Source organism: Thalassophryne amazonica, chromosome 19 (genome assembly GCF_902500255.1).
Source record: "Thalassophryne amazonica chromosome 19, fThaAma1.1, whole genome shotgun sequence".
NCBI lineage: Eukaryota > Metazoa > Chordata > Actinopteri > Batrachoidiformes > Batrachoididae > Thalassophryne > Thalassophryne amazonica.
The window spans coordinates 2,307,139-2,451,317 of record NC_047121.1 but is presented as its reverse complement, the minus strand read 5'-3'; the positions used below and the strand labels follow the sequence as shown (position 1 = coordinate 2,451,317).

The window sequence follows — 144,179 nt, the reverse complement described above, 5'->3', positions numbered from 1 at the left end:
ACAGTTTTCTGAAATTCTGGAAAAAATATATGTAAAGAGGTTGAATGATTTTATAGAAAAACATCGTATACTTAACGAACAGCAGTATGGTTTCAGAAAAAAATCGAACAACTTCTTTGGCTTTAATAGAGTTTGTGGAACAAGTTCTAAATGCAATAGAGAAGAAGCAATACACTTTTTTTTTTTGACTTACAGAAAGCATTTGATACTATTGATCATACTGTATTATTGGAAAAAATTACAGATGTATGGTATTAGATGACTGGCCTTTAACTGGATAGCTAGTTATTTACGTAATAGATATCATTGTGTTCATCTTGGTGGGATAAAATCTGAATTTTTGAGGATTACATGTGGAGTGCCCCAGGGATCAGTTCTTGTGCCATTATTGTTTTTGTTGTATATTAATGATATAGGTTTGGTTTCTAAGTCTTTGAGTTGTATTTTGTTTGCTGATGATACAGCTGTGATTGGTAGCAGGGATAATTTGAGACAGCTCTTGGACTTGGTGGAGAGGGCACTGGAAAAATTTAAATATTGGTTTGACTCCAATAAATTATCACTTCATTTTGGTAAAGCTAAGTGCATTGTATTTGGAAATAAGCCTAGAAATTTAAGCAGTAAATTATTGTTGAATGGTATTGAAATTGAAATTGAATCTCAAACTAACGAGTTTTTGTTGATGACAAGCTTACTTGGAAAACTCATATAAAACATATTGAGTCCAAAATATGTTATTGCTATCTTGTACAAAGTACAATACTTTCTCCCCCAACATCTGTTGGTTTTATTGCATTGTATTGTTCACTCATTTCTTGTCCCTTATATGACTTACTGCATTGAAGTTTGGGGAAATACGTACATATAAAACAAATGCTAATCCAATATTTCTGTTACAAAAAAAAGCTATAAGAGTGATAAGTAAAAAAAAACTTATTATGAACCAACAAATTCACTGTTTGTTCATCTTCAGTTTTTGAAATTTTATGACTTGGTTGATTATTTTACAATACAGATAATGTATAAAGTTAAAAGTGGACTCTTGCCTCATCATGTCCAGGAGCTGTTTAAAATGAGAGAGTCCAGTTATAATTTTTGTCGATCTTTGGTGTTTGATAAAAGAAAGATTTGAACTACTGCTAAAGGTCATTGTGTTTCCGTAAAGGGTGTTAGAGTGTGGAATGATTGTTTAGATTGTATTAAAGTATGTAGTACATTGGCTTGTTTTAAAAGACTGTATAAAATAATTTAGTAACTTGTTACAGTTTGCGTAATTAAGTGAATTGCCTGTGTGGCTACTTTTTGTTCGTCTGTCTGTTGTATTACTTTGTTTCACTGCGTTACATTACTGATGGTATTTGTTTTTCGTGTGTATTTTTTGTTTGTGCGTAGAAACTGATGTACGGGGTGGGCCTTTAGAAGCCTCTTCTTCTGCCCACATCCTGTCAGCCGCACTAAATTGGTAAATTGTTTTTGTTCTATATGTTTTAATTTTTGTTTTCTCTTGACTTGTTTTGTAAATGAGAGATTTTGTTTGTGCGTGCTGAATAAATCATTCATTCATTCATAACAAATTGTCTCGTCAGCTATATGTTAATTACAAGAAGGAGACAAGTGAGAGAAGCCACCAAGACACTCTCACAACTCTGATGGAGTTATAGGCATCTGTGGCTGTGATGTGAGTCACTGTCCATTGTGCAACTTCTCCCCATTCATCACAGCTCCATGTTAGCACAGACGAGGCTTTTCATACATGAAAACACATCAATCTAAGCTCAAGTCTCCCATGTGCCTTCTAGCAAACTAGTTAAAATTTCATATCTTTTGAAGAAAACATTTTTGGTGTAGAGAGAAAACAAAGACAGTGTGGCTTCAGTGGTTTTCTGGTTGACCTTTGTGTGACCCGGTACAATCCTGTTCTCAGGATTCATCTTCATCTCCAATCCTTTCCTGCACCACTCCCAGGCCTTCTGGGTCAGGCAGTGTCTGAAGACCTACCCCCAGAAGCCCAATGTGTGCAACCTGGATCTGCACATGTCACCGAGTGATACCCAGGACATCTGGGGACAGAGTTCACATTGTCTCAGGTAAATTAATTCTCAGCTGCTTGGACGTCTCCCTGTGCTGTTGGTGTTAGAGATTTAGTGATTTCTGGGGTCTGAGGTAAACACGAGCGCTTCACATTGTTCTCCCTGTCTTTCAGTCTTTATTTAGATTTATTTATTCATCTGGAGTAAAAGTCACCCCTGTCAAAAAATGCCTCTTGAAGAGGAAGAAACCATTTATAAGTCACACCAGGGCCTAAGGCACATGTGTCTGTCACATGTGCACACCAGAGCATGTGCTGTTACTTAATGTCATTTCTGTGAAATTCCAAAAATAGGCAAAATAGACAATTAACCACGTCTTGAACAACATACTGGATGTTATTTGATGCAGTTTGGACAAAAGGAAAGGTGGATTGTTCCAGGAAGCACTCAGCTTGTGGTGTCCCCTGTAAAGACTTTAAAATGGACAAATGAATGTGTGATATTGGTTCTTAATTGATATTCTTATATTTTGTAAAGGTTAGCATGAAATAAACACTTCTAAAGCTAATAATGCTGTTTTTGTTGTCAGATAACATGTCTGAAGGGATTTACTATAAGACATCTGTCATTAAACACAGTACATTAAAACCAGGTAACCACGAGCTAACTACGAGCTGGCCACACCCATCGAGAAACAAACGGCAACTGCCGGTCCTTCTCATTTGTAGCTGTTGTGACTTTTGGGTAAAATAGACTCTGTCTGTTTTGGCTCCGCCTAGCTGCCGACAGAGTGATCAACAGGTCCGCTCTGATTGAATATGAGTGGCAGGTCGTCTCTTTGCCACTGTCGCTTGTAGCTAACGTGACTGTAGGGTCATACAAGCTAATTTAACACAGATTCAAATACACACCAAGCCTGTTTCCAGTGAGCAGTGTGTCTGACGTTACAGTCTGTCACGATTTACTAAAAAACAACAAAAAAAATTGAGTTCTTCACGTTCCTTGTTATTTTGTGTTTTTCTCGTGTTTACAGACAGTTTACACGGGCGTGACCAGACAAGCAAATTCTGACGCACCCCCCTCCCCCATATTAGAATAAAGGTTCGCGTTTGAAGACATTGTCGCGGCTCGTCTTTAGTCTTCTCAGGATGTCGTCTTTTAGATAACACAAACTAATTGCAAGTGATATGCTAGAAAATGACACAACACTTTAGAATAATTCAGCCTTAAGCAAGATAAAATGCACAGAGTTTTTAAGTTTATTTAAGCCTTCGACACAAAGCTTAGACAAACTGAGTCCTCTAGAGAGACTGAATATGACAACCGCGCTCGTCTATTTATTGGAGACCCGCGGGCATCGCTCCTCCTTCGACTTTTTTATTTATTTCATTCCCAAGACATGGTTTTCTATTGGAAGCGTCCTCTAGTGAACCCTAAGCAGGTGTTAGGCCATTATTTCAATGTGACAAATGCTCCCATTAAAACATGAAGGATTTACAACTGATTTTTTTAAAAGACCTTCAGCCACAGGTGCAGCTGGCCTGAGGCCCCCTCCGCACGTGGCCTCAGCCACACGTGCAGCTGGCCTGAGGCCCCTGCACGTGGCCTGCGGGAAAGCACCTAAAAGGCCTTGGAAAGCCCCTGACAGACTAAATGACTAATAGAGCCCTTTTTTGGGGTTGAACACCTGCTAGTTCAACCAGAGGACATACAGTTCAGATCAGGACACTTGATAGTTCATCACAGTTCAAATATGGACCTAAAAATTCTTCTACAGTCCCTCCTCTGGGACTCGAAAGAGTCCCATTACATCAACTATACTCTTGGGTTGTTTACTGACAAGACATCCTCATTTGTGCATTGCAATAAAAAAGAAAAACACAGCACTCGACTTACTGATAACTCTGGTGCGGATATGAATATCAGTGATACGTCACACGGTAAATATATTGAAGTGCAGGTGAACCTACATACTAAGGCACAAGGTGAGCAATTAGCTGGATTATATCAACACAAGGTGACATTCAAACATTGAGTTTTGGTGTAATTCAAGGCACTTAAAATGGCCACATAAAACAAGTTACATCAACCTCTTAATCATGGCAAAGTAAAGGCTTCACATTGACATCAGTGCAACCAATCATCTTCTGGCATCTATTGACTCACTCAACCAGAGGCTCCAACCCATTATACTTGGTTCTACATATTATTTTGTTAAAGCGTCACACATTTATTATTTAAATGCATCAAATAACCCCTACGTTACCACTATTTAGTCAACCAATCAAGTAACTATTCTAAGGTTAGCGCAGCTATGTCTAGTTAAATGATAAACACAATAAATGGTTTCCCTTCATGTCCGTCCTTAAGTCATTTGCCTTAGTCAATCGTATAATGGTTTTCATTATAGGCCATTTCTCAACATTCTCCACTTTGTTTTTCTTCTTTTTCAGCTTGTTTTCTAATGCCCGTTTTGGCCAGACACCAAATTTAGGCAATGCATGTCTCTTGAGGCATGCTATAATTTAAGAAAAAAGGGGTCCCTATGGTGCATCTTTACTACTAAATCTACAAACACGCCGTGTAAGGGTCCCCTTTTTATAACTTTGCAATGTGATATCTATGTGTATGCATTTAGCTTTATCTGTGTTACGCAGATGATGGTAAGGACAGACATTTACCCAACCTTCGTTACTAACATATATCCTTCTTTGTTTTATTTACACTCAGATTTCTGAAACCAGTCCGCAATTCAAACTCAAGAACCAAGATCATAGTCCGTGTTCAGTGCCATTACGTCAGTCCGCGCTCCTCAGCATTTACTCAGCATCTGAAGTTTTGGGAGAAGTTGGGGAACATGGGGAGGTTGGCCTTTCAGGGGTAGTGGGGGAAGGATCAGGAATTCTGGCTTTCAGACAGTCGTGCAGTTCTCTGATGGATCTTTCCAGCTCCTTGTGCTGCTTGGCCAGGTTGTACAGGGCCCCCAGAGAATTCTTGCCCACATTCAGGGTGGTGGTGGCCAGCCCTAGCTGTTCCCTTTCCATATGCTCCATCATGCAGGCTAGCATGTCCATACTAGACTGAAGACCACACAGTTGAGTATGGAGGCCCTCCTGAGCACAAGAGATGTTGGCATTGTCACGGTGTATCCTGAACAGGTATGCAGCTGTCTGACTTAGTTGTGGCATGATTTCCTCAAATAGCTCATGGGGAATGTGATTTGTGAGGGGCAGGAGCTGCTCCAAGGTTTTTGGAACAGACTCTTGTGGAAGACGAAGCTCTCGAACCAAGATTGCCATGTCCTGTGGGGTGACCATGACCAGATTAAGGTTGTGCAGTCCAGGGGACAGGAAGTACAAGGGGGAAGGCATTTCGTGTGTGGGGGGAGTATTGTTGATGTCGCACAGGCAAGTGGGTGGGACACTCTGGGCATTTAGCAGCCTGTACAAAGCTCCCCTCTGTCCTGGTGGGTGAGTTCGGCTAAGGTCTACCCCTGCTGATCCTCCTCCAGAGGCACTGGGCTGATCAGAATATCTCTCCTGCCTTGGGGGTGGAAAGCTGGGGACAGGTCCTAGCAGTGAATTGGGTCTAGGATGCACTCGGGCAGTTGCTGCATATGGCCGACCTTGGCTGCCTCCCCTGGAGGGTATCGTTGCCACTGGCACATGTGACTGTCTCCATGGCATCTGCGGAAGGGGTGTGTTCCTGAGTCCAAAGGGTCCTTCAGGTGATGGTGGAGTCCTCGGGCCGACTCTTGCTGCAGGCAGATTCTGTGAAGCCGTCATCGCCAGGTGCTGGAACGATGAAGATCCTTCTGTTGCCAACTGGTTTAGCTGCTGGATGGAAGGCGGCTGTGGCGACCAATCATGTCTCGACCATCCCTCCTGCATATCCTCTTCTCCAAACAGTTCTGAGAGTCCAATCAGACTTGATAGAGGCAGATCAGGCATAGGTCCCTGATCAGGGGAGTCTGGTCTCTCAGCCATACTCCTGTGTCCTAGTAATATACATATACGTTCATTATTACAGCTCCATGTCATTCTTTCAGATATTGTCTATCCTATCCCTCATTTTTGTGGGTGCATGTGTGTGTATGTAAATGTGCGTGCATGTCTTCTTCCTCGTCTACAATATCACCAAGCACGGTCCATCCCAGTCCTCCCTATCTGGGGTGTACGCCACAATATTAGGGAGCTGGGGGCTGTCGGGGAGGATAATTGGTATTTCATCCATTTCCATATATTCTGGCTCTCTGTCTGTTTCGTTTGTGCTTTCTTCTAGGGCTCGGATGGCTAACAGTGGGAGCTGCCCTACTGTGGATGAAAGCAATTTATTGACCAGAAATTTTATCAAGGGAATACCACAACATATTACCAGCAAGACCGCCACCCCTGTTAGTGCCATGATTACACCTATCTGGTATAACCAGTCTTTCCATGATATCCACCCTCTCCTTAGAGTCCCAAACAGTGAAAACAGTGGGCCAATATTCATTCCATTCCCTACAATGTATCCAGAATCGTCAGTTTCATTTCTCCCTCCTATGGAGTTACTTAACAGTTCCTGTTGCATCTCTTCAAGTGTGATTAAGAGCTCTGTCAAATTTCCGTCTTCCCCTGTACGCATGGGAATAGCTGTGCAACATTCGGTGGCTTTGATCATAATACAAACTCCTTGTTCATCAGCCATCATCATCTCGATAGCTAATCTATTTTGCATTGTCATTAGCGAGGTGGCGTGCAGTTGTTCGGTTAAGGCTCCTACTGCTGCCAATGTCCAGTTCAGGTATCTTTGCTGATTATACCACAAGTAATTAATCCACTGCACCTCCTGGAACCTAGAACAGATTTTTGGAGTAACCCCAAACAGAGCCAATGCCCATCCCCATTTATCCGCATCTTCATCTGCTTTAACTCTGCTACTGTCTATGGCTTCTAACTGTCGGGGTATCCCTTCTGGTATCCCGTTTCTTACTGTGATGTTGTAGTCTGTTTTAAATGTCATTATTCCTCTTTTCTTACGAAGTTTCTGTGGCATGGGTTGTATTGAATTTGGCATTTCAATTACTGTTATTGCTCCTGTGAGCATCACAGGAGCACAAAGGCCTTTCCAATTCGGGGACAGCGATGACAGGAGTTTCCTTTTTTGTCCGCATATCCAAAAGATGTCAGCTAAGGGTACCGTTCCCTTAGCTAAATTTGGAGTAGATACCCATGAAGCATGGGTGAGATTCAGTCCAATTACAGACCCCCCTGTGGCCGGTACTATTTGTTCACACTGTATGCCTGCTGCTGGCAGGGTGTGACAGACGGTAATGTTCCATGCTGTTTTGGCCGGTTTGTATTCTTGCTGCTTTTGCATACACTGTATGTGGTGTTTTGGCTGGGTCGTCCCTACCTGCCAATCGCTTATGTATTGTGCTACTAAGCCTTTAGCTATACAGAATGGGTGTATCATCCCTTTCTCTATTTTAATCATAGGTGGAACGGTTCCTTCTGTACTTAGGGGCACTGGACAAAGTTTACTGTCGGCAGCATATTTTTCATCACCTACTGCCATTTTCATAACACATTGTGTATAGCATTCTGCTTGGTCTGAGTTATGTTGGGGACTCCTATAACAGTTGTTGATATCAGGTAGGGGTTTAGCCTGAGGTATCACACCTTTCCGGTGACAGGCTATGCAAGGCTTTTCACTGATCTGCCTAGCCGAAAATTTCAACCATTGGTAAAATAAATTGGTCTTCAACCCTTGTGTGCGGGCTAGGTCTGTACTGGGATCCCATCTCCCTAAGTGACTGCTTGTTTCTAGGCTTCTAATTGTCCTCTTTTTCCTTGGTTTGATTTTTACCCATTTTGTGGCTTCATGTACTGTAACAGTTACGTCTTGCTTGGTTTCCCTGCATCCTCTTTTATCACAAATTACCTCTATGTTGAGTGTTCCCTCCTCTTCACATTTGATGCTAATGGCTTCGCCTAATATGTAATCCCCCAGCTTTCCCTGTATTCCTATGTTCTTGTAGGCTTTTGATTTAATGTATACCAAATTATATGTTTTTCCTGTGTTTAGAATGCCTTGTTTAGCTGCTATTGCGGCCATGGCCACGGCACAGTCCGTTGTATGTTTTGGATGTCTATTTTCTCCCATACTGACCACCAGTAGTATTGTCAATCCCTTGAATAATTCCTTAATCATTGCTCTGATGACTGTTGAGATGTGCTACTAGATGTGCTACTAAGTGAGCCGTCACTAGATGAGCTGTCACTAGGGATGTGTGGTGTATCTGTGCTTTGTCTGGGTTGTACTTCCTGCGGTTCTTCTGTCGGTAAATCTACTGAGTTGCTGTCCGAGTCTGATGTCTCCTGTGGCCTGTCTATCTGTCGGTCTGTATTTCTGTCTGTCTGTTGGCCTGCGTCTCCAGTTGTTTCTGAGTCTGCATCTGAGTCTGTCGCTGCTCTATCTGGCAGGGATCCACTACTCTCTGAAGCTGTGCGTCGTCTTTGTTCAATCAGTCTCTGTGAGCGCCTTGGCCAGTGTTCGCCTGGCTGCAGGGAGGCGTGGCCTTCCCTCGGTGCTTCTTCTGGCTGCAGGGAGGCGTGGCCGTCCCTCGGTGCTGCTGTAGGGTCTCTGGCTTCTCCTGCTTCCCCCCTTGGCCCGGCGGCTCTGCCAAGACGAGCTTGCCGAGGCCGCAGGGGCGCTGGGCCACCAACCCTACAGCAGTGGTTTAAATGAAACCAAGTGTCCTTACCGTCTACTTTGACTGCTGTACGTGAGGCAAGAATAACTTTAAAAGGACCTTCTCGGCGGGGCCTGTCCCACTTCTTTTTGAACACCTTGACGTAAACCAGATCACCAGGCTGGATGCTCTGATTTTCAAGTGGAATCTCTGCTTCTCTGTCTTCTGTAGCACCTTTGACCTGCAAAAAGATAGTTTTGTGTATTTGGGTTAACTGTCTCAGATAAGTATGCCATTCGTCTTGTAGCTGCTCCAGCGATGGTCCTTCGTAGGGTCCTCTCAGGTATGGAATAGGCATCGGCCGACCTGTAAGAGCTTCAAATGGTGTCAAATGGGTTAGTCGGTTAGTTTGTGAGCGCATTGACAATAAAGCAAGCGGCAACGCATCCAGCCAGGTTAGTTTGCCATTACTGTCTGCTATGATTTTTGCTAGTTTGTTCTTTAAAATGCCATTAGCCCGTTCCACCGCCCCATTTGATTGAGGGTGATAAACACACCCAAACTTCTGTTTGATACCCAATTGTTTGAATGTTTCTTGTGTAACCTTGGCTACAAAAGCCCTACCGTTGTCAGATGAGATAGTATCTGGAATGCCAAATCTTGGAAAGACGTCTCGGCACAAGAATTTGGCTACCGTTTTATGGTCTTGATTTGCAGAGGCTACTGCCTCAATCCATCGGCTGAATCTGCATATCACTACCAAAACATATCTCATTCGTTTAACTCGATTTTCAGCTCCCATGTCTATGAAATCCATCATAAGATGTCTGAATGGCCCATCAGGGACCGGAATGTGGGCTAAAGGGGCTGTGAATGATTTCCGGACATTGTACTGTGCACATACCTCACACTCATTCAACAAACGGTCCACTGTTGCTGCCATATATGGTGACCACCAGACAGCTTTTAGTTTGTTCATAATTTGGACTCGCGAACAATGATCAGGTCCGTGGGCCCAAATGATTGCATGTCGTAATAAATTGGTGGGTAACACAAAATGTCCATGACTACTGCGCCACAGCTTGTCCGCTGGCCCCTGACTGCGTGTCTCAATAGCGCCTCGTTTAACCCACATTCGTTTTTCTTCTCCACTGGCCCTACTTTGAGCCACTATCAGTGCGTCAAGTGAAACCAGTGGGGCACAATCTTGGATGGTTAGCAGGGGAAACATATTTTCTCCTTGTGCTCCTTTGCGAGCTGCGTCATCTGCTAGATTGTTACCTTGAGCTATGATGTTATTATTCTTTTGATGACCTGCACATTTAATGATGGCTACCTCAGACGGTAATTGGAGAGCTTGTAACAGTTGGGAAATCGCTTCTCCATGAGTGACAGGGGTGCCATCTGCTCTCAGGAATCCCCTTTGTTTCCAAATGTTTGCATGTACATGACATACGCCATAAGCGTAGGCTGAGTCTGTGTAGATATTAACACGTTGATCTTTAGCTATCTGGCAAGCCATAGTTAAGGCTTTGATTTCTGCCAGTTGGGCTGAACAAGGCTGATCAATTCCTTGGGACTCCAGTAATTCAAAGGTCTCGCCATCCGTGTTTAGTTTAACAATCCCCATACCCGCATGCAATCCCGCGGCATCCCGAAAGCATGAGCCATCCACGAACAGGGTTAGATCTGCATCTATGGCGTGATTATACAAATGTACTCTGGCTCTCAAAAATTTCTTTGTCTCTGCCACACAGTTATGTGGAGTACCATCTAACGGTGTGGTCAATTTGGTGGCGGGATTCACCGTGTGACAACGTTGTATTGTTATTTCTGGAGCGGACAACACAACTTCGTATCCAGTGCGTCTAGCTTGTGTTAAGACAAAACGTTGACTGGTTAGCAGGGCATGTAACTGATGCGACGTGTACAACGTTACTGCATGTCCCATGATTATGGATGATGCTTTTTGAAATGCAAAGGCAGCTGCTGCTAGACCCTGATAGCATGGTGGCAATCCTGTTTCAATGTTGTCAAGCTTTGTACTATAATAGGCCAATGGTTGTTTTCCTTCATTTGTTTCCTGCATTAGTACAGCACAAGCATATCCAGTTTTTTCAGTAACATACAAATGGAAAGGTTTCCCATAATCTGGGTTACCTAACGCGGGAGCAGATTGCATGTCTGTTTTTAGGGCCTCAAAAGCTCCCGTTGCCTGATCTGTCCAGACGAGGAGAGCTGCATTGCTTGTTTGCCCCACTGCTCTAATCATGGCACGCAAAGGTGCAGTTTTTATAGCATAATCACAAATCCACGGCCGACTGTACCCTGCCATCCCAAGGAATGAAAGCATCTGTCCCACTGTTTGGGGTTTGGGAGCCTTGATTATAGCCTCCACTTGGCTTGGGGCTATACATCGCGTGGTTCCACACAACTGTCTTCCCAAGTATTCTACTTGTTGTTTGCAGAACTGCAATTTGTCCTTACTTACTTTATGACCTCCATCTGCCAATGCATGCAATACAATTAATGAATCTTTTTCACACTGTTCTTGAGTCTCTGATGCAATAAGGAGATCATCCATATATTGCACCAATGTACTGGGTATATCAAGGTGTTGTAAATCTTCAGCCAGGACTTTGTTAAAGATGGCTGGGGACAGGTTCAGTCCCTGAGGTAGCCGTGTATACGTTAGCTGTTGTCCCAGAAATGTGAATGCAAACAAATGTTGTGAGTCTGGGTGCACAGGCACACTGAAATAGGCTGAACACAGATCTATTACTGTGTACCATTTTGCTCCAGCAGGGATGCTTGATAGTATAGTATGCGGATCAGGTACTATAGGTGCATCCATTTCTATTATTGCATTGATAGGACGCAGATCATCTTCCAGCCGATACTCTTTGGTATTGTTTTTAGGGATAGGATAGATAGGAGTATTGCATGGGCTTGCAGTTTTTATTAGAACTCCAGCTGCCATTAGTCCCTTAATTACTGGTTTTATGCCTTCAATAGCCTGAGGTTTTAATGGATACTGCCTTTGGTGAGGCAGTTTTGCTCCCGGTTTTACTTTTATTTTTACTGGTAAGGCTGTTTTTACTAGTCCTACATCCGTTTTGCTTTTGGACCACACCACTGGTGGTATTTGCTCTAACAATTTCTCTTGTTGGGCCGATAACACCATCTGTCCCTCTGGTCTAGGATTGAGCTCCACTTTTTGAGCTATAGCCTCATCATTTACTTTTAAATTAATTCGTACAAACTGCTGGTCTTTTGACAGATGTACTTGTGGACTTTCCATGTTTTGCCATTCTTCAACTTCTGAGGCTGTCTTTACCATTGGACCTAGGTCATGGGATTCGTACTTTTCTGAGACTAAAAGGGTCACATGAGGCGTGGCATTCGGCACTTGATACCATTGTTGTTCAGCTGAAGTTAGCTTGACAGAAGCTGCGGCCCCTTGGGGGCCTAAATAAATTTCTGTGGTGGTTATGTGAAACAGCCGTTGATTCATCAATGCATCCCAGCAGCATGCATAGTCAGTTTGTTCTTGTTTGGCATCGAACATCAGGGTGACATGTAAAGGTAAACTAGGTGTGCATACTGCTTCATAGTGTTGTTCTGCTTCCATTTTTCCCATTCCAGTTGAAGATTTGAATTTTCTGGTTGTAACTTCAGCCAGTATACCATGGGTTGCACAGGTCGGACCTTATTTTCCATGTCCATAAGCACCATAATGTTGGCGAGTGCTTCGTCAGGAAAGTGTATTTGCAGTCCTTGATGGGTACACACTATCTGGGTTTGTAGCTTACATAAAATGTCTCTTCCCAGCAAATTCACAGGTGTATTTTGTGAGTATAACAGGGGTGCTTCAATTGTTTTTCCTGCAATCTTTACAGGAAGTGGGCGTGTAAAAGGTATTATTTGAGTTTTCCCAGAGAAGCCGATGGTCTTAATTACAGACCCAGAGAGGGGGAGATGAGCGCCCATTTTCCCTATGCAAGAGTATGTTGCCCCTGTATCCACCATGAAAGGGAAATCTCTGTTTTGTATATTAACAGTGACGGTTGGCTCTTCCTTAGGTATCATCGAAATAGCCAATGCCACCGTTTCCCCCTCTGTCTTCTCTAGGCCTCCCTATTGCCAATAGGCAGAGGGTCCAACCCAAGGTCGGGCCGGACAATTTCTCATTCGATGTCCAGGTTGTCCACAGCTCCAACACTTATTAGAGGGTTGATCCCCTATTGGGGGTGTTGGTCCCATAGGCGGTCCCGCTTGACTGTTCCTGGGAGCTGAGTTTTGGAATCTGCTTCCAAATGAAGGTTGGCGAGATCCTCTTCGCCACCCTCCTCTTTGACCTTGAAAGTTCCGTGACTCTCCTCTCCACCCATGACTGTAGGTGGGTCCATTTCCGGGTGTGCCAGTGCTATGGTAGTGATAGTGATGCTCCACTGGTGCTGAGACTTCTCCTGCAGCAGTGCTCCCTGCTGCTCCTTGGGGGCTCTGTGTGGCTGTTACCACAGGTGCCTGTATGGTGGCAGCAGTGTTTGCCGTAGGGCCTGTGCTTGCCGACTCAAAAGGAACAGGGGTCATCATTGGTGCCTGGGTCTTTGTTTTTTCTTTCTCGACTTTGGTTAGCTCTCCCAACTGCATCTGCACCAATTTTTTCGTCAGGGATTTTGCTGCATCTTCTTCTTTTTGTTTTTCTTTCTTGTAGATTTCAAGATGGTAACAAATATGCTCAGAGTATAAAGCCCAATTCATTTTTGATAGTCCCACAACCCCATCTAGGGCTTTCTGAACCTCATCTGGTAGAGCCTTTTTTACAGTTATTTTAAACAGGATTTCAGTTGCTGGAGAATGGTTCCATGCATTTCCTGTTTCCTCCGCCCCTCTTTTCTGGAATCGGTGCAGGAACTTCTTTGGGCACTCTTCAGGTGTCCACTCCTCATCATCCAATTTAGAGGGATCCAAGACCTCAGGGTACTTTCTTCTCAGTCCTTCCCACATGGAGTTTCTATAGCGATTAAAGGGGACTTCATCATGTTGATTTGTGCCCATCATTTGTGTTAGTCCAACCTTTCCTGCTAATTCTTCAGTGTCATGTTTTCCCATGACATGCATTAGCAAGGCTTTTATGTCACCTAAAGACAAGGTTACCCCTGCAGTGCCTTCTTCTAAGGCAGTTATCCATCTCCCAGCTCCTTGGGTGATGTCTGGCAGTCTGTTGGCCAGCCCCACCATGTCTGTCCAGCTCCATGGGGTATACACATGATGACCATTTCTAACCACCAATGGGCATATGAGGTCTTCGTCCTCCTCTTCTTCTGTGCGGACTCCATACTGTCTTCCAGATCGAGTGCGACTGACTGGTTCCAGGCAGTCCATCCAGTCGGTTATATTCTGTTCTAAAGCCGCTATGTCTTTGGCTACACATTGTTGTCTTTGCCTGAGTCGGGCCTCTTTTGCAGTCTCAATGATGATCTCACCAGAAATTTTTCGGGTGGGTGGCTCTATAATGTGATTCCCTTGATTGGGCGTCGATTGTTGTAATATTCTTCTTTCCTCGGCGTCCCTATGTCTTTGTATTCTTTCCTTCGCTAGCCGAAGTTGCTCAGCTAGTTCTTCATTATCTCTTCTGGCCAGATCCAGTGTGTCACAGAAGCTCTTGTGCCACTCTTCGGAGCCTCTATAGCCTGTAAAGGTCCAGTCCGCTGACTTATGGTGGGAGGGGACGGTTTTCAGTGGACCTCGATGTGCAGGCGGAGCCTTCAGGTCTCTCTCTTTATCCTCGTCTGCCTCCGTGTCACTGTTATTTGTGGCCCCCCCTGCTGGTCGTGGTGTGCGACCACTTACTTTCGCACTTGGAGACCTTGTATGATCCATTTGACAGACTGAGGACCTGTCTCCTTGTGGCTCTCGAGCTTTTAGTGTCAGTGTGAATTTGCCCTCCACATCCATGCCTTGGTCCTCTTCACGAGTTCCTAATACAAATTGTCCAGCTGTCTTTCCCATATCATGACGTTTATATGGGGGTGGCTCTGATTCCCAGCTCGGTGCACTGGCTTTAGTCTCTTTGGATCTTTCCTCTGTCATTTTTTCTCTTTTCTGCTGTAGCCTCTGTGCTTCCTGCTTGAACAAGGCCAAAACTTCTTTTTCTTCAGTGCGTTTTTTGTTGTTATTTACGTTCTTCTGCTGATCTTTAATTTCTTTTTTTCTGTATTTCTACCGCAACTGCTTCACACATCACCGGATCAAATGATCCCTCCAAAGGCCATTGCCTGCCCCCATGTGACCTTTTGTGCCACTTTCTCATACATTGGTTGGCCTTAGTGCGTTTTCCTGGATATTTTCTTAGTACTAAGTCTAGCGGGGTACTTTCCCGACCTTGACCTTGAGAGTTACCCATGTAACCCTGACAAACGCTATGTGAGGTGTTTCTATGGTGTTCTGGTAGTCCCTCAGGGGCTGTCCTGATCCAGACCAATAACTTGCTGGCTGTAACACCTGTTTTGTATTTTAAACCCTTAAAAGGATTAAATTTCCAACTGCTATGCCCGTCTTCTTTTCCTTTAACTAAATATGAAAATTTACCTGTTTCCCACCGAACCTTCCTTGGGACCACAGTCAGAGTCAACCTAGGAAACAGTTCTTCACCTGGATCGGTTGGTAGTGTTACTAAATGATTTAATGGTATGCTAAGTTCTTTATTAGGGTCAGCACAAAGCAGCTCCAGCCACGGGGTTAAACCCTGATGCCACAGACGTCTTATCAGCAGCTCCCAATTAATTAGAGGGAATTGTTCTTTCTTTTGCTTCAGATTGATTACCTTAGTAATCTGCCATAATTTCTGATTGATCTCTTGTTCGTCCTGCCAATGTTCTGCTCCTACCCTGTCAAAATAGGTCCTTTCCAGCCAAAAATGTGTCCTGATTCCCTGGGTTTCGATGTCTCCGTCAGTCAAGTAATGTTCTGGGAGTATTATTTCATCATCACTTAAGTCTCCCATCAATGACTGTCCCAAGCATTGATCAGTCTGTCAGCTTTTTCACTATAATCTAAGCTTTATCTCTTTTGATTTATAACCAATTTTATTTATTTAATCCTCTTACAACCCTAACACTTCCTAATGTCTTTGCTCCCGACTTTCTATTTTCCTTCTAATTTTTTTTTTTTAACTTTCTGCTTCTCGTCTTTTTCTGCTATGTTTGTTTATTAGTTTTCTCTCTTTGAAATAATATCTACTTTCTCTGTATTTACATAGCACTCTTCTCCTGTCTTTTTCTTCACTGTCTCTGTTTCACACTTTCCTCTCTGCCTGTCATGCACCTCCCAAGTCCTCCTGTTGGGTCTAAATACCTCCCCCTCGTACTCTTTCACATTAATCTTGTATGTCAGCCAGCTTGCAAGCCCTCACAGCTTTTTGCTTGCACCTCCCCGCTTACTCTCCACTCTCCCACACACAATTTTTCAACAGCTTTATACACAAAAATTATTAAAAACAACTTTCTATATATCTCTATCTAGACTTCTGCCACTTTTCACTCCGCGGCTTTAAACAACCTTTTTATTCACTTAACACCAATGTGTTCTGTTTAAGCATGTATCTCTTCTTCACGTTAGACAGCTTCTCCGGCGCTGTCAGCAACTTCATATATTACTTTTTTCAAGCCCTCTTTGAGCGTACAATATTTCATTTACTTCTACGCCTTACCGCGCCTCGCGTGCGTATCCTGTGCTTAATATATTATTTTTCACCAGCTCCTTTCTGAGCATACAATATTTCATTTACTTCTACGCCTTACCGCGCCTCGCGTGCGTATCCTGTGCTTACTATATTATTTTCACAAGCTCCTTTCTGAGCGTACAATATTTCATTTATTTCTACGCCTTACCGCGCCTCGCGTGCGTATCCTGTGCCTTTCTGCACTTTCTTCTACCTTTTTTCTTCACTTACTGAGCTCCTCATGAGCTTAATGTGCCTTTGCACTGAAAATATTCTCTTTTTCTTTTCTTATAAAAAACTCATATTAACTGTGTACTTAATTACTTATTCTTCTCCCACGCCCCACAAGCGTGTATCTGGTGCCTTACTGCACTATTTTCTGCTTCATTAATTCTCATGTATTCTGCACTAACTCTTCATTCATTTTTTTTTTATAGTTTTTCTCTTTTCTTAAAAAATGACGTCCTTTATTGAGCTCTTTTACTTACTGTCAGCGGTGCCACTTTGCACTTTCCTTTTTAATCTCTTTATCATGTACGGTATTTCTACTGCGCCCCCTCAGGCGCTTATCTTGTGCTTTCTCTGCACGTATTCTCTTGTTAAACTCTTTTTTCTCACTTATTTCACTTCAGTCTCTGTTAAACTCTTTAAATAACCTTGTATTACCTTGTATCTATTTGTCAGTATACTCCCCTAAATTAACCCCTACAGCGCATGCTATCAGCCGGCACGTTAGTAACGAATTTCAACACCAATTATTCCCCAAGCATCCAGGTTAGTTCTCCACGCACTCTTTCCGCACCAGAGTTCATGAACATTCCTGACCTTTCACTCACATAGACATTCTTTTTCCCGGGAACACACACACCTTCTGAGCATTTTATCTACAAGGCCTGATCATTTTCAATCTTATCTTTTTTTAGTCTCTTATCAATTTTCTTAGTCCAGGTTCTTTTGGGTAAGAGGCAATTAAAAAATATCACCTGTCAACTTGGGCGGAAATCCCGACTCACTCCTCCAGATCGTGCAGAAATTATAAAAGGTTTCTGCTTACCTTTTAGTCGTGATCACTGTTATTTACGGTCTGGAGGGATGAGCTGGACTGCCCCAGGCTGCCGGAATGCCCCTGGACCCTCCTGAAGCTGGCTCGCCAAGTTCTGTCGCGGCTCGTCTTTAGTCTTCTCAGGATGTCGTCTTTTAGATAACACAAACTAATTGCAAGTGATATGCTAGAAAATGACACAACACTTTAGAATAATTCAGCCTTAAGCAAGATAAAATGCACAGAGTTTTTAAGTTTATTTAAGCCTTCGACACAAAGCTTAGACAAACTGAGTCCTCTAGAGAGACTGAATATGACAACCGCGCTCGTCTATTTATTGGAGACCCGCGGGCATCGCTCCTCCTTCGACTTTTTTATTTATTTCATTCCCAAGACATGGTTTTCTATTGGAAGCGTCCTCTAGTGAACCCTAAGCAGGTGTTAGGCCATTATTTCAATGTGACAAATGCTCCCATTAAAACATGAAGGATTTACAACTGATTTTTTTAAAAGACCTTCAGCCACAGGTGCAGCTGGCCTGAGGCCCCCTCCGCACGTGGCCTCAGCCACACGTGCAGCTGGCCTGAGGCCCCTGCACGTGGCCTGCGGGAAAGCACCTAAAAGGCCTTGGAAAGCCCCTGACAGACTAAATGACTAATAGAGCCCTTTTTTGGGGGTTGAACACCTGCTAGTTCAACCAGAGGACATACAGTTCGGATCAGGACACTTGATAGTTCATCACAGTTCAAATATGGACCTAAAAATTCTTCTACAACATTTTTTTCCCCATTTGATGCAACAACAATAGCAAGAGCAATCTGAGATTTCTGACGTCCACCAATCTGGATCTGGATCACCTCCAGAATTTAATGGAGACTTCCACGGCCTAATACATACCTGTGGTGAAAATTTCGTCAAAATCCATGCAGTAGTATTGATGTAACCCTGCTACCAGACAGACATACAAATAAATAAATGCAGATAATTTTGTTACGTCCTGGTGGATGTAATGATAATACTGTAATTTCCAGACTATAAGCGGCTATTTTTTTAAATAAATAAATGGACTGCATTTATATAACACTTTTCCATCTGCATCAGATGCTCAAAGTGCTTTACAATAATGCCTCACATTCACCCCGATGTCAGGCTGCTGCCATACAAGGTGCTCACTACACACCCGGAGCAACTCGGGGATTAAGGACCTTGCCCAAGGGCCCTTAGTGATTTTCTGGTCAGGCTGGGATTTGAACTTTTTTCACATGCTTTGAACACTGCGGCTAAAACAATGATGTGGCCAATTTATGTATTTTTACAGGCTTTCTTATAAGTCGAAGTACGTCTGTTGATGCTGTCAATTGATTTCCTGAAAGCTGCTCTCCTCACGCGCTGTAAATTCACACACAGTGTAAATATAAGGTCTTACCTATTTGTTTTATGAAGAAAACTCCCTCTCCAGCACTTTGTGCCACAGTTGAGCCATCAGCTCAGTTCGCGGATGGAGCCTTCTGCCCCGACCCTTCAACACCGGGTCTCTGTCTTGGCACAAGAAGTCGAAAAAATCCCAGCGCCTCATTAACATCTCATTCACCACAGACTCCATCCGATTCTGGCTGCATGTGATGAAATCTCAAGAAAAAGTTAAAATTACTCATAGTAGAGAAGCTTGAATCTTCCACTGGACTGGGTTGCTTGACGCGAGGACGTTCCGCTTCAAATCGCAGAAGCTTCCTCAGCTAAAATTCTTGCTCTGGAAGTCTGACTTCTGTCTGACTCTTGTAGAGAAGAATAAAACAGAAGCCAACAAAAGCTGGAGTTTTAAACCTAACCAGACCCCTCCTACTGAGAGGCCGACTGCTACAGGCTAGTGACTAAACAATAGCTCTAATTAGCAACTATTGTTCTGTAGTTAGCACACCTAATGGCAGGACAGCTGTCCCTCTAATGATGGGATGGATGCCTTTCTGATGGCTCCCTTGATGACATGAATGATTAATTACCATGAACAAAAGACTGAAACTCCTTTGACCTGAGTACCACATTGTACACAGGGGATAAAGCGTGTCTCAGACCCCCTCCCCGGTTAAGGCTGGGTTTCAACTGTTTCATATAGAATGCCTCCTTGACCCCTCTCTCAAACCATTCCTTCGCTCTGGCTAATATTGTCCTCAAACGTGTGGTTAGTGTCTTTAAGGTGGAGATGAACTGCAGACTGAGGTCCACTGGCGCCCTCTCTGCGGTGCTGGTATAGCCTTTTGTGTAAAGGTTGCTTCGTTTCACCTATGTAGTGTTCATTACAGTTTTCCTGACATCTGATAGAATACACTGCATTGCTCTGTTTGTAACTCGGGATCCTGTCCTTAGGGTGAACTAATTTCTGTCTCAAGGTGTTAACCGGTTTAAAGTAAACTGGTATTTTGTGCTGTCTGAAGATCCTCTGTAGTTTTTCCCCTACTCCTGCTAAATAAGGGAGAGACACTCCTCGTCTTCTTGTCTCCGTCTCCTGTCTATCTGGTCTCTTTGTTCTCTGGGACATCTGCACTTTGTCCAGGGACCATCGTGGGTACCCACATACTGTGAGGGCTTTCCAGACACGTTGTTGTTCTTTAGCCCTTCCCTCTGCAGTTGTGGGCACCTGTAGGGCTCTGTGCTGAAATTACTCAGTTTTCCATGTGGAGCAGAGACTCCATGCACATGCTGGACGATGTTGTGTCAGTATGTATGTGTCACCTTCAGGGGAAAAAAGCATTTACGGTACGTATTTAATTAAAAGTTCAAAAATCTTTATATCTAACATCTTTCTGTGTAAACAACATGGAGACTGGCGTGGCTTATAGACAAGTGCAGCCTATTTATGTACAATTTCTTCTTTCTTTTTAAAATTGGTGGGTGTGGCTAATATTCAAGTGCACTCTATAGTCCATAAACTACGGTAACAATGAGAATGAATGTAGTTTTAACAACTTAAACATCATTCAGTCACCGTTATTCTGTGCTGTAGTTTTGCAGTTGTAATTCTGCACTAACTAGAATTGGTAAGACATAGTTACTATTTTTTAAAATAAAATAAATGAACACAAACCTTTAGAAGCAGACTGGATTGAAGGTGATTTTTCTTAATGCGTGGTCGAGCTGTTAGAGTCAGAAGCTTCTACGATGGCTTGACTGTACTGTTCTTTATATTGAAATTCATGTGGCAAATAATATGTCAATATTATTTGCTCGCTGGCCACTTTATTAGCTACACCTGTCCAGTGGCTTATTAACACAAATAACTAAGCAGTGATTCTGTACATTTAGTCATCTAGACGTGGTGAAGACGACTTGCTGAAATTCAAACTGAGCATCATAATGGAGAAGAAAGAGGATTTAAGTGAATTTGAATGTGGTGTGTTCGTTGGTGGCAGACGGGCTGGTCTGAGTATTACACAAACTGCTGTGATTTACACCCACAGCCCTCTCCAGGGTTTACAGAGAATGGTCCAAAAAAAAAAGAAAATATGCAGTGAGCAGCAGCTGTGTGGATGAAAATTACTTGCTGAGGTCAGAGGAGAATGGACAGACTGGTTGAGTGGACAGACTACGTGATGTCATCATGTCAATTTGAACCAACATCTCTGAGGAACGTTTCCAACACCTTATTGAATCTGACACCAAGAATTAAGATAGTTTTGAAGGCAAAAAGTCCAACCCGGTACTAGTAATGTGTAGCTAATAAAGTGGCCGGTGAGTGTACACCGTTAGTCTGTGCTTCAAACTTCGGTTTGGATTTTAGGCCATAGCCCCTGACCTTGACTTAGCAGTGCAGCAGTGAGTCATGCTCACTGTGTTTATAGTGTGCAAAGTTCAGAGGTCACACAGCTTATTTTGATCCAACAAAATATGTCTGTAATCGTTTTTAATGGCACTGAAGTTCATCCGTGGTTAGAAGGAAGTCTTGTAGAAGTTTTGATGCTGAAACAGTTCACATGTTTTGATCTCTGCAGGCTTCCTCGTGGTGGAAAGCAGCAAGCCAAGACTCTGCTGGAGAAGCTGCGATGGGTCACCCTTGGGTACCACTATAACTGGGACACCAAGGTGAAGCGCACACCTCAGTCCTCCAGGCTGCAGTCCTGCTGATAATTCACATGGCGATTTATGAAACTCATTGTCCCGGCACTGATAACGTGTTGTAGGTCTCGTTTTTTAATTTAATGAAGGAGAGGAACCCCACGTCTCTCCTGTACAAGCAGCAGTCTGTTAATCTGAGCAGGAGGGCCGACGTGTCGTAGATACAAACACAGCACAAGCATTTGTTTCTGTTCTAAATATAATGTTTAAAAATGTTGAGATTCTCTTGCTGGTAAACAGGTGATCGCTTCCACGTGGACGTGTGACATACACCGTACAACAGGAACCATAAAACTAAACACATTTGACATTGATTGACAGCTGTTTCTATGACATTATTCATATTTCTGTGATTGAAAACAAGTTGCTTTTGTAAGATAGTACATACCAGGTGTTTCATGTGTGTGGTGCTGAACAGTGTTGATTAACAATCATAGTGTTGATTAACAGACTAACCACATGATACAAGAATGTTATTGTCCACAAGGTGGGAATTTGACTAAATGCCTCAAATCATCACAGCAAACAACCATAAAATACATAAATAAAATAAACACACACACACATTGCATTGGTTAAAAGGTAAATAAATGACATAAGACAAAGACGCTGACTTGACATCAATAACACCACATATTAGAAACCAGAAGAAGTACTTTCCCTCCTTGTTGTTACCTTGAATGAATACTAGTGAATCTGAGGGGGAAAGTGAACAGAACAGCTTCAGTGTTGTTCTTTGTGACAGGCGCTAATGTGTTTAAAAAGCGGGTTTGGATCCAGAGGAGTTATTTCTTTGACCTCTCACTCTCTTCATTCTCTCTTGGTCTCCAATGTGACATTAAAAACTAATTTTACATTTTTCTCATTAATAACTTTGTATTTGAAAGTACGCTGCCTTTATTTTGAAAGTAGGGTTTTGTTTCCTGTTTGTGAAGGTGTCATGTTTGTGTGTGACAGAAATATTCGGCAGACCACTGCTCGCTGTTCCCTGTGGAGCTGAGCTCGCTGTCCTCCTGTGTGGCGGCCGCCTGCGGCTTCCCAGGATTCAGTGCGCAAGCAGCCATCCTCAACTACTACCAGGCTGACTCCTCGCTGGGAATCCACGTGGACGAGTCAGAACTGGACCACACTCAGCCACTGCTGTCCTTCAGGTGTGAAACACAAACTACAGATCATCAGCTGTAGAAGAGTCTGCTGAGTCGCCTCTGATCACAGACGTTGTGATGCTTCTGGGTCAGACTGTTGAACAGGTGTTTGCAGGCAGAAACGACCCCAGTGGAATGTGGGCAGTCTTTCATGATGAGCCTTCAGAAGAGGTGATGTTTCCTCCTGAGATCATCCAAAGGAGTCTTCATTCCCAACAGGATTAGAAAAGCGTTTGACCTGTGATGGCAGAGCTCAGATATTTGGTTTGAAGAATCTGTCATCAGCTGCCTCCCTGTCTGTGGTCTAGTGACCCTCGACCTGTTCACTGAGAAATCAAAGCACTGCATTTCTCTGAACCTGCAGTACCTCTGAAAAAACTGAAGGCTGTCTTAACAGTTTCTGTATGGAGGCATCGCGCTACCGTACCAGTAAAAAAACAACAGAAAAAAACATGTCACATTAGAAAGTAAAAGTTGTCATGTTTTAACCTCATACTGACACTCCCCCCCACCCCCCGGTGGCAGTGCCGTGCTTCTGTAAGTCTGCGTCCTACGTTTCTGATGAGCTAAAATCACAAGAATGAGGAGTAAAAAGTACAGATCTGACCATGTGGGAAGCTGTAATTAGTCTGCAGGTGACTGTGAGGGATTCGCAGCTAACATGAAGTTCCAGCGTCGTAGTGAGCGTCGGTGTTGAAGTCTGTGCTGCTCAGAGTTTAATGACAGATAATGGTTGGTAATGTTTCACAGTTATTGAGTTGTGGGCGAGTTGGCAGATTGGCTGGTAAATGCGGCAGCTCTGCTATAAAACCTGCAGCCTTCCAGCACGTCAGAGAGGCATAACGGCAGTGTGGGAAGATTTGACAGATGGACCATTAAGTTGGTGTTTTGTGCCATTGTTCCAGGGTGTTGGACTCTTCGGGGTTGGTGGCTGATCCTCCTGTAGGGTTACACAGTATTCAGAATTTGATACGTCTATCTTTGATAAAAGTTCTCCTTTGCTACGATGGGTTTCCGTCAGTTAGGCTGCCAAAAGGCAGGGTTCGTGCTGACGCCGTCCTGATGTAAAATCAAGACTGGATGCAACATGTAAGATATACTGCATGCATACTGCATTCAAGATGTTAAAATACTGCGCTCGTTCCGTGAAGCGACTCAGTCCTCTCAAAGAGCTCCTAACTTAGTCTAAAATTTCCTGGCAATGAATCTTAACCTCAGAGTGAGCCAGCAGGTGTCTGAGAGCAAGTCTGAGCAAGGAGGGGACAGAAACTCCTGTCTTTGTGAGGAGGCGGGGTTGACCCTGTTGTTAGGCATGACGCAGTCCTCTAAGAGCTGTGATTGGTTGTCACAGAAAGGGGAGGAGAAATAAAAAACAAACATGCTCTGCCCTCCTAGTCATGAATGGACAGTGAAATCATCCAATCATACACCCCTGGCAATAATTATGGAATCACCAGCCTCGGAGGATGTTCATTCAGTTGTTTAATTTTGTAGAAAAAAAGCAGATCACAGACATGACACAAAACTAAAGTCATTTCAAATGGCAACTTTCTGGCTTTAAGAAACACTATAAGAAATCAAGAAAAATAATTGTGGCAGTCAGTAACGGTTACTTTTTTAGACCAAGCAGAGGGAAAAAAATATGGAATCACTCAATTCTGAGGAATAAATTATGGAATCACCCTGTAAATTTTCATCCCCAAAACTAACACCTGCATCAAGTCAGATCTGCTCGTTAATCTGCATCTAAAAAGGAGTGATCACACCTTGGAGAGCTGTTGCACCAAGTGGACTGACATGAATCATGGCTCCAACACGAGAGATGTCAATTGAAACAAAGGAGAGGATTATCAAACTCTTAAAACAGGGTAAATCATCACGCAATGTTGCAAAAGATGTTGGTTGTTCACAGTCAGCTGTGTCTAAACTCTGGACCAAATACAAACAACATGGGAATGTTGTTAAAGGCAAACATACTGGTAGACCAAAGAAGACATCAAAGCGTCAAGACAGAAAACCTAAAGCAATATGTCTCAAAAATCGAAAATGCACAACAAAACAAATGAGGAACGAATGGGAGGAAACTGGAGTCAACGTCTGTGACTGAACTGTAAGAAACCGCCTAAAGGAAATGGGATTTACATACAGAAAAGCTAAACGAAAGCCGTCATTAACACATAAACAGAAAAAAACAAGGTTACAGTGGGCTAAGGAAAAGCAATCGTGGACTGTGGATGACTGGATGAAAGTCATATTCAGTGATGAATCTCGAATCTGCACTGGGCAAGGTGATGATGCTGGAACTTTTGTTTGGTGCCTTTCCAATGAGATTTATAAAGATGACTGCCTGAAGAGAACATGTAAATGTCCACAGTCATTGATGATATGGGGCTGCATGTCAGGTAAAGGCACTGGGGAGATGGCTGTCATTACATCATCAATAAATGCACAAGTTTACATTGATATTTTGGACACTTTTCTTATCCCATCAATTGAAAGGATGTTTGGGGATGATGAAATCATTTTTCAAGATGATAATGCATCTTGCCATAGAGCAAAAACTGTGAAAACATTCCTTGCAAAAAGACAACATAGGGTCAATGTCATGGCCTGCAAATAGTCCGGATCTTAATCCAATTGAAAATCTTTGGTGGAAGTTGAAGAAAATGGTCCATGACAAGGCTCCAACCTGCAAAGCTGATCTGGCAACAGCAATCAGAGAAAGTTGGAGCCAGATTGATGAAGAGTACTGTTTGTCACTCATTAAGTCCATGCCTCAGAGACTGCAAGCTGTTAGAAAAGCCAGAGGTGGTGCAACAAAATACTAGTGATGTGTTGGAGCGTTCTTTTGTTTTTCATGATTCCATAATTTATTCCTCAGAATTGAGTGATTACATATTTTTTCCCTCTGCTTGGTCTAAAAAAGTAACTGTTACTGACTGTCACAATTATTTTTCCTGATTTCTTACAGTGTTTCTTAAAGCCAGAAAGCTGCCATTTGAAATGACTTTAGTTTTGTGTCACGTCTGTGATCTGCTTTTTTTCTACAACATTAAACAACTGAATGAACATCCTCCGAGGTCGGTGATTCCATAATTTTTGCCAGGGGTTGTAGAAGCTGAACTGCATTAAGACGTGTAATCGAGAGGATAAATTTGTTATGATGAAACTCAAAATTCAATGAAATGTTACACAGCTTGAAAATGTTTGAACGAACCTCATGCACAGGCCAAATATCTATATATTAAAAGCATGCGTGAGTTTTACTACATTCATTGTGAGTACATAATTTTGTAAATACGTTAAAAATACACAAGAAAGTAAAAACACTTATTTCCATTGTGCTCCATTTAAAATCAAATGACAAAATAGATGCAATAACAAAAGAAAATAACAATATTAATAATACAGATAATAATAAAAAATAATGATCATATTAAGTGTGTATATGATCACAAGAACCTAAACAAGACAGTAATTGAACATAAAATAATTATGTAGATCTGGCAGCGTGTTACTGACTCACTGTCATCCTACATACGGAGAATATCTCTGCTTCCTGTCTTTTTCCATTAGCTTGTCTGTTTAAGATACTCTTAGGAGCTCTCTTAAGGCCTAAGGTGCTTTGCAGACAACTTTCATCTTACCGAGGGAAAATTCTGAGAAATGTCTTAAGAATTTGAGGAATTCTAAGGTTTTTCTTAGAATAATGTCACTCTGAGCTATTTTTAGCCTCAGGCTGCTTTGTGGATACAGGCCCTGATTTTTAGAATAACATTTGTTTTCTCCTCTCTGTCATTAGGGAGTCCCTGTGTCTGTCCCTCTGTGTCTGTCCCTCTGTGTGTTTGAGTGTAGATGTCTCACAGAGTGCAGAGTTTTACAAAGATATTTTTAATCTTTCAGAGTCTGCTCTGAGTGTCTCTGTGCGTGTCCTCACTGTGGTTAAACTAAAAACACAGCTGAACACCCACGGCACATAACAACAAACACAAGCCCCCCCCAAATATGCCTAATATCTCTTTCTGGCGGTTTGTGAGTGGATCCTGAGTGGACCTTGTAAGGTCCTGGCAGCAGCTGTGCAGCTCTTTGGAGACATGCAGCGTTCATTGAGATGTCATAGTTGAGCAGATATGTGAAAAAAGATGTTCAATTTTGGCAGAAAGTGTGAAATTTTGCATACAGGGGCATTTTCAAATGCTGAATTCAAAAATTGCCGGATCCAAGAGGTCTGACAATTGGGTTGGCTGCCATCTTGAATTCCAACATGATTGTTTTGTTGAAACACTGATGGTCAGTATCTTGGTTTCTAAAGGACACAGGTTACTGAAATCTGGTACACAAGGGTATTTTGATATTCTGAATTAATAATAGTTATTAATACATTAGTTGTAAATACATAATACAGTTAAGGCCCCATAAAGAAACATTACGTTATCATCCTTGACATCAGAAAAAGTGATGCGGGAGTGCAGATTTTTTTAACTTTATTTTTATTAAAAACAGATGCATACATCATTTCAAGCCTGAAAAATGACACCTACAGCACCTACGTACCAAGTGAGGAACTGAAAATATCAGATATTTTAAAAATAAATCTTGTTTACATGTTGAATACAGTCATTGTGCTGATATACATGCACAGTGTGTGTGAGTGACACAGAGCGACTGACTGTGGTTGTCAGTGACCGTCTTTGGCCAAAGCACACTCACCACCCAGTGGACATGCCGGTTCTTGCATCAGCTGTGCCGCTGTCAATGAAATTTGCCAAAATAAAAAAAACATTTAAAAATTGATGCGGGCTGGTTGTGGGTGGGGATGATAAACTGTTTGTTTTTGGGGGGGGGAGCTAATTTAATTCTACTCAACATTTCACCCGCCACCAAATATTATCCACACAAGTCCTGAAAAATAAAGAAAATAAGTTAAGAAATTATGTATCAGGACTGTTGTTATCCAAAGCTTCTATTGCCTTCAAAAAATATTATTGTATTATCAACAACCTGAAGTAGACTATTTAACTGCCTCTCTCATGGGAACAGCCACCTGAAAATTGAGACAAATGACAGGTTAAGGTATATCAGCCAGTCTAAAGTGTAAAATATCTGCTTAATTTACCCGTAGATGTACTCGATGATATTCTACGCCATCAAAATACTGCTGCATAGAATTTGGATTTCATCAAAACCAACAGATTAAAGCCTGTTTCACATTGTTAGCATGTTTACACAGGACTTCTGCTTCAGTTCATTTGAACTGGTCTCCCAGGAGAGCCTGTGTTCTACCTGGATTAGCAGACCAATGCTCTACCCGCCGAGCCAACGCTCTAGTTGGCTCTAGGGGTTTAAATGACTTACACGGTTAGATGTGTTAGACCTGGGCCTGTATCCACCAAGCAGCCTGAGGCTAAAAATAGCTCAGAGTGACTTTATTCTATGAAAAAAATCATAGAATTCTTCAAATTCTTAGACATTTCTCAGAATTTTCCATTGGTAAGATGAAAGTTGTCCACAAAGCACCTTAGGCCTTAAGAGAGTTCTTAAGGTACCAAACTGGTAAGAGGAGGGAGGAGAACTTTTAAGAAGCCTAAGAGTGTCTTAAACAGACAAGCTGGTGGAAAAGACAGAGAGGAAGCAGAGATATTCTCCGTGTGTAGGATGACAGTGAGTCAGTAACACGCTGCCAGCTTGATCTACATAATTATTTTATGTTAATTTACTGTCTTAATGTATTTAGAAATTGTTTAGGTTGTTGTTACCATATTCACACATTAATAATATGCATATGTCGCGGACATGAATGAGTGAAGCTCGTCAGCATCTCACCATACCATTTAGGTTCTTCAGACTTTATTTTGAGTAAATGCTTCAGGGGAGCATTAGCATTGCAAAAACCTTTCAGCTTCTGGGGGGGCTCCATCCCTGATTTTACCCCAAAACCCAGAACTCCCATAAAGCATTGCAGCACAACAGTTTACAGGTTTAGCGACCGGCCCGGCAATTGCGCCTATTTAATTATGCTAAGTATCATCATCATAACATTAAATAATTTTCACGATTACATATTTCTTAATGCATTTATATGGTCTGTTGATTTTACTGTGTTATATGTAGGAGCGCAGAGCGTGTTTATTTTTTTTTATTTCCCCTCCCCTTTTTGTGACAACCAATCACAGGTCTTAGAAGACCACGTCTTACCTAGCACCTCCTCACTAAGACAGGAATTTCTGTCAACTCCTTGCCTGGAGTTGCTCTCAGACACCTCTCGGGTCTCTCTGAGGATGGGAGTCCTTGCCAGGATACGTTGGGCTAAGTTAGGAGCTCTTTGAGATGCAGTGAGGATACTCATGCTTCCTGTCTGTGTCCTTGGACAGAAACGTAATATGCATGGTCTGAGTCTACCCAGCTGTAACCTGCGTGACTCTTTGACTCTTACCCGCCTGATGCTGTGGGATCCGGAGATGAGCAGCAACACCAACGGGCCTCTGTAGGACTGACTTTTCCTGGACTTGTTGGGACCGTCCTGAAGGGTGTCAGACTGGTTCTGGTTGTTGTAACGTGCTACGACACACAGACCCCCTACATTAATATAAAGGGGTCCAGCACCTTCGGTCCCACATGATGCCATCCTCATGCTGTTTGTTTTGTCTTTGATAGTTTTGGGCAGTCGGCGATCTTCCTCCTCGGAGGCCGCTGCAGAGAGGACAGGCCCACCGCCATGTATGTGCACAGTGGGGACGTGATGGTGATGTCAGGACAGAGCCGTCTCCTGTACCACGCCGTACCACGCATCGTCCCTGCACCCCAGGGACACCCCAGCCACCGAGGTGGCGCTTCAGACCAGGAAACGTCTGTCGTGGAGATGGTGTCTGCAGAAGACTGGGCCGTGTGTTCTAGATACCTGCAGAGCTGCAGGGTCAACGTGACTGTGAGGCAGGTGGTGGGACCTGGACTCAGCTTCCCGCCATCCTCCTCACCATCTCAGCAATGCTAACCAGAGGAGAGACTGTGAGGTAGGTGGTGGGACCTGGACCCGGAACCTGCCTGAAGCCTTTCTGGTATTTGCTGACAGACATGATGTCAGTGCTTCAGACACAAACTCTGACAGTAAACTCAGAGGTCAGAGGTCACTTTTCAGAAGTTTTTATCGCTCAGATGAGCGATGATCAGAGATCACCTGGACAGGATGGAATCTGGCTTTCAGTCTGATTTCAAAGCTGATAAACTTGTGGAGATGAAGTCTGTCCTATCAAGGTTGTTTGGAGGAAGGGTAAAGGTAACAGAGGTCAAAGGTCATGATCTGTCAGGTTTAGCAGTAAATGATAGACGTCTGTGTTGACAGTGTCCGTCCGTCCATCCTCAGTGATCCAGATAAGTTTGTCTTCTGTTTTTATCAGCTTGAATGAAGAGTTTTTATGCTGTTTGTCTTGCGTTTGATGATGTCATGAACCTGTTTCTTTTATTTGTCTCAGTTGTTGTGATGCAAAATGTTTTGAGGTTTTATTCATGAAATATTGCGGCTGTGTTTTCTTTATTTTTGATTTGTCAGTTTTAAAGTTCAGTTGGCTGTTTTTGTAGATTTTATTTTTAAAATTGGCTGTGTTCTGTATTTACTGTATTTTCAAAAGTTTTTTTTTTTCTCATTGCTTTTTGAGGCCCTGCGACTTATGTATGAAATATCTCACATTCATTGTTAATAATAAAAACTATGACTGTTTATGTCAAACCTTCCCAAAAATCAAAGTACTCAACAAAATAAACTCTTAGTAATAAAAGAAAAAATACCAGTAATTACAAAGGACAAAAATCCTGAATTGCAGGGTTCATCTGGCCTCTAGAGGGAGCTGTCACTCAGAGTGTCACACTGTACAGAGGTGATGCCAAAAGACACCATCAGCATCAGGAGGGCAAATCATTTTTACCCTAGTAGGTTTTGGTAGTTGTGAAATAATTTTGTTGCTGTGTCCAAAGTGCGATAATGTAAATGTCCAAAAAATAAATAAATAAAAAGAGGATGTTTAGAAATGCTGTTGAAAATTCCTTGCTCTCAAAAAAGCACATGGGACAATTTTGAAGAAAACATTAAATTTCATAGGGGGGTTTGATGACTTTGTCCTCATCTGTATATGTGGATGGACACTGGCAGGAGGACAGGATGTCCAGTGGACGTGTAGTCCAAAAGACTAGCTTATCTTCTCATCCAAATATTGGTGCTAAATTTTTCATTTTACATACAGTATCTATAAGGTTACAGTTGCTATTTATTTTAATTTAGTAAATTTAGTAAGATCCTATTGTTCTCTCTGCAATTTAGACTTATTTTATTGGTTTTCCAGTGTAATATGTGTGTATACAGTAGTGTTCAGAATAATAGTAGTGCTGTGTGACTAAAAAGATTAATCCAGGTTTTGAGTATATTTTTTATTGTTACATGGGAAACAAGGTACCAGTAGATTCAGTAGATTCTCACAAATCCAACAAGACCAAGCATTCATGATAAGCACACTCTTAAGGCTATGAAATTGGGCTATTAGTAAAAAAGTAGAAAAGGGGGTGTTCACAATAATAGTAGCATCTGCTGTTGACGCTACAAACTCAAAACTATTCTGTTCAAACTGCTTTTTTTTATCAATCCTGTGAATGACTAAACTAGTATTTAGTTGTATAACCACAGTTTTTCATGATTTCTTCACATCTGCGAGGCATTAATTTTATTCGTTTGGACCCAAGATTTTGCTGGTTTACTAGTGTGCTTGGGGTCATTGTCTTGTTGAAACACCCATTTCAAGGGCATGTCCTCTTCAGCATAAGGCAACATGACCTCTTCACGTATTTTGACATATCCAAACTGATCCATGATACCTGGTATGTGATATGTAGGCCCAACACCATAGTAGGAGAAACATGCCCATATCATGATGCTTGCACCACCATGCTTCACTGTCTTCACTGTGAACTGTGGCTTGAATTCAGAGTTTGGGGGTCGTCTCACAAACTGTCTGCGGCCCTTGGACCCAAAAAGAACAATTTTACTCTCATCAGTCCACAAAATATTCCTCCATTTCTCTTTAGGCCAGTTGATGTGTTCTTTGGCAAATTGTAACCTCCTCTGCACATGTCTTTTATTTAACAGAGGGACTTTGCAGGGGATTCTTGCAAATAAATTAGCTTCACACAGGCATCTTCTAACTGTCACAGCACTTACAGGTAACTCCAGACTGTCTTTGATCATCCTGGAGCTGATCAATGGGTGAGCCTTTGCCATTCTGGTTATTCTTCTATCCATTTTGATGGTTGTTTTCTGTTTTCGGGTAGCTTAAAGCAGATAACCCGTAAGTTGGAGAGGAAATGGCGTCTCACTAATTTAGAAGATCTTCACTTAGCCTGGAAAAAGAGTCTGTTGCTCTATAAAAAAGCCCTCCGTAAAGCTAGGACATCTTTCTACTCATCACTAATTGAAGAAAATAAGAACAACCCCAGGTTTCTTTTCAGCACTGTAGCCAGGCTGACAAAGAGTCAGAGCTCTATTGAGCTGAGTATTCCATTAACTTTAACTAGTAATGACTTCATGACTTTCTTTGCTAACAAAATTTTAACTATTAGAGAAAAAATTACTCATAACCATCCCAAAGACGTATCGTTATCTTTGGCTGCTTTCAGTGATGCCGGTATTTGGTTAGACTCTTTCTCTCCGATTGTTCTGTCTGAGTTATTTTCATTAGTTACTTCATCCAAACCATCAACATGTTTATTACACCCCATTCCTACCAGGCTGCTCAAGGAAGCCCTACCATTATTTAATGCTTCGATCTTAAATATGATCAATCTATCTTTGTTAGTTGGCTATGTACCACAGGCTTTTAAGGTGGCAGTAATTAAACCATTACTTAAAAAGCCATCACTTGACCCAGCTATCTTAGCTAATTATAGGCCAATCTCCAACCTTCCTTTTCTCTCAAAAATTCTTGAAAGGGTAACTGATCATCTGCAGAGGAATGGTCTATTTGAAGAGTTTCAGTCAGGTTTTAGAATTGATCATAGTACAGAAACAGCATTAGTGAAGGTTACAAATGATCTTCTTATGGCCTCGGACAGTGGACTCATCTCTGTGCTTGTTATGTTAGACCTCAGTGCTGCTTTTGATACTGTTGACCATAAAATTTTATTACAGAGATTAGAGCATGCCGTAGGTATTAAAGGCACTGCGCTGCGGTGGTTTGAATCATATTTGTCTAATAGATTACAATTTGTTCATGTAAATGGGGAATCTTCTTCACAGACTAAAGTTAATTATGGAGTTCCACAAGGTTCTGTGCTAGGACCAATTTTATTCACTTTATACATGCTTCCCTTAGGCAGTATTATTAGACGGTATTGCTTAAATTTTCATTGTTATGCAGATGATACCCAGCTTTATCTATCCATGAAGCCAGAGGACACACACCAATTAGCTAAACTGCAGGATTGTCTTACAGACATAAAGACATGGATGACCTCTAATTTCCTGCTTTTAAACTCAGATAAAACTGAAGTTATTGTATTGTCTTTTTCCTGGTTCTCTCCCTCAGCCCCAACCAGTCCCAGCAGAAGACTGCCCCTCCCTGAGCCTGGTTCTGCTGGAGGTTTCTTCCTGTTAAAAGGGAGTTTTTCCTTCCCACTGTAGCCAAGTGCTTGCTCACAGGGGGTCGTTTTGACCGTTGGGGTTTTACATAATTATTGTATGGCCTTGCCTTACAATATAAAGCGCCTTGGGGCAACTGTTTGTTGTGATTTGGCGCTATATAAAAAAAAATTGATTGAAATTGAATTGATTGGTTTTCTTCCACGCGTCTCTGGTTTTTTTGTCCATTTTAAAGCATTGGAGATCATTGTAGATGAACAGCCTATAATTTTTTGCACCTGCGTATAAGTTTTCCCATCTTCAATTCAACTTTTTAATCAAACTACGCTGTTCTTCTGAACAATGTCTTGAACGTCCCATTTTCCTCAGGCTTTCAAAGAGAAAAGCATGTTCAACATGTGCTGGCTTCATCCTTAAATAGGGGACACCTGATTCACACCTGTTTGTTCCACAAAATTGACGAACTCACTGACTGAATGCCAGACTACTATTATTGTGAACACCCCCTTTTCTACTTTTTTTTTTACTACTAGCCCAATTTCATAGTCTTAAGAGTGTGCATATCATGAATGTTTGGTCTTGTTGGATTTGTGAGAATCTACTGAATCTACTGGTACCTTGTTTCCCATGTAACAATAAGAAATATACTCAAAACCTGGATTAATCTTTTTAGTCACATAGCACTACTATTATTCTGAACACTACTGTGTGTGTGTGTATATGTGTATATCAATCAATCAATCAATTTTTTTTATATAGCGCCAAATCACAACAAACAGTTGCCCCAAGGCGCTTTATATTGTAAGGCAAGGCCATACAATAATTATGTAAAACCCCAACGGTCAAAACGACCCCCTGTGAGCAAGCACTTGGCGACAGTGGGAAGGAAAAACTCCAGCAGAACCAGGCTCAGGGAGGGGCAGTCTTCTGCTGGGACTGGTTGGGGCTGAGGGGAGAGAACCAGGAAAAAGACATGCTGTGGAGGGGAGCAGAGATCAATCACTAATGATTAAATGCAGAGTGGTGCATACAGAGCAAAAAGAGAAAGAAACAGTGCATCATGGGAACCCCCCAGCAGTCTACGTCTATAGCAGCATAACTAAGGGATGGTTCAGGGTCACCTGATCCAGCCCTAACTATAAGCTTTAGCAAAAAGGAAAGTTTTAAGCCTAATCTTAAAGTAGAGAGGGTGTCTGTCTCCCTGATCTGAATTGGGAGCTGGTTCCACAGGAGAGGAGCCTGAAAGCTGAAGGCTCTGCCTCCCATTCTACTCTTACAAACCCTAGGAACTACAAGTAAGCCTGCAGTCTGAGAGCGAAGCGCTCTATTGGGGTGATATGGTACTACGAGGTCCCTAAGATAAGATGGGACCTGATTATTCAAAACCTTATAAGTAAGAAGAAGAATTTTAAATTCTATTCTAGAATTAACAGGAAGCCAATGAAGAGAGGCCAATATGGGTGAGATATGCTCTCTCCTTCTAGTCCCCGTCAGTACTCTAGCTGCAGCATTTTGAATTAACTGAAGGCTTTTTGGGGAACTTTTAGGACAACCTGATAATAATGAATTACAATAGTCCAGCCTAGAGGAAATAAATGCATGAATTAGTTTTTCAGCATCACTCTGAGACAAGACCTTTCTGATTTTAGAGATATTGCGTAAATGCAAAAAAGCAGTCCTACATATTTGTTTAATATGCGCTTTGAATGACATATCCTGATCACAAATGACTCCAAGATTTCTCACCGTATTACTAGAGGTCAGGGTAATGCCATCCAGAGTAAGGATCTGGTTAGACACCATGTTTCTAAGATTTGTGGGGCCAAGTACAATAACTTCAGTTTTATCTGAGTTTAAAAGCAGGAAATTAGAGGTCATCCATGTCTTTATGTCTGTAAGACAATCCTGCAGTTTAGCTAATTGGTGTGTGTCCTCTGGCTTCATGGATAGATAAAGCTGGGTATCATCTGCGTAACAATGAAAATTTAAGCAATGCCGTCTAATAATACTACCTAAGGGAAACGTATAAAGTGAATAAAATTGGTCCTAGTACAGAACCTTGTGGAACTCCATAATTAACCTTAGTCTGTGAAGAAGATTCCCCATTTACATGAACAAATTGATAAATATGATTCAAACCACTGCAGCGCAGTGCCTTTAATACCTATGGCATGCTCTAATCTCTGTAATAAAATTTTATGGTCAACAGTATCAAAAGCAGCACTGAGGTCTAACAGAACAAGCACAGAGATGAGTCCACTGTCTGAGGCCATAAGATCATTTATAACCTTCACTAATGCTGTTTCTGTACTATGATGAATTCTGAAACCTGACTGAAACTCTTCAATAGACCATTCCTCTGCAGATTATCAGTTAGCTGTTTTACAACTACCCTTTCAAGAATTTTGAGAGAAAAGGAAGGTTGGAGATTGGCCTATAATTAGCTAAGATAGCTGGGTCAAGTGATGGGTTTTTAAGTAATGGTTTAATTACTGCCACCTTAAAAGCCTGTGGTACATAGCCAACTAATAAAGACAGATTGATCATATTTAAGATCGAAGCATTAATTAATGGTAGGGCTTCCTTGAGCAGCCTGGTAAGAATGGGGTCTAATAGACATGTTGATGGTTTGGAGGAAGTAACTAATGAAAATAATTCAGAACAATCGGAGAGAAAGAGTCTAACCAAATACCGGCATCACTGAAAGCAGCCAAAGATAACGATATGTCTTTGGGATGGTTATGATAATTTTTCTCTAATAGTTAAAATTTTATTAGCAAAGAAAGTCATGAAGTCATTACTAGTTAAAGGAATACTTGGCTCAATAGAGCTCTGACTCTTTGTCAGCCTGGCTACAGTGCTGAAAAGAAACCTGGGGTTGTCTTATTTTCTTCAATTAGTGATGAGTAGTAAGATGTCCTAGCTTTACGGAGGGCTTTTTTTTTTTATAGAGCAACAGACTCTTTTTCCAGGCTAAGTGAAGATCTTCTAAATTAGTGAGACGCCAATTTCCTCTCCAACTTACAGGTTATCTGCTTTAAGCTGCGAGTTTGTGAGTTATATCCACGGAGTCAGGCACTTCTGATTTAAGGTTCTCTTTTTCAGAGGAGCTACAGCATCCAAAGTTGTCCTCAATGAGGATGTAAAACTATTGTCGAGATAATCTATCTCACTCACAGAGTTTAGGTAGCTACTCTGCCCTGTGTTGGTATATGGCATTAGAGAACATAAAGAGGGAATCATATCCTTAAACCTAGTTACAGCGCTTTCTGAAAGACTTCTACTGTAATGAAACTTATTCCCCACTACTGGGTAGTCCATCAGAGTAAATGTAAATGTTCTTAAGAAAAGATCAGACAGAAGGGGGTTTCAGGGAATACTATTAAGTCTTCAATTTCCATACCATAAGTCAGAACAAGATCTAAGGTATGATTAAAGTGGTGGGTGGACTCATTTACATTTTGAGCAAAGCCAATTGAGTCTAATAATAGATTAAATGCAGTGTTGAGGCTGTCATTCTCAGCATCTGTGTGGATGTTAAAATCGCCCACTATAATTATCTTATCTGAGCTAAGCACTAAGTCAGACAAAAGGTCTGAAAAATCACAAAGAAACTCACAGTAACGACCAGGTGGACGATAGATAATAACAAATAAAACTGGTTTTTGGGACTTCCAATTGGATGGACAAGACTAAGAGTCAAGATTTCAAATGAATTAAAGCTCTGTCTAGGTTTTTGATTAATTAATAAGCTGGAGTGGAAGATTGCTGCTAATCCTCCGCCTCGGCCCGTGCTACGAGCGTTCTGGCAGTTAGTGTGACTCGGGGGTGTTGACTCATTTAAACTAACATATTCATCCTGCTGTAACCAGGTTTCTGTAAGGCAGAATAAATCAATATGTTGATCAATTATTATATCATTTACTAACAGGGACTTAGAAGAGAGAGACCTAATGTTTAATAGACCACATTTAACTGTTTTAGTTTGTGGTGCAGTTGAAGGTGCTATATTATTTTTTTCTTTTTGAATTTTTATGCTTAAATAGATTTTTGCTGGTTATTGGTGGTCTGGGAGCAGACACCGTCTCTACGGGGATGGGGTAATGAGGGGATGGCAGGGGGAGAGAAGCTGCAGAGAGGTGTGTAAGACTACAACTCTGCTTCCTGGTCCCAACCCTGGATAGTCACGGTTTGGAGGATTTAAGAAAATTGGCCAGATTTCTAGAAATGAGAGCTGCTCCATCCAAAGTGGGATGGATGCCGTCTCTCCTAACAAGACCAGGTTTTCCCCAGAAGCTTTGCCAATTATCTATGAAGCCCAACTCATTTTTTGGACACCACTCAGACAGACAGCAATTCAAGGAGAACATGCGGCTAAACATGTCACTCCCGGTCCGATTGGGGAGGGGCCCAGAGAAAACTACAGAGTCTGACATTGTTTTTGCAAAGTTACACACCGATTTAATGTTAAATTTAGTGACCTCCGATTGGCGGAACCGGGTGTCATTACTGCCGACCGTGAATTACAATCTTACCAAATTTACGCTTAGCCTTAGCCAGCAGTTTCAAATTTCCTTCAGTGTCGCCTGCTCTGGCTCCCGGAAGACAATTGACTATGGTTGCTGGTGTCGCTAACTTCACATTTCGCAAACAGAGTCGCCAGTAACCAGAGTTTGATCCTCGGCGGGTGTGTCGCCGAGTGGGGAAAAAACGGTTAGAAATGTGAACGGGTTGGCGGTGTACACGGGGCTTCTGTTTAGGGCTACGCTTCCTCCTCACAGTCACCCAGTCGGCCTGTTTCCCGGCTGCTCGGGATCTGCCAGAGGGAAACTAACGGCGGCTAAGCTACCTTGGTCCGCACCGACTACAGGGGCCTGGCTAGCTGTAGAATTTTCCACGGTGCGGAGCCGAGTCTCCAATTCGCCCAGCCTGGCCTCCAAAGCTACGAATAAGCTACACTTATTACAAGTACCATTACTGCTAAAGGAGGCCGAGGAATAACTAAACATTTCACACCCAGAGCAGAAAAGTGCAGGAGAGACAGGAGAAGCCGCTATGCTAAACCGGCTAAGAGCTAGTAGCTGCGCTAAGCTAACGGATTCCTAAAACACACAAAGTGAATAATGTGTAAATAATTTAGAGGTGATTCAGCAGAGGGAGTGCTTTAGTTAAGGCACGTGAAGATTATACTGTGAAACAAATCGTTATCTAGATCAATCTAACTACGCAGATTAAATAGCTAACAGATACAGCAAAACACCGCTGTGCTCCGGAACAGGAAGTGATACAATACCGCAGTGAGAGCCAACCACCAGTAGAGGCCGTATCTCTACTCTGATGAAGCCAACAGGACATTAGTGCAGGGATTTGTAAACAAGTTGTTATTGCACGTGATTTGTGGACATATTATTGCATGTGGTTATTTCACAGTGTTATTTGTACAGTCTGACAGCAGCAGGGAGGAACGACCTGCAGTATCGTTCCTTCTTGCACTGAGGGTGCCTCAGTCTGTCACTGAACGAGCTGCTCAGCTCCACTACAGTCCGGTGCAGAGGGTGAGAGTTGTTGTTCATGATGGATTTGAATTTGGTTAACACCCTCCTCTCAGCCACCTCCTCAAGAGAGTCCAGAGGACAGCCCAGGACAGAGCTGGACTTCCTGACCAGCTGTTCAGTCTCTTTCTCTCCCGCTCTGTGCTTCCCGGGGCCCAACAGATGACAGCATAGAGGAGAGCTGAGGCTGCAACAGAGTCATAGAAGGTCTTAAGCAGAGGCCTGCTCACTCCAAAGGATCTCAGTCTCCTCAGGAGGTGGAGGTGACTCTGACCTTTTTTGTACAGGGTGTGGTGTTGTGAGTCCAAAGACCCATCAGGTAAAACGGGGGTGGCTGTTACATTCCAAAATATGATATTTTGATTCAGAAAAGGACCTCAGACTACTTCTCAATATTCTCTGCAGAAATGATGACCATTATTATGGCGCTACAGTGGCTGGGGGAAGTTAAGCATTTAAGTCTGTGCTTTGTACAGATTCCATGTCCTCTTAATGAGCATCCAGACTGAGAATTCTGCATGTAGACAGGATCTTCTAGATGAAGTTCTTCAGTTGTTTTTTTTTTTGTTTGTTTTTTTTTTGATTGACTCAGTTAAAAATCATTTTACATTTCACTTGTGTTCCAGCATAAACCAGTATTGAGGGCAGTGAGAGGGCAGACAAGTTTAAGGCAGAGAGTAGAGTACCAGTGCCACTTAGTAAGTCAGAGTTCAAAGCAATAATCAAAGATGGTACTCAGAAGCTTTGGCAAGGACAAATGGGATACGGAGGAGAAGGGCAGGCATCTGTACAGTATTCAACAAATGGTAGCAGGTAAAAGAGTCGGTTCATTCACATGCCAGGAGGACACCTGGTTCAGCAGGTTACGAACAGGCCACATGGCACTGAACAGCGGTCAACACAAAATAGGAAAGCATGAGATGAGGATGTGTCTGTACTGTGGAGAGGCCAGAAACAGAACAGCATGTAGTCCTGGACATGGAGCCATACTCTGCAGAGAGAGAGGAACTTAAAAGGGTAACACAGAACTCTGTTTCATTACACCACTTACTTAGTCTACCTGGTGCTCAGTACCACAGCCAAAGCAACTTATAGATTTTCTGAAAAGAACTCAACTTGCGAGGAGACTTTAGGTTTTATTTGAAGTTTAGTTGTCCATTGCCATCCCAAAGTGATCACACCTCAGTCCAGTAGATGGCGGTAGTGCACTGAGATTGCAAGCCGCCAATAAAAGTCACAGAAGAAGAAGAAGAAGTGGAGGAAGAGGAGAATAATCGTAATTAAAAATGTCAGATGCTGCGTCTAAGAAGGCTTTTGAGTTATTTGTTAACAGAGTTCCGTGGACGCTGAGCGCCAGTAAGTTCCCGGTGTTTTTTTTTAATTGTCTCAGGGTTTGTGTTGTGACGTGTAGTTCTGTCGGTTAGCTTTGATCTTTAACCTCCGTGACCTTCATTATTTATTCATAGTTTACAGTTAAAATGATGATAAAAGAGTCAGAAATAACTCGGAACTGAATTTTCTCCGGTCGGTCTGCAAGAGACTTTAAACCGGGAAGAACTCACGACGATAAAAAACAAAACCTTCAACCACGTGTCACACAACCGGAACCGTGAAAACCACAGAACCATTAAAAATGCAAGTGGATCAGAACCATTAAAACAGCAGCTGAGACTGACTCCCTGAGTCTGACTCTACACCCAAAGTGATCAAATGGATTGTGATTATAACCATCAGATGACAAAAGTAAAACCTGTTAAATCATTCTAAAGTCGGTTTTAAGCAGAAACAAGGCGATATTTGGTAAGTTGCTGCTGGCGCTCCCGAAATGACGCATGCACAGTGAATACACGGCGGACCGATTTTTAAGGGGGGATTCGGACAGCGACACTGGGTCTGTTTTTTTTTTTTTTTTCTGTCCCTGAATAGTCCATGAGCAAGAGGCCCAAATGTTACAGTTTGGTACCATCTGGGGACACTAAATGCCACTATGTTTCTGAGTAGCCCCATGTCTTAGGAGCTCAAAAAGGTCGGTGGGGGCGGGGGGCATCCCTGTGTGGTAGCTTTATTAAGAAAATTTTGCCTTTTATGTTCGACTCCTAGAGATGAGCCTCTCTCACAATCTGCCTGCATCGTTCCTGGTATGGCACTGGTTCGCAAGACAGACGGTGACAGAATGACCTTCTCTGAAGTTGCCCAGACACTTTTTGTTGCTGTGTTGTGGGTTGGTAAAGGAAGCTCACGAATAGATGTTTTTGATGTATGCAGGACACATCCAGCATCCAAAATGCTGAACGAGAAGGCATATCATCTGAGAGTGGAGTCCATTTGCTCACCATTCAACCCAGGTCAACCAGGTCACGGAATTCAACAGTGGAGAAGTCTTCTTCATTCTTCTGACAGCAAGACGGCTCTGGCCAAGTTTTGGGCAAATGAGTGTAAGAAACCAGAGTCCCTCAACAAGCTTGGGTCTACAACATGTATGTCACTATTGAGAACAAATGCTTGCAGCTTATTTCTCCAACTGGAATGAGTGTCCAGACCTCTGTTCAACACGAGAAGATGCAGATGGTAGGATGCTCTTTCATGCAAAACATGCTTCTCAAGTTGTGGATACAGTCATCATTGTCTTGAAGACAGATATACTAATAATTGCACTTGCAAGCAGTGGTGACATAAATGCTGAAATTGTAATCAGAAAGGGAACCAAAGGGACGGTGAGATACATCAGTGGACTGACTTGTTCCATCAGCTTGGCAGGACCTGTCTTCTGCTCTTACTTGGCATGCATGCCTTCACTGGCAATGATTCAGTCAGTGCTTTCTCTGTAAAGGGAAAACTGTCAGCACTAAAACTCATCAAACTCAATCAAACAAGGAACATCATTACCAAACAATGGTTGAACTGGGAAAATCATGGGATATGTCAGATTGACATTCCAGAGACTACAAGACTTCATGTGTTTTGTATACCCTCACAACTTCCATCACCAAAGTGAATGAGCTCCACTACCATGTGTTTCAAATGAAGAAGGGTGAAGTTGAGTCCTGTCACCTGCCTCCTTGTGAGGACACCTTACTGCAACACTGTCTGAGAGCCACCTATCAAGCTGCTGTCTGGAGGTGCTGCCTGGAGACAATGCCAGAAATTCCAAGTCCTGTACATCATGGATGACTCTTAGAAGATGGCCAACTGAAAATCAACTGGATGACTGCGTCACCTGCCCCACATGTAGTGCTTCAGTTCATGTCTTGCAATTGCAAAAAAGAATGCAAAGCTCCAAGATGTTCACGTGTAGCAAACTCACTGAAATGCTCAGCAGCATGTTTCTTGCAGACATGTAGCAATGTGAGAAATGATGACAGTGAGGAGTTTGAAAGTGCTGCATCAGAGAGCAGTGATGATGATTATGATGCATAGACTCATTAAAGATTCTTAGCTAGTGTTCGGTCTGGGCTTTGTCACATATACACTGCCTCTCAACTTTTACTTTGTTATTAAGCTCAGACTAGCAGAACACTGATAGTACATGAAATGGATAAGTTTATCCTGATGCCATTCTTCTTAGCAGTTTATAGTATTCCTATACATATATATCTACTATTTGTATATAAAGTTACGTGTTGTTCATTGTAGTACATAGTCTGAAAATGCAATTCACCATAAAGCATAGATAGTCTCATAAAGCATTTGTGCACTGTAATGTCATAGAAAATTTACACTGTATGTTATTGCTAAAAAAAACATAAAATGTTTAATTTTAATAATCATCTGACAGTTGCTTATTATAAAAGTTGAAACCCTGTCCTAATAAAAATATATAACTACAGCAAATGTGTGTGTGTATGTATATATATGTATATGTATGTAAAAAATGTGGAGTTGTGTCAGGAAGGGCATCCAGCGTAAAACTTGTGCCAATTCAACATGCAGATCCACCTTGGATTTGCTGTGGCAACCCCGAGTGCAAACAAGGGAGCAGGAATAGAGGAATTAATGACGTTTAGGTTTTCTGTTTTAGTAGAAAATTTTGATGGGGTATGTTGCCACATATCAATGGTTCCTTGGCCTTTTTATGCTCCCAAGGCTTTGGGCTACTCACAGAAGTATAAGAAATTAACATAGAGCACTTTTTCAGGTCAAGTAAGAAAATGGAAGTCCAAAAAGTTGGCGGAAAAACATCCTCGGCAGACCCATATAGTGTAACCATGACATAAATATTAATCTGATAGTGTTGTAATTATCAAAAATTAATTCCCTGATCTCAGAAATATACATTTAGACACCAGAAGTGTCTCTCTGGCTATAGTAGTTGCTGAGATATTAAAACAAACATTTTTTTATTGCTTTATTTTTCTGCCCCATTTCTATGCAGGGGTCTCATTAAAAAAAAAAAAAAAAAAGGCTAAATTTTCTAAGAAGGCTACTACACAGGAATTGGCCCCCTGACTTTTTTGAGCTCCTAAGACATGGGGCTACTCAGAAAACATAGTGGCATTTAGTGCCCCCAGATGGTACCAAATAATGGTCTGGCTCATGGACTAGAAGTGGTTCCAGTTACAGTAGCTGCTGTAATTCATGTTGTGTGATTGTGCTCGTTGCTAACTCCTCGTTAGTGTAGTGGTAATTAGCAGGATTTTGAATGTAAACTTGCATACAGTAGCTTTAATGTGTCTGACTTTATTCTGCGCTCTGATCTGATACAGAGACGGCGTTTTAACACATCTGAATCTGTACACTGCAGCTTTTATGTTCCTAGATGGGAAGAAAATGGTTAGCAAGCAAATTCAATTTATTTTTCCGCCTCCTGCAGCGGGACACGGGGACAGAAGCAGCTCACTGACAGTGAGGAGAAGCAAACAAAACAGAGATGTTGTTTTTGAACATTTTGAATTAGGATAACAAAGACATAAATTGATTTTCTTTTTTAACACCCCTACTTTTCAAATCACACATTTTGTTTTCCAGATGAGCTGAAGACATATTTTGGACAGTTTGGTGTTGTGAAGAAGTGCATCCTGCCAGTGGTAAGTTCCAAGAATGAAATTATTATTTTTTTTAATCTACCCATTTGTTAGATTAAGCAGTACAAAGGACCACTTAAGTAACAAATAACTCTCACAGTCCACCTAACTCCCTGAATACCCCAAAACAAGAAGCCTTCCTGTCTGAGACATTGTAGTCTTTATTAAACAGTCTGAGAAACACTTACGTTAGAAAATGATATTGATTTAAAATGTGATATTTAAACTATATTAGAGGTGCCATGAATCAGGAAAACCACATGGTTCAAATCTGATATGGTTTGAAATCCATGGATTGGATCCTTGTGTGTGTTGGGGTGGGGGTGTCTGAAAAAGTCCCTGAGACAAATGAGGAACTTTGTGTTCCATTTTTAAAAAGAATCCAGTGAGCAAAGAAAATGATGTGGTCCTCCATGAAAAATGAAATTAACAAAATATCCAGTATTTTACGTAATACTTTAAAATAAAATATGTAATTGTTTTAAATTGCAATAAGAACAGTATCACTGAATTAAAAAAAAAAATCCTGTGTTGGGGAATGCCTGGGAAGATTAGAAACTTGGTTGGAGGATTGGGAAGTGTGGAACGAGCTGCTTGGTCTACTGTCACCGCAAACTGAATCCAGATAAGTGGTAGAAATTAATTGGGGGGGGGGGTTGCAAAGCTGATCTGCAACCCCAATTCCAATGAAGATGGGACGTTGTGTAAAATGTAAATAAAAACAGAATCCAATGATTTTCAAATCCTCTTCAACCTATATACAGTTGAATACACCACAAAGACAAGATATTTAACGTTCAAACTGATAAACTTTATTGTTTTTGTGCAAATATTTGCTCATTTTGAAATGGATGCCTGCAACACGTTTCAAAAAAGCTGGGACAGGGGCAACAAAAGACTGGGAAAGTTGATGAATGCTCAAAGAACACCTGTTTGGAAACAGGTGAGTGTCATAATTGGGTATAAAAGGAGCATCCCCAAAAGGCTCAGCCGTTCACAAGCAAAGATGGGGTGAGGATCACCAATTTGTGAACAACTGCGTGACAAAATAATCCAACAGTTTAAGAACAATGTTTCTCAATGTTGAGTTGCAAGGAATTTAGGGATTCCATCATCTACAGTCTATAATATAATCAGAATATTCAGAGAGTCTGGAGAACTTTCTACATGTAAACAGCAAGGCTGAAAACCAACATTGAATGCCCGTGACCTTTGATCCCTCAGGCGGCACTGCATTAAAAACCAACATCATTGTGTAAAGGATCTTACCGCGTGGGCTCAGGAACACTTCAGAAAACCATTGTCAGTTAACACAGTTCGTCACTACATCTACAAGTGCAAGTTAAAACTCTACCATGCAAAGCGAAAGCCAAACATCAACATCCAGAAACGCCGCCACCTTCTCTGGGTCCGAGCTCATTTGAAATGGACAGACACAAAGTGGAAAAGTGTGCTGTGGTCTGATGAGTCCACATTTCAAATTGTTTTTGAAATCATGGACGTCGTGTCCTCTGCACAAAAGAGGAAAAAGACCATCCAGATTGTTACCAGTGCAAAGTTCAAAAGCCAGCATCTGTGATGGTATGGGGGTGTTTAGTGCCCATGGCATGGACAACTTACACATGTGATGGCACCATCAATGCTGAAAGGTACATCCAAGTTTTGGAGCAACACATGCTGCCATCCAAGCAACGTCTTTTTCAGGGACGTCCCTGCTTATTTCAGCAAGACAATGCCAAGCCACATTCTGCACGTGTTACAACAGCGTGGCTTCGTAGTAAAAGAGTGCGGGTACTAGACTGGCCTGCCTGCAGTCCAGACCTGTCGCCCAGTGAAAATGTGTGGCGCATTATGAAGCGCAAAATACGACAACGGAGACCCCGGACTGTTGAACAACTGAAGACGTACATCAAGCAAGAATGCTCCAACAATTAGTGTCAGTTCCCAAACGCTTATTGAGTGTTGTTAGAAGGAAAGGTGATGTAACACAGTAGTAAACATACCACTGTCCCAGCTTTTTTGAAACGTGTTGCAGGCATCCATTTCAAAATGAGCAAATATTTGCACAAAAACAATAAAGATTATCAGTTTGAACATTAAATATCTTGTCTTTGTGGTGTTTTCAATTGAATATAGGTTGAAGAGGATTTGAAAATCATTGTATTCTGTTTTTATTTACATTTTACACAACGGCCCAACTTGATTTGAATTGGGGTTGTAAGTTTATAACTGAAAGTTCTTTTTCGTCCACACTGTCTGGTGAGAGGGAAGAAGAATAAATTTATTTTTAACCCTTTGAGGACAAATACTTTAGTCCTGGATTCATTCATATCAGTGGTCTGGACAAGCAGACGCTTGGAAACAGTCGGGAATTCAAAATCAGTCAGATCCAGGCTTCAAAGTCAACATGACTCAAACTGCATAACTTCGCTCTGAAATATGACAAATAGTAAGTCAATATGATGATGATAATATTATTTTTCAGAGTGGTATAATCTGATTGTTATTGTGTGCAAAGAATGTCTTAAAGTGTGGACACTATAACCCTGTAATGGTCCATTCAGCCCTTTGCTAGAGCGTATTGGTGTTGACTGCATTCTGTTGAAAAATGTGAGGATATTTAAAGGGTTAAGGGGGTGGTTTTGGTGGTGGTGGTGGTGGGGAGGTCTGCTCCTGAGGCCTGCACACGGCGCTGTGTGCTGCTGATCAAACACTGGCTCCGCCTCACAGACAACGAGAGAGGAAACACTTTTTTTTAAAGCTTACAGGAGGAGCTTCTTAGTCCTCTGACTGGACCGGCACCAGGACTTCAGAGATGTTGGCTGTTACGGTTTTATAGTAATCACTCACGACTTACCATGTCTAACATGGTTGTTACTGTGTTTATTCATGTTAATAAAACCTGCGTGATGTGACACGAGTCGTCTCAGCTCCAGTTCTGAAATGTGGCAGCGGAGTTGGACCGCGGTACTAAGAATCCAAAGCCCCGTTAGTGCCATCATGTTTCACTGAGTGTTTCACCCGCCAGGCTAACGAGTCCTGCTGCCAGGCCAGACAAAATAGCAGACAGAATAATCTCAGTGAACGGGTCAAATGTTAAATCTCTCCCACAGTCTGTTGGTGCAGAATATACCATTGTGTTAATTTTTTCTATCTTCAAGCGGCATGCAGCGTCTGTTTGCGTTGGCGGCTGAAGGCTGGCCCCTCTGCTGCCGTGTTGACTTGTTGATTTGCGTTGTCTTCGATCAGGATCAGAACACGGGCTTCCACAAAGGCTTCTGCTGGATCATGTTTAAGACGGAGCAGGACCTGTTCAGCGCCCTGGAGAAGGACAGACACGTGGTGGAGGGCAACACGGTAAGCAGCTCACACGCTGCTGTCCTCTCACAAATCAGTCGGACTGTTCTGGGGCCGTTTGGTTTTTATTGATGTATGTATTTGATACCCACTAGAGTGGCAGTGGGATTAGTTTTTAATTGATCAGTTTTTACTGTAGCACTTTCATGATCTGACTCTGTGGCTGTTTTTTAATTTATCCATCTATCTCTTATACCCTCTTTCACTCATTAAGGGTTCTGGGGGGTGGAGCCTATCCCAGTGGTCACAGGGCGAGAGGCGGGTTCTCCCTGGACAGGACGCCCGTCTGTCACAGGGACACACAGACAAACAGTGTTGTTTGTTTATTTTTGACACTGATCCCAGCATGCAGTGGGGCCTTGTTTTTTATTATTTATTTGTGTATTTATTTTTGTTTGACATTCACCTGAGAGAGCTCTGCACCTGTGTTTTATTATTTAAAATTTTCTTTTTTTTGTTGGCCACTCACCTGAGGGGGCAGTAGTGGGGCCATTGCTTTATATTTATTTATTTTTGTAGAAACTGCTATGTTTAATAAAAAATAAAATGCTTTGTGATGCTGAGATCTTTGAAGGCAAACCGGGGCCCAAGTCTTTCAGGTCGTGGTGTTGCCCGTCTTGCTGTCTGGATTGTCAGACTTGGACACCAACCTGTGACAAAAGGCGACCACTGGATCTTTGGTACCAGGTCTCTTTGGAGGATCCTAGGCTACCACTTGAATGACTTTCTATCAAACAAGCATTTACTGAGAGAAATTAAGATGAGGAACATCAGCTACAACATTTTGGCCATGTGACCCAATCATGTGATGTGATGATCCAGCACGCGGGTGCCTGAGTGTTAAGGACTCCAGTAACTGGAGAAGACCAAGGATAAGGATTGGCAATAGTGAGAGATCTGTACGGGGAATATCAGACCACGGTGTCAGTATGGACCGAGCTGCGGTCTGATAGCCAAATTAATTATTCGTTTATTTTATATTCATATATATATAACATGCAAACTTGCTGTATCACCCAAATATGCTGTTGACGTTTGCTTTTTTCACCTTCGTGAAGTACTTGCTAACAGATGGTCGGCTCGTTAGCTGTTCAATCTTTGTTTTTTCTGATGCTGTTTAGATATTTATGGAGTATGTTCACGTCCGACTTAGTTTTTCTAATCATGTTTTTAGCTTCCTGGTTTGTAACGAAAATACATGTTACGGACCGATTGTTATGGTAACCGGTGTAGATATGGGAAAATAGCCGACCGGTAATCAGCCAATTAGAGTGTGCGTAGCATCACAGCTATATAATAATACAATATACAGTGTGTGTATGTATATGTATGTATGTATATATATATATATATATATATATATATAACGATGTATCAGTCATAATGGCACAGTTTGAGAACAGGTTAGGAACCCTGAGAAACACCAAACCGCTGTTTATCCAACTCTTTACAAGCTGCACAAAATCTATCTTCATATGAGAGAAACTTCTGTGCCGTGTGAGAGGGTCAGAGAGAAGAGGAACAGACTCAAAGTCAACACCACTGAAATTGTCTGGTTCTTAAATGAACAAACCTTTGAAGCCCCCAAATCCCCTTCAGTTTGTACAACTGTTTTCATAACAGTCCTGAGTTACATAAGTACTTCACAGTTTATATCTGTGTTACGGACAGTATTTTATCATGACACAATCACATTATAACACGTTAATGTTTCACATTACCGATATTAATGAGTGAAGCTCCTCACCATCTCACCATGTCATTTAGGTCCTTCAGACTTTTTCAGTACCAATTTTGATTATTTAGGGTCGAGAATTTACTTATTTTCAAAGATTCAAACTTTTTTTTTTTATCTAAGCGAGATGTGGGACTAGATCAGTTGTCTGCCTGAGTGGTTGCCATCCAGGACCTGTGGTGGGAGCTCCCAGACCTGACCTGTAGATTGTTCTTTTAGCTGTCTTTGACATGTTGGTCAGCAAGCAGCGGTAAAATGTTCTTGTTGAGTTTGAGGTGTAACCTGTGTGTTGTGTGTTTTCCAGCTCCTGGTCCAGAGGAACAGAAAGACTTTTAACACACGTGACCCCACCAGAGACATGGATTCTGACTGAAGTCAGACATTGAAGCAGGAAGCTTCTGTGGACACGTTCCTCCTGTCCTGGTGGACTCTGCACTGGCACAGATCTGTCTGTCAGGAAGCTTTTTCTTATCGTCTCCAGTTTGTTTTCATCATTTTCTGTAACTCTGGTGTCGAATTTAACAAAGTACAATAAAGATGTTTGTTTCAGTTTGTGAGTCCTGGGTCAGTTCTGAGCCGTTTGCCTCCGTGGAGTTCGTAGGCCAACAGAGACCAGGTCTGAGGTCACCAAGGGGGAGGGAGGTCCGTCTCTGTCAGCCATGGGAGACCGGAGTCCCGCTGCACTCTTTAGCCATGTGAACGGGCCGACCTCGCTGATCATCTCAGAGGACAGGTTGGGTTTTTTGTTAACCCCATGTCTCAACTCTGCCGGGCTGGTGATGTCATCAGAAGGCAGGACGAGCGCCTTCTCAAGCGATTCTTCATCGGATAACTGCAGACTGGTGCTCACTCCAAAGATGGCCAGAAAAAAAACGATTTAAGGACACGCTGAAAGTCTCCTTGAAGGACCTCTGCATCGATCAGGTATCCTGGGAGTCGTTGGATCAGAACCGAGCAGCAGTTGTGAAGGGAGCTGCTGGCTGCCGGAATGCCCCTGGACCCTCCTGAAGCTGGCTCGCCAAGTTCTGTCGCGGCTCGTCTTTAGTCTTCTCAGTGTCGTCTTTAGATACACAAACTAATTGCAAGTGATATGCTAGAAAATGACACAACACTTTAGAATAATTCAGCCTTAAGCAAGATAAAATGCACAGAGTTTTTAAGTTTATTTAAGCCTTCGACACAAAGCTTAGACAAACTGAGTCCTCTAGAGAGACTGAATATGACAACCGCGCTCGTCTATTTATTGGAGACCCGCGGGCATCGCTCCTCCTTCGACTTTTTTATTTATTTCATTCCCAAGACATGGTTTTCTATTGGAAGCGTCCTCTAGTGAACCCTAAGCAGGTGTTAGGCCATTATTTCAATGTGACAAATGCTCCCATTAAAACATGAAGGATTTACAACTGATTTTTTTAAAAGACCTTCAGCCACAGGTGCAGCTGGCCTGAGGCCCCCTCCGCACGTGGCCTCAGCCACACGTGCAGCTGGCCTGAGGCCCCTGCACGTGGCCTGCGGGAAAGCACCTAAAAGGCCTTGGAAAGCCCCTGACAGACTAAATGACTAATAGAGCCCTTTTTTGGGGGTTGAACACCTGCTAGTTCAACCAGAGGACATACAGTTCGGATCAGGACACTTGATAGTTCATCACAGTTCAAATATGGACCTAAAAATTCTTCTACAACATTTTTTTCCCCATTTGATGCAACAACAATAGCAAGAGCAATCTGAGATTTCTGACGTCCACCAATCTGGATCTGGATCACCTCCAGAATTTAATGGAGACTTCCACGGCCTAATACATACCTGTGGTGAAAATTTCGTCAAAATCCATGCAGTAGTATTGATGTAACCCTGCTACCAGACAGACATACAAATAAATAAATGCAGATAATTTTGTTACGTCCTGGTGGATGTAATGATAATACTGTAATTTCCAGACTATAAGCGGCTATTTTTTTAAATAAATAAATGGACTGCATTTATATAACACTTTTCCATCTGCATCAGATGCTCAAAGTGCTTTACAATAATGCCTCACATTCACCCCGATGTCAGGCTGCTGCCATACAAGGTGCTCACTACACACCCGGAGCAACTCGGGGATTAAGGACCTTGCCCAAGGGCCCTTAGTGATTTTCTGGTCAGGCTGGGATTTGAACTTTTTTCACATGCTTTGAACACTGCGGCTAAAACAATGATGTGGCCAATTTATGTATTTTTACAGGCTTTCTTATAAGTCGAAGTACGTCTGTTGATGCTGTCAATTGATTTCCTGAAAGCTGCTCTCCTCACGCGCTGTAAATTCACACACAGTGTAAATATAAGGTCTTACCTATTTGTTTTATGAAGAAAACTCCCTCTCCAGCACTTTGTGCCACAGTTGAGCCATCAGCTCAGTTCGCGGATGGAGCCTTCTGCCCCGACCCTTCAACACCGGGTCTCTGTCTTGGCACAAGAAGTCGAAAAAATCCCAGCGCCTCATTAACATCTCATTCACCACAGACTCCATCCGATTCTGGCTGCATGTGATGAAATCTCAAGAAAAAGTTAAAATTACTCATAGTAGAGAAGCTTGAATCTTCCACTGGACTGGGTTGCTTGACGCGAGGACGTTCCGCTTCAAATCGCAGAAGCTTCCTCAGCTAAAATTCTTGCTCTGGAAGTCTGACTTCTGTCTGACTCTTGTAGAGAAGAATAAAACAGAAGCCAACAAAAGCTGGAGTTTTAAACCTAACCAGACCCCTCCTACTGAGAGGCCGACTGCTACAGGCTAGTGACTAAACAATAGCTCTAATTAGCAACTATTGTTCTGTAGTTAGCACACCTAATGGCAGGACAGCTGTCCCTCTAATGATGGGATGGATGCCTTTCTGATGGCTCCCTTGATGACATGAATGATTAATTACCATGAACAAAAGACTGAAACTCCTTTGACCTGAGTACCACATTGTACACAGGGGATAAAGCGTGTCTCAGACCCCCTCCCCGGTTAAGGCTGGGTTTCAACTGTTTCATATAGAATGCCTCCTTGACCCCTCTCTCAAACCATTCCTTCGCTCTGGCTAATATTGTCCTCAAACGTGTGGTTAGTGTCTTTAAGGTGGAGATGAACTGCAGACTGAGGTCCACTGGCGCCCTCTCTGCGGTGCTGGTATAGCCTTTTGTGTAAAGGTTGCTTCGTTTCACCTATGTAGTGTTCATTACAGTTTTCCTGACATCTGATAGAATACACTGCATTGCTCTGTTTGTAACTCGGGATCCTGTCCTTAGGGTGAACTAATTTCTGTCTCAAGGTGTTAACCGGTTTAAAGTAAACTGGTATTTTGTGCTGTCTGAAGATCCTCTGTAGTTTTTCCCCTACTCCTGCTAAATAAGGGAGAGACACTCCTCGTCTTCTTGTCTCCGTCTCCTGTCTATCTGGTCTCTTTGTTCTCTGGGACATCTGCACTTTGTCCAGGGACCATCGTGGGTACCCACATACTGTGAGGGCTTTCCAGACACGTTGTTGTTCTTTAGCCCTTCCCTCTGCAGTTGTGGGCACCTGTAGGGCTCTGTGCTGAAATTACTCAGTTTTCCATGTGGAGCAGAGACTCCATGCACATGCTGGACGATGTTGTGTCAGTATGTATGTGTCACCTTCAGGGGAAAAAAGCATTTACGGTACGTATTTAATTAAAAGTTCAAAAATCTTTATATCTAACATCTTTCTGTGTAAACAACATGGAGACTGGCGTGGCTTATAGACAAGTGCAGCCTATTTATGTACAATTTCTTCTTTCTTTTAAAATTGGTGGGTGTGGCTAATATTCAAGTGCACTCTATAGTCCATAAACTACGGTAACAATGAGAATGAATGTAGTTTTAACAACTTAAACATCATTCAGTCACCGTTATTCTGTGCTGTAGTTTTGCAGTTGTAATTCTGCACTAACTAGAATTGGTAAGACATAGTTACTATTTTTTAAAATAAAATAAATGAACACAAACCTTTAGAAGCAGACTGGATTGAAGGTGATTTTTCTTAATGCGTGGTCGAGCTGTTAGAGTCAGAAGCTTCTACGATGGCTTGACTGTACTGTTCTTTATATTGAAATTCATGTGGCAAATAATATGTCAATATTATTTGCTCGCTGGCCACTTTATTAGCTACACCTGTCCAGTGGCTTATTAACACAAATAACTAAGCAGTGATTCTGTACATTTAGTCATCTAGACGTGGTGAAGACGACTTGCTGAAATTCAAACTGAGCATCATAATGGAGAAGAAAGAGGATTTAAGTGAATTTGAATGTGGTGTGTTCGTTGGTGGCAGACGGGCTGGTCTGAGTATTACACAAACTGCTGTGATTTACACCCCAGCCCTCTCCAGGGTTTACAGAGAATGGTCCAAAAAAAAAAGAAAATATGCAGTGAGCAGCAAGCTGTGTGGATGAAATTACTTGCTGAGGTCAGAGAGAATGGACAGACTGGTTAGTGGACAGACTACGTGATGTCATCATGTCAATTTGAACCAACATCTCTGAGAACGTTTCCAACACCTTATTGAATCTGACACCAAGAATTAAGATAGTTTGAAGGCAAAAAGTCCAACCCGGTACTAGTAATGTTAGCTAATAAAGTGGCCGGTGAGTGTACACCGTTAGTCTGTGCTTCAAACTTCGGTTTGGATTTTAGGCCATAGCCCCTGACCTTGACTTAGCAGTGCAGCAGTGAGTCATTGCTCACTGTGTTTATAGTGTGCAAAGTTCAGAGGTCACACAGCTTATTTTGATCCAACAAAATATGTCTGTAATCGTTTTAATGGCACTGAAGTTCATCCGTGGTTAGAAGGAAGTCTTGTAGAAGTTTTGATGCTGAAACAGTTCACATGTTTTGATCTCTGCAGGCTTCCTCGTGGGGGAAGCAGCAAGCCAAGACTCTGCTGGAGAAGCTGCGATGGGTCACCCTTGGGTACCACTATAACTGGGGACACCAAGGTGAAGCGCACACCTCAGTCCTCCAGGCTGCAGTCCTGCTGAGAATCACATGGCGATTTATGAAACTCATTGTCCCGGCACTGATAACGTGTTGTAGGTCTCGTTTTTTAATTTAATGAAGGAGAGGAAACCCCACGTCTCTCCTGTACAAGCAGCAGTCTGTTAATCTAGCAGGAGGGCCGACGTGTCGTAGATACAAACACAGCACAAGCATTTGTTTCTGTTCTAAATATAATGTTTAAAAATGTTGAGATTCTCTTGCTGGTAAACAGGTGATCGCTTCCACGTGGACGTGTGACATACACCGTACAACATGACCATAAAACTAACACATTGACATTGATTGACAGCTGTTTCTATGACATTATTCATATTTCTGTGATTGAAAACAAGTTGCTTTTGTAAGATAGTACATACCAGGTGTTTCATGTGTGTGTGGTGCTGAACAGTGTTGATTAACAATCATAGTGTTGATTAACAGACTAACCCACTGATACAAGAATGTTATTGTCCACAAGGGGGAATTTGACTAAATGCCTCAAATCATCACAGCAAACAACCATAAAATACATAAATAAAATAAACACACACACACATTGCATTGGTTAAAAGGTAAATAAATGACATAAGAGACAAAGACCGCTGACTTGACATCAATAACACCCATATTAGAAACCAGAAGAAAGTACTTTCCCTCCTTGTTGTTACCTTGAATGAATACTAGTGAATCTGAGGGGGAAAGTGAACAGAACAGCTTCAGTGTTGTTCTTTGTGACAGGCGCTAATGTGTTTAAAAAGCGGGTTTGGATCCAGAGGAGTTATTTTCTTGACCTCTCACTCTCTTCATTCTCTCTTGGTCTCCAATGTGACATTAAAAACTAATTTACATTTTTCTCATTAATAACTTTGTATTTGAAAGTACGCTGGCCTTTATTTTGAAAGTAGGGTTTTGTTTCCTGTTTGTGAAGGTGCATGTTGTGTGTGACAGAAATATTCGGCAGAACCACTGCTCGCTGTTCCTGTGGAGCTGAGCTCGCTGTCCTCCTGTGTGGCGGCCGCCTGCGGCTTCCCAGGATTCAGTGCGCAAGCAGCCATCCTCAACTACTACCAGGCTGACTCCTCGCTGGGAATCCACGTTGGACGAGTCAGAACTGGACCACACTCAGCCACTGCTGTCCTTCAGGTGTGAAACACAAACTACAGATCATCAGCTGTAGAAGAGTCTGCTGAGTCGCCTCTGATCACAGACGTTGTGATGCTTCTGGGTCAGACTGTTGAACAGGGTGTTTGCAGGCAGAAACGACCCCAGTGGAATGTGGGCAGTCTTTCATGATGAGGCCTTCAGAAGAGGTGATGTTTCCTCCTCTGAGCTCATCCAAAGGAGTCTTCATTCCCAACAGGATTAGAAAAGCGTTGACCTGTGATGGCAGAGCTCAGATATTTGGTTTGAAGAATCTGTCATCAGCTGCCTCCCTGTCTGTGGTCTAGTGACCCTCGACCTGTTCACTGAGAAATCAAGCACTGCATTTCTCTGAACCTGCAGTACCTCTGAAAAAACTGAAGGCTGTCTTAACAGTTTTCTGTATGGAGGCTCGCGCTACCGTACCAGTAAAAAAAACAACAGAAAAAAAACATGTCACATTAGAAAGTAACAGTTGTCATGTTTTAACCATCATACTGACACTCCCCCCCACCCCCCGGTGGCAGTGCCGTGCTTCTGTAAGTCTGCGTCCTACGTTTCTGATGAGCTAAAATCACCAAGAATGAGGAGTAAAAAGTACAGATCTGACCATGTGGGAAGCTGTAATTAGTCTGCAGGTGACTGTGAGGGATTCGCAGCTAACATGAAGTTCCAGCGTCGTAGTGAGCGTCGGTGTTGAAGTCTGTGCTGCTCAGAGTTTTAATGACAGATAATGGGTTGGTAATGTTTCACAGTTATTGAGTTGTGGGCGAGTTGGCAGATTGGCTGGTAATGCGGGCAGCTCTGCTATAAAACCTGCAGCCTTCCAGCACGTCAGAGAGGCATAACGGCAGTGTGGAAGATTTGACAGATGGACCATTAAGTTGGTGTTTGTGCCATTGTTCCAGGGTGTTGGACTCTTCGGGGTTGGTGGCTGATCCTCCTGTAGGGTTAACAGTATTCAGAATTTGATACGTCTATCTTTGATAAAAGTTCTCCTTTGCTACGATGGGTTTCCCGTCAGTTAGGCTGCCAAAAGGCAGGGTTCGTGCTGACGCCGTCCTGATGTAAAATCAAGACTGGATGCAACATGTAAGATATACTGCATGCATACTGCATTCAAGATGTTAAAATACTGCGCTCGTTCCGTGAAGCGACTCAGTCCTCTCAAAGAGCTCCTAACTTAGTCTAAAATTTCCTGGCAATGAATCTTAACCTCAGAGTGAGCCAGCAGTGTGTCCTGAGAGCAAGTCTGAGCAAGGAGGGGACAGAAACTCCTGTCTTTGTGAGGAGGGCGGGGTTGACCCTGTTGTTAGGCATGACGCAGTCCTCTAAGAGCTGTGATGGTTGTCACAGAAAGGGGAGGAGAAATAAAAAACAAACATGCTCTGCCCTCCTAGTCATGAATGGACAGTGAAATCATCCAATCATACACCCCTGGCAATAATTATGGAATCACCAGCCTCGGAGGATGTTCATTCAGTTGTTTAATTTTGTAGAAAAAAAGCAGATCACAGACATGACACAAAACTAAAGTCATTTCAAATGGCAACTTTCTGGCTTTAAAGAAACACTATAAGAAATCAAGAAAAATAATTGTGGCAGTCAGTAACGGTTACTTTTTTAGACCAAGCAGAGGGAAAAAAATATGGAATCACTCAATTCTGAGGAATAAATTATGGAATCACCCTGTAAATTTTCATCCCCAAAACTAACACCTGCATCAAGTCAGATCTGCTCGTTAATCTGCATCTAAAAAGGAGTGATCACACCTTGGAGAGCTGTTGCACCAAGTGGACTGACATGAATCATGGCTCCAACACGAGAGATGTCAATTGAAACAAAGGAGAGGATTATCAAACTCTTAAAACAGGGTAAATCATCCGCAATGTTTGCAAAAGATGTTGGTTGTTCACAGTCAGCTGTGTCTAAACTCTGGACCAAATACAAACAACATGGGAATGTTGTTAAAGGCAAACATACTGGTAGACCAAAGAAGACATCAAAGCGTCAAGACAGAAACCTAAAGCAATATGTCTCAAAAATCGAAATGCACAACAAAACAAATGAGGAACGAATGGGAGGAAACTGGAGTCAACGTCTGTGACTGAACTGTAAGAAACCGCCTAAAGGAAATGGGATTTACATACAGAAAAGCTAAACGAAAGCCGTCATTAACACATAAACAGAAAAAAACAAGGTTACAGTGGGCTAAGGAAAAGCAATCGTGGACTGTGGATGACTGGATGAAAGTCATATTCAGTGATGAATCTCGAATCTGCACTGGGCAAGGTGATGATGCTGGAACTTTTGTTTGGTGCCTTTCCAATGAGATTTATAAAGATGACTGCCTGAAGAGAACATGTAAATGTCCACAGTCATTGATGATATGGGGCTGCATGTCAGGTAAAGGCACTGGGGAGATGGCTGTCATTACATCATCAATAAATGCACAAGTTTACATTGATATTTTGGACACTTTTCTTATCCCATCAATTGAAAGGATGTTTGGGGATGATGAAATCATTTTTCAAGATGATAATGCATCTTGCCATAGAGCAAAAACTGTGAAAACATTCCTTGCAAAAAGACAACATAGGGTCAATGTCATGGCCTGCAAATAGTCCGGATCTAATCCAATTGAAAATCTTTGGTGGAAGTTGAAGAAATGGTCCATGACAAGGCTCCAACCTGCAAAGCTGATCTGGCAACAGCAATCAGAGAAAGTTGGAGCCAGATTGATGAAGAGTACTGTTTGTTCACTCATTAAGTCCATGCCTCAGAGACTGCAAGCTGTTAGAAAAGCCAGAGGTGGTGCAACAAATACTAGTGATGTGTTGGAGCGTTCTTTTGTTTTTCATGATTCCATAATTTATCCTCAGAATTGAGTGATTACATATTTTTTCCCTCTGCTTGGTCTAAAAAAGTAACTGTTACTGACTGTCACAATTATTTTTCCTGATTTCTTACAGTGTTTCTTAAAGCCAGAAAGCTGCCATTTGAAATGACTTTAGTTTTGTGTCACGTCTGTGATCTGCTTTTTTCTACAACATTAAACAACTGAATGAACATCCTCCGAGGGTCGGTGATTCCATAATTTTTGCCAGGGGTTGTAGAAGCTGAACTGCATTAAGACGTGTAATCGAGAGGATAAATTTGTTATGATGAAACTCAAAATTCAATGAAATGTTACACAGCTTGAAAATGTTGAACGAACCTCATGCACAGGCCAAATATCTATATATTAAAAGCATGCGTGAGTTTTACTACATTCATTGTGAGTACATAATTTTGTAAATACGTTAAAAATACACAAGAAAGTAAAAACACTTATTTCCATTGTGCTCCATTTAAAATCAAATGACAAAATAGATGCAATAACAAAAGAAATAACAATATTAATAATACAGATAATATAAAAAATAATGATCATATTAAGTGTGTATATGATCACAAGAACCTAAACAAGACAGTAATTGAACATAAAATAATTATGTAGATCTGGCAGCGTGTTACTGACTCACTGTCATCCTACATACGGAGAATATCTCTGCTTCCTGTCTTTTTCCATTAGCTTGTCTGTTTAAGATACTCTTAGGAGCTCTCTTAAGGCCTAAGGTGCTTGCAGACAACTTTCATCTTACCGAGGGAAAATTCTGAGAAATGTCTTAAGAATTTGAGGAATTCTAAGGTTTTTCTTAGAATAATGTCACTCTGAGCTATTTTTAGCCTCAGGCTGCTTGTGGATACAGGCCCTGATTTTTAGAATAACATTTGTTTTCTCCTCTCTGTCATTAGGGAGTCCCTGTGTCTGTCCCTCTGTGTCTGTCCCTCTGTGTGTTTGAGTGTAGATGTCTCACAGAGTGCAGAGTTTACAAAGATATTTTTAATCTTTCAGAGTCTGCTCTGAGTGTCTCTGTGCGTGTCCTCACTGTGGTTAAACTAAAAACACAGCTGAACACCCACGGCACATAACAACAAACACAAGCCCCCCCCAAATATGCCTAATATCTCTTTCTGGCGGTTTGTGAGTGGATCCTGAGTGGACCTTGTAAGGTCCTGGCAGCAGCTGTGCAGCTCTTTGGAGACATGCAGCGTTCATTGAGATGTCATAGTTGAGCAGATATGTGAAAAAAGATGTTCAATTTTGGCAGAAAGTGTGAAATTTGCATACAGGGGCATTTTCAAATGCTGAATTCAAAAATTGCCGGATCCAAGAGGTCTGACAATTGGGTTGGCTGCCATCTTGAATTCCAACATGATTGTTTTGTTGAAACACTGATGGTCAGTATCTTGGTTTCTAAAGGACACAGGTTACTGAAATCTGGTACACAAGGGTATTTTGATATTCTGAATTAATAATAGTATTAATACATTAGTTGTAAATACATAATACAGTTAAGGCCCCATAAAGAAACATTACGTTATCATCCTTGACATCAGAAAAAGTGATGCGGGAGTGCAGATTTTTTAACTTTATTTTATTAAAAACAGATGCATACATCATTTCAAGCCTGAAAAAATGACACCTACAGCACCTACGTACCAAGTGAGGAACTGAAAATATCAGATATTTTAAAAATAAATCTTGTTTACATGTTGAAATACAGTCATTGTGCTGATATACATGCACAGTGTGTGTGAGTGACACAGAGCGACTGACTGTGGTTGTCAGTGACCGTCTTTGGCCAAAGCACACTCACCACCCAGTGGACATGCCGGTTTCTTGCATCAGCTGTGCCGCTGTCAATGAAATTTGCCAAAATAAAAAAAACATTTAAAAATTGATGCGGGCTGGTTGTGGGTGGGATGATAAACTGTTTGTTTTTGGGGGGGGGGAGCTAATTTAATTCTACTCAACATTTCACCCGCCACCAAATATTATCCACACAAGTCCTGAAAATAAAGAAAATAAGTTAAGAAATTATGTATCAGGACTGTTGTTATCCAAAGCTTCTATTGCCTTCAAAAAATATTATTGTATTATCAACAACCTGAAGTAGACTATTTAACTTGCCTCTCTCATGGGAACAGCCACCTGAAAATGAGGACAAATGACAGGTTAAGGTATATCAGCCAGTCTAAAGTGTAAAATATCTGCTTAATTTACCCGTAGATGTACTCGATGATATTCTACGCCATCAAAATACTGCTGCATAGAATTTGGATTTCATCAAAACCAACAGATTAAAGCCTGTTTCACATTGTTAGCATGTTTACACAGGACTTCTGCTTCAGTTCATTTGAACTGGTCTCCAGGAGAGCCTGTGTTCTACCTGGATTAGCAGACCAATGCTCTACCCGCCGAGCCAACGCTCTAGTTGGCTCTAGGGGTTTAAATGACTTACACGGTTAGATGTGTTAGACCTGGGCCTGTATCCACCAAGCAGCCTGAGGCTAAAAATAGCTCAGAGTGACTTTATTCTATGAAAAAAATCATAGAATTCTTCAAATTCTTAGACATTTCTCAGAATTTTCCATTGGTAAGATGAAAGTTGTCCACAAAGCACCTTAGGCCTTAAGAGAGTTCTTAAGGTACCAAACTGGTAAGAGGAGGGAGGAGAACTTTTAAGAAGCCTAAGAGTGTCTTAAACAGACAAGCTGGTGGAAAAGACAGAGAGGAAGCAGAGATATTCTCCGTGTGTAGGATGACAGTGAGTCATAACACGCTGCCAGCTTGATCTACATAATTATTTTATGTTAATTTACTGTCTTAATGTATTTAGAAATTGTTAGGTTGTTGTTACCATATTCACACATTAATAATATGCATATGTCGCGGACATGAATGAGTGAAGCTCGTCAGCATCTCACCATACCATTTAGGTTCTTCAGACTTTATTTTGAGTAAATGCTTCAGGGGAGCATTAGCAATTGCAAAAACCTTTCAGCTTCTGGGGGGGCTCCATCCCTGATTTTACCCCAAAACCCAGAACTCCCATAAAGCATTGCAGCACAACAGTTTACAGGTTTAGCGACCGGGCCCGGCAATTGCGCCTATTTAATTATGCTAAGTATCATCATCATAACATTAAATAATTTTCACGATTACATATTTCTTAATGCATTTATATGGTCCTGTTGATTTTACTGTGTTATATGTAGGAGCGCAGAGCGTGTTTATTTTTTTTTATTTCCCCTCCCCTTTTTGTGACAACCAATCACAGGTCTTAGAAGACCACGTCTTACCTAGCACCTCCTCACTAAGACAGGAATTTCTGTCAACTCCTTGCCTGGAGTTGCTCTCAGACACCTCTCGGGTCTCTCTGAGGATGGGAGTCCTTGCAGGATACGTTGGGCTAAGTTAGGAGCTCTTTGAGATGCAGTGAGGATACTCATGCTTCCTGTCTGTGTCCTTGGACAGAAACGTAATATGCATGGTCTGAGTCTACCCAGCTGTAACCTGCGTGACTCTTTGACTCTTACCCGCCTGATGCTGTGGGATCCGGAGATGAGCAGCAACACCAACGGGCCTCTGTAGGACTGACTTTTCCTGGACTTGTTGGGACCGTCCTGAAGGGTGTCAGACTGGTTCTGGTTGTTGTAACGTGCTACGACACACAGACCCCCTACATTAATATAAAGGGGTCCAGCACCTTCGGTCCCACATGATGCCATCCTCATGCTGTTTGTTTTGTCTTTGATAGTTTGGGCAGTCGGCGATCTTCCTCCTCGGAGGCCGCTGCAGAGAGGACAGGCCCACCGCCATGTATGTGCACAGTGGGGACGTGATGGTGATGTCAGGACAGAGCCGTCTCCTGTACCACGCCGTACCACGCATCGTCCCTGCACCCCAGGGACACCCCAGCCACCGAGGTGGCGCTTCAGACCAGGAAACGTCTGTCGTGGAGATGGTGTCTGCAGAAGACTGGGCCGTGTGTTCTAGATACCTGCAGAGCTGCAGGGTCAACGTGACTGTGAGGCAGGTGGTGGGACCTGGACTCAGCTTCCCGCCATCCTCCTCACCATCTCAGCAATGCTAACCAGAGGAGAGACTGTGAGGTAGGTGGTGGGACCTGGACCCGGAACCTGCCTGAAGCCTTTCTGGTATTTGCTGACAGACATGATGTCAGTGCTTCAGACACAAACTCTGACAGTAAACTCAGAGGTCAGAGGTCACTTTTCAGAAGTTTTTATCGCTCAGATGAGCGATGATCAGAGATCACCTGGACAGGATGGAATCTGGCTTTCAGTCTGATTTCAAAGCTGATAAACTTGTGGAGATGAAGTCTGTCCTATCAAGGTTGTTTGGAGGAAGGGTAAAGGTAACAGAGGTCAAAGGTCATGATCTGTCAGGTTTAGCAGTAAATGATAGACGTCTGTGTTGACAGTGTCCGTCCGTCCATCCTCAGTGATCCAGATAAGTTTGTCTTCTGTTTTTATCAGCTTGAATGAAGAGTTTTATGCTGTTTGTCTTGCGTTGATGATGTCATGACCTGTTTCTTTTATTTGTCTCAGTTGTTGTGATGCAAAATGTTTTGAGGTTTTATTCATGAAATATTGCGGCTGTGTTTTCTTTATTTTTGATTTGTCAGTTTTAAAGTTCAGTTGGCTGTTTTGTAGATTTTATTTTTAAAATTGGCTGTGTTCTGTATTTACTGTATTTCAAAAGTTTTTTTTTTCTCATTGCTTTTTGAGGCCCTGCGACTTATGTATGAAATATCTCACATTCATTGTTAATAATAAAAACTATGACTGTTTATGTCAAACCTTCCCAAAAATCAAAGTACTCAACAAAATAAACTCTTAGTAATAAAAGAAAAAATACCAGTAATTACAAAGGACAAAAATCCTGAATTGCAGGGTTCATCTGGCCTCTAGAGGGAGCTGTCACTCAGAGTGTCACACTGTACAGAGGTGATGCCAAAAGACACCATCAGCATCAGGAGGGCAAATCATTTTTACCCTAGTAGGTTTTGGTAGTTGTGAAATAATTTTGTTGCTGTGTCCAAAGTGCGATAATGTAAATGTCCAAAAAATAAATAAATAAAAAGAGGATGTTTAGAAATGCTGTTGAAAATTCCTTGCTCTCAAAAAAGCACATGGGACAATTTTGAAGAAAACATTAAATTTCATAGGGGGGTTTGATGACTTTGTCCTCATCTGTATATGTGGATGGACACTGGCAGGAGGACAGGATGTCCAGTGGACGTGTAGTCCAAAAGACTAGCTTATCTTCTCATCCAAATATTGGTGCTAAATTTTTCATTTTACATACAGTATCTATAAGGTTACAGTTGCTATTTATTTTAATTTAGTAAATTTAGTAAGATCCTATTGTTCTCTCTGCAATTTAGACTTATTTTATTGGTTTTCCAGTGTAATATGTGTGTATACAGTAGTGTTCAGAATAATAGTAGTGCTGTGTGACTAAAAAGATTAATCCAGGTTTTGAGTATATTTTTTATTGTTACATGGGAAACAAGGTACCAGTAGATTCAGTAGATTCTCACAAATCCAACAAGACCAAGCATTCATGATAAGCACACTCTTAAGGCTATGAAATTGGGCTATTAGTAAAAAAGTAGAAAAGGGGGTGTTCACAATAATAGTAGCATCTGCTGTTGACGCTACAAACTCAAAACTATTCTGTTCAAACTGCTTTTTTTTATCAATCCTGTGAATGACTAAACTAGTATTTAGTTGTATAACCACAGTTTTTCATGATTTCTTCACATCTGCGAGGCATTAATTTATTCGTTTGGACCCAAGATTTTGCTGGTTTACTAGTGTGCTTGGGGTCATTGTCTTGTTGAAACACCCATTTCAAGGGCATGTCCTCTTCAGCATAAGGCAACATGACCTCTTCACGTATTTTGACATATCCAAACTGATCCATGATACCTGGTATGTGATATGTAGGCCCAACACCATAGTAGGAGAAACATGCCCATATCATGATGCTTGCACCACCATGCTTCACTGTCTTCACTGTGAACTGTGGCTTGAATTCAGAGTTTGGGGGTCGTCTCACAAACTGTCTGCGGCCCTTGGACCCAAAAAGAACAATTTTACTCTCATCAGTCCACAAAATATTCCTCCATTTCTCTTTAGGCCAGTTGATGTGTTCTTTGGCAAATTGTAACCTCCTCTGCACATGTCTTTTATTTAACAGAGGGACTTTGCAGGGGATTCTTGCAAATAAATTAGCTTCACACAGGCATCTTCTAACTGTCACAGCACTTACAGGTAACTCCAGACTGTCTTTGATCATCCTGGAGCTGATCAATGGGTGAGCCTTTGCCATTCTGGTTATTCTTCTATCCATTTTGATGGTTGTTTTCTGTTTTCGGGTAGCTTAAAGCAGATAACCCGTAAGTTGGAGAGGAAATGGCGTCTCACTAATTTAGAAGATCTTCACTTAGCCTGGAAAAAGAGTCTGTTGCTCTATAAAAAGCCCTCCGTAAAGCTAGGACATCTTTCTACTCATCACTAATTGAAGAAAATAAGAACAACCCCAGGTTTCTTTTCAGCACTGTAGCCAGGCTGACAAAGAGTCAGAGCTCTATTGAGCTGAGTATTCCATTAACTTTAACTAGTAATGACTTCATGACTTTCTTTGCTAACAAAATTTTAACTATTAGAGAAAAAATTACTCATAACCATCCCAAAGACGTATCGTTATCTTTGGCTGCTTTCAGTGATGCCGGTATTTGGTTAGACTCTTTCTCTCCGATTGTTCTGTCTGAGTTATTTTCATTAGTTACTTCATCCAAACCATCAACATGTTTATTACACCCCATTCCTACCAGGCTGCTCAAGGAAGCCCTACCATTATTTAATGCTTCGATCTTAAATATGATCAATCTATCTTTGTTAGTTGGCTATGTACCACAGGCTTTTAAGGTGGCAGTAATTAAACCATTACTTAAAAAGCCATCACTTGACCCAGCTATCTTAGCTAATTATAGGCCAATCTCCAACCTTCCTTTTCTCTCAAAAATTCTTGAAAGGGTAACTGATCATCTGCAGAGGAATGGTCTATTTGAAGAGTTTCAGTCAGGTTTTAGAATTGATCATAGTACAGAAACAGCATTAGTGAAGGTTACAAATGATCTTCTTATGGCCTCGGACAGTGGACTCATCTCTGTGCTTGTTATGTTAGACCTCAGTGCTGCTTTTGATACTGTTGACCATAAAATTTTATTACAGAGATTAGAGCATGCCGTAGGTATTAAAGGCACTGCGCTGCGGTGGTTTGAATCATATTTGTCTAATAGATTACAATTTGTTCATGTAAATGGGGAATCTTCTTCACAGACTAAAGTTAATTATGGAGTTCCACAAGGTTCTGTGCTAGGACCAATTTTATTCACTTTATACATGCTTCCCTTAGGCAGTATTATTAGACGGTATTGCTTAAATTTTCATTGTTATGCAGATGATACCCAGCTTTATCTATCCATGAAGCCAGAGGACACACACCAATTAGCTAAACTGCAGGATTGTCTTACAGACATAAAGACATGGATGACCTCTAATTTCCTGCTTTTAAACTCAGATAAAACTGAAGTTATTGTATTGTCTTTTTCCTGGTTCTCTCCCTCAGCCCCAACCAGTCCCAGCAGAAGACTGCCCCTCCCTGAGCCTGGTTCTGCTGGAGGTTTCTTCCTGTTAAAAGGGAGTTTTTCCTTCCACTGTAGCCAAGTGCTTGCTCACAGGGGGTCGTTTTGACCGTGGGGTTTTACATAATTATTGTATGGCCTGCCTTACAATATAAAGCGCCTTGGGGCAACTGTTTGTTGTGATTTGGCGCTATATAAAAAAAAATTGATTGAAATTGAATTGATTGGTTTTTCTTCCACGCGTCTCTGGTTTTTTTGTCCATTTTAAAGCATTGGAGATCATTGTAGATGAACAGCCTATAATTTTTTGCACCTGCGTATAAGTTTTCCCATCTTCAATTCAACTTTTTAATCAAACTACGCTGTTCTTCTGAACAATGTCTTGAACGTCCCATTTTCCTCAGGCTTTCAAAGAGAAAAGCATGTTCAACATGTGCTGGCTTCATCCTTAAATAGGGGACACTGATTCACACCTGTTTGTTCCACAAAATTGACGAACTCACTGACTGAATGCCAGACTACTATTATTGTGAACAACCCCCTTTTCTACTTTTTTTTTTACTACTAGCCCAATTTCATAGTCTTAAGAGTGTGCATATCATGAATGTTTGGTCTTGTTGGATTTGTGAGAATCTACTGAATCTACTGGTACCTTGTTTCCATGTAACAATAAGAAATATACTCAAAACCGGATTAATCTTTTTAGTCACATAGCACTACTATTATTCTGAACACTACTGTGTGTGTGTGTATATGTGTATATCAATCAATCAATCAATTTTTTTTATATAGCGCCAAATCACAACAAACAGTTGCCCCAAGGCGCTTTATATTGTAAGGCAAGGCCATACAATAATTATGTAAAACCCCACGGTCAAAACGACCCCCTGTGAGCAAGCACTTGGCGACAGTGGGAAGGAAAAACTCCAGCAGAACCAGGCTCAGGGAGGGGCAGTCTTCTGCTGGGACTGGTTGGGGCTGAGGGGAGAGAACCAGGAAAAAGACATGCTGTGGAGGGGAGCAGAGATCAATCACTAATGATTAAATGCAGAGTGGTGCATACAGAGCAAAAAGAGAAAGAAACAGTGCATCATGGGAACCCCCCAGCAGTCTACGTCTATAGCAGCATAACTAAGGGATGGTTCAGGGTCACCTGATCCAGCCCTAACTATAAGCTTTAGCAAAAAGGAAAGTTTTAAGCCTAATCTTAAAAGTAGAGAGGGTGTCTGTCTCCCTGATCTGAATTGGGAGCTGGTTCCACAGGAGAGGAGCCTGAAAGCTGAAGGCTCTGCCTCCCATTCTACTCTTACAAACCCTAGGAACTACAAGTAAGCCTGCAGTCTGAGAGCGAAGCGCTCTATTGGGTGATATGGTACTACGAGGTCCCTAAGATAAGATGGGACCTGATTATTCAAAACCTTATAAGTAAGAAGAAGAATTTTAAATTCTATTCTAGAATTAACAGGAAGCCAATGAAGAGAGGCCAATATGGGTGAGATATGCTCTCTCCTTCTAGTCCCCGTCAGTACTCTAGCTGCAGCATTTTGAATTAACTGAAGGCTTTTTGGGGAACTTTTAGGACAACCTGATAATAATGAATTACAATAGTCCAGCCTAGAGGAAATAAATGCATGAATTAGTTTTCAGCATCACTCTGAGACAAGACCTTTCTGATTTTAGAGATATTGCGTAAATGCAAAAAAGCAGTCCTACATATTTGTTTAATATGCGCTTTGAATGACATATCCTGATCACAAATGACTCCAAGATTTCTCACCGTATTACTAGAGGTCAGGGTAATGCCATCCAGAGTAAGGATCTGGTTAGACACCATGTTTCTAAGATTTGTGGGGCCAAGTACAATAACTTCAGTTTTATCTGAGTTTAAAAGCAGGAAATTAGAGGTCATCCATGTCTTTATGTCTGTAAGACAATCCTGCAGTTTAGCTAATTGGTGTGTGTCCTCTGGCTTCATGGATAGATAAAGCTGGGTATCATCTGCGTAACAATGAAAATTTAAGCAATGCCGTCTAATAATACTACCTAAGGGAAACGTATAAAGTGAATAAAATTGGTCCTAGTACAGAACCTTGTGGAACTCCATAATTAACCTTAGTCTGTGAAGAAGATTCCCCATTTACATGAACAAATTGATAAATATGATTCAAACCACTGCAGCGCAGTGCCTTTAATACCTATGGCATGCTCTAATCTCTGTAATAAAATTTTATGGTCAACAGTATCAAAAGCAGCACTGAGGTCTAACAGAACAAGCACAGAGATGAGTCCACTGTCTGAGGCCATAAGATCATTTATAACCTTCACTAATGCTGTTTCTGTACTATGATGAATTCTGAAACCTGACTGAAACTCTTCAAATAGACCATTCCTCTGCAGATTATCAGTTAGCTGTTTTACAACTACCCTTTCAAGAATTTTTGAGAGAAAAGGAAGGTTGGAGATTGGCCTATAATTAGCTAAGATAGCTGGGTCAAGTGATGGGTTTTTAAGTAATGGTTTAATTACTGCCACCTTAAAAGCCTGTGGTACATAGCCAACTAATAAAGACAGATTGATCATATTTAAGATCGAAGCATTAATTAATGGTAGGGCTTCCTTGAGCAGCCTGGTAAGAATGGGGTCTAATAGACATGTTGATGGTTTGGAGGAAGTAACTAATGAAAATAATTCAGAACAATCGGAGAGAAAGAGTCTAACCAAATACCGGCATCACTGAAAGCAGCCAAAGATAACGATATGTCTTTGGGATGGTTATGAATAATTTTTTCTCTAATAGTTAAAATTTTATTAGCAAAGAAAGTCATGAAGTCATTACTAGTTAAAGGAATACTTGGCTCAATAGAGCTCTGACTCTTTGTCAGCCTGGCTACAGTGCTGAAAAGAAACCTGGGGTTGTTCTTATTTTCTTCAATTAGTGATGAGTAGTAAGATGTCCTAGCTTTACGGAGGGCTTTTTTTTTTATAGAGCAACAGACTCTTTTCCAGGCTAAGTGAAGATCTTCTAAATTAGTGAGACGCCATTTCCTCTCCAACTTACAGGTTATCTGCTTTAAGCTGCGAGTTTGTGAGTTATATCACGGAGTCAGGCACTTCTGATTTAAGGTTCTCTTTTTCAGAGGAGCTACAGCATCCAAAGTTGTCCTCAATGAGGATGTAAAACTATTGTCGAGATAATCTATCTCACTCACAGAGTTTAGGTAGCTACTCTGCCCTGTGTTGGTATATGGCATTAGAGAACATAAAGAGGGAATCATATCCTTAAACCTAGTTACAGCGCTTTCTGAAAGACTTCTACTGTAATGAAACTTATTCCCCACTACTGGGTAGTCCATCAGAGTAAATGTAAATGTTCTTAAGAAAAGATCAGACAGAAGGGGGTTTTCAGGGAATACTATTAAGTCTTCAATTTCCATACCATAAGTCAGAACAAGATCTAAGGTATGATTAAAGTGGTGGGTGGACTCATTTACATTTTGAGCAAAGCCAATTGAGTCTAATAATAGATTAAATGCAGTGTTGAGGCTGTCATTCTCAGCATCTGTGTGGATGTTAAAATCGCCCACTATAATTATCTTATCTGAGCTAAGCACTAAGTCAGACAAAAGGTCTGAAAAATCACAAAGAAACTCACAGTAACGACCAGGTGGACGATAGATAATAACAAATAAAACTGGTTTTTGGGACTTCCAATTTGGATGGACAAGACTAAGAGTCAAGATTTCAAATGAATTAAAGCTCTGTCTGGGTTTTTGATTAATTAATAAGCTGGAGTGGAAGATTGCTGCTAATCCTCCGCCTCGGCCCGTGCTACGAGCGTTCTGGCAGTTAGTGTGACTCGGGGGTGTTGACTCATTTAAACTAACATATTCATCCTGCTGTAACCAGGTTTCTGTAAGGCAGAATAAATCAATATGTTGATCAATTATTATATCATTTACTAACAGGGACTTAGAAGAGAGAGACCTAATGTTTAATAGACCACATTTAACTGTTTTAGTTTGTGGTGCAGTTGAAGGTGCTATATTATTTTTTCTTTTTGAATTTTTATGCTTAAATAGATTTTTGCTGGTTATTGGTGGTCTGGGAGCAGACACCGTCTCTACGGGGATGGGGTAATGAGGGGATGGCAGGGGGAGAGAAGCTGCAGAGAGGTGTGTAAGACTACAACTCTGCTTCCTGGTCCCAACCCTGGATAGTCACGGTTTGGAGGATTTAAGAAAATTGGCCAGATTTCTAGAAATGAGAGCTGCTCCATCCAAAGTGGGATGGATGCCGTCTCTCCTAACAAGACCAGGTTTTCCCCAGAAGCTTTGCCAATTATCTATGAAGCCCAACTCATTTTTTGGACACCACTCAGACAGACAGCAATTCAAGGAGAACATGCGGCTAAACATGTCACTCCCGGTCCGATTGGGGAGGGGCCCAGAGAAAACTACAGAGTCTGACATTGTTTTTGCAAAGTTACACACCGATTTAATGTTAAATTTAGTGACCTCCGATTGGCGGAACCGGGTGTCATTACTGCCGACGTGAATTACAATCTTACCAAATTTACGCTTAGCCTTAGCCAGCAGTTTCAAATTTCCTTCAGTGTCGCCTGCTCTGGCTCCCGGAAGACAATTGACTATGGTTGCTGGTGTCGCTAACTTCACATTTCGCAAACAGAGTCGCCAGTAACCAGAGTTTGATCCTCGGCGGGTGTGTCGCCGAGTGGGGAAAAACGGTTAGAAATGTGAACGGGTTGGCGGTGTACACGGGGCTTCTGTTTAGGGCTACGCTTCCTCCTCACAGTCACCCAGTCGGCCTGTTTTCCCGGCTGCTCGGGATCTGCCAGAGGGAAACTAACGGCGGCTAAGCTACCTTGGTCCGCACCGACTACAGGGGCCTGGCTAGCTGTAGAATTTTCCACGGTGCGGAGCCGAGTCTCCAATTCGCCCAGCCTGGCCTCCAAAGCTACGAATAAGCTACACTTATTACAAGTACCATTACTGCTAAAGGAGGCCGAGGAATAACTAAACATTTCACACCCAGAGCAGAAAAGTGCAGGAGAGACAGGAGAAGCCGCTATGCTAAACCGGCTAAGAGCTAGTAGCTGCGCTAAGCTAACGGATTCCTAAAAACACACAAAGTGAATAATGTGTAAATAATTTAGAGGTGATTCAGCAGAGGGAGTGCTTTAGTTAAGGCACGTGAAGATTATACTGTGAAACAAATCGTTATCTAGATCAATCTAACTACGCAGATTAAATAGCTAACAGATACAGCAAAACACCGCTGTGCTCCGGAACAGGAAGTGATACAATACCGCAGTGAGAGCCAACCACCAGTAGAGGCCGTATCTCTACTCTGATGAAGCCAACAGGACATTAGTGCAGGGATTTGTAAACAAGTTGTTATTGCACGTGATTTGTGGACATGTTATTGCATGTGGTTATTTCACAGTGTTATTTGTACAGTCTGACAGCAGCAGGGAGGAACGACCTGCAGTATCGTTCCTTCTTGCACTGAGGGTGCCTCAGTCTGTCACTGAACGAGCTGCTCAGCTCCACTACAGTCCGGTGCAGAGGGTGAGAGTTGTTGTTCATGATGGATTTGAATTTGGTTAACACCCTCCTCTCAGCCACCTCCTCAAGAGAGTCCAGAGGACAGCCCAGGACAGAGCTGGACTTCCTGACCAGCTTGTTCAGTCTCTTTCTCTCCCGCTCTGTGCTTCCCGGGGCCCAACAGATGACAGCATAGAGGAGAGCTGAGGCTGCAACAGAGTCATAGAAGGTCTTAAGCAGAGGCCTGCTCACTCCAAAGGATCTCAGTCTCCTCAGGAGGTGGAGGTGACTCTGACCTTTTTTGTACAGGGTGTTGGTGTTGTGAGTCCAAAGACCCATCAGGTAAAACGGGGGTGGCTGTTTACATTCCAAAATATGATATTTTGATTCAGAAAAGGACCTCAGACTACTTCTCAATATTCTCTGCAGAAATGATGACCATTATTATGGCGCTACAGTGGCTGGGGGAAGTTAAGCCATTTAAGTCTGTGCTTTGTACAGATTCCATGTCCTCTTTAATGAGCATCCAGACTGAGAATTCTGCATGTAGACAGGATCTTCTAGATGAAGTTCTTCAGTTGTTTTTTTTGTTTGTTTTTTTTGATTGACTCAGTTAAAAATCATTTTACATTTCACTTGTGTTCCAGCATAAACCAGTATTGAGGGCAGTGAGAGGGCAGACAAGTTTAAGGCAGAGAGAGTAGAGTACCAGTGCCACTTAGTAAGTCAGAGTTCAAAGCAATAATCAAAGATGGTACTCAGAAGCTTTGGCAAGACAAATGGGATACGGAGGAGAAGGGCAGGCATCTGTACAGTATTCAACAAATGGTAGCAGGTAAAAGAGTCGGTTCATTCACATGCCAGGAGGACACCTGGTTCAGCAGGTTACGAACAGGCCACATGGCACTGAACAGCGGTCAACACAAAATAGGAAAGCATGAGATGAGGATGTGTCTGTACTGTGGAGAGGCAGAAACAGAACAGCATGTAGTCCTGACATGGAGCCAGTACTCTGCAGAGAGAGAGGAACTTAAAAGGGTAACACAGAACTCTGTTTCATTACACCACTTACTTAGTCTACCTGGTGCTCAGTCCACAGCCAAAGCACTTATAGATTTTCTGAAAAGAACTCAACTTGCGAGGAGACTTTAGGTTTTATTTGAAGTTTAGTTGTCCATTGCCATCCCAAAGTGATCACACCTCAGTCCAGTAGATGGCGGTAGTGCACTGAGATTGCAAGCCGCCAATAAAAGTCACAGAAGAAGAAGAAGAAGTGGAGGAAGAGGAGAATAATCGTAATTAAAAATGTCAGCTGCTGCGTCTAAGAAGGCTTTTGAGTTATTTGTTAACAGAGTTCCGTGGACGCTGAGCGCCAGTAAGTTCCCGGTGTTTTTTTTTAATTGTCTCAGGGTTTGTGTTGTGACGTGTAGTTCTGTCGGTTAGCTTTGATCTTTAACCTCCGTGACCTTCATTATTTATTCATAGTTTACAGTTAAAATGATGATAAAAGAGTCAGAAAATAACTCGGAACTGAATTTTCTCCGGTCGGTCTGCAAAGAGACTTTAACCCGGGAAGAACTCACGACGATAAAAAACAAAAACCTTCAACCACGTGTCACACAACCGGAACCGTGAAAACCACAGAACCATTAAAAATGCAGTGGATCAGAACCATTAAAAACAGCAGCTGAGACTGACTCCCTGAGTCTGACTCTACACCCAAAGTGATCAAATGGATTGTGATTATTAACCATCAGATGACAAAGTAAAACCTGTTAAATCATTCTAAAGTCGGTTTTAAGCAGAAACAAGGCGATATTTGGTAAGTTGCTGCTGGCGCTCCGAAATGACGCATGCACAGTGAATACACGGCGGACCGATTTTTAAGGGGGGATTCGGACAGCGACACTGGGTCTGTTTTTTTTTTTTTTTTTCTGTCCCTGAATAGTCCATGAGCAAGAGGCCCAAATTTTACAGTTTGGTACCATCTGGGGACACTAAATGCCACTATGTTTTCTGAGTAGCCCCATGTCTTAGGAGCTCAAAAAGGTCGGGGGGGCGGGGGGCATCCCTGTGTGGTAGCTTTATTAGAAAATTTTGCCTTTTTATGTTCGACTCCTAGAGATGAGCCTCTCTCACAATCTGCCTGCATCGTTCCTGGTATGGCACTGGTTCGCAAGACAGACGGTGACAGAATGACCTTCTCTGAAGTTGCCCAGACACTTTTTGTTGCTGTGTTGTGGGTTGGTAAAGGAAGCTCAAGAATAGATGTTTTTGATGTATGCAGACACATCAGCATCCAAAATGCTGAACGAGAAGGCATATCATCTGAGAGTGGAGTCCATTTTGCTCACATTCAACCAGGTCAACCAGGTCACGGAATTCAACAGTGGAGAAGTCTTCTTCATTCTTCTGACAGCAAGACTGCTCTGGCCAAGTTTTGGGCAAATGAGTGTAAGAAACCAGAGTCCCTCAACAAGCTTGGGTCTACAAACATGTATGTCACTATTGAGAACAAATGCTTGCAGCTTATTTCTTCCAACTGGAATGAGTGTCCAGACCTCTGTTCAACACGAGAAGATGCAGATGGTAGGATGCTCTTTCATGCAAAACATGCTTCTCAAGTTGTGGATACAGTCATCATTGTCTCTGAAGACAGATATACTAATAATTGCACTTGCAAGCAGTGGTGACATAAATGCTGAAATTGTAATCAGAAAGGGAACCAAAGGGACGGTGAGATACATCAGTGTGACTGACTTGTTCCATCAGCTTGGCAGGGACCTGTCTTCTGCTCTACTTGGCATGCATGCCTTCACTGGCAATGATTCAGTCAGTGCTTTCTCTGTAAAGGGAAAACTGTCAGCACTAAAACTCATCAAACTCAATCAAACAAGGAACATCATTACCAAACAATGGTTGAACTGGGAAAATCATGGGATATGTCAGATGACATTCCAGAGACTACAAGACTTCATGTGTTTGTATACCCTCACAACTTCCATCACCAAAGTGAATGAGCTCCACTACCATGTGTTTCAAATGAAGAAGGGTGAAGTTGAGTCCTGTCAACTGCCTCCTTGTGAGGACACCTTACTGCAACACTGTCTGAGAGCCACCTATCAAGCTGCTGTCTGGAGGTGCTGCCTGGAGACAATGCCAGAAATTCCAAGTCCTGTACATCATGGATGACTCTTAGAAGATGGCCAACTGAAAATCAACTGGATGACTGCGTCACCTGCCCCACATGTAGTGCTTCAGTTCATGTCTTGCAATTGCAAAAAAGAATGCAAAGCTCCAAGATGTTCACGTGTAGCAAACTCACTGAAATGCTCAGCAGCATGTTTCTTGCAGACATGTAGCAATGTGAGAAATGATGACAGTGAGGAGTTTGAAAGTGCTGCATCAGAGAGCAGTGATGATGATTATGATGCATAGACTCATTAAAGATTCTTAGCTAGTGTTCGGTCTGGGCTTTGTCACATATACACTGCCTCTCAACTTTTACTTTGTTATTAAGCTCAGACTAGCAGAACACTGATAGTACATGAAATGGATAAGTTTATCCTGATGCCATTCTTCTTAGCAGTTTATAGTATTCCTATACATATATATCTACTATTTGTATATAAAGTTACGTGTTGTTCATTGTAGTACATAGTCTGAAAATGCAATTCACCATAAAGCATAGATAGTCTCATAAAGCATTTGTGCACTGTAATGTCATAGAAAATTTACACTGTATGTTATTGCTAAAAAAAAACATAAAATGTTTAATTTTAATAATCATCTGACAGTTGCTTATTATAAAAGTTGAAACCCTGTCCTAATAAAAATATATAACTACAGCAAATGTGTGTGTGTATGTATATATATGTATATGTATGTAAAAAATGTGGAGTTGTGTCAGGAAGGGCATCCAGCGTAAAACTTGTGCCAATTCAACATGCAGATCCACCTTGGATTTGCTGTGGCAACCCCGAGTGCAAACAAGGGAGCAGGAATAGAGGAATTAATGACGTTTAGGTTTTCTGTTTTAGTAGAAAATTTTGATGGGGTATGTTGCCACATATCAATGGTTCCTTGGCCTTTTTATGCTCCCAAGGCTTTGGGCTACTCACAGAAGTATAAGAAATTAACATAGAGCACTTTTTCAGGTCAAGTAAGAAAATGGAAGTCCAAAAAGTTGGCGGAAAAAACATCCTCGGCAGACCCATATAGTGTAACCATGACATAAATATTAATCTGATAGTGTTGTAATTATCAAAAATTAATTCCCTGATCTCAGAAATATACATTTAGACACCAGAAGTGTCTCTCTGGCTATAGTAGTTGCTGAGATATTAAAACAAACATTTTTTTATTGCTTTATTTTTCTGCCCCATTTCTATGCAGGGGTCTCATTAAAAAAAAAAAAAAAAAAAGGCTAAATTTTCTAAGAAGGCTACTACACAGGAATTGGCCCCCTGACTTTTTTGAGCTCCTAAGACATGGGGCTACTCAGAAAACATAGTGGCATTTAGTGCCCCCAGATGGTACCAAATAATGGTCTGGCTCATGGACTAGAAGTGGTTCCAGTTACAGTAGCTGCTGTAATTCATGTTGTGTGATTGTGCTCGTTGCTAACTCCTCGTTAGTGTAGTGGTAATTAGCAGGATTTTGAATGTAAACTTGCATACAGTAGCTTTAATGTGTCTGACTTTATTCTGCGCTCTGATCTGATACAGAGACGGCGTTTTAACACATCTGAATCTGTACACTGCAGCTTTTATGTTCCTAGATGGGAAGAAAATGGTTAGCAAGCAAATTCAATTTATTTTTCCGCCTCCTGCAGCGGGACACGGGGACAGAAGCAGCTCACTGACAGTGAGGAGAAGCAAACAAAACAGAGATGTTGTTTTTGAACATTTTGAATTAGGATAACAAAGACATAAATTGATTTTCTTTTTTAACACCCCTACTTTTCAAATCACACATTTTGTTTTCCAGATGAGCTGAAGACATATTTTGGACAGTTTGGTGTTGTGAAGAAGTGCATCCTGCCAGTGGTAAGTTCCAAGAATGAATTATTTATTTTTTTTAATCTACCCATTTGTTAGATTAAAGCAGTACAAAGGACCACTTAAGTAACAAATAACTCTCACAGTCCACCTAACTCCCTGAATACCCCAAAACAAGAAGCCTTCCTGTCTGAGACATTGTAGTCTTTATTAAACAGTCTGAGAAACACTTACGTTAGAAAATGATATTGATTTAAAATGTGATATTTAAACTATATTAGAGGTGCCATGAATCAGGAAAACCACATGGTTCAAATCTGATATGGTTTGAAATCCATGGATTGGATCCTTGTGTGTGTGTTGGGGTGGGGGTGTCTGAAAAAGTCCCTGAGACAAATGAGGAACTTTGTGTTCCATTTTTAAAAAGAATCCAGTGAGCAAAGAAAATGATGTGGTCCTCCATGAAAAATGAAATTAACAAAATATCCAGTATTTTACGTAATACTTTAAAATAAAATATGTAATTGTTTTAAATTGCAATAAGAACAGTATCACTGAATTAAAACAAAAAAATCCTGTGTCTTGGGAATGCCTCGGGAAGAATTAGAGAACTTGGTTGGAGGATTGGGAAGTGTGGAACGAGCTGCTTGGTCTACTGTCACCGCAAACTGAATCCAGATAAGTGGTAGAAATTAATTGGGGGGGGGGGTTGCAAAGCTGATCTGCAACCCCAATTCCAATGAAGATGGGACGTTGTGTAAAATGTAAATAAAAACAGAATCCAATGATTTTCAAATCCTCTTCAACCTATATACAGTTGAATACACCACAAAGACAAGATATTTAACGTTCAAACTGATAAACTTTATTGTTTTTGTGCAAATATTTGCTCATTTTGAAATGGATGCCTGCAACACGTTTCAAAAAAGCTGGGACAGGGGCAACAAAAGACTGGGAAAGTTGATGAATGCTCAAAGAACACCTGTTTGGAAACAGGTGAGTGTCATAATTGGGTATAAAAGGAGCATCCCCAAAAGGCTCAGCCGTTCACAAGCAAAGATGGGGTGAGGATCACCAATTTGTGAACAACTGCGTGACAAAATAATCCAACAGTTTAAGAACAATGTTTCTCAATGTTGAGTTGCAAGGAATTTAGGGATTCCATCATCTACAGTCTATAATATAATCAGAATATTCAGAGAGTCTGGAGAACTTTCTACATGTAAACAGCAAGGCTGAAAACCAACATTGAATGCCCGTGACCTTTGATCCCTCAGGCGGCACTGCATTAAAAACCAACATCATTGTGTAAAGGATCTTACCGCGTGGGCTCAGGAACACTTCAGAAAACCATTGTCAGTTAACACAGTTCGTCACTACATCTACAAGTGCAAGTTAAAACTCTACCATGCAAAGCGAAAGCCAAACATCAACATCCAGAAACGCCGCCACCTTCTCTGGGTCCGAGCTCATTTGAAATGGACAGACACAAAGTGGAAAAGTGTGCTGTGGTCTGATGAGTCCACATTTCAAATTGTTTTTGAAATCATGGACGTCGTGTCCTCTGCACAAAAGAGGAAAAAGACCATCCAGATTGTTACCAGTGCAAAGTTCAAAAGCCAGCATCTGTGATGGTATGGGGGTGTGTTAGTGCCCATGGCATGGACAACTTACACATGTGATGGCACCATCAATGCTGAAAGGTACATCCAAGTTTTGGAGCAACACATGCTGCCATCCAAGCAACGTCTTTTTCAGGGACGTCCCTGCTTATTTCAGCAAGACAATGCCAAGCCACATTCTGCACGTGTTACAACAGCGTGGCTTCGTAGTAAAAGAGTGCGGGTACTAGACTGGCCTGCCTGCAGTCCAGACCTGTCGCCCAGTGAAAATGTGTGGCGCATTATGAAGCGCAAAATACGACAACGGAGACCCCGGACTGTTGAACAACTGAAGACGTACATCAAGCAAGAATGCTCCAACAATTAGTGTCCTCAGTTCCCAAACGCTTATTGAGTGTTGTTAGAAGGAAAGGTGATGTAACACAGTAGTAAACATACCACTGTCCCAGCTTTTTTGAAACGTGTTGCAGGCATCCATTTCAAAATGAGCAAATATTTGCACAAAAACAATAAAGATTATCAGTTTGAACATTAAATATCTTGTCTTTGTGGTGTTTTCAATTGAATATAGGTTGAAGAGGATTTGAAAATCATTGTATTCTGTTTTTATTTACATTTTACACAACGGCCCAACTTGATTTGAATTGGGGTTGTAAGTTTATAACTGAAAGTTCTTTTTCGTCCACACTGTCTGGTGAGAGGGAAGAAGAATAAATTTATTTTTAACCCTTTGAGGACAAATACTTTAGTCCTGGATTCATTCATATCAGTGGTCTGGACAAGCAGACGCTTGGAAACAGTCGGGAATTCAAAATCAGTCAGATCCAGGCTTCAAAGTCAACATGACTCAAACTGCATAACTTCGCTCTGAAATATGACAAATAGTAAGTCAATATGATGATGATAATATTATTTTTCAGAGTGGTATAATCTGATTGTTATTGTGTGCAAAGAATGTCTTAAAGTGTGGACACTATAACCCTGTAATGGTCCATTCAGCCCTTTGCTAGAGCGTATTGGTGTTGACTGCATTCTGTTGAAAAATGTGAGGATATTTAAAGGGTTAAGGGGGTGGTTTTGGTGGTGGTGGTGGTGGTGGGGGAGGTCTGCTCCTGAGGCCTGCACACGGCGCTGTGTGCTGCTGATCAAACACTGGCTCCGCCTCACAGACAACGAGAGAGGAAACACTTTTTTTTAAAGCTTACAGGAGGAGCTTCTTAGTCCTCTGACTGGACCGGCACCAGGACTTCAGAGATGTTGGCTGTTACGGTTTTATAGTAATCACTCCGACGTTACCATGTCTAACATGGTTGTTACTGTGTTTATTCATGTTAATAAAACCTGCGTGATGTGACACGAGTCGTCTCAGCTCCAGTTCTGAAATGTGGCAGCGGAGTTGGACCGCGGTACTAAGAATCCAAAGCCCCGTTAGTGCCATCATGTTTCACTGAGTGTTTCACCCGCCAGGCTAACGAGTCCTGCTGCCAGGCCAGACAAAATAGCAGACAGAATAATCTCAGTGAACGGGTCAAATGTTAAATCTCTCCCACAGTCTGTTGGTGCAGAATATACCATTGTGTTAATTTTTTCTATCTTCAAGCGGCATGCAGCGTCTGTTTGCGTTGGCGGCTGAAGGCTGGCCCCTCTGCTGCCGTGTTGACTTGTTGATTTGCGTTGTCTTCGATCAGGATCAGAACACGGGCTTCCACAAAGGCTTCTGCTGGATCATGTTTAAGACGGAGCAGGACCTGTTCAGCGCCCTGGAGAAGGACAGACACGTGGTGGAGGGCAACACGGTAAGCAGCTCACACGCTGCTGTCCTCTCACAAATCAGTCGGACTGTTCTGGGGCCGTTTGGTTTTTATTGATGTATGTATTTGATACCCACTAGAGTGGCAGTGGGATTAGTTTTTAATTGATCAGTTTTTACTGTAGCACTTTCATGATCTGACTCTGTGGCTGTTTTTTAATTTATCCATCTATCTCTTATACCCTCTTTCACTCATTAAGGGTTCTGGGGGGTGGAGCCTATCCCAGTGGTCACAGGGCGAGAGGCGGGTTCTCCCTGGACAGGACGCCCGTCTGTCACAGGGACACACAGACAAACAGTGTTTGTTTGTTTATTTTTGACACTGATCCCAGCATGCAGTGGGGCCTTGTTTTTTATTATTTATTTGTGTATTTATTTTTGTTTGACATTCACCTGAGAGAGCTCTGCACCTGTGTTTTATTATTTAAAATTTTCTTTTTTTTTGTTGGCCACTCACCTGAGGGGGCAGTAGTGGGGCCATTGCTTTATATTTATTTATTTTTGTAGAAACTGCTATGTTTAATAAAAAATAAAATGCTTTGTGATGCTGAGATCTTTGAAGGCAAACCGGGGCCCAAGTCTTTCAGGTCGTGGTGTTGCCCGTCTTGCTGTCTGGATTGTCAGACTTGGACACCAACCTGTGACAAAAGGCGACCACTGGATCTTTGGTACCAGGTCTCTTTGGAGGATCCTAGGCTACCACTTGAATGACTTTCTATCAAACAAGCATTTACTGAGAGAAATTAAGATGAGGAACATCAGCTACAACATTTTGGCCATGTGACCCAATCATGTGATGTGATGATCCAGCACGCGGGTGCCTGAGTGTTAAGGACTCCAGTAACTGGAGAAGACCAAGGATAAGGATTGGCAATAGTGAGAGATCTGTACGGGGAAATATCAGACCACGGTGTCAGTATGGACCGAGCTGCGGTCTGATAGCCAAATTAATTATTCGTTTATTTTATATTCATATATATATATAACATGCAAACTTGCTGTATCACCCAAATATGCTGTTGACGTTTGCTTTTTTCACCTTCGTGAAGTACTTGCTAACAGATGGTCGGCTCGTTAGCTGTTCAATCTTTGTTTTTTCTGATGCTGTTTAGATATTTATGGAGTATGTTCACGTCCGACTTAGTTTTTCTAATCATGTTTTTAGCTTCCTGGTTTGTAACGAAAATACATGTTACGGACCGATTGTTATGGTAACCGGTGTAGATATGGGAAAATAGCCGACCGGTAATCAGCCAATTAGAGTGTGCGTAGCATCACAGCTATATAATAATACAATATACAGTGTGTGTATGTATATGTATGTATGTATATATATATATATATATATATATATATATATATAACGATGTATCAGTCATAATGGCACAGTTTGAGAACAGGTTAGGAACCCTGAGAAACACCAAACCGCTGTTTATCCAACTCTTTACAAGCTGCACAAAATCTATCTTCATATGAGAGAAACTTCTGTGCCGTGTGAGAGGGTCAGAGAGAAGAGGAACAGACTCAAAGTCAACACCACTGAAATTGTCTGGTTCTTAAATGAACAAACCTTTGAAGCCCCCAAATCCCCTTCAGTTTGTACAACTGTTTTCATAACAGTCCTGAGTTACATAAGTACTTCACAGTTTATATCTGTGTTACGGACAGTATTTTATCATGACACAATCACATTATAACACGTTAATGTTTCACATTACCGATATTAATGAGTGAAGCTCCTCACCATCTCACCATGTCATTTAGGTCCTTCAGACTTTTTTCAGTACCAATTTTGATTATTTAGGGTCGAGAAATTTACTTATTTTCAAAGATTCAAACTTTTTTTTTTTTATCTAAGCGAGATGTGGGACTAGATCAGTTGTCTGCCTGAGTGGTTGCCATCCAGGACCTGTGGTGGGAGCTCCCAGACCTGACCTGTAGATTGTTCTTTTAGCTGTCTTTGACATGTTGGTCAGCAAGCAGCGGTAAAATGTTCTTGTTGAGTTTGAGGTGTAACCTGTGTGTTGTGTGTTTTCCAGCTCCTGGTCCAGAGGAACAGAAAGACTTTTAACACACGTGACCCCACCAGAGACATGGATTCTGACTGAAGTCAGACATTGAAGCAGGAAGCTTCTGTGGACACGTTCCTCCTGTCCTGGTGGACTCTGCACTGGCACAGATCTGTCTGTCAGGAAGCTTTTTCTTATCGTCTCCAGTTTGTTTTCATCATTTTCTGTAACTCTGGTGTCGAATTTAACAAAGTACAATAAAGATGTTTGTTTCAGTTTGTGAGTCCTGGGTCAGTTCTGAGCCGTTTGCCTCCGTGGAGTTCGTAGGCCAACAGAGACCAGGTCTGAGGTCACCAAGGGGGAGGGAGGTCCGTCTCTGTCAGCCATGGGAGACCGGAGTCCCGCTGCACTCTTTAGCCATGTGAACGGGCCGACCTCGCTGATCATCTCAGAGGACAGGTTGGGTTTTTTGTTAACCCCATGTCTCAACTCTGCCGGGCTGGTGATGTCATCAGAAGGCAGGACGAGCGCCTTCTCAAGCGATTCTTCATCGGATAACTGCAGACTGGTGCTCACTCCAAAGATGGCCAGAAAAAAAAACGATTTAAGGACACGCTGAAAGTCTCCTTGAAGGACCTCTGCATCGATCAGGTATCCTGGGAGTCGTTGGATCAGAACCGAGCAGCAGTTGTGAAGGGAGCTGCTGCTTCTGAAGTTCAGCGTAACGAGGCAGCAAAGACGAAGCTGCACTCGTGTCCTGCTCTGGTAGAAGCTGCAGCCTCAACCTTCATCAACCTCCTCTGAATCTACACAACCAATGGGCCACTAGGAAACATGAACCACCACTGTAGATGAGACCCTGGTCCTGTGTGTGGAGTTTGCATGTTCTGCCCACGTTGGCGTTGCCCACCCCCCTCCACAGACATGCAGGTTAGATGAGCTGGAGGCTGTAGTTTGTCTGTAGGGTGCGTCCCAACGTCTGTGCCCCTAACATCTCCGCAGTAGACCAAGTTGAGTTGAGTCCACATTAGGACGGACAACAGACTGGACTTTGGGGGGGGGAGGTCAAATACAGGTTTTAAAGCCACAGATTGGATCTACCCCCCCCCCCCCCCCCAAAAAAAAAACAAAACAAAACTAGATCACAGGGACAGACATCCACAGACCTTCAGTCAGTCCAGCAGACCTCTGTGTGTGAATGTGGGAGGAAGCTGGAGCACCGAACTCACGCACACAAGAGGAGAACCTACAAACTCCACAGAGGAAGGACCAGGCGGGAAGCGATCCCATGACCTTCTTGTTGTGAGACAACAGTGCTACCCACTAAGCCCACTGTGCCACCATACAAATATGTTAAAATGAAATTCTTCATTATGCAATTTTATACAAAAAACCTGAATAAACCAAAACTGTCAAAAAAATGAAAACAAAAAAAAAAAGCTGATCTGAGTTTATAATTTTCATTTTTATAATTTAAAGGAGATGAGGATGTCCACATCTGCTGAGTGGGAAACTTATTTATAACCCTTTCAGGATTTATTCTTTCAGGACAGCTTTCCTGCAGACCAGAGGTTTGGAAAAAGTCAGGAATACTTCAGATTTTTTTTTTTCCAGAGCTTTAGACTTTCTGTCAGCTCGGCTGTGCACGGGGCTTCGATTGCTGCTCGGCTGCAGTTGGTCCACAACTTTAATTTTTGTTTGTTTGTTTGTTTCTGTTGGTTCTTTGGATCTGTAAGTGTGATGAGCAGGAAGCGGAGCATGAGGCTGTGAAAATCAGGCTGAGGTTGTAATGGCCCCACGTGCACATGTAACGGATTCACTCCTCCCGCTCGCTCCACTTGGACTGTGAACTCAGATGCCCTGACCAGTGGACTTAAACCTGGATCTGGGCCCTGAGTGTCCACAGAATCCTTTAGCTGCTGGGGAGTGAAGCCTTTTGACTTCCATGTACAGAGTGCCTCCTGCTGGCCTCCATCACGTGCAGCTGCTTTAACCTCCAATCAGAATAATTTTACTGTGACCACATCAAAATTAAAGCCGTTATCAGACTAAAAACAAGTCACCATGAGACAAAATCACCCTCCTGAAAAGTGTAATGAGTCCGAGGTTCAGCACAGGGAACCTCAAAGAGCTGATCTCTAAGTGTTTCCAAAGAGCTGATCTATCGTTCCCAAAGTGCTGATCTCTCTGTTGGTGTTTCCAAAGAGCTGATCTCTGTTAATGTTCCCAAAACACTGATCTCTCATTAGTGTTCCCAAAGCCCCGATCTCTGTTGGTGTTCCTAAAGAGCTGATCTCTGTTATTTAGGCGCTTTTCTACTACACAAAAGTAGCACTACTCGGCTCAATGCTGCTTTTTTTTTTTTTTTGCTTTTCCTTTAGGGATAGTACCTGGTACGTGTTCCCAAAGTGCTGATCTCTCTTAGTGTTCCTGTCAGGTCTGCAGAAACAACCATCAGAGCCAGCCTGCCCTCCATCCAGGACTTGTATTGGTCCAGAACCAGGAAGTAAGCTGGGAACATCTCTGCAGATCTCTCCCACTCTGGACACACCCTGTTTAAACCCCTCCCCTCTAGTCGACGTTACAAAGTTCTGTAGACAAAACAACCAGACAAAGGAACAGTTTCTGTCCACAGGCCATCACACTGATGAACAACTTAACCTGACAAAAAACCTCACTCATTCATATACCTCATGTACAACTCCAATCTGATTCTCTTTTGTACATTTTTTGTGAATTATTCAGCGTTTAGTGTATATTTATACACGCAGCACAGTGTATTTTTGTAGATATTTGGAGAATAAAGGATTTTCTGATTATGTCCAGATTTATATTCGGTGAACAGAAAGATGAGTTTTACTTTAGTTTCAGAAAACCTGTGAGGGTTTTTTTTTTTAACACTACTAAACGTTTTCCCTCAATTCTCTATTTTCAGACACTGAAATCGATAACATCCAAGAATGACATTATTATTATTCATAATTTTCTTCTTATTTTTGCTTGTCTTGGTCTCAGGTTGTATATTTTTTTATTTTTTCAGTGAAGATGGGAAAAAAAAGCCCCGCTTTGGCGCCAATCTGCACATGCGCAGATCAGACAGGAAGTAACCGGTTCTTCGCACTATAGAAATAAAAACACTAAAGGATATCAGATGCCTTCCCGAGAAATTTTCGTCCGCCATCTTGGGATAGGAATTATCACGAGTGTATGACTCAACGTTGAACTCACATAAACACCAAAATCCACAAAACTAACGTTGAACTCACATAAACACCAAAATCCACAAAACTAACGTTGAACTCACATAAACACCAAAATCCACAAAACTAACGTTGAACTCACATAAACACCAAAATCCACAAAACTAACGTTGAACTCACATAAACACCAAAATCCACAAAACTAACGTTGAACTCACATAAACACCAAAATCCACAAAACTAACGTTGAACTCACATAAACACCAAAATCCACAAAACTAACGTTGAACTCACATAAACACCAAAATCCACAAAACTAACGTTGAACTCACATAAACACCAAAATCCACAAAACTAACGTTGAACTCACATAAACACCAAAATCCACAAAACTAACGTTGAATTCACATAAACACCAAAATCCACAAAACTAACGTTGAACTCACATAAACACCAAAATCCACAAAACTAACGTTGAACTCACATAAACACCAAAATCCACAAAACTAACGTTGAACTCACATAAACACCAAAATCCACAAAACTAACGTTGAACTCACATAAACACCAAAATCCACAAAACTAACGTTGAATTCACATAAACACCAAAATCCACAAAACTAACGTTGAATTCACATAAACACCAAAATCCACAAAACTAACGTTGAACTCACATAAACACCAAAATCCACAAAACTAACGTTGAATTCACATAAACACCAAAATCCACAAAACTAACGTTGAACTCACATAAACACCAAAATCCACAAAACTAACGTTGAATTCACATAAACACCAAAATCCACAAAACTAACGTTGAATTCACATAAACACCAAAATCCACAAAACTAACGTTGAATTCACATAAACACCAAAATCCACAAAACTAACGTTGAACTCACATAAACACCAAAATCCACAAAACTAACGTTGAATTCACATAAACACCAAAATCCACAAAACTAACGTTGAACTCACATAAACACCAAAATCCACAAAACTAACGTTGAATTCACATAAACACCAAAATCCACAAAACTAACGTTGAACTCACATAAACACCAAAATCCACAAAACTAACGTTGAATTCACATAAACACCAAAATCCACAAAACTAACGTTGAATTCACATAAACACCAAAATCCACAAAACTAACGTTGAACTCACATAAACACCAAAATCCACAAAACTAACGTTGAACTCACATAAACACCAAAATCCACAAAACTAACGTTGAACTCACATAAACACCAAAATCCACAAAACTAACGTTGAATTCACATAAACACCAAAATCCACAAAACTAACGTTGAACTCACATAAACACCAAAATCCACAAAACTAACGTTGAACTCACATAAACACCAAAATCCACAAAACTAACGTTGAATTCACATAAACACCAAAATCCACAAAACTAACGTTGAACTCACATAAACACCAAAATCCACAAAACTAACGTTGAACTCACATAAACACCAAAATCCACAAAACTAACGTTGAACTCACATAAACACCAAAATCCACAAAACTAACGTTGAACTCACATAAACACCAAAATCCACAAAACTAACGTTGAACTCACATAAACACCAAAATCCACAAAACTAACGTTGAACTCACATAAACACCAAAATCCACAAAACTAACGTTGAACTCACATAAACACCAAAATCCACAAAACTAACGTTGAACTCACATAAACACCAAAATCCACAAAACTAACGTTGAACTCACATAAACACCAAATCCACAAAACTAACGTTGAACTCACATAAACACCAAAATCCACAAAACTAACGTTGAACTCACATAAACACCAAAATCCACAAAACTAACGTTGAACTCACATAAACACCAAAATCCACAAAACTAACGTTGAACTCACATAAACACCAAAATCCACAAAACTAACAGGCGAGTGAAGGTGCGATTGTGTGTTTGTTCCTTCGTTCCACATCACCAGCTGAATGTCATGAGTTCAACTCTATGCGGACAGACGAACAAACGGGATGAACTCTAAACTCAGCCCATAAAGCCCGCCATCTAGTGGCTGTGTCAAATACTGCAAGCCTAAAGCCAAAGTCGCTGACAGGCGACCAATCAGAATCGAGTTAGAATTCAAACACGCGTAGAAAAGTGTCATAAAAAAAATGAATTCATTCTTTTTATTGGGTCCATTTTTGTCCACACAATTATAAGACTTTAATGCATATTTAAGATGTGATACATTTGACACTAAAATCTCAGCATTCGGCCTCCTTCATAACAGAACTGACACGTTCACGTTTCATAAAGGTTTTCAACACAAAGTTCTATTCATTCTTTTCTGTCATAGGTCTGGGTCACGGTGGCAGCTCATCCTACACTTCCCTATCTTCAGCCAAGTCCAGTAACTCTTCCCGAGGCCTTCCCAAGCTAGTTAGGAAGTATAATGACCCCTGCGTCTTCCCCGGGTCTCCTCCCAGTCGGACGCCCACCAGAGCACCAGATCCGCCTGAGTCTTCCACCTCTGTGTGTGTCAGGAGGGTTGAGGAGATCCTCAAACTGTTCTTTCCACCAGCTGATGATCTCCTCAGTCCAGTGTAGCGGCTCTTACATGTTTATCTTAAATGGTGGAAGGTCATTTATTTCTTATAACAACATGGCGGCCTGATGTCCGCTCTAGTCTTCGTTCAGCTCTGTTTCGCGCATGCGCAAAATGAAACGGGTTTCCGGGACAGATCGAGAAAAGCGACCCTGAATCCAACCACGGATCCGCTCCAAAGATAACGGTTGTCGCTTTGTTTTTGGCAAAGTACACAAAGTACAGTTACCCCATGACGTCAAATTTGGAGCGTTAATCTGGAGCAGTACTACACTACCCAGAATCCTTTGCTCATCGCAGCCAGTGGAGAAGGAAAAAACAAACAACAAACAGGTAATCGACACAAATTTCATAATATCGTCATCATGTTACACAAACAAACGGCGCAAAAGCGGCTTTACAATAAACTTGTTCTTTGTGAACGTCGCTGAGCTCTCAAATGAAAAACAATGAATGCGTTCCGTTTTGGGTTTAAGGTCAGTTATCAAACATGCTGGTGCAGTACCGCCCCCTACCGGACCGGACAGCAACAGCGCTCACCCGTTAAAACAAAAAATATATATACTTTAATGATGTTCTGTTAATTTGTGGGCGGGTCAGTGAAAATAAGGTAAACATGTTACTCACAGCTGTGCTAAAGGCAAATATCAGTGTTTCACAAAAAACTGTTTTGGGAAATGTCATTGGTTGAAAAGAAGTTAGTGTGTGTGAAGACGATCTACAAGATTTTGTCTTCATTCGTTTGGGGAGGTGATGGGCTTGAGAACAGTGAAACCTCAGTTCAAACTCCAGCCAGTCCAGAAAATCACCAGAGCTGCCAACCGTCCCACATTGGCCGGGATTTACCCCCATGTCCCGCATGAGTGTGTGTGGGACGCTCATTAGTCCTGCAGTTGTGCAGGTCTGGGCCCACCCATGGACCCATCTAGTTATGCTTTGCGCATTGGCACTCATAGCCACGGGTGGGTGTTTCGCATTGGTATTGTCAAATGTTGGCAGGTATGAATCCCTAAGGGCCCTTGGGCCCAGAGTTACTCCCGCTGTGTAGTGGGCATCTTGCATGGCAGACGCACACTCAGGGCGGCACACAGTGAAAGCAGAAGCCGCTCCGTGTGCCCTCTGTGATCTCTGCACGTCCTAAAGCTGGAGCTGACTGTGTCTCAGGGCGTTTGGGGGTCACCTGCTGTCTGTGCTCCACAGTGATGGCGGCCCATCTGATGAAGCTCTCCTCACTGGCCACGGCTGTCTTCGCCTCCTCTGGGATTTACCTCTGCAGCAGACATCTGGACCTCAATGATCTGAGCGTGATCCGCTTTGGACGAGCAGCAGCCGCGGTAAGTTCCTGTAGTGCTTCACTTCATAGAACCCGAGTGACTGATTCCAGGTGGATGGGATGAACCGTTAAAGTAGAAGATTGTGAAGAGTGGAGCCTAACCGATATATCTGTTAGCCAATGATATCAGCTGATATGAGCCTTTCACAATCATATCAGTATCGGCCTTATTTTTACAGATATGAAAACTTTTATCTTACAGAATAGATTTCACAATTACACAATTTCATTTACAATCAGTGGACGTTTTATCAGCCTGCCAATCCAAGTGAAGGCAGCGTGACATTTGCTGGTTATATTCACACTTATTTCTATTCAAGTTCATGTTTACACTGTTTTTAAGTTTTCATAACGATTTATTGCCAACTTTTATGTAGATATCAGCAGATATATCTGCATCTTAAATTTCTTTACTCCATAACATCTGTGTTGGCCCCCAAAATATCCACATGGGCTCATTCGTGCTAAGTGTGATGGGGCTATTAAAATCCAACCTGACAGGGACATGAAGCCAGTGAAGAGACGCCAAAATGGGTGTAATGTGGTCAAACTTTCTGCTTCGTGTCAAAAGTCTGGCAGCAGCATTTTGAACCAGTTGGAGAGCCCTAATGCTGGACTGTGGTAAAGCAGAAAATAGAATATTGCAGTAGTCCAATCTAGAAGCAGTCCTCGTAATATTTCTAAAGTGGTGGTCAAAGGTCAGCATAGGATCAAAAATTACCACAAGGTTCCTTAGTTTGCCAGTGTGATGTATGACACACGAGCCGAGGCTGAGCGTTAACTGGTCAAATTGATGCCGATGTCTCACTGGACCAAGAACCATCATTTCAGTCTTATCAGAGTTTAAAATTAGGAAGTTTCTAGACATCCAACTTCTCACTGCTGCAAGGCAATCTTTTAAGGATTTTATGTGAACGAGATTACCAGCAGTTATCGGCATGTATAACTGAGTATCATCTGCATAGCAGTGAAAGGTAATCCCAAAACGCAGCAATATGTGCCCAAGGGGTGCTATATAAAGGGAGAAAAGCAGGGAGCATAAGACAGACCCCCAAATTTCATGTCACTAAGGTTAGAGGTTATGTTACTGTACAAAACACAGTGAGAACGACTGGTCAAGTATGACATCAACCATGCAAGAGCACTCCCAGTAATCCCAAAATGATTTTCCAGCCTATCAAGTAGAATATGATGATCCACTGTATCAAATGCAGCACTGAGATCTAACAGCAACAGAACCGTAGTGGTGTCCGAATCCATTGTAAGCAGAAGATCATTCACCACTTTAGTGAGAGCCGTCTCTGTGGAATGATATTTTCTAAAAGCAGACTGCAGTGGCTCAAAGAGATTATTCTCAGTAAGATAGTCCACGAGCTGCCGTGAAACGACTTTTTCCAGAATTTTAGAGCAAAATGTTAGATTTGATATCAGCCAACAGTTTTTCAATACACTAGGGTCAAGATTAGGTTTCTTAAGTAATGATTTAATCACTGCAGATTTGAAACATTTAGGAACAGATCCAGAAGTTAAAGAAAGATTAATAATTTCCAGCACAGTCGGCCCAAGAGTGGACCACAGGTCCTTAAACAGTTTTGTTGGTATAGGATCAAATAAACAGGTTGTGCTTTTTGTTGACATTACGAGTTTCGTCAGCATGCCGAGAGAGATACTATCAAATTCTGTAAATCTAGGTAATACCTCAGTAGTGGTGCCCACCTCAATAGCAGGGTGTAGTGGCTGGATTAAGGCATGCTGGGATATGTTTAACCTGATGTCTTCTATTTTCTTCTCAAAGTAATCCAGGAAATCTTGTGCTGTAAAAGGAGAGCGAACTACAGGTGGGTGTCCATGAATAAGTGTTGCCACCGTGTCGAACAAGAACTTTGAGTTATGGTTGTTTTTGTCGATCAAATCAGAGTAATAGGTCCATTTTATAGCCAGTAGTTCATGCTTATAGTCTAAGATAGCATCACGCCACGCAAGGTGGAATACTTCTAATTTTGAACTATGCCCTTGTAATCTAACGTTTATTATAATAACAGGATGAAGGAGTTATGCCAGAATCCCCGTTAATGTGGATTGACAGAACCATATATAACTATATTGGATTAATCATGGAATTGATCAATTGGGCTCTGAACGCTATTGACACCATTTTTCTACAAGAAAATCAGGACCGGGGGACCCTGCATGCCCGGATGGAACTTACCCTGCGGGCTATGTTCTCGACACCTGCTTGGCGGGTCGCATGCTTTGCGTCTTTCTCTGTGGAGGATGTCGAGGATTTATTCATATTTGGTTTCATAGTAGGAGGGCTGGCACTTATTGGCTTATGTGCTGACCTGTCATGCCACAAGATTGGCAAGACAGCTGCCGCCAAAACCACGACCACTCGCTTGTCCGTCATGATTAATGAGTTGGGCAAGGCGATGCATTCTCAGACTGCGTTAACCCTTGAACTCAGATGCAAATTGGACAACATCTCGGAGCAAATGTGTGCCTTGCAGGAGAAGATTTCAGAGGCTGGGGAATTTTTCATAATTAGTATCTGGTTTGTTCATGTGAAGCTGGAAAAGTGTTTTTCACTGCTCAACCACAAACACGGCAGGCTGATCAGCCTGTCAAGGATAAAATGCCCTTTGTTTTTCCTCCAGAAAAACTTCTATGGCCTTGGGAAGATTGGCTGCCTCCTTATCTTTCTTACTCCAGTACACAAGGACAGACAGACTCACACATGGACAAAGACTGAAGCATGCCCCACATCGTCCCTGCCCCCCTCCTGTCACCATCACACCCCCCATCCCAGCCACCGCTCACACCACCCCTTTCCCCTCTGGGGGCTGCTCGGTTTTAGCTGTGGCAGGTCCCCGTTCCACCCAAGCTAGCGGCAGCGCAATTCTAGTTGCAGCGGCTACAACACATTCACATCGCCTCAATTTAGAAAACGGACTGTTTTAAGTTTAGTGCACATAAACAATCTCAAATGTATATGTGTTGTCTTAATTCTGATGTGTGCCATTATTACGGTAAACAAGTAATAATTGTGGATTAATTGCTGTTTGTCTGTGGAAATGTGAGTGTGGACGTAATCTTGTTGTTGTTGCACTTGTAATGACAATGTCAATAAATCTCATCCATCCATCCATCCATCCATTTCCCCACGTGGATCAACCTGCATCCTTTTTGAGAACACAGTGACTGGGTATTGGATGGGCTGCAGTTTGAAAGCCTACCACTAGATGGCATCAAAAAATCTCTTGAACAGAAGAAATGCAAACAGGACAGATGAAACCAAGAAAAGGAGGAAGTGCAGCAGAAATGGAAAAGCAGACGCTGGTTTGTTTACAGTTTAGATCACCACAGTTTCCAGATTTCCTTTCTGAATGATGTACACAGAGCAGCGCCACCAGCTGGCATGGAGGGTTTACACAGAATGTACATGTTCCATGACTGTCTGCTGTGGTCTTTCCAGTCTGTACAAGCACATACGTTGGGGTGACAGGGTGACAGGGTGGCGGGGGCGGTGCATGGCCACAAACCTGTGGTCCATTTAAAACCACGAACTCCCGGTCGACTCAAGTCTCCTCAGTGCGTCTCCTCCTCTACAAATCCAGGTACTTGGATTTTGACAGTGTCCCACATCAGCACCTCCTGTCTAAGCTCTGCTGGTATGGAGTCCGTGGACACAGGCCTGGATTTCATCATGGCTTCGTAATAGGACCCAGACAGTTGGAATAAACAGTGAGTCCTCGGACCCGTCACCGTACGATCTGGTCGACCACGAAGCACAGTGCTCGTCCCCATCTGCTTCTTTTATTCATTAATGATGTTTTTGGATGGGATCATCTCTACTGGATGGCACTTTGTGGGTGACTGGGTTGATACACCGGCTCAGTAAATCCGATGGCCGGCTCAGTATCACAACAGATGTAGACTTTTACTGAGGTGCCCTTGAGCAAGGACCTGAGTCCCCACTTTCCTCGCGGTGGGCAGGTTCACGCTTTGTGTGAGTGTGAAGCGCTTTGAGTGTGCGTGTCAGGTGGCGTCGTGCCCCGTGTGTGTGTGTGCACTGACCTTGAAGAGGGTAAACAGATCCTGGTCGGTGGGCATCTGAACATTTTTTTCCGCTCATCCTCTGAGAACTGTATGAAAAATGTTTGATTTTAAAATAATTTCAGTTTGCCTTCTTCAGGAAATGATTTGCTGTTTGTCTGTAATGTTTCTTCAGACGGCGGTTATCAGCTATGACTACCTGACGGCTTTCAGAGACGTGGAATACGGCACAGAGGAGTACTGGACCCTCAGATCCGAGGTAGGCCGACTTTGTGGCTCTCTTTCAGTTCCAAATCTGGACTTGGTTTTTCAGACAAAGCCTCTGCAGGCGTCCATGGTGCTGGGGCTGGACCTGGGTCTGGACCTGGGTCTGGACCTGGTAGAGTCTGAGTCAGCAGTTCCACTGTACGACCTGTCATCATGTGACGGATTTGGCGCTGTACGCGGCTGTGGACTCGGCTCAGACTGTTTGTGGTTCTTCCTTTGTGTTCTTTGTTTCCAGATCCAGAACATTTGTGTGTCTGTCTGTAGATGGAATCATACACGAGTGTTTTTATTTTATTGCTTTTGAAGGACGTGTTCAGTCACTGATACCAAAGTAAGTCCCCCATCCACAAACTCTGAGCCTTCAGACTCATTAAATGAGGATCATTAGCCTGATGTTCACGGAGGCTAATTATCTGCTCATAATAAATGTTGTGACTCCACCTCCTGATATTAACTGATCTCATCTGAATTGGGGCAAAGCCGGTGACCTTTCAGTGATGTACTCTGTGATTGTGGTGTGTGTGGGAGGGCGCTGTTTCTCAAAAGAAAAGTGTCGTTAATGTACTGAACTGGTGAGCAGAAACATTAAGGGTAGCGGTACCGTTAAGAGTCGTGGTACCATTAAGGGTAGTGGTACAGTTAAGGGTAGCGGTACCGTTAAGGGTAGTTGTACCGTTAAGAGTCGTGGTACAGTTAAGGGTAGCTGTACCGTTAAGAGTCGTGGTACCGTTAAGGGTAGTGGTACAGTTAAGGGTAGCTGTACCGTTAAGAGTCGTGGTACCATTAAGGGTAGTGGTACAGTTAAGGGTAGCTGTACCGTTAAGAGTCGTGGTACTGTTAAGAGTCGTGGTACCGTTAAGGGTAGCTGTACCGTTAAGAGTCGTGGTACTGTTAAGAGTCGTGGTACCGTTAAGGGTAGCGGTACAGTTAAGGGTAGCGGTACCGTTAAGGGTAGCTGTACTGCTAAGAGGAGTGGTACCGTTAAGGGTAGCGGTACCATTAAGGGTAGCTGTACTGCTAAGAGGAGTGGTACCGTTAAGGGTAGCGGTACCATTAAGGGTAGCTGTACTGCTAAGAGGAGATGTACCGTTAAGGGTAGCTGTACCGTTAAGGGTAGCTGTACTGTTAAGGGTAGTTGTACCGTTAAGGGTAGCTGTACTGTTAAGGGTAGTTGTACCGTTAAGGGTAGCGGTACCGTTAAGGGTAGTTGTACCGTTAAGGGTAGTGGTACAGTTAAGGGTAGTGGTACCCTTAAGAGTAGTTGTACTACTAAGTGGAGTGGTACCGTTAAGGGTAGCGGTACCGTTAAGGGTAGCTGTACCGTTAAGAGTAGCTGTACCGTTAAGAGTTGTACCATTAAGGGTAGTGGTACAGTTAAGGGTAGCGGTACCGTTAAGAGTAGTTGTACCGTTAAGAGTCGTGGTACAGTTAAGGGTAGCTGTACCTTTAAGAGTCGTGGTACAGTTAAGGGTAGCTGTACCGTTAAGAGTAGTTGTACCGTTAAGAGTCGTGGTACAGTTAAGGGTAGCTGTACCGTTAAGAGTCGTGGTACAGTTAAGGGTAGCGGTACGGGTAAAGTCTTAATGATACCACCCCTCTCGGTTGTGGAGTTAGCTGCTTACCTTCACGTCCTGGCTGTCGACTGAGGAGATAAACACCATAACATCTAAAAACGAGTTCTCCTTTGATGTTGGGGGGGGGGCGTCCGTTCTTTACTTCTTTTAACTGGGAGTGTGTCAGGACACAACCCAAATCCTGACATTCATCCTCTGGGTCCGTCACCTCCCTGAGCTGGCGTGGAGTCAGAGAAGAGAAACGAGTCATATTTCTTAATGACTTATTTTAATGAACTTCTTTTCTTGTTCTGCATCTTATAGGTGCATCGTCGTTCAGCGGAGCGTCTCCGGGAACTGTGTTGCGTAAACCGGGGTACCTTCATCAAAGTGGGTCAGCACCTCGGTGCGCTAGACTACTTGCTGCCTGAGGAGTACACATCCACGCTGAAGGTCCTTCACAGCCGAGCGCCTCAGAGCAGCATGGAGGAAATCAGACAGGTCATCAGGGAGGACCTCGGCAAGGAGGCGAGTCCCAAACGACCGGGCGGCAAATGTACACTTCACACAGTCACACGCAGTCTGCACAAAACTACATCTAACAAACCAAAACACACAAAAATAACCAGCAGGCAGTACTTTAACACTCACACGTCCCCGTGGATGAATCCATCTCAAATTCCGCCAAATAAAAATACAGGTCATTAAAATATATATCTTTATTAAATTAAATGCATCAAGTATCTAACCGCTAACTGTCATATTTTATGGGCTACAAGTTGCCTTTATCAGCTCTTTAATTTGGGTTTTGTATATATTACTGCAGTGTACTTTTCATTCATAGCATTTATTCTTTTATTATTGGAGTTTATTTTGTTTGGTAGTTTGACTGCTGGGAAAGTCTCATATTTACTGTTATTACTAAGAAACTGATTTTTCTGTATCTAAGTTGCATCACAGTATAAATCAAATCAAATCAATTTTATTTATATAGCGCCAAATCACAACAAACCGTTGCCCCAAGGCGTTTTATATTGTAAGGCAAAGCCATACAATAATTACGGAAAAACCCCAACGGTCAAAACGACTCCCTGTGAGCAAGCACTTGGCGACAGTAGGAAGGAAAAACTCCCTTTTAACAGGAAGAAACCTCCAGCAGAACCAGGCTCAGGGAGGTGCAGTCTTCTGCTGGGACTGGTTGGGGCTGAGGGAGAGAACCAGGAAAAAGACATGCTGTGGAGGGGAGCAGAGATCAATCACTAATGATTAAATGCAGAGTGGTGCATACAGAGCAAAAAGAGAAAGAAACACTCAGTGCATCATGGGAACCCCCCAGCAGTCTACGTCTATAGCAGCATAACTAAGGGATGGTTCAGGGTCACCTGATCCAGCCCTAACTATAAGCTTTAGCAAAAAGGAAAGTTTTAAGCCTAATCTTAAAAGTAGAGAGGGTGTCTGTCTCCCTGATCTGAATTGGGAGCTGGTTCCACAGGAGAGGAGCCTGAAAGCTGAAGGCTCTGCCTCCCATTCTACTCTTACAAACCCTAGGAACTACAAGTAAGCCTGCAGTCTGAGAGCGAAGCGCTCTATTGGGGTGATATGGTACTACGAGGTCCCTAAGATAAGATGGGACCTGATTATTCAAAACCTTATAAGTAAGAAGAAGAATTTTAAATTCTATTCTAGAATTAACAGGAAGCCAATGAAGAGAGGCCAATATGGGTGAGATATGCTCTCTCCTTCTAGTCCCCGTCAGTACTCTAGCTGCAGCATTTTGAATTAACTGAAGGCTTTTCAGGGAACTTTTAGAACAACCTGATAATAATGAATTACAATAGTCCAGCCTAGAGGAAATAAATGCATGAATTAGTTTTTCAGCATCACTCTGAGACAAGACCTTTCTAATTTTAGAGATATTGCGCAAATGCAAAAAAGCAGTCCTACATATTTGTTATCCTGATCAAAAATGACTCCAAGATTTCTCACAGTATTACTAGAGGTCAGGGTAATGCCATCCAGAGTAAGGATCTGGTTAGACACCATGTTTCTAAGATTTGTGGGGCCAAGTACAATAACTTCAGTTTTATCTGAGTTTAAAAGCAGGAAATTAGAGGTCATCCATGTCTTTATGTCTGTAAGACAATCCTGCAGTTTAGCTAATTGGTGTGTGTCCTCTGGCTTCATGGATAGATAAAGCTGGGTATCATCTGCGTAACAATGAAAATTTAAGCAATGCTGTCTAATAATACTGCCTAAGGGAAGCATGTATAAAGTGAATAAAATTGGTCCTAGCACAGAACCTTGTGGAACTCCATAATTAACCTTAGTCTGTGAAGAAGATTCCCCATTTACATGAACAAATTGTAATCTATTAGATAAATATGATTCAAACCATCGCAGCGCAGTGCCTTTAATACCTATGGCATGCTCTAATCTCTGTAATAAAATTTTATGGTCAACAGTATCAAAAGCAGCACTGAGGTCTAACAGGACAAGCACAGAGATGAGTCCACTGTCTGAGGCCATAAGAAGATCATTTGTAACCTTCACTAATGCTGTTTCTGTACTATGATGAATTCTAAAACCTGACTGAAACTCTTCAAATAGACCATTCCTCTGCAGATGATCAGTTAGCTGTTTTACAACTACCCTTTCAAGAATTTTTGAGAGAAAAGGAAGGTTGGAGATTGGCCTATAATTAGCTAAGATAGCTGGGTCAAGTGATGGCTTTTTAAGTAATGGTTTAATTACTGCCACCTTAAAAGCCTGTGGTACATAGCCAACTAATGAAGATAGATTGATCATATTTAAGATCGAAGCATTAAATAATGGTAGGGCTTCCTTGAGCAGCCTGGTAGGAATGGGGTCTAATAAACATGTTGATGGCTTGGATGAAGTAACTAATGAAAATAACTCAGACAGAACAATCGGAGAGAAAGAGTCTAACCAAATACCGGCATCACTGAAAGCAGCCAAAGATAACGATACGTCTTTGGGATGGTTATGAGTAATTTTTTCTCTAATAGTTAAAATTTTATTAGCAAAGAAAGTCATGAAGTCATTACTAGTTAAAGTTAAAGGAATACTCGGCTCAAGTAACAGTAAGTAACAGGGCCTCCAAAACTCATAAAAAACAGCAACTTATACTCCAGAAAGTAGGGTATTTTAATAGGTTTATGAAATACGACTTGATCAGTAAAATATACTTTATTATGATCACTGCCAATAAATTTGTCCATAATCTCAACTCAACTCGACCTTTATTTCTAAAACACGTTTAAATGACAGCAGTTGACCACAGTGATGTATATCATTAAAAAATGGGCACCAAGTTACCCCAATTTTAAATAAATAAATAAAAAAATAACAATAAAATTACATTCAGGCAATAAAACAGACAAAAGACAAAATAAAATAAACAGTAAAAAGTAGTAAGAAACAGATGTAATCACTCATTAAGACACGCCAGAGAAAAGAAATAAGTTTTTAAAGAGGCTTTAAAAGTCTCTAGCAACAGGGATGATCTCGTATTAAAGGGGAGACTATTCCAGAGTCTGGGGGCCGCCGCTGCAAAGGCTCTGTCACCTCTCGTCTTTAATCTGGTTTTAGGCACCTCCAGCTCTGGTTGGGGTGTAAAGAAAACAAAGCTCCGAAAGATACACTGGGGCCATTGAGGGCTTTGAAAACAATTAAAAGAAGTTTAAAATCACCCCGGTAGCGGACCAGAAGCCAGTGAAGAGCAGCCAAGAGCAGCGTAATGTGGACGGACTTTTTCTTTCCCGAAATAAGACGAGCAGCAACGTTCTGAATAAGATGGAGGCGGTTTAGAGAGGACTGATCCAAGCCAATGTACAGAGAGTTACAATAATCTAGTCAACTTGTGACAAAGTCGTGGATAACCTTCTCAAGGTCAGTCCTACAGAAATATGGACTTGGACTTGGCTAAGAGATGGAGTTGGAAAAAAAACTTGTTATAACAACAACACTGATCTACTTATCAAATTTAAAATGTCTCAAAAATCACCCCAAGGTTCTTTACACAGGACTGAATGTTGGAACCCAGGGGACCCTGGACATCAGCAGAACAGCCTGTGGAAGTGCTGCCCCAAACAGGATAACCTCCATCTTGGATTCATTAAGAATTAATAGGTTGATGATGATGATGAAAACTTTTTATTTGATTAGCATTCAACCCCCCAAATGAAATACAATTACATATACACATAGACATATTCAACAAAAAACAGTTCAACAAGGGATGACGCTAATCAAAAAGGTATAGGCTGAAGCTCATGCTTATTATGCCTAACCTTTTTACAAAAACAAATTCAACAAGGTGATATGAAATATAAGAGCAAAAAAGAAAAGAAAAGAAAAAAACCTGAAGCACTTTTAAAAAATTTATATATAAATAAATACAAATCCATAATAATAATAATACAACCAAAAGTTACATTAATTACATTATCATTCTTCATACTTGATTTATATATTTCTGTAATACTTCAGTTTTAAACATGTTTTTAAATAATAAAAGTGAAGTACACCTTTTTAATTCATTGTCACAGCTATTCCATAAATTAACAGCTCTTACAGAAACACATCTTTGCTTTATATTTGTTCGTATCTTAGATTTTTTTGTTAAATTTTTGTCAAGTTATATCGACTCTCTCTGATTTCAAACAGCTGAATATTGCGGCAAAGTAAATTAGCACTTATCCAAGATTTGACCTCACTCAAACAGTCAAATAATGGCTGCATCGGGTCATTGCCTAACGACCTTAGTGGCAGGTAAATTTGGATATCATCGACAAAGCAGTGGAAAGGAATTTGGTATTTTTGAAAGATACTGCTGAGAGGCAACATGTACAAAAGGAAAAGAACAGGACCTAGAATGGAGCCTTGAGGGACTCCACAGGTCAATGGGGCCACATCTGAAGAAAAGTGACCCAGCTGCACAGAAAAGCTCCGCTGTATGAGGCAAGAACTGAACCAGGTGAGAGCAGAGCCTGTAATGGCCATACACTGCTTGAGACGACGCAGCGGGGTCACGTGGTCCACTGTGTCAAAGGCAACTGACAAGTCTAAAAGCATCAGGACCGTAGGACTACCTGAGTCAATAGCAAATAATCTGTTGAACTGTTTTAGTCTTTCCTGAGATCAGTTATTGATAAACTACTGAGAAACATGTTCAGAGTTCTAAATTCTATATGTTTGATCTAGTTGCAGTTGATAGTCAGTAAATGTTATTTTAGTAAACCTACTGTATTTATATAATATGTTGGATAAGCGGCTTGGCGCTAGCTGTCAAGGTGTTAACATGGTGCCTAATGTTAGCATAAGCTGAGTGCAACCACTGTGAGCGACATGATTTAAATTGTGCTTAAAAAATACGTACTTGTGGTGGCTGAGGGCCTGAGCGCAGGAGGAGTGCATCGCGGATTTAGTGGTTCATGTGTCTCAAAAATGTGCTAATGTCGTGTCACACAATGCATTGGCCTTGGTCCCACTGAATAATGAGCCACACATGGGTGTGTCAGCGGATATTAGAAGAATGATCCACGTTTTAAGCCGTCGCGTGTCCGCTACTAAGGCATCTCTCTGTACCTCACATGTGCCACGTATCAGCCTCTAGTGAGCCACGACTTACCCGTCATTTGAGTGCCGTCTAGCCTGGAATGGCTCGTCTCGCCGCATATGATCCACATCAAGCCACGTATGATCCATGTAGCAACATGTAACGAGATGTTGGTGCATGCGTTTGGTCCAAACCTCCAGCCCTTTAAAGTGTGAGTTTTCAATTCACAGCATCCATTCAAGATGTTGTCACATTTTTTAAACACAGTCCAAAAAAAGACACTCCTGTACAGTCCGGCTGGTGTGCATGTCTGTGCACCAGGCTGCTGTTCACCTGAGTTCCAGAGTCATTAAATGCAGCAGTTCTGCGTGTTCACCCAGCTCTCTGTGACCAAAAAAAAGACACCACAATGAGGTGGCCGCTTTAATTATATACACCCGCAACGGTGTGGCTCACCCCCCCCCCCCCAAAAAAAACCCCCCAACACAAAACAGATCCATAACCAGACCAGCTAGAACCGAACCACAGCTTCCTGGACAGTCAACTCTGCACTTCTTCTCACTGGTTTTATTTCTTCCACGGCTTCCACTTATTTTGACACAGTGATCCAACTTTTAACTTTGTGTTCCTCCGTTATTGTCTGCGAAATTGCTCTTTTGTATATTGGCTTTCTGCATAAATACTCCTCTTGAGCACGAGTCATTGCGTCAGTGTGCTCAGAGTGCGCCTCATCTGATCCATAACAAGATGTTAAATCTATGATAAACATACTTTTACAGCTGCTTATGAAGAAGGAATGAACATGCAACTGTTTTACCAAGCTACTGTAATATAAACATTACAAATAATTATCTTTTAAGTTGTTCGAAATATGTTCTCCACCTCAGCGCATGAGACAGAGAGGGGAAAAAAGCTCCAAATGTCCTCTGTGATTCCAGAAGCCATTAGAGGTGTTTTCATCATCCAAACTCTGACAGAAAATGATTAATCCACTACAAAATAATTATTTTATATACAGCGTCCAGCGCATGAAGCAGGTGGGATTGTAGTGTGCGAGAGGGCGGAGCCAAAATAGCCTGTCCTGTCCTCGTAGGTGCCAGGTGCTTGGATAATGAGCTTTTAACGTTTTGACCGTTGGGGTTTTACATCATTATTGTATGGCCTTGCCTTACAATATAAAGCGCCTTGGGGCAACTGTTTGTTGTGATTTGGCGCTATATAAAAAAAAAATTGATTGATTGATTTTAACATCCTCGTCCTCACCACAAACATGCCTCTAAAATCCTCATTTGTCGTCGTAGTATCTCGTACACAAACTGCCCCGCGCTGCTGTTGCTAAAATTTGAACTTCTTGAAATTAGCGTCATGCTCAGACATGAGCCTTGTTAGCTGAATATTCTGCCTCTAAGGCCCCTTTCACACCAGGCCCACTTTGAGTTGCGTCGGGCGACGTCATGACGACACCACGTGGATGCAACCTAGTGCTGAGACGATGTAGCTCAACGCCAGAATACCGTGACGGATGCAAGGGACGAAGCGAATCAGACGCCAAAAATTAAACGTTACATTTTTTCTGCGTCAAGCACAGGATGCAGAAAGGAAGTGGTTTCAACGCAAGTCAGGGCAAAGCAACGATACTCAACATGACTGGAAGCCACACCCTCACAATACAACATTACCTGACCCCAATTTATGATTCCTGCTGTGTTCCATTGTTCCCGAAGTATAATTCATGGATTGCTTTTATACCGTGTACACAATGCAGTGAAACTACACCCTCAAAGAGCTGCAGCTCCTCACTCTTAAATTCTCTCACAATTGTGTTTAAATAAAGTCCATAAAAGTCCTGCTCACAGACTGATTGTTTTTAGTCATTATTGATGTTTGCTGTACAATCATTACACCCTGATAAAAGAACAGGTCAAAGACATCATTAAAAGCCCAGAATGACCACAATGATTGTATGTAACCTTCTGACCACAGCTGTACATGGCCCGTGCTTCTGGTCTTCCTCCCAGAGTCCTGTGATGTGATGATGGACCGTCCTCACCAGGGTCTTTTACTTGTCCTCAGTTCTTTGTCTTTCTTTGCTCACGTCCTTCTCCACGCCTGTTTCTGTCTCATCTTATTGGTGTTGTTCTTCTTCCTCCAGCTTTCAGAGTTATTTGTGTCCTTTGAGGATAAGCCTCAGGGTGCCGCCTCCTTGGCTCAGGTCCATAAGGCGGTACTGCAGGATGGCCAGACCGTAGCCATTAAGGTTCAACACCCTAAAGTACGAAGACAAAGTCACAAGGATATTGTAGTGATGGAGGTGAGCACCATTATGATGTGTTACAAATATGCTGCTACTACTACTACTAATGATAACAATAATAATGATGTAGAAGTTCACTCTAGAGTTTACGATGTTCTCTTACAGGTCATACCAAATACTTTCATCAGTCTTTGTGATTATTTCCCTAAATTTTAAGAAGTCCTCCTTGTGGACATGTGGACTAACCAGTTAGTGTGGAGGATTGTCAGGTGCATTATAGCACCTAACAGGTGCACAAGCTTCTTACTACGGATGCACCGATAACACTTTTTTTACCAGACTGAGTACAAGTACCTACATTTGGGTACTCATCGATACCGAGTTCCGATACAAATACTGTGACAGTTTTATGATGACTTTGAAAACATGTTTTATTCATCAGTTGTTCCTCACTTTCTGACTGTAACTGCTACTAATATCATTTGCTTTGTTTTTATTTTCAAACATTTCACTTAAATCATATTACTTTACTTTTTGACTCCAACAAAATGTCCTTTAACATTAACCGTGTGTTTCTTAACAAACATGACACTGACAGACATCTGACTGTAATGGAACCTGTAAAATATACAACACCAGGAACTGAACTCAAACTGTCCATCACTAACTTTGTCTTTGAGGACTAAAAGCCTTTTTTGAAAATGTCGAGGGCAGATTCTTTTTGATGAAAAGAAGCTTCTGTGTGTTATCAGCTGTGAGCCTGTTTCTGTTTTTATCTACAACACTGAGATTATTTTTAGATTATTTTTGTATGCCATGTGCAGTGCTTTGTGACAGGCGCTTTATAAATAAAGCTTACTTACTTACTTACTGAGCTCAACAGTCTTTCACCCTCCACACTATTTTTATCTTTTAGTTAAATACGTATCGGTAACATACACAAATACAAACCGTAAATGTTTTTTTTCCCCAAAGGTGGAACATGTAAATATTGGAGGAGCATGTCATACACACACATGGTGTTGTGCAGCATCTCTGCTCCACATGGAGGCAAAACTGAGTAATTTTAACACTGTTTTATTTTATTTTATTTTATTTGTGGGTCATGGGATCATTTCATCGCATGCAGACAGAATCACCTGATGCCTGGTAACTGAGCCGTTAACGAGGTGCAGTGACTCTTTCAACTTGTGGCGCAAAGTACAGCCAGTGGGGGGGGGGGGCTCCGAACGCAGTGCCACAGAAACCCAACAAACGGATTTCACCTGTAGCAGACTGAGCTGGTCTCCCATTGGTCTGGGAAGCCACACAAGGTGCTGAAACTCAGCAACCTGATGGACAATCTCTACCGCTGAAACCATGATCTGACTTTGGTGCAAAGTGCAGTGACACAGAGGAACTTTTTTTAAGCCATGACCAGGAATTAAAGTATTTTCAGATGTTGTTTTCCAAACTCAGAAGGCTATATGTGGATCATTTTTCTTCAGGATCGTATGATGATGAATTCCACTGAAATGAACAGGTAAGACTTTATATTTTACTCCATGTGTGAATTTACTCCACATGATGGACCGCAGCTTTCAGCCAGTCAATGAGCAGCATTGATGGACGTATTTCAATTTATGAGTGAATTACATGAGAGCCTGTGAAAATCCATAAATTAGCTGCATCACTGTTAAAGCCACAGTGTTCAAAGCATATGAAAAAAGTAGTGGCTTATAGTCCAGAAATTACGGCACGTGTGCATGAAAATCCCACATTGAGAGGTTGACTTCACACTGCTGTAAAGAGGTATCGGGTGTCGGAGTATCGGAGAAGCTTTATGATTATAAGTGCAAGTAAATGAACGCAGCATTGGGCCGACACCCGATACTGGTATTGGGATCGGTGCATCCCTACTTCTTACCTTCATAGAGGAGCAGGTCGCTCCCCGGGATAGCTGCTGGTTCAGTGACTGGTCAAGCTGCCCATCTGTGTTTTCAGATAGGACACTTGATCTGCATTGTCCGAGTCCACCCGTCTGTAAATTGGTGCGGGTCTTGGCTGGGGAAGAAACCTGCCATGGACCGGCATCCTGTCCAGGGGAACCTGGATAAGCACGGGCACAGGTGGACCCCAGAACCCATACGGGCCTTACTTCAATCAACTCAAGGTCAGCTCAGGTCAGGTCAGGTCTGGGCTCGTGCACTGTCGCTGTGTGTCACCAAACCACCACATGAGCAGGTTGGTCCTGGTTGTTAACAGATTAGACGTCTGTCAGCACAGGTCCTTCAGTTCTTGATGCGTTTTCAGTCTAATTGTTGTCTTTGATTCACCGTTCACATTCTTCCTCATGGAATTTAGACATTTTGAGAATAATGTAGACTTTTTGGCAGTGAAAACGATGAAATTCCCCCTGAAATTGGGTGTGTTGCTCAACTCCATGGTTACTGAGGAAAAACAAAAATAAGATGCCACTGAAGAACATTTACACGCTATCAGAATGATTTTGGAAGAAAACTTCAACTAGCAGCCAAAATCTTGCCAGCAGAGTGTAAATGACGGCCGACACACTGCTGTGCAAATGCTGAAATGATTTTTGGAAAATGTGCTGCTGTTGGTAAAGAATTTTATTTAGAGATTGTCCTCGTTTTCTTTAACTTCATCCTGTGGGGAAATAATTCAGATTTTTGCCTTTTCCATGTTTTCCACACTTTTTCTGATTTGGGGTTGTGAGATTATTTTTATCAGCCAGATCCTGTGGATTTAGCTGAAAAGTGAAGAGCAGAAAGTCTTCTTGTCCCCCGACAGCAGTCAAGAGACTTTTTCAATCACTGAAATGGTTTTAAAAAATGTTTTTATATTTTTGATGTCTGAGTTCTTTCCCAGTTCTGTAGAAACTCCAGTAAAAGGTGTTAATTATCCTAATTACAGTTAGACACAATCCAACCACTAGGGGCAGTGTGCAGCCACAGTCTGGCGTCCGAGGACCAACTCCAGATGTAGAGACGCTGCCTTGCTCAGGGGCAGAGAAATCACAGACACGGGGAGAACATACAAACTCCACACAGAAAGGACAAGAAGTGATCCCACGATCTTCTTGCTGTAAGGCACCAGTGCTAACCACTAAGCCACCGTTGCGCCCTGAGGCACTGTTCAGAGAGCATTAGGCATGCTGAGTCCATTGCCGTGTTGCGTTCTAACCCTAACCCACATGGTCTCCTGCTCTGTGGAGTCTCAGTGTGGTTTTGGTAACATGGCCGTTCAGCCAGATGTCCAAGTCATAGATTGATGTAGACGGCCGTGAAGGTTAGGGGGTCTGTCTGCAAGACATTTTTCAACAGACCATAATCTCAGATCCAACTCATGTTCTCCACCCTGAATATCAGCTGTTTGTCCATGAAGGCCCTGAACATCAGCCCGGCTGAAGCTGTGCACGCCGTGCTGGTCTCCTTCTTGCTGCTTGTATAATAAAAATGTTATTGTGCTGTTTTGCACCTGTCTTAACGTAACCCTGAGAATGTACTTGTTATTCAACTTTGTTTTAGCACTCTGGGGTCAGTCTGAACTGGGAGTGAAGAGCTGGATGTACTTGTTATTATTACACTGATAGCACAACTTTGTTTTTGTAGCCACTAACGACTGGGAGTGAAGAACTGTTTTTTTTCAAGAGAAAATAACTTTCAGATGCCTGTTGCTTCAATTCAATTTCAATTTTTTTTTTATATAGCGCCAAATCACAACAAACAGTTGCCCCAAGGCGCTTTATATTGTAAGGCAAGGCCATACAATAATTATGTAAAACCCCAACGGTCAAAACAACCCCCTGTGAGCAAGCACTTGGCTACAGTGGGAAGGAAAAACTCCCCTTTAACAGGAAGAAACCTCCAGCAGAACCAGGCTCAGGGAGGGGCAGTCTTCTGCTGGGACTGGTTGGGGCTGAGGGAGAGAACCAGGAAAAAGACATGCTGTGGAGGGGAGCAGAGATCGATCACTAATGATTAAATGCAGAGTGGTGCATACAGAGCAAAAAGAGAAAGAAACAGTGCATCATGGGAACCCCCCAGCAGTCTACGTCTATAGCAGCATAACTAAGGGATGGTTCAGGGTCACCTGATCCAGCTGTAACTATAAGCTTTAGCAAAAAGGAAAGTTTTAAGCCTAATCTTAAAAGTAGAGAGGGTGTCTGTCTCCCTGATCTGAATTGGGAGCTGGTTCCACAGGAGAGGAGCCTGAAAGCTGAAGGCTCTGCCTCCCATTCTACTCTTACAAACCCTAGGAACTACAAGTAAGCCTGCAGTCTGAGAGCGAAGCACTCTATTGGGGTGATATGGTACTACGAGGTCCCTAAGATAAGATGGGACCTGATTATTCAAAACCTTATAAGTAAGAAGAAGAATTTTAAATTCTATTCTAGAATTAACAGGAAGCCAATGAAGAGAGGCCAATATGGGTGAGATATGCTCTCTCCTTCTAGTCCCCGTTAGTACTCTAGCTGCAGCATTTTGAATTAACTGAAGGCTTTTCAGGGAACTTTTAGGACAACCTGATAATAATGAATTACAATAGTCCAGCCTAGAGGAAATAAATGCATGAATTAGTTTTTCAGCATCACTCTGAGACAAGACCTTTCTAATTTTAGAGATATTGCGTAAATGCAAAAAAGCAGTCCTACATATTTGTTTAATATGCGCTTTGAATGACATATCCTGATCAAAAATGACTCCAAGACTTCTCACAGTATTACTAGAGGTCTGGGTAATGCCATCCAGAGTAAGGATCTGGTTAGACACCATGTTTCTAAGATTTGTGGGGCCAAGTACAATAACTTCAGTTTTATCTGAGTTTAAAAGCAGGAAATTAGAGGTCATCCATGTCTTTATGTCTGTAAGACAATCCTGCAGTTTAGCTAATTGGTGTGTGTCCTCTGGCTTCATGGATAGATAAAGCTGGGTATCATCTGCGTAACAATGAAAATTTAAGCAATACTGTCTAATAATACTGCCTAAGGGAAGCATGTATAAAGTGAATAAAATTGGTCCTAGCACAGAACCTTGTGGAACTCCATAATTAACTTTAGTCTGTGAAGAAGATTCCCCATTTACATGAACAAATTGTAATCTATTAGACAAATATGATTCAAACCACCGCAGCGCAGTGCCTTTAATACCTATGGCATGCTCTAATCTCTGTAATAAAATTTTATGGTCAACAGTATCAAAAGCAGCACTGAGGTCTAACAGAACAAGCACAGAGATGAGTCCACTGTCCGAGGCCATAAGAAGATCATTTGTAACCTTCACTAATGCTGTTTCTGTACTATGATGAATTCTAAAACCTGACTGAAACTCTTCAAATAGACCATTCCTCTGCAGATGATCAGTTAGCTGTTTTACAACTACCCTTTCAAGAATTTTTGAGAGAAAAGGAAGGTTGGAGATTGGCCTATAATTAGCTAAGATAGCTGGGTCAAGTGATGGCTTTTTAAGTAATGGTTTAATTACTGCCACCTTAAAAGCCTGTGGTACATAGCCAACTAACAAAGATAGATTGATCATATTTAAGATCGAAGCATTAAATAATGGTAGGGCTTCCTTGAGCAGCCTGGTAGGAATGGGGTCTAATAGACATGTTGATGGTTTGGATGAAGTAACTAATGAAAATAACTCAGAACAATCGGAGAGAAAGAGTCTAACCAAATACCGGCATCACTGAAAGCAGCCAAAGATAACGATACGTCTTTGGGATGGTTATGAGTAATTTTTTCTCTAATAGTTAAAATTTTGTTAGCAAAGAAAGTCATGAAGTCATTACTAGTTAAAGTTAATGGAATACTCAGCTCAATTGAGCTCTGACTTTGTCAGCCTGGCTACAGTGCTGAAAAGAAACCTGGGGTTGTTCTTATTTTCTTCAATTAGTGATGAGTAGAAAGATGTCCTAGCTTTACGGAGGGCTTTTTTATAGAGCAACAGACTCTTTTTCCAGGCTAAGTGAAGATCTTCTAAATTAGTGAGACGCCATTTCCTCTCCAACGTACGGGTTATCTGCTTTAAGCTACGAGTTTGTGAGTTATACCATGGAGTCAGGCACTTCTGATTTAAAGCTCTCTTTTCCAGAGGAGCTACAGCATCCAAAGTTGTCTTCAATGAGGATCAATCAATCAATCAATCAATTTTTTTTATATAGCGCCAAATCACAACAAACAGTTGCCCCAAGGCGCTTTATATTGTAAGGCAAGGCCATACAATAATTATGTAAAACCCCAACGGTCAAAACGACCCCCTGTGAGCAAGCACTTGGCTACAGTGGGAAGGAAAAACTCCCTTTTAACAGGAAGAAACCTCCAGCAGAACCAGGCTCAGGGAGGGGCAGTCTTCTGCTGGGACTGGTTGGGGCTGAGGGAGAGAACCAGGAAAAAGACATGCTGTGGAGGGGAGCAGAGATCGATCACTAATGATTAAATGCAGAGTGGTGCATACAGAGCAAAAAGAGAAAGAAACAGTGCATCATGGGAACCCCCCAGCAGTCTACGTCTATAGCAGCATAACTAAGGGATGGTTCAGGGTCACCTGATCCAGCCCTAACTATAAGCTTTAGCAAAAAGGAAAGTTTTAAGCCTAATCTTAAAAGTAGAGAGGGTGTCTGTCTCCCTGATCTGAATTGGGAGCTGGTTCCACAGGAGAGGAGCCTGAAAGCTGAAGGCTCTGCCTCCCATTCTACTCTTACAAACCCTAGGAACTACAAGTAAGCCTGCAGTCTGAGAGCGAAGCGCTCTATTGGGGTGATATGGTACTACGAGGTCCCTAAGATAAGATGGGACCTGATTATTCAAAACCTTATAAGTAAGAAGAAGAATTTTAAATTCTATTCTAGAATTAACAGGAAGCCAATGAAGAGAGGCCAATATAGGTGAGATATGCTCTCTCCTTCTAGTCCCCGTCAGTACTCTAGCTGCAGCATTTTGAATTAACTGAAGGCTTTTTAGGGAACTTTTAGGACAACCTGATAATAATGAATTACAATAGTCCAGCCTAGAGGAAATAAATGCATGAATTAGTTTTTCAGCATCACTCTGAGACAAGACCTTTCTGATTTTAGAGATATTGCATAAATGCAAAAAAGCAGTCCTACATATTTGTTTAATATGCGCTTTGAATGACATATCCTGATCAAAAATGACTCCAAGATTTCTCACAGTATTACTAGAGGTCAGGGTAATGCCATCCAGAGTAAGGATCTGGTTAGACACCATGTTTCTAAGATTTGTGGGGCCAAGTACAATAACTTCAGTTTTATCTGAGTTTAAAAGCAGGAAATTAGAGGTCATCCATGTCTTTATGTCTGTAAGACAATCCTGCAGTTTAGCTAATTGGTGTGTGTCCTCTGGCTTCATGGATAGATAAAGCTGGGTATCATCTGCGTAACAATGAAAATTTAAGCAATACCGTCTAATAATACTGCCTAAGGGAAGCATATATAAAGTGAATAAAATTGGTCCTAGCACAGAACCTTGTGGAACTCCATAATTAACTTTAGTCTGTGAAGAAGATTCCCCATTTACATGAACAAATTGTAATCTATTAGACAAATATGATTCAAACCACCGCAGCGCAGTCCCTTTAATACCTATGGCATGCTCTAATCTCTGTAATAAAATTTTATGGTCAACAGTATCAAAAGCAGCACTGAGGTCTAACAGAACAAGCACAGAGATGAGTCCACTGTCCAAGGCCATAAGAAGATCATTTGTAACCTTCACTAATGCTGTTTCTGTACTATGATGAATTCTAAAACCTGACTGAAACTCTTCAAATAGACCATTCCTCTGCAGATGATCAGTTAGCTGTTTTACAACTACCCTTTCAAGAATTTTTGAGAGAAAAGGAAGGTTGGAGATTGGCCTATAATTAGCTAAGATAGCTGGGTCAAGTGATGGCTTTTTAAGTAATGGTTTAATTACTGCCACCTTAAAAGCCTGTGGTACATAGCCAACTAACAAAGATAGATTGATCATATTTAAGATCGAAGCATTAAATAATGGTAGGGCTTCCTTGAGCAGCCTGGTAGGAATGGGGTCTAATAAACATGTTGATGGTTTGGATGAAGTAACTAATGAAAATAACTCAGACAGAACAATCGGAGAGAAAGAGTCTAACCAAATACCGGCATACCGGATACCGGATGTAAAACTATTGACGAGATACTCTATCTCACTTACAGAGTTTAGGTAGCTACTCTGCACTGTGTTCGTATATGGCATTAGAGAACATAAAGAAGGAATCATATCCTTAAACCTAGTTACAGCGCTTTCTGAAAGACTTCTAGTGTAATGAAACTTATTCCCCACTGCTGGGTAGTCCATCAGAGTAAATGTAAATGTTATTAAGATCAGACAGAATGGAGTTTTCAGGGAATACTGTTAAGTCTTCTATTTCCATACCATAAGTCAGAACAAGATCTAAGATATGATTAAAGTGGTGGGTGGACTCATTTAAAGGAATTATGTGCGCCAGGGAGGTTGAGTTGGCCACTCACCCTCCCTTCGCGGACACACTAGAAAAGAGGGAGCAGAACCATGCTTCAATAGAGTCTGCTGCGGGTTAACGTACGAACGCCCAGCCGGTTGACAGGCGCACTCTGCTGAAGGTGTTGGCTCTCCACCTTAAAGGCGTCACGGTAAGAGAGAAAAATGCGCTGCAACCACTTGTGTTTGATGTAACTGCTTTTGTGGGGAATAAATATAGGCCTTTTTATTCTAGCAAAATGCAGTCTGTGTGATCATTTCTGTGTGCCGATCTGACCGAACCTTGTGTTTCAAAACACTGCTCATGCAGTGTTATTGTAATATGAGTGTCTTTGTCTTGTGCTGATGGTGCAGGTGGGTGTTTTATTGGATTGTAGTTGGATTGTCCAAGACAGATTTCACGTTGGGATAAAGAAGCCGATCTTGTCCTGTCCCACTGCACGGCCGGTCTCTTTGGAGGATCTTTGAGTACCGCTGGAATGACACTGTGTCAAATTATTAGACCGGCTTTGTCTCTTTTCAGCAGCTGCACCGCCGCCAGGCAAAGATCAGGCCTTCAGAGGCCACAGAGACTGAACCAGCCGCTCTGAAATGAGACGTCTGGCCCACAGAGCATTTTGGGATTAGATCATTAGCATTTCCCGCCCCTCCATCCTGTCCCCTGGCAACATCAACAGCAGCAAGCAACAACCTAGCATAGTGGATGTATGTAAACTAGTCTCCTCTCGCCACGTATGATGTCTGCAGCCTTAGAAGGATGCAGCTGTGACATTTTGTTGCCATGGGGTTTGGAGGGGGGGTGCATTTCTCTGGTCATGATCCAGCACGTAGTCTCCTCAGTGTCGAAGATCTCACCATCTGTGAGTTGATCATAAATAATTCATTTTTGGAGGTAAAAGAAATCTGAGAGCTGAAGTCAGGTGATGTTGAGTCATGTGACTTTGTTCAGTTTGTGGGTTTACATCTCAGCTCCTGAGACGTGGTGTCACATGAGTCTAAATGCCCTGAAACTAAAGCTGTAATGTTGATGTGGTCTGTATGAAGGTGCTGGTCCAGGTGGTCCACTGGCTGTTCCCTGACTTCACCTTCATGTGGTTGGTCGACGAGGCCAAGAAGAACCTGCCGCTGGAGCTGGACTTCCTGAACGAGGGACACAACGCGGAGCGGGCGGCCCGAATGCTGGCTCACGTCCCCTTCCTGAAGGTACGGTAACATCTCCTACACACATGTTCCAATGCAAGTCTTAATGTCACATTAAGAGATGCTAGCAAGCTTTCATGCTATTATTTACACTGTTAGCAGGTTGACATGCTAGGTGCCAGCCCGTTGGTATCTCGTTATGTGGTGCTACCGAATTTTCATCCTTATGTTAGCCTGTTAGCATCATGTTAGCATAGCTAACCAGCTAACAGTAGCATGTATGTATTTATGTTTGTATGTATGTAAGCAAGTACTTTTAAGCACATCATGAATCCTGTTGCTGATGTTGAACGTGCTCTACCTCACGCACACGTACATTCACATACCTCAGTGTAACCCTGAACTCGATGCTTCCAAACCCCTTTTTGTGTAGAGAACCCCCCACCCATGTGAAGGTAAGAAAGGCCCAGCCAGCACACACACACAACACACACACACACACACACACACACAGTTTGTCTCATGGTTCTTTTGTGTGGTTACACTCATCGTTGGTGTTTTTGTGGTGTCAAAATCCAACTTCTTGTCTGTGTCGTGACACCTAGATCATGGTTCAAGTTCTGGTGAAATAAGGTGGGGACCTTGTGGGCCCCGTGGCTGTTATGACAAAGACATTCCCACGTTAAACAAACCCGCATCTCTACATCGACTCTCTGCATCCACCTTCCCATCCGGGAATTGATCAAGAGAACGTTTTACTCGCCGCTGAGGGAAGACCACAACAATGGTGTTTTGGCCCTCTCAGTCATGTCCTCACCCAGACTTCTGCTTCACCACTCTGACCCCCGACAGGAACTTCCATGTTGGGTAGGAGCGGACTGATCCTTCAGGATGTCTTTGGGACACCTGAACATGCAAACTACAGCAGCAGGCTGTAGTTTGCATGTTCTTGTATCTGCAGACCTGAAGGCTTGACCAGGTACCTGAAGTATTTACAACATAGTTTCATTGTCAAAGCAAGTGTTACAATAAAAATGAAAAATTAAGCTCTCTCTCTCTCGCTCATCGTTTTCCTGCCAAGAGCAACCCTGGAACTTTTTAGAAACACAAAGCCTTTCAACTAAAATAAACCATAAATTTCTAAATATATCACCCGTGACGCGCATGCGAGGAACACTGGATTAATACAGAAGGATTTTGAGGGAGTTTTTTGTCATTCAGCTGAGAGAGAGTGAAGTTTTGTTCAGCTCTGCTCCTGACTGCTGTGCTCTGAGCTGCTGTTTCATAGCATTTCACAGCCTTGGGATGCTGATTTTTTTCAGCAACAATTCAGTTAATTTTTCAGAAAATCCGTGCTCGGCAGCACAGACAATTTGAACCTGAGAGCCAGGCGGAAATTTGCCGCTACCCATATTTTAGAACTCTGCGGAAGAAACAGCTCAGCTTCAGCTCAGAAACATCCCCCTCCCCACATCACCTCCTCGTGCTCAGCAGCAAGCAGAGCAGAGAGCAAGCAGCAGCAGCTGAGAGGTTTCACAGATGTGGCTTCTCTCAGGTATTGGAAAATGAAGCAGGATGTACCGATTTCTGTATTTTCTGATACTTGAATTATGTTGGTATAGGAAGCCGATGCTAATACTGGATCGGATTGGTCCTATCCTTAGTCACACCCACATTTTACCTCACTGGGATGGATCTCTTGTCTGCCTGGGTGATGGCTATCCAGGAGCCGGGAGGTTCTGTGGTCTGTGGGATGCAGTAATGCATAACAACAGTGCATCCTGCCACACTTGACATCTGAAAGTTATCCATATGTACCATATATTTTATATTATCTTCACAGTTATTATGCTTTTCTAACTTTCCTACATGAGTTTTGTTCTTTCCCTTCTTCCTGTTGTCCCTTTCCCAGATTCCTGCCATCCACTGGAACTTGTCCACAAAGAGAATCCTGACGATGGACTTTGCAGAAGGTGGGGAGGTCAACGACAGGGAGTATATGAGGAAGCATGGCATCAGCGTCAATGAGGTAGCACGGCTGTCTCTGCTTCTCCCTCTCTCTGTCTTTGTGCCTACTTTTTGCTGCTTTGTGTTTTTTTTTCCAGTGCTTCCTTTGTTTGTTTTTCCATTTTTGCTTTTAGTTTTTGCCAAAGCGTTTAGTTCTGGTCTGAGCAGCGTTGGCCCTGTCAGCAGACAGAAGGTAGGTGAAGAACAGGTGCTCCAGTAGCTGAGAGGTTAACCTGCCAATCTAAGTGTGAGGTTGCGTTGATGTCAGGAGGCTCTCCAGCAGGCTCTCCCAGTAGCGGGAGCGACAGTGTCCACCATCGGGCCGGGCTCTAGCTGTTAGCGGCGGCAGCTACCATCGGGCCGGGCCTCAGCGGTGGCAAGAACACCACCCAGCTAGGCTCTCCCAGAATCCCAGAAGTGGGAGTGGCAGTGACCACCATCGGGCCGGATTTTGCCAGTAGCAGCAACAAGAGTGGCAGCGGATTCTACCGGGCCGGGCTATGTTAGCTGCAGGAGGAGAATCAGCTGTAGCCGGGCTCCGGGAGTGGCAGCCACCGCCTGGCAGGGGCTGAAGGCAGCTAATTCCTGCTGCAACTTTGCTTAGTGGCTGGAGGAGATTTCCGGAATTAATAAAGTGAGTTCAAGTTATTTTATTTTTCAGTTATGGGGCCTAAAAATCGGACTGCGGTTATGGAGGAAGAACTGGAGGAAATTAGAAAAACGCTAAATGAGATGTCGGCACAAATGAAACCTATTAAAGAGGTGGCGGATCAATTAAAAATTATTTCACAGCGACAACTAAAATACTGGAACAAAGCAAGTTGCTGAATTACAAAAGGCGAATGAAGAGAAGGACAAGTCAGTAAAACTTACGGAAAATCGCATTGCTGACCTTGAGCAACAGACTAGGTCAAGCCCTCTGAGTTGGACAACCAATCTGGAGGAACAGGTGATCTCATTTCTGAGTGCTAAAGGAGTTTTGATAAACTCTGGAGACATTGAAAACTGTCACCTTTTACCCCGGAGAGGTCAAATGCAATCTAAAGTCACAGTGTTGAGGTTTGTAAATAGAAACAGAAGATTGCGGTTCTCAAGCAAAAAAACTTAAGGGAACTCATGTGTACATAAATGAACACTTGACCAAAAAGAATTCAGACCTTACAAGACAAGCTCGACTCCTAAAAAAGCAAAATAAGATACAGGCCACATGGACATTAAATTGCAAAATTTATATTAAACTAAACGGGACACCAGAAGAGGCTAAAACCCTGTGCATTAAAGATGAATATGATTTGAGCAAGTTTAACTGAACAAAGGTGTAAACAATGAAACAATATGGTGAAAATCATAAATATGATCAATGACTAACCTTATGGATGCTTTTCATCATTTGATGATGGAACTTTTGTGCAGGAGTCAAGCTTAAAAATCTTTGAAGATACTGAACACAGTTTTCATAACCTTGAAAATAATATTGACCCAGATTGTTTTTTTTTCGTGAAAATATTATTCAAAATTCTAAATATTTCACTGAAGAGAAATTGAAGGGTTACTCTTTGATAAATGGGACTTTTTCTATTATATATTTTAAAAGTAGAAGTCTCCTTACAAATTTCTCTAAAATTCAGGACTATTTAAGAATATCTAACAAGCAATTTTCAGTTATAGTTATTACTGAGACTTGGTTGAGAGAGGAGCTGGAGGATGATGTTCAGCTTGAGGGATATGACTTTTTTGCAATAAACAGGAAGAATAAATGAGGTGATGTTGTGGCACTTTATGTAAGTTCTAATCACCAATGTGAAATTATACAAAGTATGTCATTCTCCTTGGATAATATCATGGAATGTGTTACAGTTGAAATTAAATGTAAAAAATATATAATTATAAGCTGTGTTTATAGAGCTCCAGGATCAGATATCAATACTTTTGCGGATAGACTGACTGACATGTACAACACAATTAATAATAACAAGCTTTTGTTTGTCTGTGGAGACTTTAATATTGATTTTTTTTAAACCCTTATGGTCAATTACAAATAACTGAATCTATAAACTATTTTTTGTATGGGTATATATCCTGTGATCACACATCCAACCAGGATAACTAGGAACACATCAACACTCATTGACAACATATTAACAAATGCTATTGTAGGGAATATATATTTATTTGTGCAGCTCTTGGAGTCCAAGACAAATTTCCCGGAAGGGACAGTAAAGTGTATCGTATCATATAACAGGTGGAATACTTATTTCTGATGTCAGTGATCACTTGCTGGTTTTTGTAGCTTTTCATTCATCAGTGGACAGCATGCACCAAACAAAAACTGTAAATTTTATTAGGAAAATAACCAATGTCAATATTGAGAACCTCAGAAGGGATTTATTGCACCAAAAGTGGTGTGAAATTTATTGTGATGATGTTGATGATCATATGAATCATTTATTTCTATTGTATCTGATCTGTATGATAAACATTGTCCGTGGGTGTCAAAAACTGGAGATACACAAAGGACTGATAAACCTTGGGTAACAAAGGGACTCCTGAATGCATGTAAAAAGAAAAATCTTTTGTATAAGCAGTTTCTAAAATTTGGAACTACTGAAGCCAAAAGGAAATATAAGACATATAAAAATAAATTAACAAACATTATGCGATTGTGTAAGAAGCAGTATTACTGCGACTTGTTTGAGAAAAAGAAAACTAATATCAGGGGAACCTGGAAGCTCTTAAGCGAAATCATTAAAAAGAAAAAAGTTGTTAAAGATTATCTATCTTACTTTTATATAGACTCTGACAAAATTGTAAAAGGAAATAAAATTATTGCTGATTATTTAATGATTATTTTGTTAATGTTGGTAAAAATTGATCAAACTCAATTGTAACTACGGCAAAGTGTTCTATGGACAACTGTAAATTAATTAATAAAATTCTGGATTCAATGTTTATTCGAGAAACAGATGAAAATTAAAAAAAAAAAGTTTAAAATGTAATCTGTTAGGGATGTAATCTTCTACATAATGGTTAAGATTATGAAATAAGTTGGTGGCATGTGACAAAGTCATAGAAATGTAATCTGTTACAATTATGTCGATTAATGATGCTTGATATTGCAAGACTGTATTGTAAAAAAGGGGCAGAAAATATAAGACTTGTTCTTCCAATCTGCTCCTTTTCATTCAGCGGTTTGTAATGTTTTGTTATTTCTGCTTTTCTGTTTTGTTTTGTTTTTTTTCTTTTAAATGAATGAAATAAATATTAGAAAAAAAAAGTCTTGAAAAATATTGGAAAATATATTTGTAAAGAGGTTGAACGATTTTATAGCAAAACATCATATATTAATGAACAGCAGTATGGTTTCAGAAAAAAATCAAACAACTTCTTTGGCTTTAATAGACTTTGTGGAACAAGTTATAAATGCAATAGAGAAGAAGCAATACACTGTTGGGGTTTTTTGATTTACAGAAAGTATTTGATACTATTGATCATACCGTATTATTGGAAAAAATTACAGATGTACAGTAGTGTTCAGAATAATAGTAGTGCTATGTGACTAAAAAGATTAATCCAGGTTTTGAGTATATTTCTTATTGTTACATGGGAAACAAGGTACCAGTAGATTCAGTAGATTCTCACAAATCCAACAAGACCAAGCATTCATGATATGCACACTCTTAAGGCTATGAAATTGGGCTATTAGTAAAAAAAGTAGAAAAGGGGGTGTTCACAATAATAGTAGTGTGGCATTCAGTCAGTGAGTTCGTCCAAACAGGTGTGAATCAGGTGTTCCCTATTTAAGGATGAAGCCAGCACCTGTTGAACATGCTTTTCTCTTTGAAAGCCTGAGGAAAATGGGACGTTCAAGACATTGTTCAGAAGAACAGCGTAGTTTGATCTACAGTGATCTCCAATGCTTTAAAATGGACAAAAAAAAACCAGAGACGCGTGGAAGAAAACGGAAAATAACCATTAAAATGGATAGAAGAATAACCAGAATGGCAAAGGCTCACCCATTGATCAGCTCCAGGATGATCAAAGACAGTCTGGAGTTACCTGTAAGTGCTGTGACAGTTAGAAGACGCCTGTGTGAAGCTAATTTATTTGCAAGAATCCCCGCAAAGTCCCTTTGTTAAATAAAAGACGTGCAGAAGAGGTTACAATTTGCCAAAGAACACATCAACTGGCCTAAAGAGAAATGGAGGAATATTTTGTGGACTGATGAGAGTAAAATTGTTCTTTTTGGATCCAAGGGCCACAGACAGTTTGTGAGACGACCCCCAAACTCTGAATTCAAGCCACAGTTCACAGTGAAGACAGTGAAGCATGGTGGTGCAAGCATCATGATATGGGCATGTTTCTCCTACTATGGTGTTGGGCCTATATATCGCATACCAGGTATCATGGATCAGTTTGGATATGTCAAAATACTTGAAGAGGTCATGTTGCCTTATGCTGAAGAGGACATGCCCTTGAAATGGATGTTTCAACAAGACAATGACCCCAAGCACACTAGTAAACCAGCAAAATCTTGTTTCCAAACCAACAAAATTAATGCCTCGCAGATGTGAAGAAATCATGAAAAACTGTGGTTATACAACTAAATACTAATTTAGTGATTCACAGGATTGCTAAAAAAGCAGTTTGAACATAATAGTTTTGAGTTTGTAGCGTCAACAGCAGATGCTACTATTATTGTGAACACCCCCTTTTCTACTTTTTTTACTAATAGCCCAATTTCATAGCCTTAAGAGTGTGCATATCATGAATGCTTGGTCTTGTTGGATTTGTGAGAATCTACTGAATCTACTGGTACCTTGTTTCCCATGTAACAATAAGAAATATACTCAAAACCTGGATTAATCTTTTTAGTCACATAGCACTACTATTATTCTGAACACTACTGTATGCTATTAGAGGACTGGCCTTTAACTGGATAGCTAGTTATTTACGTAATAGATATCAGTGTGTTCATCTTGGTGGGATAAAATCGGAATTTTTGAGGATTACATGTGGGGTGCCCCAGGGGTCAGTCCTCAGGCCATTATTTTTGTTGTATATTAATGATATAGGTTTGGTTTATAAGTTTTTGAGTTGTATTTTGTTTGCTGATGATACAACTGTGTTTGGTAGCAGGGATAATTTGAGACAGCTCTTGGACTTGGTGGAGAGGGAACTGGAAAAATTTAAATATTGGTTTGATGCCAATAAATTATCACTTCATTTCGGTAAAGCTAAGTGCATTATATTTGGAAATAAGTCTAGAAATTTAAGCAGTAAATTATTGTTGAATGGTGTTGAAATTGAAATTGTATCTCAAACTAAAATTTCTTTGTTTTTGTTGATGATAAGCTCAGTTGGAAAACTCATGTAAAACATGTTGAGTCTAAAATATCAAAATTTACTGCTGTCTTGTACAAAGTACATTACTTTCTCCCCCAACATCTGTTGGTTTCATTGTATCACTCATTACTTGTCCCTTATACAACTTACTACATTGAAGTTTGGGGAAATATATATAAAACAAATAACTGATCCATTATTTCTGTTACCAAAAAAAGCTATAAGAGTGAAAAGTAAAAAACCATTTCATGATCAATTTCAATTTATTTTTCAATTTATTTTCATTTATATAGCGCCAAATCACAACAGAGTTGCCTCAAAGCGCTTCACACAAGTAAGGTCTAACCTTACTAACCCCCAGAGCAACAGTGGTAAGGAACCAACAAATTCACTGTTTGTTCATCTTCAGTTTTTGAAATTTTATGACTTGGTTGATTATTTTACAATACAGATAATGTATAAAGTTAAAAGTGGACTCTTGCCTCATCATGTCCAGGAGCTGTTTAAAATGAGAGAGTTCAGTTATAATTTGTGTTGAACTTTGGTGTTTGATAAAAGAAAGATTTGAACTACTGCTAAAGGTCATTGTGTTTCCATAAAGGGTGTTAGAGTGTGGAATGATTGTTTAGATTGTATTAAAGTATGTAGTACATTGGCTTGTTTTAAAAGACTGTATAAACACAATTTATTAACTTGTTATAGTTTGAATAATTAAGTAAATTGCCTTTGTGGCTATTTTTTGTTTGTTTGTCCATTGTATTACTTTGTTTCACTGCGTTACATTACTGACTGGTATTTTTTTTTCGTGTGTATTTTTTTGTTCGTCTGTCCGTTGTATGACTTTGTTTCACTGCGTTACATTACTGACTGGTATTTGTTTTTCGTGTGTATTTTTTGGTTTGTTTGTCCGTCGTATGACTTTGTTTCACTGCGTTACATTACTGACTGGTATTTGTTTCTCGTGTGTATTTTTTTGTTCGTCTGTCCGTCGTATTACTTTGTTTCACTGCGTTACGTTACTGACTGGTATTTGTTTTTCGTGTGTATTTTTTTGTTCGTCTGTCCGTCGTATGACTTTGTTTCACTGCGTTACATTACTGACTGGTATTTGTTTTTCGTGTGTATTTTTTTGTTCGTCTGTCCGTCGTATGACTTTGTTTCACTGCGTTACATTACTGACTGGTATTTGTTTTTCATGCGTATTTTTTTGTTCGTCTGTCCGTCGTATGACTTTGTTTCACTGCGTTACATTACTGACTGGTATTTGTTTTTCGTGCGTATTTTTTTGTTCGTCTGTCCGTCGTATGACTTTGTTTCACTGCGTTACATTACTGACTGGTATTTGTTTTTCGTGCGTATTTTTTTGTTTGTCTGTCCGTCGTATGACTTTGTTTCACTGCGTTACATTACTGACTGGTATTTGTTTTTCGTGCGTATTTTTTTGTTTGTCTGTCCGTCGTATGACTTTGTTTCACTGCGTTACATTACTGACTGGTATTTGTTTTTCGTGCGTATTTTTTTGTTCGTCTGTCCGTCGTATGACTTTGTTTCACTGCGTTACATTACTGACTGGTATTTGTTTTTCGTGCGTATTTGTTTGTTCGTCTGTCCGTCGTATTACTTTGTTTCACTGCGTTACATTACTGACGTATTTGTTTTTCGTGCGTATTTTTTTGTTCGTCTGTCCGTCGTATTACTTTGTTTCACTGCGTTACATTACTGACTGGTATTTGTTTTTCGTGCGTATTTTTTTGTTTGTTTGTCCGTCGTATTACTTTGTTTCACTGCGTTACATTACTGACTGGTATTTGTTTTTCGTGCGTATTTTTTTGTTTGTTTGTCCGTCGTATTACTTTGTTTCACTGCGTTACATTACTGACTGGTATTTGTTTTTCGTGCGTATTTTTTTGTTTGTTTGTCCGTCGTATTACTTTGTTTCACTGCGTTACATTACTGACTGGTATTTGTTTTTCGTGTGTATTTTGTGTTTGTGCGTAGAACCTGATGTACGTGGTGGGCCTTTAGAAGCCTCTTCTTCTGCCCACAATTTTGTTTTCTCTTGACTTGTTTTGTAAATCAAATCAAATTAATTTTATTTATATAGCGCCAAATCACAACAGTTGCCCCAAGGCGCTTTATATTGTAAGGCAAAAGCCATACAATGATTACGTAAAAACCCCAACGGTCAAAACGACCCCCTGTGAGCAAGCACTTGGCGACAGTGGGAAGGAAAAACTCCCTTTTAACAGGAAGAAACCTCCAGCAGAACCAGGCTCAGGGAGGGGCAGTCTTCTGCTGGGACTGGTTGGGGCTGAGGGAGAGAACCAGGAAAAAGACATGCTGTGGAGGGGAGCAGAGATCAATCACTAATGATTAAATGCAGAGTGGTGCATACAGAGCAAAAAGAGAAAGAAACAGTGCATCATGGGAACCCCTCAGCAGTCTACGTCTATAGCAGCATAACTAAGGGATGGTTCAGGGTCACCTGATCCAGCCCTAACTATAAGCTTTAGCAAAAAGGAAAGTTTTAAGCCTAATCTTAAAAGTAGAGAGGGTGTCTGTCTCCCTGATCTGAATTGGACGCTGGTTCCACAGGAGAGGAGCCTGAAAGCTGAAGGCTCTGCCTCCCATTCTACTCTTACAAACCCTAGGAACTACAAGTAAGCCTGCAGTCTGAGAGCGAAGCGCTCTATTGGGGTGATATGGTACTATGAGGTCCCTAAGATAAGATGGGACCTGATTATTCAAAACCTTATAAGTAAGAAGAAGAATTTTAAATTCTATTCTAGAATTAACAGGAAGCCAGTGAAGAGAGGCCAATATGGGTGAGATATGCTCTCTCCTTCTAGTCCCCGTCAGTACTCTAGCTTCAGCATTTTGAATTAACTGAAGGCTTTTCAGGGAACTTTTAGGACAACCTGATAATAATGAATTACAATAGTCCAGCCTAGAGGAAATAAATGCATGAATTAGTTTTTCAGCATCACTCTGAGACAAGACCTTTCTAATTTTAGAGATATTGCGTAAATGCAAAAAAGCAGTCCTACATATTTGTTTAATATGCACTTTGAATGACATATCCTGATCAAAAATGACTCCAAGATTTCTCACAGTATTACTAGAGGTCAGGGTAATGCCATCCACAGTAAGGATCTGGTTAGACACCATGTTTCTAAGATTTGTGGGGCCAAGTACAATAACTTCAGTTTTATCTGAATTTAAAAGCAGGAAATTAGAGGTCATCCATGTCTTTATGTCTGTAAGACAATCCTGCAGTTTAACTAATTGGTGTGTGTCCTCTGGCTTCATGGATAGATAAAGCTGGGTATCATCTGCGTAACAATGAAAAATTAAGCAATGCTTTCTAATAATACTGCCTAAGGGAAGCATGTATAAAGTGAATAAAATTGGTCCTAGCACAGAACCTTGTGGAACTCCATAATTAACCTTAGTCTGTGAAGAAGATTCCCCATTTACATGAACAAATTGTAATCTATTAGACAAATATGATTCAAACCACCGCAGCGCAGTGCCTTTAATACCTATGGCATGCTCTAATCTCTGTAATAAAATTTTATGGTCAACAGTATCAAAAGCAGCACTGAGGTCTAACAGGACAAGCACAGAGATGAGTCCACTGTCTGAGGCCATAAGAAGATCATTTGTAACCTTCACTAATGCTGTTTCTGTACTATGATGAATTCTAAAACCTGACTGAAACTCTTCAAATAGACCATTCCTCTGCAGATGATCAGTTAGCTGTTTTAAATGAGAGATTTTGTTCGTGCATGCTGAATAAATCGTTCAGGTCCTTGTTCTGTGGCACTGTTTGTTGTGATTTGGCGCTATACAAGAAAAAAGTTGATTGATTGATTGATTGAGTGGAGGAGGCCATTGGTCACGTCCCTGTTCTGGGTGTGGTGGGGAGGCGTTGGCGTGTGTTCCTGTCTCTGTTGAATCTGTGAGAACGTTATCAGAAGGTTACCACCAGCTCGTGTCCTGAAGTTGTCCCTCTGTCCACCGTTGTTCACTCCTGTCCTGATGGCGTCCTAAAAGAATGTGCTTATTTAGAGTAAACTCCTTAAGTTTACGTAGAAAATAGAGCCGCTGTCTGGACTTTTTGGCAATAGCTTGAGTGTTAGCATGCCAGCTCAAATCATTAGAAAGGGTCACACCAAGAAATTTCACACTGTCAACCCTCTGTACCTCTGTGTTGTTAATAATAATAGGAAAGTGAACATTGCTTTTCCCAAAATCAATAATCAGTTCATTTGTTTTGGAAGTATTAAGAACTAAATGATTTTGTTCACTCCACTGGAACAAATACTGAACCTCTGACCGATAGAGTCATCACCATCTGAATTAACAAGACCAATAATAGTAGTATCATCTGCATATTTGATGATCATATTGGGAAAAGACGCAACACAATCATATGTGTACAAAGTGTAGAGCAGAGGACTTAGAATACATCTTTGCAGAGAACCTGTATTCACAAGAAGTACATTTGAAAAACAGTTGTTAATTTTAAACCTTGGTGGTCTACCAGTTAAAAAGTTTAAAATCCACTTGCAAATGGCATCACATAAGCCAAGAGTTTTCAATTTGTGAATGAGCTGCACTGGAACAAGAGAATTAAAAGCAGAGCTGTAGTCTATAAAAAGCATACGGACATAAGATTTTCCTTTATCCAAGTGCTTGTACACAGAGTTCAGCGTGAAGGAGATGGCATCTTCAACACTCCTGTTGCGTCTGTAAGCAAATTGGAGCGGGTCCACAGACACTGGTATTTGACTTTTAATATAGTCCAACACCAGACGCTCAAAAGTCTTCATTAAAACAGAGGTTAAGGCCACAGGCCGATAGTCATTAAAACAGGTCACAGGCATCTTCTTAGGTACTGGTATTATGTCTGACTTTTTAAAAGATAAAGGGACAGTACAGTACCGCAGTGACAAGTTAAAACAGGAGCTAGTTGCTGTGCACACAGTTTGAGCACCCGGGGTGGGATTCTGTCCGGTCCAGGGGCCTTCCTCACCTTGGTCCTGGACAAAACCCTTTGGACTTCTTCCAGAGTGATGGTAAGTCCACTCTGCTCAAATGAAAAGACAACAGGCTCAGTGTTCCCAGTTTCAAATCTACAATAAAACTGATTAAGATCATTTGGCAATGAGGGATCAAAGTCAGTAATGTTCACTCCTTTAGGTTTCCATGTGGTTGCAGCATTCAGTCCCTCCCACATTAGATGTGGGTCATCTGCATTGAGGTAACCTTCCATTTTGTCACCCCAGGAGCGTTTTACGGCTCTAATAGACCGCTCCAAAGAGTATCTGGCTTGCTTGCAAGCAGCATGGTCACCAGATTTAAAAGCCTCAGCACGCTCCTTTAATTTTTGTCTCACATCAGCATTGATCCAAGGTTTCTGACTAGGATGATGTGTGATAACCCTCTGCGAGACACATATATCGATGCAAAAATTAATATATCCAATAATAGCATCGCAGTATTCGTCCAGATCCTCTGACTGGAGGACAGACCAATCTGTCGCATCAAAGCAGCCTTGGAGTTGAACCTCACTGTCCCTGGTCCAACACTGTACAGTGCGGGTTATTGGCTTCAGTTGTCTACTCCTCTGAATGTATGAAGGAAGCAGAAGAATGGAGGAGTGATCTGACTTGCCGAAGGGGGGTCTAAGTAGGAACTTATAAGCTGATTTAACGTTACTGTAACAGTGGTCTAAAATATGTGCCCCCCTTGTGGGGGGTTTCACATGCTGACAATAGTTAGGTGAGACCGTTTTAAAGTTACTTTTATTAAAGTCCCCAGCAACAATAATCACTGAGTTTGGGTGAGAGTTATCATAAGTATGTATGATGTCACTCAAATCACTAAGAGCATCAGAAGTGTCAGCCCGTGGATGAATGTAGACAGCGCATAAAAACATTACAGAGAACTCTCGGGGGAGATAAAAGGGGCGACATTTGATGACAAGGCACTCCAGGTTAGCTGTGCAAGTTTGATTCATTATAACAGTGTCCGTGCACCAGCGTTCATTAATAAAAAAAACACACACTTCCTCCTTTTGACTTCCCGTTGCGTTCTCTCACTCTGTCGGAGCGGTAAATAGAGAAGCCTGGCGGCTGAATGGCAGAGTCTGGCACCTCACTGCAGAGCCATGTCTCCGACCGGCAGTACACGGAGCAATCTCTGGCCTCGCGCTGGGTCTGGATGCGGCTCAGCAGGTCATCCATCTTGTTTGGCAGAGACTGGACGTTCGCCAAATAAATAGACGGCAGCGGGACTTTGCAGGGGCATCCGCGGAGTTTAACGAGCAGACCTCCTCGCTTTCCCCTGTGCTTACGCTTCCTACGCTGATGGCTGTAGGTGTCCCCATCGTGGAGCTCAGGTCGGCGGCGTACACGGCGTTAGCTCCGCCCGGTCCCCTCGCTCTGCTCTCGGCTTCCCTGACTTGACTCTTGGCCCTTGTAGCCTCACATGGGGCAAACATTAAAGTCAGCACACCTCAGTTCAGGGATTACATGGGATAGGCCACCAACTTTATCCCCGATCTGAATAAGTAATTCACAATCATACGTGACAGTGGCAAGTGTTCCAAAAAAGGAATAAAAACAACATAAAACACACAGCTCACAAGTGAGCTCTTGCTCTTGCGACGGCGCCATCTTGACACACCCAGAAACAGTGGGAAGCAGAGGTCCATTTAAACTCTGGAGTGAGGAGTAGATACTGTAGGTCAGAGCTGATGGGGAACATGACTGCTTTGTCCAGAAGACCACCAGCAGAGCTGGAGTGGAAACAAAGAGGTTTATTGTGAAAAATGATCCCTACATGGTTTTACCTACTGGAAGTTTTAACGGTCAGCCGGAAATAACTCAGATTTTCCTTTCATCCATTTATTGTCTCCTGTTTTCTGGTTTGGGTCACATTTGCAGTAAATTGAGCAGCTCAGCCCACACTTTCCCAAGGCATTCCCAAAGACCTGAGAGTCCCTCGAGCGTGTCCTGGGTGTTCCCCAGGGCCTTGTCCCAGTTGGACATGCCTGGAAGACCTCCCTATGAAGATGACCAGATACCCAAACCACCTCAGCTGACTGCTTTTGATACAACAAATACAAAGAAGCGGCGGCTGAACTCCGAATCCCTCATGGACAGTTCCACCGCATGTATTAGTCTGTGGGCCAGATGGACAAGTCCCTACGTCCCAGGGTGGCCAAATGTTTGACACCTATCTGTAGGGATTTGACAGACTTTGTATCCTCGTAGCTTCATGTATGAAATCCAGTCATACGTATATCTGACTGTTTTCTTAAATTTGCCAAATGTTCCATGAGCCAGGAGTCAATTTTGTCCTGCTGCATTTTCCAGAGTATAAATCATTTTTTTTTTTGCCTTTTTTTTTTTTTTTTTTTTGCTAGTTTGGGAGGCCCTGTGACTTATACTTCTGGGAGACTCACATACTGAAAATTCACAAGTTTGCGGGCCCTGGTTGGTTGGTAAAGTTAGACCTCACCTGTGTGAAGCTCCCTGAGGCAACTTTGTTGTGATTTGGTGCTATATAAATTAAAATAAATTGAAACAATGCACAAAAATCTCAAATTAAAGAGCTCATAACACAGAAAAAGGTGCAACTTATACTGCGGAAAATATGGCAGTTGGTACCACGTAAATGGACTAAACAGTACTTATACAAGCCAGCCTCAGTCCATCATGTCCTACACAAAACATCTGATGGCAGCTGTAGTCAGATAGCGGTCCACATTTAAAAATGCTCCAATTATTTGAATTATTCCAAATAGGTGTAGTTTGGACTGTCTGTCAGTGAATGAAATGGGCTAAAAAGTGCAAAAAAGATCAGTTAATGTTTGAGCAACTTGGTCTCGAAGTTATTTTTAGTGTTGACTTTTAGTCGTGGTGTGGTTCTCTGGTGATGATCCAGCACACAGGTGCCTCAGTGTTCAGGACCCCAGTGGCTGAAGAAGGTCGAGGACACGCCCATTTCACACGTCTGTGGCACACAGAGGGTTATATTTGAGAAGCTGTCTGGTTGCCTTCAGGATCCAGGACTGTTCTGTAATTTGTTGAATGCAGCGACACATTGACCTGACCTGGCTGCTTCAGCATCTAAATATAAACACAACACTTTAGTTTTTGCTCCCATTTTTCATGATCTGAACTCAAAGATCTAAAACATTTTCTATACACACAAAAGACCAATTTCTCTCAAATATTGTTCACAAATCTGTCTAAATCTGTGTTAGTGAGCACTTTGCCGAGATAATCCATCCCACCTCACAGGTGTGACTGATCAAGATGCTGATTCGACAGCATGATCAGCATCTTGATCAGCTGATACAGATGTGCCTTAGGCTGGCCACAATAAAAGGCCAAAATCAAAAACGTTTTCTATATACAAAAAAGTTTTAGATCTTTGAGTTCAACTCATGAAAAATGGGAGCAAAAACACAAGTGTTGTATTTATATTTTTGTTCAGTGTAAAATTACTGTTATTTTGAAGATGGCGACTGCAGCCTCTGATGAGGACTGATGAACCCTTTCTCACCAGAATGTCACTAAATTCTGAAGTAGTTTTTATAAAATATATTTTGAATTTTTTTTTTTTCCAATGATCATTTCTGTTGTGTTCACAACAGATCTCAGAGAACCTGGGCAAGATATACAGTGAAATGATCTTTGTCCACGGCTTTGTCCACTGCGACCCGCATCCAGGAAACGTGTTGGTTCGAAAGTGTCCCCAAAGCAAGAAGACAGAGATCGTCCTCCTCGATCACGGCCTTTATCAGGTTGGGAACCGAATCAAACTATCATTAAAAAAAAACTTTATTCATGTTGCTGAGTGGAACGTGTGTGATAATAACTGCAGCACTACTCAGACAGAACCAACGGATCTTCAAAAAACACTGTTCAGACAGACAGTTTTATGTGCCCCACATCAGATGAACATTTTGACTTCAAACACCCTCCGCATTCACTGTACATAGGGGCTGTAGGTCTGAGAGCAGCTCTGCCTGACAGCAGCTCTGTCTATGAGCAGCTCTGTCTGTGAGATATCTGCCTGACAGCAGCTCTGTCTGACAGCAGCTCTGTCTGACAGCAGCTCTGTCTATGAGCAGCTCTGTCCGACAGCAGCTCTGTCCGACAGCAGCTCTGTCTTTGAGCAGCTCTGTCTATGAGCAGTTCTGTCCTACAACAGCTCTGTCCGACAGCAGCTCTGTCCGACAGCAGCTCTGTCCGACAGCAGCTCTGTCCGACAGCAGCTCTGTCTATGAGCAGCTCTGTCCGACAGCAGCTCTGTCCGACAGCAGCTCTGTCCGACAACAGCTCTGTCTGACAGCAGCTCTGTCTGTGAGCAGCTCTGTCTGACAGCAGCTCTGTGTGTGAGCAGCTCTGCCCGACAGCAGCTCTGTCTGACAGCAGCTCTGTCTGTGAGCAGCTCTGTCCGACAGCAGCTCTGTCTGTGAGCAGCTCTGTCTGTGAGATATCTGCCTGACAGCTGCTCTGTCTGACAGCAGCTCTATCTGTGAGATATCTGCCTGACAGCTGCTCTGCTCGACAGCAGCTCTGTCTTTGAGCAGCTCTGTCTATGAGCAGTTCTGTCCTACAACAGCTCTGTCCGACAGCAGCTCTGTCCGACAGCAGCTCTGTCCGACAGCAGCTCTGTCTATGAGCAGCTCTGTCCGACAGCAGCTCTGTCCGACAGCAGCTCTGTCCGACAACAGCTCTGTCTGACAGCAGCTCTGTCTGTGAGCAGCTCTGTCTGACAGCAGCTCTGTGTGTGAGCAGCTCTGCCCGACAGCAGCTCTGTCTGACAGCAGCTCTGTCTGTGAGCAGCTCTGTCCGACAGCAGCTCTGTCTGTGAGCAGCTCTGTCTGTGAGATATCTGCCTGACAGCTGCTCTGTCTGACAGCAGCTCTATCTGTGAGATATCTGCCTGACAGCTGCTCTGCTCGACAGCAGCTCTGTCTTTGAGCAGCTCTGTCTGACAACAGCTCTGTCTGTGAGCAATCTGCCTGACAGCAGCTCTGTCTGTGAGATCTCTGCCTGACAGCAGCTCTGTCTGTGAGATCTCTGCCTGACAGCTGCTCTGCCCGACAGCAGCTTTGTCTGTGAGCAGCTCTGCCTGACAGCAGCTCTGTCTGTGAGATCTCTGCCTGACAGCTGCTCTGCCCGACAGCAGCTTTGTCTGTGAGCAGCTCTGTCTGTGAGATATCTGCCTGACAGCAGCTCTATGTGTGATCAGCTCTGTGTGTGAGCAGCTCTGCCTGAGGATGGTGGACCTGGAGATGACTGAACAGGCCCAGTCTTGATGTGAAGGCAGCTCCAGCACACTTGAGTCAGTGTTGGATCTCATCAGTGCGTGATGACACATGGCTGCACAGGTATGGAAAGTGGGTCACGTTTTCAAGGACCTGTCCGTGCCCTCTCCCAGGAGGAACCTTTGGATTGACCATGTTGGGTGGTGGCTGATACAGGATCTTCTTCAGGTCAATGTTAAGACCAAGCTCGTTGTAGACTTTGCTGAAGTTTTCAAGGATTTTTTGAAGACCTTCTTCTGTAAAGGATGATGCTCTGTTGTCATCGGCATACTGGAAGTCCAGGAGCAAAGTGGTGGTGATTTTTCTTCTTGGCTCTCAGTTTGCTCATGTTGAAGAGCTTTCCATCTGTTCTGTACACAGTGTCAGTTAATGGTGGCACCTTGTGCTTGATCAGGTTGAGGATCAGGTTGTCACGATGATGATGAAGAGCGTAGGGGCGATGACACAGCTCTGCTTTACTCCGGATTGAACACTAAAGGCTTCAGTTTTTGTGCCATTTACCAGAACTGTGACAGATGTGTCATGATGGAGAAGTCTCAGGATCTTGCTGAATTTCTCCGGGCAGCCCATTTTGCTCAGGATCAGAAGTGGGCGTGACATGCTGTCAAACACTTTTGTCAATGAAGACGAAGTACAGCACTTAGTGTTGCTATTGACTTTTTTTCTTGCAGTCACTGTGTGTTTCAGGAAGAATGCTTTCTGCTCCTGGTTTCAGACAGTTGTTGACAATCTGTGCAAGAACCTTTTCCTGTGGTAGACGGCAAGGAGATTCCATGATGGCTTCCACAGTCACACTTGTCTCCTTTCCACTTTTAGATGGTGCCAATTATTGAATCTTTCAGGTCTGTTGGTATTTCTTCTGGAGTCCATATTTTGATGAGTTGGTCCAGTTGGTGTTGGAGAAATACATGTCCTTCTTTAAAGACCTCAACAGGAATGTTGTCTTCACTGGGTGCTTTGTTGTTGTTGTTGTTGTTGTTGTTTTGTCCCTTTAAGAGCAAGGACAGTTTCTTCAAGAGTTGGGTTTTGGCTGAGTTCTTCAACAATGTCTTGTCTTGGTCAATGGGTTAGAGTACTTCCTCCTCCTCAACAATTAGGTTGGCGTTCAACAGATCTTTGAAGTGTTTCTATTTCTTCAAACCATGATGTCGTCTCTGGTCTTCAGCAGGCTCAGGCCATCCTTGCATTGAAGAGCTGTTTGTCCTTGGATGGAGGGGCTGTAGATTGCTTTGGTGGCATTGAAAAAGCCTCTGCTGTCATTTCTGTTGGTGAGAGCTTGGATTTTTAACAGTCATGTTGATCCACCACTAATTTCTCACTTTGTGAATTTCACTTTGCTTTGCTGAAGCTGAGACTTTTTTTTGATTGCAAGGTCAGATCTTTGTGGAGGTCGAGGAAAGCTTTGCTTTTTGGTTGATGAGTTGTTGGAGGAGGTGGTCATTTTACTCAAACCAGTCCTTGTGCTTCCTCTTCTTTTGTCTGAGTGTTTCTTGGCAGGCTGTTGTTATGGCTGTTTTGAGCTGCTCTCAATGTTTATTTGCCTGGACAGAGTATTTCATGGGGAGTTCTTTAATCACTGTTGAAACTCTGCTTTTGTTTCTGGGTCTTTGAGCTTGGGGGTGCTGAATCTTTTGACAGTTTTGGAGTGTCCAGGCCTCCTCTTGGGGCAGATGTTCAGCTAGATCCTGAAGCAGATCAGACGATAGTCCATCCAACAGTCATCCATGCCAGTCATCACCTTGGTGGACAGGACATCTTTCTGGTCCCACATTCCAACGATGATGGAGGCGACCAGGTGCCACTGCTTCAAGTGATGGTGTTGAAAGGAGACGTTGAACTTTTACTTTCCCCTGAAGATGTTGGTGATGAACAGATTGTGTTTGGGATGCTTTGTGAGAAGCACGGTGCCGTTGACACTGCAATTGCCCCCAATGGTTCTGTTCCAGAGACGGTCCTTTTTGATCCGGCTGTTGAAGTTGTTGAGAAGAATGGTCCTGCCAGATGCTGTGATTGCGGATAGAAGGGTGAGGTGTAGAAAGTTTCCTTTTCTTCGTGGTTGGCATTAAGTGTTGGGGCATAAGCATGGATTAATGGCAGCAGGGCATTCACGTCACAAGTTGGAGATAGAGTGTCTTCAGTTGTTCAGTGATGCCCATGGGGAGTTAAGTCAGCTTTGGATAGAGAGAGTTCTTTACGGGAAGACAGACACTGTGGATTTTTCATTTTTCCTCAGGAAACTCTTTCCAGAGGAAAGTGTCACTCCCTTGCTCTTCCCATAGCTGGCCTTTCCCTACTCTACTTCTTTCACTTAAGGTGACAATGTCAAGGTCAAGTTTCTGGAGTTCACAAGAGACTAGAACTTCATTCTTTGAAACCTTTCCATTGTCTCAACACATTTAAGGCAAGCAGATAGGTCTGCTGGACCATCTTAGTGGGCCGGTTGCATGGGGTAGTTGTAGAAGGCTGATCCTCCCACAAGGATGTTTGGTGTCTTCAGTGCCAAGATTCTGACCTTGTCAGTGTTTATGCAAGTGTAGTCTATACCCTCTTGTAGAGTCTTTCCAAGTAACTGACAGTAGATTGCAAGCTGCTGTGTTCCCAGCAGTCACTCGCTGAAGCCAGGACTGACATCATCAATACTCTGGGCTGCAGGTTGGATGAGTTTTCTCTCGATTGTTCACAGCAATAAATAAATCTTCAGTGGATATCAGGCTGTCCATAACCAGATCACAAATGAAACCGCGTCGGAGCCTACGTAAACTCAGAAATACTGCTGCCTGAAACAAGTTAGACCAAGGGGAAAGTGCAAAATTGTAAGATTTTGGTCCGTGTTCCAGGACCAGATGAACTACAGGTGTGACATTATCTTCAAACTTTGATGCAGCAGCATGTCTTGTGTTCACTGCAAGAGAGAGCAGCACTCCAAACCTACAAAATCAAACTCCAAGTTCTTCTTGTTGGACTGCAAAGTCATATCTGAGACCGGACCATTGCACCCTGCACACTGCCCATGTGGAAGAACTGTGGAGGTCACAAGGCCACATGGTCACAAGGCTGGTCCAGACGGGCTGTACCTCTCAGAAATTGATTTCTGATTGTTCTTCTCCTCTTATCTGCTGCAGGTCCTGCACTCTGAGTTCAGGCTAAACTACTGTCATCTGTGGCAGGCTCTGATAAAAGGTGACATGTCTGCAGTGGAGCGCTACAGTCGGAGGCTGGGAGCTGGAGACCTGTATCCGCTGTTTGCCTGTGTGCTGAGTGCCCGATCCTGGAAGGCCATCAATGCCGGGATAACATCCACACCTGTCACTCACTTTGAGGCAAGATCTCTCTCTCTCTCTCTCTCTCTCACTCACTCACACACACACACACACACACACACACACACACACACACACACACACACACACACACACACACACACACACACACACACACACACACACACACACACACACACACAGCTGTGTGTGTCCACATCAGATATTACAATGGCAAAAAAACCCAAAGCCTTTTCAAATTAAAGACCATCCCCCAATCTCAATTCTCTTTTGTACCCCTACCCCTTTAAAACAAGGGGTAAGGGTAAGGGGTACACCTCTAGCCCTGTGAACTGAGACACACCTCCACCTTAGGAGGAAAAAAAAGAACTGCCCGTGTCAAACTGCCATCTTCACTGTAAATAAGAAATAGAAATAGAAGAAGTCGCAGATTTCTTCAACGCATCGCAATCATGTCATGTTAATTAATGTAATTAATTTATAATAATAATAATAATAATAAATAGTATTAATAATTAATTAATTAGTAATGAATTAATTGTTAATAATAATTAATCAATAATAGTAATAATATTGTTTGATTAATCATTAATTGATTGATTAGTAATTAATTAATTAGTAATTAAAATAAATAAACACTTGAAATATATCAGTCTGTGTGCAGTGAATGTATACATGATGCAAGTTTCACTTTTTGAATGGAATGACTGAAATAAATCCACTTTTTCATGATATTCTAATTATATGATCAGCACCTGTATGTATGTTCTGGGCTGCATCTAGTTCTGTTAACCTGATATTTCTTTTTCAAATTCTCCCGTTTTTTGCATCCAGCCCTATTTCCTTTAGAATTTCCTTGATAAATAATATCAGTCTGTCAGGACGTCAGGTTGTGTGTTACACATGTACATGTGTGTGTAGATATTTTCCAACATTGATGAAACTTCTCCTCATTTTCTGCCTCATTTTCTTATTAGGAGTCGAGTGTGTTCAGGGCTCCTGTTTGTTTACTAAATACACACACGTGTTACAGACCTTGAAATCCAACAGCAGGGGGCGCTATTATCCAAAGATTTATGAACATACAAATTAACCTGCTTATCTTTTATCATGATTTTCTCCATTGTGAGATATAAAAGTGTCTTATCGTAGCGTTCGTTTGTATGTGCATTATAACGCCTCAGCGCACGAGCGAAGTTACAATATTCTTCAGAACGACAATATACACAACATGCATCCAGCAGCAGACACGTTACTGTCATAGACAACTGCCTGTAAAGTTTTTTGGCAAGTTCTAACTTTCTAAACAGCGTAATTTGTAATGAAAGCTGCTTCCATTTGAGCGACTCTTTTGGCGCCGTGTTTCTTTTTTCGGAGACAGCAGTAAGCTCCTCCTACCCCTCCAAACGGAGTGTGCATCCAGATTCACTCCAAACGGAGGGCTTTGAAGCCCTCCGCCTCCCCCTCTGTCTCCAAAAAGAGAATTGAGACACCCCTCTGTCTCTCGTGCCTGCGCAAAACAGAGGGGACGGGCCGAGGGGTAGAACTGAGATTCAGACCATATCTACTGGACAAACCTGTTCCAGCAGAAATCTTAAAGGTCTTTCAGCGCAGAGACGCTGTGTTCCACCTTCTAAGGAGATTTCTGAGCCACATATATTCTGTGATGGCTTTAGATTTCAGAGAAACAAAAACTAAACTATAGGTGACCTTTGCTGACCTCCACAAGGTCAACCAAGTAGTAAAAGTAGGACAAAGGAGGGTGGAGGTGTGAGAAGTCATTTTGATGGGATAGACAGTATAACCACGTGTTTCTGCCGCCCGGCCGTGAAAACCAGCTGCTTAGGTTCTTTTGCTTGGTGAGGAAAAGTTGACTGACCTTGACTTTGCGGATGACGCTGTGATGTTTGCAGAATTAGAATGACGGCTTTGTCTCTGTCATCAGTCAAGATAGATGAAGACCAGATAGATCAAGTGTCTCTGTATGTGGTGAAAGTGTTGAACTTGTGGAGACATTTGCTGATCTCTCAGACGCTCACCACAGACATGAAGGTGGTGACTGGATGGTTTTTGTTATAGGTCAAAATATTAAAGTCAGAATAAAAAAATCTAATAAATCCTGGGATCCAAATGGAGTCTTTCTTTGCTGATGTCACACATCCACCAAGTTTGTTCATCAAGCTGTCAGTTTTGCAGGTGTCCTGGTGAGATGGAGATCCGGTTATTAAGGTAACGGTTTGTAAGAAAAACTGAACTGCAGACAGCCACAGTGACGGTTGTCCTGGAAGCTGCTGTCTGATTAACTGTTTCCTCCAAAGGTTTACTTTGTGTTTGAACATTCTTTGAATGTAAAACATGAAAAGTTGAAAAAGGGCTGAATAGGTTTTGCAGTGCACTGATGTTTGTGTGCTGGCAGGACTCTGAGATCCAGACCAACGCAGCGCTCTACCTGCCTCAGATCGGTGACTTGTTGAACCGAGTGCCCCGACAAATGCTGCTCCTGCTGAAGACCAACGACCTGCTGAGGGGCATCGAGGCCTGCCTGCAGACCAGAGCGTCGTCCTCCTCCTTCATCAACATGTCTCGTTGCTGTGTCCGTGCTGTGGCCAGGTGGGTGGACTGCTTTAGCTTGAAGCACGCCAGTGTCAACATGACTGACCACGGCTAAATCAGTTAGACGGCCGGGTTCAGTTCTGAACCTTCTGAACTGGTTTATAGAGAAGACTGTGTTGGAAACAGGTTTGTATCCAGATTCAGCGACTTTGTAAAATGAGCCATTTTATGTTCAGATCCCATACAGTTACAATCATTTTTAGAAGACACTCTCATCCTTGAAAAATTCCAATCTGGGTTTACATCGCGACACAGCACTGAGTCAGCACTTTTAAAAGGATGCAGGGAATCCTGCTGTGCTGGTTCTGTTGGACCTCACAGCAGCCTTTGATACTGTGGATCACACAGTACTTGTTTTCCGGTTAGAACATTTTATTGGCATTCAGGGTACTGCACGTAACTGGTTTAGATCATATTTGGCTGAAAGGAGCTTTTCTGTCATGATCGGGGACCTCTCCTCATCAACTGCTCCTCTGTGTTGCCTGCTCACAGGCGAATGACGCAACCGACAGGCGTGGAAAAACTCACGCATGCGCACGAGGGTTCAAGCTCGTCTGACGCAATCACACCTGATTCAAATCCATATGGTTTTTGAAAAAAATAATAAGGTCGGATACTTTTCTAATAGACCTCGTAAAGCAGTGGCTGTCCCAAAACCTCCTTTACCTGAATGATGGTAAAACTGAGATCATGGTGTTTGAGCGCACTGGCATACCAAATGTGGTAACACCAAATTTTGGTGCTTTGGCTAATTATGTAAAACCAGCTGTCAAGAATTTGGGAGTGATATTTGACAGCTGTTTGAGGTTCGATCAGCAGATAAATTCTGTTGTCAAAGCAAGTTTTTTCCAACTTTGCCTTTTGGCTAAAATAAAGCTCTTCCTCAGTAGACGTGATCTTGAGACGCCATTCATGCTTTCATCAGCTCCAGACTTGATTATTGTAATGCACTTTATTCGGGCATTAATCAGTCGTCTCTTGCACGTCTCCAGTTGGTGCAGAATGCTGCTGCTCGTCTTTTAACAAACACTTTTAGACATGAGCATATTACGCCCGTCCTGTACTCACTCCACTGGCTTCCAGTTCATTTTAGAATTGATTTTAAAATTTTAATGTTTGTTTTTAAAGCTATTTATGGCCTTGCACCTCCCTACTTGTCTGAAATTTTAACTTTGCACACCTACAGTAGGACGTTAACGGCATCTGGCCAGCTTTACTTAGACGTTCCGAGGTCAAGATATAAACACTGGGGTGATCATGCTTTCGTGGTAGCTGAACCCAGACTGTGGAACGAGCAATGAGCAATGGAAAGAGGGAGGTTGAGGATTAGTGAGTGTTATGCAGGATCAGACGAGGAGCAAACATCAGAAAGATACAAGAAGGCCTCAGACAGCTGAAGGCAGATGGTGATAAGGAACAGGAGGAGGAGATATCATGGAAGACCAAGCCCCTCCATAGGATGTACCATCAACAGATAGAGGACGTGGCTGACATCAAGAAGACCTACCAGTGGCTAGAAAAGTCCGGCCTAAAGGACGACACAGAGGCTCTGATCACGGCAGAACAAGAACAGGCCCTAAGCACCAGAACCATAGAGGCAGGAGTCCACCACAGCTGACGGGACCCAAGTTCCAGGCTGTGAAAATGTGTCCTAGAGACAGTCCAGCACATAGCAGCAGGATGCAAGCTGGGACAGCGAACACTGAGAAGGACAACCAAGTGTCAGGAATCCTGTACAGGAACATCTGTACCTCATATAGATTAGAAGTCCCCAAGTCCTGACGGGAGACGCCGCTGAACCGGGCTTCAAATTCCAGACAGACAAGCAGCTGTTTGACAACCAACCAGACACAGTGGTGATTGACAAGAAAAAGAAAATGATCAATGTGTCAATCCCAGCCGACAGCAGCATCACAAAGAAGGAGCACGAGAAAACAGAGATGTACCAAGAGCTGAAGGAGTAACTGGAGCAGATGTGGAAGGTAACGTCCAAAGTGGTCCCCGTGGTAACAGGAGCATGAGGAGCTGTAACCCCCAAACTGGAAGAGAGGCTCTGGAACAGGAACAACATCAGAGGTTTTTGTCCAGAAGAGTGCAGTCCCAGGAACAGCTAAGATACTGATCCGAACCCTCAGACTCCCAGACCTCTGGTGGAGGACCTGAACACGTAACCACACCCTCTTTTATGTTATTACAACTTCATGTTTGAACCATAAATGGTTGTGCCTGTGCAGTGCCCTCTAGTGGATGCATTGTGTAACATTCATGCCAGTATGAATGCATGTGACATTTTAAGGAGTGCAGACAGACTGATGTGGGGAACTGGAGCATAAACGAGCTTCGAGTTGAAGCGGCATCTTCAGTATCTGCAATTTAGTACTGATCCTGTTTGTTCTTGGTTTCAGGCACAAAAGGAGTAAGGCGGAGTCCAGACGGAGGCGTCTGCAGATCACGCTGGCTGAAGCTCTGAGTCTGTGGCGGCTCAACATGCTCCAGCTGTTTTTGTGGGTTCAAGGATCAGTGTTGGGACGCTGGCTGGGTGTCGTCCTGGGATTTCTGCAGACAAAAGTCTGAAGAATGATTGTGGACTCCGGCCACTTTGTCATCATGAAAGCGTCACAGGCTCTGTCTCATTAAAGACGTTTCACAACCACTCAAACCTCACCAGTGTGAGTCCTCCGAGTTCAAACTCTGGAATCAGTTCATCTGCTGGGCCTGGACTTTCACTTCAACCCATCATGAAGACCTGGAATCGTTTGAGCTGGTTGGCTGAGGTGTTCCATGAGTTTAAGATGCCTGCACACAGGACTGAGCACATGTGGACTAAGACAAAGTTCAGGGTGTCCTCACGTGTTGCTTCAGCAGTCAGGAGTTTCTGGTGTTACTGTGGCTCAAAGATCCTTCAGTAGATCTGCAGCAAACATGATCCAACAGGTCAAAAACACACCTGCTCAGTCTCCTAAAGCAAAGTAACAAGATCCAGGTTCACGATGTTTTGGAGAAGTCCAGGTGAAGGACAGACTCCAGGTTGAGGTCCTCCTTAACGCTGATTGCACTTATGAAGCAGTGGAGCCACTTCATGTTCATTTTACCTCATTTTCTGTGACATTTATGCAAGAAAAAAATCTTTATGCCTTCCTGCTGTCACAGATATAAACATGAAATTGTTCATGGATTCATCGGCTGACCTGTGAACCTGTGAACCTGGCTGTAAAAGTGATTTGTATAAACAATAATCCTGATCAGTTTTGTCCAGTTACTTATGGCCCCATCTGGATTGTTTCAGTTTAACTCCATTATGAATTACAGACACAAATAAAACTCTCACTGTCCAAATACTTCTGGACCCAAATGTAACCAACCTTACAAAGATGGATTTGATATATTTTCTGTCACGGGTGGAGAACAAGTGTTTCAGTGTTGATGACCAAGAAGAGTCCGTGATGACGTGGTTTGTTCTGGTCTTTGGTTTTCCTGACGCTTCGCTTTGTTCTCCCTGTTGTTGTTGTTGTTTATCATAATTTATCTTCTTGCAAACAAACGATGATATCACCTTCCACCGTGCAGGTTGTGTTATTATAATGTCTTTCCATGAGTGGAGGACATGTCCACGCTTCAGAATGTTCTTCAGAGTGTCCTTAAATCTGAAAAAAGGAGAGCCGACTCTTCCAGACTCCTCGCACAGTTCTCCATACAGCCAGAACAACTTTTATTCCTACAGTCTGAGGAAAGTACTGTATTTTCTGCACTACAACAAATCACTTTTTGAACCAGTTTTTGGAGGTCCTGCGACTTGTATTCTGAAGAGATTTCTGTGTCAATAAATAGGGGTGTAACGGGGGACAGAGATCACGGTTCAGTACATTTTAAGTCCAGTAGAAAGGTGTTGTTCCAAAGTGAATTCCACACAGGAAATGTTCCCCTGTGCAGTCGTCGTATTCATTAGGTACACGACAAACAGGCTGAACCAAAAGGACATTACCAAAATTTCTTGGTCCAATGTCTTGACACGTTGTACGAGTAGTCCAAAATATAAAAAAAAAAAGACAAAAAATACTGCATTTTCATCTACAGCCACAAGATGGCACCATCTGCCCACAAGACAACTAAAGGCTGTTGTTCATCCACATGGTGGGAAAAAAAAGTGCAACACTGACATAGCTGGAGAAGACAAAATGTCTCCCAAAGGGCAACGACGGTGAGACGCCCCAGTGTTCTCCTCCCACTGGTGCTTTAGTTTCTGTGTGGAGTTTGTGTGTTCTCCCCGTGTTTGTGGGGGTCCCTCTGGGTGCTCCGGCTTCCTCCCACATCCAAAGACATGCAGGTTTGATGAACTGGTGACTCTAAATTGATTGTAGGTGTGACTGTTTGTCTGTCCACATGCATTCCTGCAATGAACTGGTGTCCTGTCCAGGGTGAAGCCGCCTCTCACCAGGATCCACCAGGATAGGTTCCAGCCACCACATGACCTTTAATTTAAATAAACAGGTATAGAAAATGAATCAATAATTGTTGTCCATCACACATTTATTTGTCCATCTTGGTTAGTTTTGGAATTTCAAAGTCCTTATGTTAAGTATCAGCACATGCTGTTGTGTGCACATGTGCTACACTGAGTTCCTGTCTGTAGTTAAACTCCCTGAGTGTGACTTGTAGTCCAGTGTGACTTACAGAAAATACAAGTACAGTGTGGACATGATTTGTTCATGTCCCACAGTCTGATGACTCGGGGTCACATCACGTCCCCGTGACATATGAAATCGTCTGATTGGGTCTTTGCATGTCCACTCTTCATTAAACCCACAAAGATCAGAAGACTCCACTCATCTTTGTTTGTTTTTTCGCTTACAAACATGTTCAGGTCATCAGAACAATGAGGCGTCTTCCTCAGTGGCCTCTTCATGTTCTCTTCTCTGACTGTCCATGTAAACATAGAGATTATATCAAAACCAGATCAGTCCTTGTTCCAGTTCTCACCCAAACCCTGGTGCGACTCCAGTCACCTGTGAGATGCCTCCATATCCCACACAAAAGTCCTGGACTTCAAACAGTTCCAGCTTGAACCCAACATGTCTCAGTGCAGATATGATGGAGTCGAGTCCGTCCAGGTCTCAGACTGCTGCAGTCTTCCTCAGTCCGTGTCCTCCGCTGGTTCCTCACTCCGCAGGCGTGATGGACATCACTGTTTTGCAGACAGACGCTGTGGGAGGACGTGTGTGCAGTCAGGTCTGCAAGTGTTTGGACATTGACAGTTTTTGTCATGTTGTGTCTGTTCACCAACACAATGAAGTTCAAATGAAACATTCCAGATTTAATTCAAAATGACACATTCAGCCATGTTGGAATAACGTTTTTAGATGCAGTTAATCTATGAAGTAATTGGACAAACAACATGTAGAGATTTGTTTTCTACAAATCATCACCTGTCTGTTTTCTGAACACAGTACACACGTCGCTGCCCTTGGAAGTAGTGAGCTGTTTTTGCTGTCTGTTCTTTCCTTCTTTGACCGCGAGATACGCGCGCGCGAACGAACCTTCAAGCGAATGTGGAGATGTCTGGATTTCTATTTGATGTTAACATGTCCTCTCTCAGGACTTATGTCCTTTTTTGTACCTTTTTTAACTGTGATGTGAGAGTTTGAGCAGAGAACAAGGAAGTAATGCCTGGAGCCACACTTCTTTTTCTTTTAATTGTTCACATGTGCGCGCGTGAACGAACGTCCATGAGTGGACTAGAGATGTCCGGACTTTTCACTGGATATTTCTGGCAATCATTCTGCTTTCTTTTTTTTCCTCAGCATGTAGTTTTTACTGCATTAAGTACACGGTATAACAACAATCCTGTGTGATCCCCTCTTGCTTGCCTCTACTGGTGGTTGGCTCTCACTGCGGTATTGTATCACTTCCTGTTCCGGAGCACAGCGGTGTTTTTCTGTATCTGTTAGCTGTTTAATCTGCGCAGTTAGATTGATCTAGTTATCTAGATTACGATTTGTTTCCCAGTGTAATCTTTACGTGCCTTAACTAAAGCACTCCTTCTGCTGAATCACCTCTAAATTATTTACACATTATTCACTTTGCCTGTTTTTAGGAATCCGCTAGCTTAGCGTAGTTACTAGCTCTTAGCCGGTTTAGCATGGCGGCTTCTCCTGTCTCTCCTGCACTTTTCTGCTCTGGGTGTGAAATGTTTAGTTATTCCTCGGCCTCCTTTAGCAGTAACGGTACTTGTAATAAGTGTAGCTTATTCGTAGCTTTGGAGGCCAGGCTGGGCGAATTGGAGACTCGGCTCCGCACCGTGGAAAATTCTACAGCTAGCCAGGCCCCTGTAGTCGGTGCGGACCAAGGTAGCTTAGCCGCCGTTAGTTCCCCTCTGGCAGATCCCGAGCAGCCGGGAAAGCAGGCCGACTGGGTGACTGTGAGGAGGAAGCGTAGCCCTAAACAGAAGCCCCGTGTACACCGCCAACCCGTTCACATCTCTAACCGTTTTTCCCCACTCGGCGACACACCCGCCGAGGATCAAACTCTGGTTATTGGCGACTCTGTTTTGAGAAATGTGAAGTTAGCGACACCAGCAACCATAGTCAATTGTCTTCCGGGGGCCAGAGCAGGCGACATTGAAGGAAATTTGAAACTGCTGGCTAAGGCTAAGCGTAAATTTGGTAAGATTGTAATTCACGTCGGCAGTAATGACACCCGGTTACGCCAATCGGAGCTCACTAAAATTAACATTAAATCGGTGTGTAACTTTGCAAAAACAATGTCGGACTCTGTAGTTTTCTCTGGGCCCCTCCCCAATCGGACCGGGAGTGACATGTTTAGCCGCATGTTCTCCTTGAATTGCTGGCTGTCTGAGTGGTGTCCAAAAAATGAGGTGGGCTTCATAGATAATTGGCAAAGCTTCTGGGGAAAACCTGGTCTTGTTAGGAGAGACGGCATCCTTCCCACTTTGGATGGAGCAGCTCTCATTTCTAGAAATCTGGCCAATTTTCTTAAATCCTCCAAACCGTGACTATCCAGGGTTGGGACCAGGAAGCAGAGTTGTAGTCTTACACACCTCTCTGCAGCTTCTCTCCCCCTGCCATCCCCTCATTACCCCATCCCCGTAGAGACGGTGCCTGCTCCCAGACTACCAATAACCAGCAAAAATCTATTTAAGCATAAAAATTCAAAAAGAAAAAACAATATAGCACCTTCAACTGCACCACAGACTAAAACAGTTAAATGTGGTCTATTAAACATTAGGTCTCTCTCTTCTAAGTCCCTGTTAGTAAATTATATAATAATTGATCAACATATTGATTTATTCTGCCTTACAGAAACCTGGTTACAGCAGGATGAATATGTTAGTTTAAATGAGTCAACACCCCCGAGTCACACTAACTGTCAGAATGCTCGTAGCACGGGCCGGGGCGGAGGATTAGCAGCAATCTTCCATTCCAGCTTATTAATTAATCAAAAACCCAGACAGAGCTTTAATTCATTTGAAAGCTTGACTCTTAGTCTTGTCCATCCAAATTGGAAGTCCAAAAACCAGTTTTATTTGTTATTATCTATCGTCCACCTGGTCGTTACTGTGAGTTTCTCTGTGAATTTTCAGACCTTTTGTCTGACTTAGTGCTTAGCTCAGATAAGATAATTATAGTGGGCGATTTTAACAACCACACAGATGCTGAGAATGACAGCCTCAACACTGCATTTAATCTATTATTAGACTCTATCGGCTTTGCTCAAAAAGTAAATGAGTCCACCCACCACTTTAATCATATCTTAGATCTTGTTCTGACTTATGGTATGGAAATAGAAGACTTAACAGTATTCCCTGAAAACTCCCTTCTGTCTGATCATTTCTTAATAACATTTACATTTACCCTGATGGACTACCCAGCAGTGGGGAATAAGTTTCATTACACTAGAAGTCTTTCAGAAAGCGCTGTAACTAGGTTTAAGGATATGATTCCTTCTTTATGTTCTCTAATGCCATATACCAACACAGTGCAGAGTAGCTACCTAAACTCTGTAAGTGAGATAGAGTATCTCGTCAATAGTTTTACATCCTCATTGAAGACAACTTTGGATGCTGTAGCTCCTCTGAAAAAGAGAGCTTTAAATCAGAAGTGCCTGACTCCGTGGTATAACTCACAAACTCGTAGCTTAAAGCAGATAACCCGTAAGTTGGAGAGGAAATGGTGTCTCACTAACTTAGAAGATCTTCACTTAGCCTGGAAAAAGAGTCTGTTGCTCTATAAAAAAGCCCTCCGTAAAGCTAGGACATCTTTCTACTCATCACTAATTGAAGAAAATAAGAACAACCCCAGGTTTCTTTTCAGCACTGTAGCCAGGCTGACAAAGAGTCAGAGCTCTATTGAGCTGAGTA

At 42.1% G+C, this 144,179-nt stretch overlaps 4 protein-coding genes across 6 annotated transcripts in view; all 4 read left to right on the top strand.

The window, feature by feature from the left end:
• Nucleotides 1-62,182, top strand: part of alkbh1 (alkB homolog 1, histone H2A dioxygenase) — a 75,019-nt gene extending 12,837 nt beyond the window's left edge. Inside the window, exons 3-7 of one of the 2 annotated variants that reach the window (XM_034159649.1) lie at nt 1,925-2,087; nt 21,461-21,551; nt 22,542-22,735; nt 29,384-29,739; nt 62,091-62,182. In XM_034159649.1, coding sequence (XP_034015540.1) covers nt 1,925-2,087; nt 21,461-21,551; nt 22,542-22,735; nt 29,384-29,720 — 785 coding nt within the window. In that variant the 3' untranslated portion in view covers nt 29,721-29,739; nt 62,091-62,182. Of the gene's footprint in view, nt 1-1,924; nt 2,088-21,460; nt 21,552-22,541; nt 22,736-29,383; nt 30,752-62,090 lie in introns of those variants that run through there. The other variant, XM_034159648.1, reaches the window with a different exon arrangement.
• LOC117500866 (SRA stem-loop-interacting RNA-binding protein, mitochondrial-like) lies at nt 40,158-49,559 on the top strand. Its single transcript, XM_034159650.1, has 4 exons — nt 40,158-40,255; nt 43,865-43,923; nt 47,170-47,277; nt 49,317-49,559. Exons 1-4 carry the CDS (start codon nt 40,186-40,188, stop codon nt 49,383-49,385), a joined length of 306 nt encoding a protein of 101 aa, XP_034015541.1. The 5' UTR covers nt 40,158-40,185; the 3' UTR covers nt 49,386-49,559.
• A 10,340-nt stretch (nt 62,183-72,522) lies between the features above and the next one.
• Nucleotides 72,523-82,011, top strand: LOC117501137 (SRA stem-loop-interacting RNA-binding protein, mitochondrial-like). Its single transcript, XM_034159969.1, has 4 exons — nt 72,523-72,672; nt 76,287-76,345; nt 79,608-79,715; nt 81,769-82,011. Exons 1-4 carry the CDS (start codon nt 72,603-72,605, stop codon nt 81,835-81,837), a joined length of 306 nt encoding a protein of 101 aa, XP_034015860.1. The 5' UTR covers nt 72,523-72,602; the 3' UTR covers nt 81,838-82,011.
• A 5,664-nt stretch (nt 82,012-87,675) lies between these two features.
• adck1 (aarF domain containing kinase 1) lies at nt 87,676-141,333 on the top strand. Of its 2 annotated transcripts, XM_034159630.1 has the most exons (11): nt 87,676-87,859; nt 88,727-88,860; nt 93,088-93,171; nt 95,057-95,260; nt 102,463-102,621; nt 112,112-112,270; nt 114,120-114,236; nt 128,229-128,378; nt 133,034-133,231; nt 135,609-135,802; nt 138,211-141,333. In XM_034159630.1, exons 2-11 carry the CDS (start codon nt 88,729-88,731, stop codon nt 138,377-138,379), a joined length of 1,566 nt encoding a protein of 521 aa, XP_034015521.1. In that variant the 5' UTR covers nt 87,676-87,859; nt 88,727-88,728; the 3' UTR covers nt 138,380-141,333. The 2 variants fall into 2 exon arrangements, with proteins under 2 accessions (XP_034015521.1, XP_034015519.1); XM_034159628.1 differs by lacking the exon at nt 87,676-87,859 and having other exon boundaries at nt 88,639-88,860; nt 138,211-141,332.
• Nucleotides 141,334-144,179: the final 2,846 nt, after the last annotated feature.

Coding starts and splice junctions, on each gene's coding strand:
- LOC117500866 (XM_034159650.1), top strand. CDS start 40,186: ATGTCAGATGCTGCGTCTAAGAAGGCTTTTGAGTTATTTGTTAACAGA. Junction 40,256..43,864: donor TCCGTGGACGCTGAGCGCCA/GTAAGTTCCCGG, acceptor TTTGTTTTCCAG/ATGAGCTGAAGACATATTTT. Junction 43,924..47,169: donor AGAAGTGCATCCTGCCAGTG/GTAAGTTCCAAG, acceptor GTCTTCGATCAG/GATCAGAACACGGGCTTCCA.
- LOC117501137 (XM_034159969.1), top strand. CDS start 72,603: ATGTCAGCTGCTGCGTCTAAGAAGGCTTTTGAGTTATTTGTTAACAGA. Junction 72,673..76,286: donor TCCGTGGACGCTGAGCGCCA/GTAAGTTCCCGG, acceptor TTTGTTTTCCAG/ATGAGCTGAAGACATATTTT. Junction 79,716..81,768: donor ACGTGGTGGAGGGCAACACG/GTAAGCAGCTCA, acceptor TGTGTTTTCCAG/CTCCTGGTCCAGAGGAACAG.
- adck1 (XM_034159630.1), top strand. CDS start 88,729: ATGGCGGCCCATCTGATGAAGCTCTCCTCACTGGCCACGGCTGTCTTC. Junction 93,172..95,056: donor ACTGGACCCTCAGATCCGAG/GTAGGCCGACTT, acceptor TGCATCTTATAG/GTGCATCGTCGTTCAGCGGA. Junction 95,261..102,462: donor GGGAGGACCTCGGCAAGGAG/GCGAGTCCCAAA, acceptor TTCTTCCTCCAG/CTTTCAGAGTTATTTGTGTC.